At 41.9% G+C, this 121,896-nt stretch overlaps 2 protein-coding genes across 2 annotated transcripts; one reads left to right on the top strand and one right to left on the bottom strand.

Annotated features, from left to right (window-relative positions):
* The first annotated feature begins 9,130 nt into the window (after positions 1-9,130).
* On the top strand, positions 9,131-12,356 carry twist2 (twist family bHLH transcription factor 2). Its single transcript, XM_022741003.1, has 2 exons — positions 9,131-9,839; positions 12,124-12,356. Exon 1 carries the CDS (start codon positions 9,312-9,314, stop codon positions 9,804-9,806), a length of 495 nt encoding a protein of 164 aa, XP_022596724.1. The 5' UTR covers positions 9,131-9,311; the 3' UTR covers positions 9,807-9,839; positions 12,124-12,356.
* An 8,690-nt stretch (positions 12,357-21,046) lies between these two features.
* On the bottom strand, positions 21,047-73,979 carry hdac4 (histone deacetylase 4; the record flags this gene model as incomplete). The annotated part of the gene is made up of 25 exons (XM_022741297.1): positions 21,047-25,633; positions 25,939-26,080; positions 26,200-26,284; positions 34,177-34,310; positions 35,115-35,233; positions 41,874-41,971; positions 42,138-42,257; positions 43,611-43,698; positions 44,322-44,377; positions 46,412-46,519; positions 49,530-49,576; positions 51,224-51,326; positions 52,468-52,601; positions 53,046-53,232; positions 54,875-55,147; positions 60,037-60,254; positions 60,940-61,147; positions 61,462-61,581; positions 61,982-62,088; positions 62,260-62,388; positions 67,609-67,727; positions 69,348-69,468; positions 72,577-72,727; positions 73,585-73,730; positions 73,853-73,979. Coding segments are annotated over 25 exons (3,180 nt in total), but the record flags the coding sequence as incomplete, so codon positions are not given.
* Between the last annotated feature and the right edge of the window lie 47,917 nt (positions 73,980-121,896).

The raw sequence follows: 121,896 nt of genomic DNA, 5'->3' as shown, positions 1-121,896 counted from the left end.
AGGGTACATGTTTAAAGTTTAAGCTATTTGTAAGTTTTTGCTATTGCTACATAGCCAACATTAGCATTAACAGCTATTTACTTACCAGTCTTGCCAAGAGCTTCAGCCAGTGTTGCGTTCACAATACAAAATGTTAAAATTCACCCTCTGAGCATCACAGACTCTATGCTACAGTAACTCGCTATCAGATAGTGATGAGAAGGTCCGACTGGGCCGGGGCTAGCTGGTTAGCATGCTAACTTCAGTAGAAGAAAAAAAGTCATAGAAATAGAAGCAAAACAAGAGGGTTGCTCTCCCCCATCAGAGATGGCTCTTGGCGAGTAAAGGAGTTTTATGAAACTTGAACTTGCAACATCTCTTCTAAAATGGTTTGTAACAAGCTGTTAATGCTAATGTTGGCTATGTAGCAATAGGAAAACTAACAAATAGTTCCTTTAAGTGGATTAGCATCAGACATCTCAGGGATTAAACCAATCACTGAAATAATTACACCGATGAATATTTCATTTTTACATAAATGCAGCTAACCTGAGCTTTATTGACAAAATGTTTCATGTTCTGTTCTCCATGACAACTGAGCAAACTCCATCCATTGATGAAGACCAAGAGGTACAATTGAAAGTTAGTAAGTGGACCTAAAGTTTTTTTTTTTGTTTTTTGTTTTTTGGTCGACTATATGGGCCTAATCATGAATTTATGTATTCATTCAGAAATGTATTTTCAGTGACACTTGACACCACATAATTATCTCAAACTACCACCGTGGGATCTTGACCCATCAAAAACAGCTCTAAATACCATTCAGATGAGATATGATTCAGCCAAGGGGAAAATTTTGGGGGCCAGAATGAGTAAAATCCTTCCAGTCTGTGGACTGCATCATGGCTTTCTTTTTTGAGGTAGTTTATTGATTTAGCATTCGGCAGACTTACACTGACAAACACTGTGAGGCTGTTCTGCCATCAGTCCGCAGGTGTGTTTATCATGTTAGTGTAACTCTGGATCCTGGGCCCTTGCACTTGTAAATATAATTAGTGCATCACATCCTGTTGAAACAATAGGGGTTTGGGCAGAAGAAATCTGAAACAGCTTTGTCAAAAGGTCACACATCTTTTGAATCAAAAAAGCTCAACAAACTTTGATTGTGCCATTTGTTAGATATACAGTGAGTCCAGTGTCACATGCCACCCTGTGGCTAAAAGTTCATACTAAAATGTATCTAAAATGTGGTGTTCTTTGAAATTGCTCACTTTAATGTTTTCTATGTGGCCTGAGTTTCAGCCACATTTGTCTTGGAACAAAAATATCAAGTAATTCAAATACATCACTTGATCCATGAGCTACAAAGCAGTGTCCACTGATGTAGAAAACATTTGTTTGCCATACAAACACTGTGGTATGAAGAAAATATGGCTGCAATTGCTGAGCTTATATCAAGTCAAAGGTGCTGTACAATTTGGAACTGTGACAGGGGAAAAAGGCAAATATACATACCTAAAGCAACAATGTAAAACTCTGAGTCTGTGTGGTCTTTATTTCCTGCACATTTTCAGCATTCAGCTGCTTCTGTAATCCAACCTGTCCCACATGGAATACCTCAACCTTAAATCAAGTTGAGCAGGCCTTACTGCCATAAGGAAGAGAGGTATTATTTAACTGTATTATTTCATTCTCTGTTCCAATATGGCCATGCTTAATCTGCTGCATCGTACAATACTTAAACCGTAATTCAATAATAAGCAATACTGGCAGTATTGATCTCACTGTTTTTTTTTGTTTTTTTTTCTTGGAGCTGACAACCTGTAGTCTTTTCATCTGTTCACATCTAAATACATTGCATATGGACATTTGTTATCATTTGTTACGGCAGCACACATACACAACATGCAGGTGAAGAGCAGCTTTAGAGAAGACAAAAGTTCAAAAGGGCAAACTAAGGAGGCATTTACATGTTTCTTACATAGGTTTTACAGGAGAATATGTGCAAAGAATTCAATGGGTAATAATACATGTTTTTATTGACATCCATAGCATTGGAAATCTATTATTTGCCATGTTGCAATGGAGCTTCAAAGGAGCTATTTATAAGTTTTGCTATTGCTACATAGTCAACATTAGTGTTAACAGCAGTGTACTGCCATTCTACAAGAAACATTATGAGTTCAGCATCAAACTTAATTCCTTTACTCACCAAGAGCTGTCTCCAGTGGTGGAAAGCAACCCTCTTGTTTTGCTTATATTTGTAGCACTTCTTTTCTTAGCATGCTAACCTGCTAAAGTCCAATCCAGGCAACGTGTCTAGTCACAGTCTGCCCTGAATAAGTAGCACTGCTCCGAAGGCATATTATAAACTCTTGTCCATGACTGGGAAACAGCTGTTAATGTTAGCTAATGCTAACTCTGGCTAAGTATCAATAGCAAAACTTACAAATAGCACCTTTAAAAAGCCTCAAAACAAGCTGTACCTTTCAGAACTTAAAGGCATATACAGGATATGTGACTGATGTGACCTCATTCAGTAATAGACTGAAAGCTAATCATGTCATTCATCATGTCATAAACCAATGTGGGGAATCACAAATTGTTGTTCAAAAACAGACTCAACTTTAAATTTGACAACAAACATCCGCCCCTCACAAACAAAAATGCTGACTCCCCAGAAGCCTTGCGCCCAGCTCTCATCACCATAGCGACCAAGTCTGTTGGCACTTTAATAGCTGTGAAACTCTAGTTAAATAGCTCACCTGCTTTTCTCATTACAGCTCCTCTTCACAAGAGCATGCTTTTAGCCTCTGAGCTAATAACTCAGATCAGAGAGTGTGAGAGAAAAATGCGGTGTCGTCTTTACAATGCGTCGCAGGGGCCTGCACTCAAGGGCCCCGAACGGTGGGGGGCCACGCATTTGAAGCCTTCTCGGATGAGCACTGAATCATTCAATAATTTCCTCCTCGAATTAGAACCGCAGCCCTCATGGTGGCCAGAGCACACTGTGTAGAGAGAAATAAGCAGTGTCAGCTTTTCAGGTTCTCTGAGGTGTTAGGACTCCGAGCTAAGAGTGTTGTCACAGTTAAATGTGAAATGAATCTTTTTCATACATCTTAACAATACAGATGAAGGGTAGAAATGAATTATTTTATGAGTTTAGGCCACACAGAGTATATTTATTGTCCTGTAGTTTCAGGATAAACCAACATTTCAGAGCTGAGGATGTCGTTGGTGACACAGGTGACAAAGAGGCAGTGACAGTGGACTGTAAATGCCACTTCTGTGTTGACGTCCGTTGAGCTTCACCCTGCGTGTCCCTAGCCCAATCAGCAGAACAAACAACACTACTGTTTGCCCAACCTTCCTGCACTGCCTCCCCCAAACTGCCTCAGCTCAGTCTAACCTCCCTGTAGCCCAGTCTAGTCGGGCCACCTGGCTAACACATCGCACTGTGAACCTGGGGCCGACCATCATGCTAACCTTGGCACCAGGGTTACAAGTGCAGCACTAATTACGCCACATTATTTGTGCAGGAGGCTGCCCCATCGGCACCCAAGTGCACAGTCCCTCTGTCATTTGTTCAGCAAATTTACTCGGGGCCAATCATAAAGACCCCCCCCCCCCTTTCCCTCCTGTTTGGCCTGGTTAAAGTTCAGATCCTGGAAGTAGTACATGCATAATGAATATAATTGTGTTATAGCCAACATAATTGCTGTGGCAACACTGTTTTTTGTAACTGTCAACTCAATGAAGTGCACTTGAGTTGAGTATGAGTATTGAATTTAAGGTTTGTTGCTTTGTGCTGAGAGCGCTTCTTTAGTGGACAAAACTGACGTGCATCCTCCACAACTTATCCGTTTGTGTATACATACATATGTAGCTCAGGTGCTGGAGGTGGTCGGCCATTAATCATGGGGGTAGATGATTTGAAATAAACTACCCCTGTCTCTGAGTTACACACTGAACCCCAAACTGATCCCATTGTGTTTGTATACAGAGAATTCAGGTAAAACTCTACAATATATAATTTTAAAATATCCTATCTAAGTATTTACATTTTTCAGCTTCATTCAACAATCAATGCACTGGAACTCAGGAACTTTACCTAACAGATACAGCATGTGCCTGACATGGACACAGTACTGTATATCATGATTTCTTTTCTCCATACACACATCTCCCATAGGGTGTAAAGCCTCGGAGAGCTGTACTTCAAAGCTTGGCTTGTTCATTGGACGGCCATAACTCTACAGGGCAGCAGGGCAGAGTCAGGTATTGAGCATACAGGTTTTGGGGGTGGGGGTGCGGGGGTCGGGGGTGAGTGTATTTTGTGCATGTGTGTGCGTGTGTGTGCGTGTGTGTGCGTGTGTGTGTGTTGAAGAGGGGTTATTCTGCCCTATTTCCCCCTCCACCTCCAGATATCAAAGCAAACCTTGACAGTGGGGGTCTCTGGCATCCCAGGCCCATTTCCACACAGGAGACAAAGCATCGAGCAGCGAGTCTGCATCGTATTAAACAAAGCCTAAATGCTTCAAGCTGTTACACACTCCCCAATGAAACCTTTATGAAAGGGCCCCTAATGCGATTTCAGAAACACCTTGTCATCAGCCCTGGGGCAGCAGAATGGAGAAGTGTGGATGTATGAATGAATGGGTTCTTGGCGTTACTGAGAGTTACTGAAGAATGACTCTATGAGTGTAGGTGCATATAGTTTTATAGCCCAGTGTGCACCTCTCACTGATATTGCCTGTTGTTTCGGTCACTGTCAAGGCCTCTGATAAATACAGGTTCTTATTAAAAACACTGCTTGTGACTGATATTGTTTAATGCCAGTCTAAATGAAAGCCTGTGGCTGTGCCACTTGGGACACTACAATAGCTGAGGAAGAACTTGAATAACAACTATTTTTAGCATGAAAGAGAACAATGCTTAAGAAGTTCTGAATGATACCATTCTTCTTTTGAAGTTATGCAATTAATTACTTTTTTATATAAAGGCTGTGATGTTTTTCGTTCGTATCTTTCATTAATTCAACACTAAATTCAGATTCCCATCAAGTCTGACATGCAAGTTCTTAAGAACTGAGTCAGACTGTCAAAACTTACTGGAAAGGAAACAAAAACATATATGGTTTTTTTCCTCAGGGAATCTCCGCACTAAAAACCAGGGTTTCAATTTAGCTGCTTTTTTTTGACAGTGTTAACATGTAAATGCACAATTATTTTCTACATTTCTTTTTCATTAGGTTCAATGCCACCTTTAGCCACTGTGTACACTTACGGAGTATCACCCTAGCACAATTTATTGGATATATCAGAAAATCAATATATTTTTCCTTTTAAAAAAAAAAAATTGTGCTGTTTGTTTCTGTGGCTTTCACAATAACAAATCACAGTTACAGCTTGTTAAATGTGATTTTTTCATTCCTTGTCATGAGGTGTTCTTGGGCCAGTTTACATTAAATGGTTGCTCTAATGGAAATGGTGGGGCTTCAAGTAGCTTTAAAAGGGATAGCACTGCTGCTAATAAAAACTGTATTCTGTGCAATGAGAACCAGCTGGGCCTTTTCTCCGCTGAACATCTTTGGTTCATCTTGAATCACTTTCTGACACACACACACACACACATACAAGTGCATGTATATGAAAAAGCAGTTGTGGATAGGTCTACACTGATGCACACAATAATCAGGTGATAATGTATACTGTACATGTGTTAAAAAAAGCACATACACAAGAAGACACATGCATATGCTCGCACACAGGCCGTGGCTTTAGATCCTCTTGCCAAGATCATTTGGGGTGAGCCCCACAAGTGTTTGGGGTGGGGATGGGTGGGTGGTGGGGTTTGAAGTCAAAGGTAACCGATCCTGGCAGGCACATGGACAGTAAAATTCCACTCATCACAGCTTCTGACAAATCATCTCTTCCATAACTTCCCTCACACGTCCATAACCCTCTCTGTCAGATCAAAGACTTCTGTGAATCATCACGCATCCATACATTTGGCCTCTCCTCTCTGTTTTCTTCTGTATCACTCTTTTTTTATTTTTCCCTCTCGAAACTGTTTTTTGTCTCTCAGCACCTCTCACTCTCACTTCTTGTCTCATGACCGGTCCTTTCTGTTTATGAGGCCAATGTGAAGGCAGAGGGCCATGCATGAGACGAGGGTGTGTTTTTGCCTGATGTGACGGCAGAAAGGATCTGGGCTTATTAAGGCCGTGCCCTCGACCCATGTGGAGCTGGTTTCAAAGGTGTCAGACAAGACAGAGGTACGTCATCTTGCTCTGCTGAATTACGGCCTGAGCTCATCTTTGATCTGGGAGGCAGGTCACCCCCCCCCCCCCCCCCCCCGTCTCTCACTTCTTTTTGCCGACTTTGCCTCTTCTTCTCCTCCATCACCTCTCTCAGGTTCACACAAGAGCCACAGGGACCAAACATTCCTCTCGACTGGACTCGAGCATCAGGTGATACATGAATCATTTACCAACATCCCTGATGGATTAAAGAGTTCTTATAGATATTACTGAATGTATTTCCACATCAACACATTTTCACAGACCTTGCTGAGGTGCACATATATGATAATGAATTAATATCAAATCAGTGAAATTCTCAACAGCTCAAACATGTAATAGACTTTAGACCCAAAACAGAATTAAATGAAAAGAAAAAGAGTAATCCCAGTGTATATTAAATTATTAACCTAACCTTTTCTATAACATTTTTTTTATTTATTCACACACAATATTTTGCAGTGGAATATGATCAGACTTACGTTTCAGTGAGTTTGAGACTGGAGCAAGTTGTCACCCTCATCATTCACTGCTTGCCTTTTTGAATAGGAGCTCGCTTATCGTTGCCCACAGCAAATACAGTGGATGGAAAAGTGCTGGCCAGGGGCCCCCCTCTTCCTCTTTTTCTTCTTGTGAAGTGTGTATATGTGGAGCCCATACCTCACAGACGCTGTGCAGGATCAGCAAGTCTCCCCTGGGTGTGCAGGCCTCCTGCAGCTGAGACAGGGAGCAGAAAGGTCAGAGGTCATAATCAGGCAAAGTGTGTGTCATTGTGTGTCTGTGTGTGTGTGTGTATGTGCTCCTGTGAGTGCATGTTCCCTCTTTCATACAATGCACTTGCAGATATTCGATCCATCCTTGCTTTCATATTTACATGTGTGAAACATTACCTTCTTTATAAAGAGGTTGTATGAAGTAGACCAGCAAAATGTAGCCACACTCTGACCTGTGCTGAGGTACGCCAGGGTCTGAGTTAAGAGCTGTGGCACTGAGTAAAAGTAGCATGACAGTCACCATTACCACTGCAGCCCGAAACACAAAGCAGACCGGGTTTCCTGTAGGCCAGCGGAGATTTCAAGGGAAAACCAGGATGTGTCCCAATACCAAGTGAGCACGCATGGGTTTAAAATATGTTGTGCAACTTTCAGGAGGCACTTGGTTCCACCCCATTTACAGCGAACAGTCTCCCCGGATGTGTAAAACACACATAACATGGGCACATGCACTCAAGATACTGTAGTTTGATTATTTTCAGATACTCATGGTGAACTAAAGGGTACGCAACAGTGTGAATTAGCAAAATTACTTCCTAACAAGAGGCAATTATTCAGTACAATTTGAATAATGAGAGAGTCACGTTAACAGTTGAAGCCTTGTTTCCTTGATAAGTTCAGGAACATCATCCAATATAGTGTTTTTTGAGGATAGAGTAGCCTGCAGTATACAGTTAGATAGTACAAAAAAGGTCAATATATATTCAGTTGTTAATCTTCACTAAAAAATCCCGTTTTAAATTGATTATCTCAATATTTTAAGTGTAATTTTCTTAAAACTAAAACACAATCTAGCAGATAATTCTCCCACTGCTTAGAAAGCTATGAAGTTTTTATTTTATTCAAGAAGAATCTTGGAAGCAAGATAAATGATCTAAGCTCACCGCCAGATTTTTTTCTCCTGTTTCTTTCTTTTTAAATAAAAATAAAATGACTATTATGTACCATGATATGTTTGCAGTTAAAGAACACAGGCTATAGCCAAAAAGAAAAAACCCACAACAATACAGAGCCGCAGAATTCTCGAGAGGTCAGTCAGCTGATTTGGTCAAACTCTGCATTTTGGCAGTGGATAAATTCAGCTGTATAATATGAGCCACCTGTGCGCCGCTCTGTGTAGGGAAAACATGACATGACAGATGAAGAAGTGGACCGCTGACAAAACGCATGGAGAGCGCGTCCGCTGGAGGTATCCGCAGAAACCGGAGAGCTCCTCGGTTAGTTTAAGCCTCCTTCCTGTTTGACTTCCACATTATAGGGACTGTGAGAACGCACAGACTTGATTCGATTAGAGATCAAGCGGATAGATTTCCTCTGCAGCCCGATGAATCTGTGCGTAAATCGCTCTCTCTCTCTCTCTATATATATACTGCAGTGAAAACACAGTATTTACTGTACATGGCTGGTTTGTCTGGATATAAAAGGCCTTACAGAGAGAGAGAGTGGACTGTGACACACAGCCTTAACACTCCAGGACCAAATGGATTTTATACAGCAGTTAACTCGGTAGTTTTATTGACTCGCGAAGCTCGAACTGATGTTTTACTTTAATTCAAAGCCCACAGGCCTCTGAGACCAGATCCTGTTGACTGTTTGGATGAGAGACTCATGTTGTAAAAATATTAGAAGCGTGAGTTCAACTTTTAAAATACATATTAACATTTATCAACAATAATTCAAGATAAATACAAGCATTCCAATAAATGTTCAACATAAAATATCTATTAGGTCCATTTTATAATAATCCAATAATAATGATTTGATTCATTCTGATTCAATGAATGATCTGCGTAAAAAAGAAATTAATATTAAAAAATGTCTGTTTGACCAACCGTGCACAAAAGGAAAAAGAAAGGGAACAGGTCTCCGCTGCTTTTTGACTGTAAATAAGAGCCTTGTTTCAGTCATATCCCGGACACATGAAACCATGACTGCTCCCTCTTGCTTATTAGCGGACCAGGACGCACACTGGCTCCCCCTCCGCCCTCCAAACCCCTCCCCTTCCACCCTCAAAACTATTTAGCATCTGAAACTGGGATAAAGTTTCCAAAAAAATTTAAGGAAAAAACTTCCTGCGAAAGGAGAAGCGTGCCAAACTTCCAGACTGAAACTTTTAAAGCGAGAAAAGCGCAGAGAGTGAGGGGCATCCCGAAGTTATTCTCCTCATCTTTTACGGATATCTATACACTGCTGTAACCACGGCTTCAAAGGTGGACAACGTTTTTTCCTCTCTATCCCTGCATTTCTTCAAGAAAGAAATGGAAGAGGGCTCCAGTTCTCCGGTCTCCCCTGTGGATAGTCTGGTGACCAGCGAGGAGGAGCTGGACAGGCAGCAGAAACGCTTCGCGAGGAAGAGGAGACACAGTAAAAAGTCCAGCGAGGACAGCAGCGGCAGCAGCCCGGGGCCGGTGAAACGAGGGAAAAAACCGAGTCCGAGCAGCACCCAGTCTTACGAGGAGCTGCAGAACCAGCGGGTCCTGGCCAACGTCCGGGAGAGGCAACGGACTCAGTCTCTCAACGAGGCCTTTGCGTCTTTGCGCAAAATTATCCCCACGCTTCCCTCGGACAAACTGAGCAAGATACAGACTCTGAAGCTCGCCTCCAGATACATTGACTTTCTCTGTCAGGTGCTGCAGAGCGACGAGATGGACAGCAAGATGTCCAGCTGCAGCTACGTTGCGCACGAAAGACTCAGTTACGCGTTCTCCGTGTGGAGGATGGAAGGCGCTTGGTCTATGTCAGCATCTCACTAGCACCCAGAGACCTTCACTTACTATGCCAAAGCGGTGGGTACCACAAGACTGAAGCAAAGGAAATCCTATATTATTACAGCAGAAGTAATAGAAAAGATTGGCTTTTATTCTTGGATTGAACGAATAATATCTTCACAAGACAATCACAGATATAAAGAACAAATAATAAACAACGAAGGAACAGTGCGATGCTGCAGACAGACATATGAGGCAGATTATGAATTGTATCCTGTGAATTTTACTCATGCTCTTTTCTGCAGTCATTTATTATAAAAATGAGGGTAGTTGTGCGCTTGTGATGAGGCCACGTGTGCTGGATTTGGAGGGTGTCCTTTAAAGCCTGCTGCCATCTTTTTAATGCAGATAAAATATATTACGAACAGTCAAACGACAGAGCTGTGCATCACAATTTCAACCCATGTGCTCAGAAGCCTGAAGGCCTCAGCTGTTACCGCGCCTGTTATTAATGTGCCAGATTTCACACTGAGGCCTCAGCATCTTGTCAGCGCCCGACTGACTGCATCTGCATCTGGATGCTGGTGCTGCTGCTGCTGCTGCTGCTGCTGCTGCTGCTGCTGCTGCTTTGGGCTCTTCTGGTGACAACTGATCCATCAGATCACTTGTTGACACCTTCAGGATCCCACAAGGATCCAGTTAAATCTGCATGAGTGCAGCTCGGGATGTGGAAAAGGGAACATGGTATTTATTTGGAGAAAGGGATCAGGCGGAGGGAAGTAGGTGAATTAATACAAATAATAGTTTTGGAAAATTTTCACATGCAAGGCCAGATGAAGAATACGCCTCGTCTGTTTCTTGTCTCTTCTATTTTTTGACCAGAAACCCAATGAAATTAGCCAGTTGTGAGTTTTGCAGTTAATCCTAATATTTTAAAAGCACCAAAACGCAGCTGTGGTGCCACCACGGGTAATTTCTATCCACAATAGAGGGCTTTCCTGTGTGCAGACCGCAGGAATGGGCAGCTCGGCTGGACATGAGAAGTTCAAGCCAGTGCAAGACAATAAAAACAGAGGCGCGTATTAACAGGCAGTTTGGATTTGATCACGTTATTTTGCAGATTTGCAGCCTGGCTTGCTCAAGTCCACAAGGATCCATGATCCACTATAGAGAGGTGTCGTTATCACAAAAGAGCTGGCAGCTTGTGTTTTAACTTTTCACAGGCGTAGTCTTGGAAAAACTCAACTCCGCTTTGCAATTTAGCAACAGAGAGAGAAGAAAATGAGAGAAAAGTCAAGCAAGCATGACACTGACCAAATTATAACATCTGGTCTGTCATCGGGAAAATATTTGTCCTCACAGTTTGGGCTTCTTCTGAAAGATCTGACGGATGCAAATCTCAACTCATTCCACCGAGGCCTCAGACATGACGGTTCCAGATCAATTTAAGAAAATAAAGGTCTGGGCTGTTTATTTGGGGCGGTAAAGCAGGTGATACTAAACAACACTTCACAGTTAAAATAACCAGAAGCGGGGTTTGTTTGTTTCTCACGGGCCTGACCTGTAGTTTGCAGACCGCTCAGTCCTGACTGCTCATCAGCATCACTTTGTTGTCTCATATGAACCAGCTCTGCTGCTGTGGGGACAACCAGCAAGCGTCATTATTATAGTGATTTATGTAAGCAAGATAAATTTGAAGGTGGATTTTTTTTTCTCAGTAATCCAGAGAGTTTAATTTACCTCTGGGGGATAACACAGCTCTGGAAAAAAAAAAAGTGTCGTTTAGCCTTTAAGAGTGTTCACGAGCTTCTCTCTCTTTTTCCTCTGAGAGCAAGTGAGCTGCTCTCTAAGAATAAACAGCGTTCGTTTTGTTAAACTGGCAAAAGGCAAACTCGAAATCCACGTGGTGATATTATTCTTAAATATGTGAAAGGCCTTTCAAAATAAACCTTACAAATCGGGACGTCGGTGAACTTCGTGATATATTTCAATAATAACTTTTAACGCTGCTCTGAGGAAATAGATGTTATTGTTGTGGGAATGGGCCAAATGAAAAGCGTGAATTTACTCAGGTGCTTCGAACTAAAGGCCAGAGAGACTGCTGCAGCTGTAGGATCCCACTCAGATACAAAAGGTTCCTGCTTTTCTGCTGCCATATGGTTTTACTCAGCTCGGTGGATAATAATTGATTCATTAATGACTTCCCACACGCTCAGCGAGCCAGTGAATGTTTAAAAAACACACACACATACACACACACATCAGATGTGCCCTCGCCTCACAAACAAGACACACTCTAGAGCATTGCTGTGCACGTGTCCATATGATTAATAATATCTCTGTGTTTTTGTCTCCGTCACAGACTGTTTACTTCTACAAAGTATGAAGACCAAAAGGTATTATTGAAGAACCCATCGACCTCAGAGGCATGGCGGAGAGACGTAATGTGACCCACAACTGTGCGTGTGCGGACGCGGACCCACGGCGCTGTGTTGTGTGTGTGACTGTGTGTTGCTGTTGTTGTGGCAGACTGAGAGCTCTGCCATGTGTGGAGGAGGCCAGAGGTGTCAGAGCCCGGCCTGCATTCCAGCAAAGCCATCCTTAAATCGTTTTTTTTTTTTTTTTTTTTTTTTTAGAAGGAGATATAGGCCTATTTTGTTTTTCAAAGACTTTAAACCAAAGTATAAATATATAAATGCATATTGTACATACCTGTGTAAGTGCGCCTATAGCTTGTAAAGGGACCAATGCAATTTAGAGTCATTCCTGCATGGATTTATTTTCTTTAGCAAGTCTCCAAAAACTCCGTCCAATGTACATTTTTTTTTGTTTTTGCTTATTTATTAAAACACATATTTTTGAACAAAATACGCTTGATCTTTTGATTTTTTTTATTTTAGCTGTAGATTTGAAGCTATAACATAAAACGATGTAGTTCAGCTGAATAAATTCCAGTCGAAGGCATTAAAGTTTCTGCTGAACTTCCATCCAACAAGATTTAAATTAGAGCAACCTAAAACAATACGCCTGCTTATGTGAGGTTTCCCTGATGGCTGCTAGATTAAGAAAGAAAAAAAAAATACTAACACCATTTTTATTTCCCTGCTGGGTGTGAGAAGCTGCCCCCTTTCTCCCCTCTCCGCTTGTTATGGAAAGAAAACGCCGACTTAGAAAAAAAAAGAAAGAAAAAAAAAACGACCATAAAAAATACAGCTTCATTAACAGTGGAGGAAATTCGAGCCAGTTTCAAACTCAGGCTTATAAAATGCTTGTCCGCTTAAATAACGAGTAATCATTTCAAATGGCGATGCCTCTGGGCTCTTTAACGAGCAGGGAGCCCCAACAACTGCAGATAAGGACAATAACTCTCAGCCTGCAGCTTCAAAAAAAAAAAAAAAAAAAAAAAAAAAAAAAAAACGGACCCCAACTAGACGACTGTAGAAATTCCTTTGAATCTCTCCCGCTCACTCTTAAAACATTAAAACTGTTTACATCTCGGTTTCCCAGACGTGGTTAGATGCAATCTAAACACTGAAAGCAGCTCATTGTTAAGCAGGGGTACTAATGTAAATGGTGGCCTGACTCTCTGTGGCTGCTTCAGCTGAACTCAAACCTTCACTTTCAAGTGGAACTTTTGAATAGCTCAATAATTACCAACAAAACAAACATCCCCCTGTCGATTTAACTGCAGTAAATCCACGATATCTTTAATGTCATTTCAGATGGATACAGTCCAGCACGTTATGTTTTTCTCAGGTTGAAAAACTGCATTGCAAAATATGAAGTACTCAGGAGATAACAGATGACAACTCACTACAGATTCCCACTTCAGTGTAGAAACAGCAGAATGTTAGTCAGCCTGTGTGATTGTCTCTGTGTGTGTGTGGTGTGAAGGGGAAACACCTGCAAGCCACAGTGGCTTAATCCTCCTGCTGCTTTGTGAAGATGCCGATGCACCAAACTCACATTATCCACTGATTTATTAGAGTTTACACAGACACTTCATCTGACACAAATGTGTCTGAGTGCAGTTTCTCAGAGGGAGCATGCGGACTGAGTGACTCAGGAGGCCTGCTCCATGTTAAAATGCTCTGTTTTATTTTCCTCAGAGAGAGTCATTTGTGTTGGTGGGTGTTTTCAGTGATGATCACCGGGAGCAAGAAATCACCGGTTTTACTGTTTAACCTGCTCTTCAGGAGAACCACCTACGTTCATGATTTTTAAATGGAGTGATTTATCTGACAGAGTGTGTGGCACTGGGATCCCTGTGACTAATTCTAATTTTGCTGGTTCAGGAATGACACTGCTTTCCCTGTGTGAAGACTGCGCATCAAGCTTCAGTAACTTTACACAGGCTGGATAAATACAGCTGACCTGCAGGGCAGTGAAAACAGGGTCATGTCAATATACACGCGAATAAAAATCACATTTTCTGGATAATCTCAAACAAATATTCCTACTGCCACTTTTATAACAAACATTTCAAGCAGAATCAGATGAAATCCTTTCCGGTAAAATTATAAAAACTTTTCAAATATGGACAAATGCCTCAACGCGCTGTCGCGTTTCGCATGGTGGTCTCGGATCCTGTTGGACAGCCCTTCCTACCTAGGCCGGCCTATCCATAGGAGCCTGTTTGATACCTGCTCATTATCCCGGGCCCTCACAGCTGAGCAGCACAGAATCACCCGGGGCCACTGCTCCAGCGGTGCAAGAGATCCAGATGTTTCCCGTAAAATCAGACGGAAAAAGCTACAAAACTTTAATTTGCAGTAAAAGGGGAATAAAGTAAAGGTTTACACTCTGTGTGCCTGAAACGGTATTCTGCGCTCGTCTGGTTCAATAAAAAAATAAAAAAAATCCCAAGGTTAGCCTTATACCACTTTTTGAGGCTGATGTCGGCGTGACTGAACTTACCCTATGTGTGTGTGTGTGTGTGTGTGTTGGCAAAGCTGGAAGTCAGCTGTGTCGGCTGCCACCATGGCGATACACAAGCGTTAGTCAGACTTCAAATAAGCCTGGAGTATTGATCCTCTGTTTTTCTGTTGTGGAGGATTGAAGGATGAAGTAGGTCAATAATAAGATTTATTGTTATTATTATTATTAAATTAGATTAGAGTTTGGTTTTATTCTGTGTGTTTCAAGCACAAGTTACAGGAAAGAACATGCTTTATGCTCATAGAGGAGAAATTAAATATAAGGTTTAAGGTGAATCCAGTCAAAATAAGTACAAAATATGTATTTTTAAAAGAAGGTATAACTTGCAGTCTTTGTCGGGGCTTTTTGTTCAATTGTTTTAGGTGACTAAAACACTGCAGCTGCAGTCATTCCCTCAGTATTTCCTCCCTAAATCATCATATCTTGGTGCTGAGTCGACTTGAGCCACAAAGATGAAGTGAAATTCTTGTGCTTGCCGAGGTGCTGCACTACTTTATTTGCCTTTTGCAGTGAAGATAGATGAATTTCGCTTTGTCCTTGGTGCGTGCAGATATTTGACATCTAAACACAGAGAGTGACGAATCTCGATGAACCAACAAAACCTGACACAGAGTGGAGCGAGAGCGCGATGCCTCTCAGAGGAACCTGGCAGAGCCTCGGCTGTCAAGGCTGCCTGGATGAAAAGGAATTAGCAGAGGTTCTGGCCTTTTTCTTCAGCTCGTATCCGCCTTTCCTTCATTCCATCATTTAATCAGAGTCCCTAAGACTTTGATCCTGCACAGAAGGGCCCCGCCACATTTTCATCAGGCCTCAGGCTGGTGATTTCTTTTTTTTTTTTTTTTTCCCTTCTTTATTCCTCTGGAGAGGGTGGGCGGACAAAATTATATACATTCACACTAGCTGTAGTCTTTTGCTGATGGAGGAAAGAGCAATGTGTAACTGATTTGGAGATTTAAATAAATAACTTCCAGTCACAAACTGTCTTCACTCAGTCCGTCTAGATTCCCCTCAGGATACGGGTTCACAGCCTCAAAAACCTCTGGATGTAAAACCAAAGAGAGGCTTTACATGTTATGAAAACAACATGACGTTGACTCTGCTGAACTCTGAGAGTCCCTCGAACTGGGCATCAGGAGAACTTATCATCCCGGCACCTGTTAAAGTATCTATCAGTGAACTGCTTGACCCTGCTCTGCTGATGGCGCTGGAGTCACTGACCCTGTGAAGAGAGAAATTCCAAATGCATGGGGGCAAGATATGATAGCACCACGCTGATGCGTCAACATCTGCATCCAGAGCCTGATCTCTCCTCCATCCTTTGAAGCTCATTATTTATTAGATGACTGAAAGCCTCTGTAGATGGCATCCTCTCACCTCCAAACTCTCACTCTTTACCACGTGGCTCCTCTGGGGCTTCTCGAGGACTCTGGAAGCTGGGGGAGTGTAACTGGACGGGAAGATTTAGTTATAAAAGCAGTCCTGCTGGGACTATGGGGAGTGAGATACTCACTTTTTCCCTCTTAAATGATGCAGATAACATGTCTGTGCTGCACGTCTGTGAAAACACCTTCCCTTTCTGATTTGTGACTTTATATCTGACGCTGTCGGGGATCACCGTCACTGTAAAATAAAACAAAAAACATGGAGGTCTATCACTTAAGACTCCTGGCATGCCGAGAGAGCAAGGCTGTGGAATAAATTCATGTTTGTGCAGATGCTTTGGTTCAAATCCTCTGTGGTGTATGATGGGTAATTTAGGTGTCCACCATGACAGAAAGTCCCAAACAAAGGCTTACAAAGAAATACAATCTGTAAATAAAGTACCATTAGACCTGGGATGTGAGCACTGCCTGTAGCTGGGCAGCTTTTGGTAGAATATGTATGGGAATGTGTCTGTGCTGCATGACTCTCTACTTGTGTTTGTGTGTGTAACTCGTCTCTTGGCACGGAGCCTCTGAGCACATCTTCTCTCCTGGCGTTGTGCATAGTCCATCTGGTCTCATCTTACACACACACATACACAAAAGTGCAGACCAACTTTATATAAACTGCTCCGTTCCATTTCTGAATAAATCATCCTTCACCAGCCTCTCTGTGTTTCTCCACTGGCATATCTGGTGCTATTACAAGATGGCTATAGACTGCAGCGAGGTTCACACTAATCATCGCATTTCAGCGGCCACAAAGTAAGAAAGAATCTAACTATAGTGTCGGTGATGTTCGCCAAACAATGATTACAGCTCTTCTAACCAGGTCAGATGAGGGACAGCTACAACATGTCATCTCAACAGGGAAACATTTTCGAGGCATTCGCTGTTTACTGCATCCACAAACAAACAATATCCATTAACAGTAATCTCGGCTCATTAATCTTTCAGATGCATGTTGAATTTATCTGTGCCAGACATTCAGGAAGTCAGGTCAGACGTTTCAGAATCACTGCTTTGGTCTTATCTTGGCTCTGCAACGCTGGTAAAGCACAGTTTCATGATTAAAAAAAAAAAGGGCAGGCTTTATAATTAGCCTTCAGCACAGTCATGAGAAAACCATGAAGCAGCAGTTTAAGGTGGCACCTAGACCTCCAGAGACATGTCCTTCTCCATTCGCAGTAACAGTCCCAGCATCCTCCTCACCTTCAGCTGTGAAACTCGATTCATCTGCAGGTTTGGGGAGGAAGTTTTCTGTTACTTCTTTTCACTGTTTGAAAGAAAAAGATTGCAAATTGAAAATAGAAAAAAAGGAAAAAAGAAAACACGCTCAAAGATTGTTCCTCATGGTATAACAAGGTACCACTGAGGCTCGCACAGAGGCCTTGTATTATTCAAACAAAATCTACAGTACATAGAGTATTTCAAGCTGTTTGATGAAACCCCCTGGTGGTAAGGGCTCAAAACGAGCAAAATCCAAACAGCAAACAACTACAGGGCAGTCACGCCAAACTCAACCATGCAACCTCATATTTCATCCAAAAACACTCAAACCCTGAGGGAGCACATGTTGGAAAGTAGCAAACAAAAAAGTTTATGCTTTCAAAAACAAGAAAAAGAAAAGAAAAGCAGCTGCTGATCAAAGTTTGATCTCTTTTAGCTGAACATTTCCAGCTCAAGGCCTGCTTACTAGCTTTTTTTTCCCCAGGCATTTCGACCGTATGACATGGTCTTCATCAGAGCAAATTCATCTCTATGAAAACTGAGCAAACTATGTGCAGATGTGATGCATCTATCGATACACATAGTGGGATGTGAAAAGCTCCAGTAAAATTAGTAAGTGGACCTTTAAAAGTAAAATACAAATGCATATATAAATACAAGAATAAGCAGATGTATGAATTTTTGAAATTTTCTATAAACAGAAGATATTATGTTCACTTTGGGTCATGTTGGTGATGTGTCTACTTATCATTTGTGTTTTACCATAAAGGACATATTGTAACATAATGGGGGTATTTAGTGGCAGTTATGTAAGTGGCGTGAATGAATAAATCGAGGCTTGGTGTTTTGGTTCATCGTGTATCTTTAAAATAAAGCCGTCATGGGGAGCTGAACTTTGTCCTGCTGCTTGTACTCTTCACACCCGAGCTGACAGTCTCAGTGTTGTGTTTGCAACAGCTCCTCGTAACCTCGTGTGTCCTTGTCCTTTTGATCTCAGTACATGCTCAACACCAGACTTAACACATACAGTAGTAAGACAAGCAAACGCTGCACAGCTTTTCAAATACACTATGGATCAGAAGTCCCAACCGGACTGGCGGAACATCCAATGGAAAGAACAGCAAACGTCCGCAGACTGTCTCGCGTACGTTTCCAGTGATTCAAACTCCTCGCTTGGAATAAAATTAATTGAGGGAAACTGAGGATTGAAAACTGAATTTGTCAGCAACAAACTGACTTGCCAAAGTGTTTCCTAGTTCGCTCTTCAATACTGATGCCCAACGCACGTTTGTTGTGTGTGTTGTTGAGTCAAAACTGATGCTAATGACTCTAATCTGTAATTAGTTTTACATGTCATCCCAGCAGCTGGCCAAGGCCTCATCGCCCATTTCGAGTCAGTCCAAACTATAATTAAAAAAGTGCGGTGATGAGCACAGCTGGGAGGATGAGACCTTTTTTTTTTTATTTTTCTTTACGCGTATGGGTGAGTAATGACAGAGCGAACTGACAACAACTGACACAGCATGAAGACGAGCTGCCGCAGACCAGAAAGTCACTGCGGAGAAACGTAGAGGAAATCCCTCGGTGACATTACAGCCCTTTGTTGTGGAGAGGAGGCGGCCATGTTGATGGCCTTCGGGAAGGGTGAGAGTTCAACTCAGAGGGCTCCACCTTTTCGCCGACCTGACCTTACTGAGGGGTCACAGGGGTCGTGTGTTGCTACATAGCAGAGATGACGAACGTATCGACGCCTACGGTGAGCTAAAGGTGAGACGGGCAGTCTGCGTGTCAGGAGCGCGGTCGTTAAAGCATTTCCACCCACTGAAGAACCATAAAGAGAAACACATTCCCATCTTTAACATCATCCTTTTTACTTCTGGGAACCTTCAGAGCTCAGCATCTGCATGATGGTAAATATTGTCCCTCATCACTCTGTTTAACCTTATTCCCTCAAGGACCCAGAGATTTGCCTTTGACTCAGCGTGGTGTCATGATTTACGGAGACTGCGACAAGCCCACGAAGCTGTATTATTTACACTGCTACTCACTAAATTCAGAGTTTGACAGGAAAGCAGAGGAATGTGTGTTTATTTGAGGGGAGGTAAGGCGGGATTGGTTTTGTTTGCCTTTGGACTGTTGTCTTAGTGTTAGTTCCACCACCAACAGGGATTCACTACTGTTTATTTGGACACTGCCTCAGACCTTTGCCCTGTCCAAATGGGTGGCTAATCCCCGGTCACAGCTACTGTGGGGCCCTCGCTGCTGTTCCTCTAATGCTGCCTCCCTCTGGGCTTAAAGGGGAACTCCACCAATTTTCACACATCACAGTCTGTTTACAGACGTGGAGCACTACTGCATAATATGTTCAAAGGAGTTGCATGAAGCTTTTTCTGGCTCCAGAGGGAGTGGTGCAAAGTCTGATAAATTGCCTCAAGTGATGTCATTTGAGTCAGAAAAAAAAAAAAAAAAAAAAAAAAAACTGGGGATGGGGTGGGGTCGGGGGGTGTGGAGTAAGAGAGACTTAAGCTCCCACTGCCGGCTGGTCATCTCTGCTTGAGGCTAGCAGCTTGACGTTACATTAGCCTCACATACCACTAGGTGCACTATGGATAATGTAGGCACCAGGTTTTGACCTGAAGCAAGAAAGAAGAATACACGGAAGAAAAAAGGCAATGGGTGTGTCCCAATTCAGGGGCCACTTCCTGTGAAGGCTGCATTTGAAGACGGATCGCGTCACAGCAGCTGTACCTTTTTAAAGGCTCCTTCAAATGCGGCCGACAAAATAAATAAAAAAATTATATGGCCGGCAGACAGCCCTTGGATTACACTTTTAAATGTAAGTATCAGCTCAGTTGAGAAGCTAATTGTACAACTGTTAAAACCAAGTGCATTAAAACCTAAAGTTTTTTGGAAAAAAAGTTACATGTTGTCAAGGACGCAAAGTAAAAAGTCCTCCATAGGCCAGCCTTTCTCATTGCAGTTCCGCCTTCGTGGTCTACGATGGCTACGAAGGGCCTCACCTTCACAGACCGCTTCCTCCAAAGGATGCGGCCCCTGCATTGCGACACAGCTAATATCTCTAATTCTGCTGCATCAAGTTTGGTCCTTAAAAAAATAAAAATGCCCATCATAAGTCCAACAATGTTACCATAGGAGTGCAATGCTATATCAGTGCAGTACTCTGTTTGCCTGCAAGTGAATAAGCCTTTTCTTTGCAATGAAAACCATTAAGCAACAGTATCAATATAAAAACCAGACAGTGCAGTTTGTCCAAAACAATACTTTATATTGTAGATGTCAAAGACAACATGTTAGAGCAAAGGTTCCCGAGAAAAATGTACTATTTCTGTAACAATGGTGGAACAAGTCAAAAACATAACTGATAAAAAAAACAGAATATGTATTTTATACATATGTAAACCTAGAACTGTTTGTTTTTGAACCACAGTGGTCATAGTGATAACTGGCTTATTTACTGGAATGGACAACTGTAACAATGACCAGGCAACTGGATGGAGCCCTTTAACAAGTCCAGATGTGACTAAGAACAAACAAGTCTTCCCAAAAGTCCACAAAAGTCACATCCAGCCTGGTGTAAAAAAGAAAAGCCCATTCTGTAGTCGCAGTTTACAAAGCGTCCCCCTAAAACAATTTGTTTTTCTACATAAATACAATAAAATCTATTGTCTGTGTTACAAGTGCTAGATACCTTTTTTTTTTTCTTTTTTTTGTGTAAAATATTCATCTGAAGTCTCTCAGGTTTGAAGATTCCATATGCTACAAGTAAAAGCACAACATGGAAAGCACCCGAACTCCTCCCCACCAGAGACAAAAGCAGTAAAAGAGATAAGACAGTTTGGATACAGTGAAAGTACTAACGTCCTTCAGTGCTCGATCCCTTGTGCTGATATGTGGCATGAGACAGAGAGACAGACAGGTAGGCAGTGCATGCAGACATATGGATCATGCAGAGAGAGGAGAGAGGAATGGAGTGGAGTCGGACCAGGCCACCTAAATAAACAGACAGTTCTGGGACCTGGCTGGACTGAACTACGAGGGTTAAAACAAAGAGATTTGCCCCCCTCCTAATGAATGGAAATTATAACAAAATGGAATGTGGCTGCTTTTTTGTTACTGGACATTGTGTTAAGACTAACAGTGAAGACAGACGGCCAGAGTAGCCAGAGTGTGCTAGTTTTGGCTCCATTTGAGAAACCAAAGCATTCAACAGTAGAAAACCCATGACTGGCACTGCTGTGCAAAGGTTCTGGGAATGTTCTGGTCTGGGTTACCGAAAAGCATCTGATCAGCTGTATTTACATGCACAGAGATGTCAGCACGTCCCAGTTAAAGTGATATTAAAGACAGCCTGACTTTCTGCATTTTCACATCCCAACCGCAAATGTCCCTGTATGGATGAACTATTATGATAATGTGAAGAAACAAACCATCCAAAAATGACAAAAAATAAAAAGAGGAAGTGATGTATTTGACAATAAACTGAAGATGTGATTAAATGCTGAGACCTTAGTTACTTCTTGGGTAAAACCTACTTTATGTCATACAATTTCCAGCACGTCCACACATTTTCCTTTGTTCTTATAAACTTACAAAGTGGAAGATGCTTAAAACGACCTTTGACCTCTCTGGCCATCTGCAGAAGCCATGGCTAAGGATGCCATGGAGGTGATTTAGAGACATGTGACATCAAAGCTGCATCTGCAGGAAGAGACAGCATCACTCTGCCATTAGAGGTCAGATGCATTCAGTCAAAATTAGAAAATGTCTGACTGAGATTTGAAAATTTCAATCAGCATATGACAATGTAACCATATCATTTTCTTAAGACAAAGATATTTTGTCCCTGTCACCAGAGAAGCCAGGAATGTGTTTTGGTGTTTTCGTGAGAAAGGAAAGACATGAGGGATCAAGCACCTGTGATCTTTTAGATACAGGACAGTCTTACTAAACACCAGGCCACCCACAAACCCAGAGTCATCACTTCACTGATGAATGGGATTACACATGTGAGCTTGATTTAAAGGAATGTTCATTTCAAATAAACCCATTGGGATATTGGGCCTGATAACAAATAAGTGATGATCATGTGGAATCATTTTAATGGCCCATAATAGTGATTTATGTCGGGGAAGAGCATGGCCATGTTCCAATTCAAATCCACCCTTCCCATTGTCTTTGTTCTTTCAGATATAAGAGGATAAAATTGTAAAGCTGTGAGGAAGAGGAACAAATGTGAAGAAAAGGATCACCACTTTGGTCATTTCTGAGATATGTAGAATCCAGATATCGAATTTTAGTCACACGTCTTTTAAAATACTGAAACTTCAGAAGTGCCAGCCAAAGTTTACACACATAAATAGGTGTGGAACAGTATGACTACAGTATGTGCGGCTGAGCGGAGGGGCAATTGCACACCTAGTGTAACAGTGTTATGGTACCAATGGGATGAATAAAGCCAAAGACTAGTCATCAGTGTTAAAAGACAAAAAGACAACCAGTAAAATGCTACTCAACTCGTAACAAACTGTAACCAAGTACAGCAAATGGTGCCTTCAGTAACACCCTCAAAAGAGCCGACTGTATGTAGGACCCATGAAAAGTATAATTTTTCAATACCAACTTCAAAAACAAGATCATAGTATTTCATTATGTATAGATATATATAATATACTCATTTCTTTTTATATATAAATCTACTATGAACAGACAGTAAATACACAATTGTCCATCATTATACAAAGTAGAAACATTTGCATCCCGACCCTCCCACAAAAACCCCCCGAACCCAGAAAACATAGTCATGTAAAGTCCACTAAAAACTGAGTCTGAGCCCTCACCTGTTGTGAAGTATGTCAGCTTTACAATGTAACAAACAACAGAGGAGAGAAACAATAAGAAAAACAATCGGAGAACAGGAGTACAAAAAGAAGTCACTGGAGTCCATTGAGAGGGCAACGAGACCAGAAAAAAGACACAGATGAGAGGAGCAGGAATCAACAAAGTAGAGTAGTCATTGACGAATGTGTGTGTGTGGCAGGAATACTCAGGGGATCAATGTCCTATGTACAGTAAACAACAGTAAACACCACAGCACTCTGTTTCTGTTCACTGAAAAAATACATTAAACATGTGATTAGCTTTTCTTAGATGAAACAAAGACAGAAGGTAGTTTCCCAGAGGCCAAACACACGTTGGGAGGATGGTTACAGACAGGAAGTTAAGTTTAGCTCACTGGCCGCACAGTGAGCAGTGGCTGGTATAGTCACGATCACTCATGTAAAAATTTTTTAAAGGAAAAAAAAGTGTTTTACCTACCAAAACGGACGACCAGATTTTCACTACAACTAGTCTGGTGGCTGGTGTTTTGTATTATCTGGCTAGTTGGGTTGGGCACTGAGAGCCAGTTAAGTTTAAGTTGAGTTCCACGGTGGTATAAAGAAGCCAAATTCAATAAGCACCAAGTATAATGAAACTCTAACCAATATTTTACCTCATGTCTTCTTAAATATTAAGATATTTATTATTGATTTCAGAGGATTCAGAATTATAAAAGGCAGATCTGATACACTACTGGGTTTTAATCAGAAATGCTTATGAAACCCAACCCTAAAGGAGGATTTATCTGGAAGGGAATGTGAGCTGCAAGGATATTCATTAAGCGTGGTCTGATCCCTACAGCTGCATCACTTGTCAAGAAAAAAGAGGATTAAAAAAAAAAAAAAAAAAAAAAAAAAAAAACTATAAAAATATGTGTATACACTTGAATATTTATAAAGAGCAGCTTGTGCTTCACTGTATATGAACACCTGCCTCATAGCACCTGACATTTGGGGAACAGATGTGCTTAACAAGGGACATAAAAAGATGTTGAACCAGCTGTGAGAGCCTGTGCAGCCCTGGAACACCCCTCTGGAAAATCCCAGGTGGAATGATCCTCGTTACCACGGAGACACAGTTGTCTTAAAGAGAGGGCTGGTCCAACAAATTGGTCCAACAAATTGGCCCATATGTGATAAATTCCTCTCTATCGTTCATCCATCTACAAAAAGTGAGACTGATTTAAATGTAGAATTGTGTGAAGTGTTATATGCTTGTGATTGTGAGAAGTTTGACTCTACAGAGATGATAGTCCATCATGCTTTGGCTTCACTATTGTCTAACAACTACATACAGTATGAACAGCATTCTAGTTTCCACAAGTCTTGTTGCTCTAGTACAGTGCATGCTACTTAATCCTCCCTGGGGGAGAGCTGATGCCTACATGGTTAAACTGAGTAATACTAATCCCACCTTAAACTTCCTTTTAAACTGAACCAACTCCAACTTGTGGCTGGAAACTACCTTCCAAGCTGAGATTGAGAATGAGGGGGGTAAAGGAAAGATGGAGGTACAGGGAGAGACAGTAGGCTGGTTGCAGGGAGTTATAGGTAAACATGCCAAGGTTCTCCAGTCTATGTGCCAACAACATGCAGGCATTGGATGTCTTGCCAGGATAGAAATGTTTAAGGGGCTGGGGAGAAGAAAGTTCGTTCCCAAACCTGTTTTCTTTAAGGCAAAGCTCTTTCAGTAGAGTTCAACAGAAAATACACCAGGTTTTTTTAAAAAAAAAGGCACGAGCGCACAGTCTTTTACTGTCGATCATTTTGGAATCAGAACACCTGCTGACAATTCTCATCTGAGAAAATAGCAAGAAATTCATCCACTTTGTTCCTTTCATCCGGATATATCTTAAAAGAGCAGGAAAGATCCATCCTTAGTGCAGAGTCACAATCACATTAGCTCTGGTGGTTTTTTTTGATGAAAGCGAGAAGATGACGATAAAGCACAGAAAAAACAGAATAATGTGATAAGTAGACGACTGCACATTGTCTGTGCATGGTTCCGACTGGCATTCAAAAAGTACATCTGTATAGTGTTTAAAAAGCACTGGCACTCGAGGTTGTCATTGTGGGATGATGGCTGAGTCAGTCCTCCTATATCCAAGGTCTTGAAGAGACAATACATCACATTGATGCTGATCAGTCTGTGCACTGCTGATCAGTGAATGCATCGCTCATCCTCAGTGATTGCCACTTGTGTCAGCTCTGCTTTGTTCTCTCCCGTGATAAGATGCCATCTTGATGGCAGGGGTGAGACATAGGAGTGGCATTTAAATGGAAATTGACCGGATGAGGACGCTGTCAAAAATAAAGTCTGAGTGGTCAAAGGCTAGAGATGTTTCTTTACATAGGAGATTCCTCCTCCATTGGTTCCTCTTCAGCCCTGGGGAAAAGATGATACCATAAATAATGTAGCATCATTAGCTTAGCTTACGTACAGTCACATTAGCACCAGAGGAAGGTAATAAGAGACTAAACAAAAGGGCCGTCAAACCAAAACAATGAGACTAAACTCTGCAGAGTACACTGCTAATTATCTGTTTGTCCACTGCACTGAACAACACCTTTTACATTACACACAAGTCAAATCATTGATTACATATAAAACAACAATCAGTAGAACTTTAAATATACTGCTAAAGTATAAGTTCCATCAGTCCTTGAGAACAATCAGGCAACGTGACGTACCTCTTTCCAATATGCTTGTTGGCAACAGACAACGAGGCCATAGCGGAGACGGTCTCGGCTTCCTCTGCGTCTCGCTGGAGGGCTTCGCTCAACGAGCAACCAAGCGTGGAGGCGGAGCGTTGCAGTGAGCGCCAGTATTTACCTACAAGTAAATGTAGTGTGAGTAGAGATACCCCAAATTAAACTGTTATTTTTTAATGACAATACATATAATAAAAGAGATGTAGATACATATGTATGTTGTGTTTGCATGTGACTCACTCTGAACTTCAATAACTTTCTCCATGGAGTGAACAGCGTTGGCATTTGGCCTCTGCTGCAGCACCTCATCAGGGATGGGGTCCAACTGCAACAAAAAGCAAAATAATATCAAAACACATTCTCTACTGAGAGCAAAACTCTGGCGCTTCACATTTTACAGTAATAGAGTTATATCCTTCCACTCGCCATATCTTTGAGATTATTTAAGACATTTTTGCTGTGATGTAACTTCATCATCTAAGTGCATTAAACATCTCAAATACAATATGTAATATTATGAATGTTACTGACGGTTGTTCAGAAACCTCGCCTGAACTAATGTGGTTCCCTCTGGGTTTAAAGGATCACTTTTGAGTGTGGACTAGAGCCCAGTGTTGAATCCCTCCAAGAGGTGGGGAACAAGCTCGAGCTGCTGACACAATAGAAAATAGGCCTGCAGGTGCACACCTCCTCCCACTCACCGCGAGCTTTGCTACTCTTTGACACAAACTACAATGTGTGCTTTGTAAAGTGTCCCACTCTAAGGACACATACTGGTGTACACAGATGCACACAAATGGAAAACTGCCTTCTCACACAAACACATACAGTACATGCATGCATACTCACGCACAAACTCAAACACAGACACACACCTCAGGGAGCGCTGCTAAGCCTATGAAAGTCTCCAAGCCACAACTCAGAGGAAACAGGGATATTCCCAAATGTGCCTTCCCAACCCGGAATGATTCAATTTCCCCTTTGGCCGACTGCACATACGACACTTTCTCATCCCATTTTGTCAAACAGGCCCATTCAGCCCCACATTCCAACACAGACGACATGCATCCCTCTTCTGCTCAATCATAACTCCGATGGAATAAAGGACTAACTGAGAAACATGTAAAGAGAGACATAAGAGTAAAAGAAAAGAAAAAAAAAGGTTTGGCCAGAGATTTTGGAGCAGAATGCAAGAGAGAAGAGGAAAAAGTCATCGTTGGTCCGTCTCGCTTGGCCAAGGCTGGAAGTTTTCTTTTAATTAAAACAAATAGTGTGTGGGAGGGGTTCGCGGGGGCTGAGGGAAGAGGCAGTCTAGGGAGAGGGATACTTTAATCCTGCTGTGGCACGACAGGCTACATCATGCACACAGGAACGAAACAGAGGAGCTAGCACACAGACACACACACACACACACACACACAGACACACACACACACACACACATATATACATACAGTTTGTGCGTGAATATTTACATTGGGTTATTTGGTATTTGGCATATACTCTGATCCAGAGCAACTTACAATAACGTCCAACAGCAGAGTTGGCTTAATTGCCTCATTGGCTAGAGAGAGAACAGGCGACCTGCAGATTTTGTTCTGTGACTGCACATCAACCCCTCTATAGTTCAACAATTAATCCAATCCCTCAAAGCCAATCTTATGCTTTTCACAATGCAACAGTCACAACCAAGAGGAAAAAAAAAAAAAGAAAGCCCTCAACTGCTAGTCTGTTAACAAAAGATTCACATTCCTGCTATAACTTGAGTGGGATTTGCCACAAGACATGTCAGATAATTTCATATAACATGATATTCAAACACTGGGACTATAGCACATCATATAACAAAGAAATTGCTTTCATTTGAGTTAGTATGACACGTCACTTTTGCTATCACCCACTGAAAATATGCAACAAGTCTCTGGCAAAAATTAAAAAAAAAAAAAGCTTTCTTATTTTCTCACATGCACAGTACTACAGCCACACCAGCGCAGCCTATATTAACGCTGAGCTGAGTCTGAGTTGTTAATCAAGGATCAGCACTCCCCACCTGGGAGCTGCCCAGAACTGCCAGCTATGGTGCCCAATGGGAAAGTGGCCTCAGACTTTTGGACCCCACTCTAAGGCAGAACTTAACAGGTTCATCCCTTCAAGGTTATTTGAGGAGGGAGACAGCAGCACTTATTCATCAATCCCATCTCAGAATTTCCTTGCCAGTCTGTGGACTCAAACCATCAATCTTTCAATCAAATCGTACTTTTCCAACCTTCAGGCTACAGCCGTCAACTTCTCACCATGCCCTTAGCCAGTTCCAGCCCAGCCCCACCCGGCCCATACCAACCCAGCTCCCTGTCAAAGCAGGGTCAGGGGTTCTCTGGGGTTTCCTGGGGTTCACCTCAGAGCAGGGTTGGGTGGGGGCAGCCTGTCAGCTTGATTGACAGCTGGGCCTCACGCTTATAAACTTTAATGGCTCTTGTCAGGGTACTCCAGGGGCCCCCACCTGACAGGTATGGCAAACACACATATGCACGCGCACACACACACAGACGTGCATGTGCACTACATACAAGCGCACATTTGTCTGCTACATCATCCAGCAGTATTTTCTGTTTATTGAGTTTGCGGTCCTGGTTGTGCCTGGGATTCTGCATCTTCATACCATCAGATGTGCTGCGGCTTTGAGAGAGTGGGAGAGAGACGTCCTTTGAGGACGGTTTGCTGTCACTGTGTTGACTGATTTCTGAGCAAGTCTATTTCTCTGTGTGACACAGCCGTCCAACACACAAGGTCCTGGCCAGCAAAGCGGAGACACCATGGAAAGCCATGAGCTGAGAATGAGGAATGTGCCCCGGTAAAAACATTCCTGAGGGAGGCTGAAACCAAAACAGTGGAAAGAGGAGGAATTCCACTTGTTCAGCAAAAGAAAAGTGCACAAGGCATCCATTGTTTACTGTTGTGTTCATGTGCATATGTTGGCGGTCCCTAAAACCGGTTGATTATGTTATGCTAACTGAACAAGGTAATGACGTGTATTGTGCAAAGCAGGTGACCTTTTCAGGAAAGGGGTATAGGTTTTCCTTGTAGTCGGGGATGGTGGGGAACAGTCAGACCCACGGGGGGGGACAGGTGAAGTCGAGCGTCTTACTGTAACTGGAGTGTAAACATGCTGAATAACCTCATTGACAGCTGGTAACAATTAGCATATTAGCCTGTTGTTTATCAAATAATTGCTAACAACCATGGTTCGAGCTGGGCCAACATCTGTTTGCGAGCAATCATCAATTAGTCCCGGGTTCAGAGTTGACTAGTGTAGTCGCCAATGCATCATTCATGAGCTATTTAACTAGGGAGACTTCACGATTACGCACTACAGTGGTGGGGGTGAATAAGAGCCTGTAAAGTCCATTCAACAATTTTCATCCCTCTCTTTCCCAGCTAATCTGAGCTGTTTTCAAAGGAAACCTAATGCTCATTATGGCAAAGCTTGTCTTAACCTGCCAATAAAAGCACAGATATATTTCTCACACTAGCAAGCAATAAAATGCTGGAAGTACAAGCTACACAGGAGGTGAAGAGGATATAAGGAACACCTTTAGGATGTTTTGGCTGCAATGTGGAGGCTGCCAAAATCTGCCTTTTAAGACTGCCACATAATAAAAGCACTGCTCACATAATAAACAAAGTCAATTATTTGTGATTTCTTAACCATTTATTTTGCTCTTCTTAACTCCTCTGTACTTGTGCACGTGGCATAATATAGCAGCTTATCTGTCAGTCTAACTCACTGGTATATACGGTACCATTCAACTCATCTTTTATGGTTATATGCTATAGTTAGATCAGGGATTTATATTATGATGACGTCTTGTGTTCTGGACACATCCAGACAATACAAACTCTCAGGCAGTTTGAAGGTTCATAAACAAAAACACAGCTGACCGGCTAACCCAGCTGTGGTCCCATGTCTGAACCTACTCATTCGCTCCATTTACACTCCAGCCAACACACACACACACACACACACACAGACACATATGCCGAAACTAAAATATATCCTCCATTAAAAAGCAGCCACTCAGTGGACAAATTCAGACAAGTCCAAAATTTATCTGACTGTTGGCCACTTGTTGCCCAGGTCTGCTTTGTTATTCAACCTGGTTGGTGAAGCTACAATGCCTGTTTAGGCCTGAAATTAAATTAGGTCTTGCCTTATATCTTCATATTTACCATCTGAGGCTATTACCAGACTCTGTCAGTAAATGAAAGAAAAAAAAAAAGAAAAAAAAAAACCCAAGGCCTTTTTTCTCTCCCTCTTGCTCAATCCCCCACTGACGTTTTTCAGCTAAATTCCACGTCCATTACTGAGACCTTCGCTGGGATTATGATAAAAACACTTGCTTCCTGCCATTTTGATCTGATCAGGGACATTTTAGCCTCTTTTTTTCTCCTTTCCTATCAGTTATCAAAGCTGCACACAACTGAATGATTTGCCTTTGTTCAAACAGCTGACATCACTTGCTGCCAAAGAGCCAACCGGTGCACGTCATGAGAACTCCAGGGCTATACTTAACTCAACAACATCTACATCTGTGTTGTTCATCACTTTATCAAAGCCATCTTCTGCCTAATGAGGTATCCTGTACAAGTCTTTCTATCAGGCTGCTGTCATGATACTTTGAAATTTTTTTTCAAGGTTCCCCAAAAACTAAAAGCTAAAACTTTGTAGTTGCGATTTGTGTACTGGGTAAGTTTCAATGTAAAAGTTGCATAGCTTTATTTATTTACTTATTTTATATTAAGTATGCTTAATATTCAGTATAAGGCATCATGCATTCTAGAAACTGTAATTCTAACCAACATAAAATATTAAACTATGCATATCAGGAAAATATGATCACTTTTTCTCAGACTTTGAAGACCTACATGGTGCAGCTGCTTTCTAACAATCGTTTCCTCCCTCTCAACTTCAAATGATTGCTCCGTTTCCTTTTATTATCTGAACCCTAGACCCGGGCTGACATTGCTGGGAGAGGTGTGAGGGTAACCATTTTCAGATGTGTACCAGTGACGGGGCCACGGTTGAGAGGGTGAGAGGGGTGTCCTGCAGGGCTGAGGCAATTGACGCTCCCTGCCTCCTGCCGATTTTCGAATTTTCAGCTCCCTGTGGCACCCATCCAGTGACCTCCTCCAAACTCCCCGCTGAGGCCGGTGCTCCGCAGGCTGCTGAAACCTAAGAAGCAAAGCCCCTGATCCGGTTCATTATTTTTGCAGCAGGGCGGAGTTGTGAGCAAGGAGAGCGTCCTTCAAACTGCAATTCCTGAATACAAACCTCTGTGACAGCAAAAAGCACTCGCCCTGCTGAGATGTCCTTGAATTCATGAAACCTTACCGACGGTAATGGCAGTTTTATGTAGCTTTGAGTCATTGGTGGGCACAGTCCAGGTAAACAGAGTTAAGTTATTAGATTAAGCCTCTTATTGGTGCATTTCCCCTCTCATGCAAACCATGATCGAGCAGAGCTGTTGGTTTGTCACAAACCAATGTTTTCCTCTTAAGAACAAACATTCAAGGGTTAATAACTTTGCCCACGTGTCACTTCAAAGCGGGTCATCTGTCTGCGATGGTCAGTGTCTTCGTGACACCACAAAACAGCAGGCTGGATGGTTACAGTGAGTTTTATTAATGTGATCCTATGTTATTGTTCTGTTTGTTTTGCTCTGGCTCCAAGATCCACATGGAATGAGGCCACGCGGGTTTTTTACGATTCCAAGAACCCATTTATAGCTCAAGCTGTCTGAAGGGCTGGAGCACGAGGCCTCGGGATGCACAGATACAAACTTCAATGTGGCACACACAGATTCAGAGCTCAACATTTAAGCATTTAACTAATCAATGACTATCATTCATAAGTCACAACTGAAACATAATTATTTTTGTCCACTGGATAAATGTGACTGAACACAACAATTATTTTATTTTATCTGGAGTGTGACTGATTCCTTTTGTGTTCAAGTAACATATTTATGAGCACTGATGTTTGGCCATATTAAAACTTCTGCCACTGACTGCATGTTATGTTTTTCACTACGTCGGTACATTGTTACACCAGTTTATAACTACATGCAGTCAAACAACTACTCTCACTATAGTATGCACTCTAAGGTTCTGTATGTACCAAATCTGAACTGCAGAACCATATGCATTAGTAAAACTGTTCAGACTGTCTCAGTGGGCAGAAGATAATGGCTTTAGCAGGTACAGTAGCCATTCCAATGACAACCAACACTCTGAGGGTGTGCTTGTGGCTAGGCCTGCAGCAACACTTGAGAGTGGTCACTTTCTCAAAATAAATGAACTTAATACAAAAGTAGCAGTCTGAATATTCACTCTGATGATGTGTTGCACTTACTTCCTTACTTGACACTCTTGGTGTTGTTGCACTTTACTTTTAGTTTGTATGGCTGATCTTTACATGACAGTTATTTCTCTAAAAAGCGAGTTTGAAAATCGGCTTCAAAAAGTCTGCACTGCTCAAACGTGTCCTTGAAGTTTGCCTCCACCGTTTGCATTGAATTGAATTGAACAGAGATGGATTGAAGCACCTCACTGACACGTGAAGACTTTGTAAACACTTTTTTCTGAAAGACCAAAATGCATCGTGTGTGATCACAAGTAGACAGCTCTAAATACAGTTGTGAAAGCGAGATCCAGTCACTCACACACCGCAGCAGAACACATCTCCCAAACAGTTTCACACAATAGTTACACTGAAGAAAAATAACTCAACAAAGTGTCCGAAGCCAGGCCCCAAACAGACATCTCACTCCTCTCTGACGGTGTGCCTAAAAGCAAATATGTATTTTTATCCTGTTCATCGGTGGTCAGAACAAAAGGCTAAATCACATTACTAAAAGACACACTCCAATACTGTACATGGACTACAAAGCTGGCTCGAGATGCAGCCCGGACATACATCATTTTGACGTAAGACACTAGTTCTGAATAGAGCCGGGGAGACACAGGTGTACCTGAACTGTACAAGTTCTCCTACACAAACAAACAGTCACACCCTCTTCTCTTCCCCTAAAGCTCTATAATCTCCACTCTGTGCCCCAGTTCAGTAGTCCTTTGACAGTAAAGCCCTGATATATCTTGGATGCATAATGTGCAGGGAGAAAATGAGACTGAGCAGTCCATCCAAAAAAGCACTCCAGCCTCTCCATTAGCTGGAAGAAAAGAGTGGGAGGCTGTGTCGAGCTGCTATTCTGTTGTGCGCCATGAATCACAGAGAGCCAATGTTTGCTCAGCTCCTCAGCCCAACCTACACACTCCCACAATTAACCTTCTGCCTGGAAGTCCTCCCTCTGACGTGCTTGAGTGTGTGTGTGCGTGGTGTTGACTTCCCAGACAGAGGCAGTGTAAGAGAACATGACGACAAGATGGTTTTGACTTAAATAAAAGCTTATTGTTTTAGGAATTCACAAACATGTTTTGTAAAGATCAATGTAACAGCCCACAGCATTAGCCTCTACCGTTTTTGGGTGATTAAATTACTTCCCGTTACCGTCATCAGCCATGTTTTCATTCAGGACAAAATATGTTTCAGCAGCTTTCATGCAAGTCACCCAATCAGGGGACACAAACATCAAAGTTGCCTGAGACGTAAAATATTTAAGGAAAGGGTTGGGGAGTTTTCTGGCTTCAGAAGAATAGGAAATCAGAAAAATCTATCATTCAAATTTTGTGTTCACTTTTTTGCAGTATGTTGATGAATGAAGTCATGCGAAATTACTCGCATCTGGAAATCCACCCAAGAATAAATGTGTGCAACTGCATTCTGCAACTTTGATGTTGACAACACAAATAAACAAGATGCTCTTCAGCTGCCCGAGGTCCTGCCTGTGCAATACTTTAATGCAATTAAACTTTAAAACTATGCTAATGTGGCCATAAATAAAGCTCATCATTATGGATTAATTAGAACAGGCTGGAATCAATATGAACTCTCAGGATTTTCTAGTTGTGAATTTATACACTTGGATCCAACCAGATTATTCTTTCTGTATGAGCTGCTGTAGGCAACACAGCTCCCATCATGAACCTCAGACCAACCATAGATTTAGTCTACAACTCCCAATATAACCGTTGAACCCTGTTGCCTTGCTCAAGGATATTTTGACAGTAATTTATCCCCTCTCCTCTTGGCTCTCATCTTACCTCATTGCCAAGCAGAGCAGAGACGCAGGCTTCGGAGGCATCGCATATGGCTGTGAGGTCATGACCCCCCTCCAGGGCAAGCACCAACCGACCGCCTGCCAGACCCATCAGCTGCCTGGTCAGGTAGCCGAAGCCTGTACACACAGGAAATGGCAGAAAAGAAAAGGTAGAGATAGAGAGAAGGAGGGAGGGAGACAAGGCAAGAGAAAAAGAATGAGACAGGGAGCACTGCTCTTCAAGCTCTGACTTCCTTTTTGGATATTGATCAAAGAAAAAAGAGAGTTTGAGCATGAATGAAGGAGGGGGTGACTGCATCAGAGATAGGAAGAGAGAGAGAGAGAGAGAGAGAGAGAGAGAGAGAGAGAGAGAGAGGGAGAGAGAGTGCACTGTGGATTTACTGGGGGCCAGAAAACAAGCCATAATATGAGCCAGGTTTAATTTTAATAAATACGGCTTTGAGTTTAGACTTGGTCGCAGCCTTTGATCTTTGTTTTTCAGGAGGAGGGGGGAGTTTGAATATATGCATTCAGCCATACTTTCTTCTCCACTGAATTCTCTCCATATCCCCGCTTCCTGCAATCCTCTCTAAACCACCTTTATCACCCCCTTCACAACCAAGACTCCTGCTCTTATTTGAGATCCGCAGGATGGTTTGAGAAAAGCTCTTTGCTGGCACGCCAAGGTCTCGAACTGAATACACAAGTCAGATGCACAAAATAAACGCAAGATGTGTGTGCGTCTGTCTGTGCCAGTCAGCCAGTCCTTTCTACCATCAGAAATAGAAAGAATGGAATATGCAGCATGTGTGAGATGTAGGGGGTATGTATTAAAATGTGCACGCATGAGCAAGTTTTCTGGCATGAAACTGATGTAAGAACTTCTACATGACATTGTATGGTTTAAAAAAAAAAAACAGGACAGCTGTCGTCAGCACTTACATTTGGCTGTCAGTTTGTATCCTCCCAGGGGTGGAGCATGTCCATCTACCGCGTCAAAGCCTGAAGACACCAGAACCACGTCTGGGGCAAACTCGTTGGCAATAGGCATAACCACCGTCCTAGAGTAACCAACAGGAAAAAAATGTCAACAAAATAGTGTATTTATGATGGAGGCTGTATAAGAGAGGCGGGAAAATTTTCATATAGTCCCTTAGTTTGATACATTTGGTTTTCGGCTTGCTGCCTTCCACATGAAGGCCAGAAAGCAGAGGTAGTTTTAAGATTCAATGGAAAGCTTGGTTATGAGTGAGGTTAAATGCTGTCACACCGGCTGGTGGGCAGCGTACACTTCTAGCTTTGCTTCCCCGTTGAATCACATCTTTCTCAGGCAAGCCCATTGAATGGTCACGCTACATTTCATAAACAGATATCCTTGCAATAACAACCGCCACATCCATTTAATATGCAGGCTGAATGACAGGATTACCCAGCTACAGTGAGACATGAATTACTCCAAAATACATCAAATATATATTCCTAAGATAAGAAACTGCTGCTCAGACCTCTCAAAAGTACAATCAAAACCACTAAGCTTGATGAAACAAGTTTTCAAGATTTCATATCAGTTTTGGAGACTCTCTGATCTGTGTGTATAAACTGTTTTTTCCTACTACCACATTTCCAATAGATGTAATTATATCAAAGCATGTGGAGCTCACAGCTGGGCATACAGGGTGATAAAGAGCTACCAGAACTGAAGCACTGAGAGCGCTATGGGTAACAGCTGATGTGAAACTGCTGCTGACGGGCTTCTGATAAAGCTACACTTGCCTTAAAAATGATTTTACACCATTTTTCTTTTGTGCTAAATAGTATAATAACACCTTTACCCTAAAGGCGGGAGATGTATTAACTGAGAAGAAAGATCAACTTGCTAAAAGTATAGTGAACTCTGTAGCCTCTGATGTCTAAAAGAGGACAAGTGGAGTTTAAGAGGACAACTGTAAAAATAGGTATATATGCCTTCAGTGTGCTCACTGTCCCTCTGATGACTGTAGGATATGCGGTACCCGGCTGGAGATGCTACGTGTCATTTTATGGCTGTTCTCTCCCTTTCATGGTTTTCTAAGCAAACATCCACCTAATGAGTTTGCATGTTCAGTATGTGTGTGTGAGAGAAAATTACCATGTGCACTTTTTTTGAAGTGGAAAGTTTGGAAATTTGGAGGCAGTAATAAACTAAAAGATCCTTAAGTAGAAAGGAGAAACGGAAGGACAAATAAAATTGCATGTGTGTATGCAGGATAATTCTAACACTGGATGATGATGGGTGTGGTGAATGAAGGATGTTTGTGCACAACCTCCATCCAACACACAGCTGGTAGGGAGGGAGTGCTCGTGTGCAATGTGTCATACACAGAAATCAAATCAACAGTGGGATACTGTGTAATGATTCACTGCAAGTTGTGGCTGGAAAATCCAGTCTGGTTTATATGGTGACCCTGTTTGAAAAAAACAAAACACTGTACAGTATGCATGTTTAATGCTGAGCCAGTTTTGCACAGAAAAGTTAAATTAGATCACATAAAACTAGATGTTTGAATTTATCAGGTTCATTTTATTTTTAAAGGAGATGCACAAAAACTTTTTTAAATAAAGAAATTAATGAAATTAAATCAGATTACTTGTACACTGCTTAAAGAAAAAGATAATTAAACTATTACATAACTCTAAATTTGGCTTTATGTAAAGATATCAATAAATTAGCAATCAGCATTAAAGAACCGCTGACCTTCTCTACAGGACAAGAGTTGGCATTCTGCAAGCTTAGTCGACTTTGTGTAAAAGTAGCATTTTGGTTTAGCATGATTTAGGATCTCTCACTTAGTTCATAAATAGTCAGACTTCCCAGATGGCAAAACAAGTGGCTCTCTCTGATTTCACTGTGGGACCTCAGGTTCAACATAGGATTTTTTTTGGGGTCTGGGATATTCGGGCAAGCTGTGTTTTGGTGAGGTCTGTGAGCGACAGAGTACCACAGGGTTCCGTCGTAGGTCCCCTCTACTTTGCAGACCTCAGGAACACGGTGTTGGTTTGCCGGCTGTGGGTGAGCAGCGTGCCCTGAACTCTGAGGCCACCGGTTTTTCCATCTCTTGTTCACCACCAAATTATAACCCTCAACTGTGCACACCACACCCCCCACCACAACACAACACTCATACGTACACACAGCTGTCTGAGGGAGAGGCGGGAGGTAGTATTAGGAGCTTTCTGGTAGTCCCAGACAGCAAGGATACGGGGAGTGCGTGCGTCACTGTGTGTTAGCGTGCATCTGGCAACATTTCAGAAGAAAACGTCATGCAAAGAAGATGAAGGAGTTTGAGCAAGGAAGATAGAGATACAGAGAGAAAGAAGATGAAAGAGGGCAGGGACGAAAGGGTCTGGAAAGAGAACATGGACTAAAACTGAGTGAGTACAGTCATGAAGTACAGTGGATGAAAGAGTCAGAGTTACAGCTAGTGTAAATGAGTCATTGTTCCACCATTTCATGGGCTTTAAGGCAGACGGCAGTCAACAACACAAATCCATTCATGTGAAGACGTCACAGATAACTAAACTATTAGATTAAATTTACAACCACTCTGTTTAGGGACGGTATTATTATATTTTTCAGATTTATCGCATTTGTTACACATTTTTCTCCCTCTGTCTCCACCTACTCACAAAGTTACATACACACAGAGCCTTGGCTCATTAACATTTGGGCCATAAAAGACCCCACAGTAAAGGGAGTTGGCCACAGGCACTCATGTGGGCTGACACACGACGCAAGAGGGAAACCTTGACCGCCAAGGATACTTTAACCACTAAAGGCTCCCCCGCCCCGTACCCCTCCTCCAACCTTGAACATAAACAGAGACAGTTCTGGTCACGAAGATGAAAACTGCTGGTGTCATCAGTTCCAGCCCTCACCCCCTGGAATAATATCCTGACATTTAAAGAAATAAAAAAGCCACAGCAATCAATTAGCAAACTGGTATAAAGGGAAGCTAGTGGTTTTTGAGGAAGACTAATTGTGTGTGAATCAGAGGCTATGTATGTGGAGATGAAAAGGCCTTTTTGTTAATTAAGGGAGGGGAGAGTTTACGACTGAGCCATAAGCTATGGGACATCCTGAGCGAAGAGGTTGTGATCTAAACCGCTGCTGGTTCTCTCATAGGGAGATCTTACTGTGAGAGGAATTACTTGGATGAGCATGTAGTGTAAACTTTTGTTTGTTTTTATTTGGTTTACCTAGCAACAGGTGTGCATGTGTCAGCCGAGCAATGGTGGGTCTGTGTTTATGTGCATGAGAGAGTATGTGAAAATGTTGTGTGGTTATTAAACTTTAGCACTTTGGTATTGCCGTTCATTAAGCTGGAGGACTTATGAGAGACATTTAAAAAGAAGCCTGGTCAAATTCAACGCAGCAGGGGTCAGAGCTCCACAAACATTAGATCCTACGCTTCCTATCTACCTGAGCCAAAATAACCCTGATGACATCATCTGGGTTATTTTCTCATACTTAAAAAAGCTCCTCCACAGGACCTAACTTAACCCTTTACACAGACTCAGTTGTATTCCTAATGATGAGTGAACTGATTTTGACGTGTACAAGTGGAGTTCTCTTCAAGTTTTATCTTATCAGGTCTGTGTAATAAATTACATGTGTTTTTTTTCCAAATTATAAATTGAGCGTGACGACAGACAATAATTAAAATGAGACTCGTTTACTGGAATGATTGCTGTTGCTTAGTTAAAACAAGTCATTTGTATGTGGGGAAATTGTGCGTCAATGCATTTTATACTGGAATTCAATAGTACAGTTGGAGGAGATACTGCTTTAGCCTAACTGAATAAGAACACTATTCTTACACAACAGATAACAACCAACACACACACAAAACACATCTCCCTTTGCCCATCAAACCCTCGTTAACATCTTTCTGTAGACGTCTAACTTCATGAGACTCAACTTCCAGAAAGACTTTTCTTCCTCTTCTCTGCTCCGACTAATTAATCCTCCTCTGATCCTGATGATCGTGTTCAGTTTTTCATTCAACAAGTGCATTAGGAATGTGTTCACACAAGTTAATACGGTAGTAGGTTTTGGCATACTGTTAATTTTAATTTGAGCCAAGGAAAACAACTTCTCTAGGGACAACTCATCTTTGTGTAATTACTGTAGTCCTTAATTTATCCATTTCCACATCCTGATTATGTATTCTGATCCAATGCACTCTAAGTTTTCAACATGGCGTTGGTGGTAAACCACTGGCTATAAAATAGACAAGAACAGGCCTTTGTGACTAGATATAATCTGCCAGTGTTTCTAAAGGTATTAATTGGCCAACCCAAGAGCCATTACCACTGGAGAGATTCAGCCTCACCCATTCAATAAAGTGCTGGGTGAGGCCCATTTTAGAAGAAAATACAGATGCTGTCCTTTAGAGGGAGCAGTGCTCATCAAACCAGTCAACAAAAGGTTAAACTGCAGAGCTTCAAGGCTTTCCCCCTCCGTTCATAAAAAAGTAGAGGAGAGCGGGAGGAGAGGGAGAGAGAATAAGAGAGCGAAAAACTCACACACGCACACTTACACTTCAAAGCCCTGTCATCTGGCGCTGTGGAGAGCTGGTTTGAATTAAGTTTAATTCTCCTCCTCTCTCGTCTTTCCAAGTTCATGGCAAAAGACGGAGTGAAAAGAGGAGGTGAGAGAGAGAGAGAGGGAGTGGGAGAGAGAGAGAGAGAGGGAGGGAGAGACGGTGCTTCTGGTTTTCATTAGGGCCAATTTTCTTATCTTTTTTCTCTGTGCTTTCTGGAGGCTCAAACTTGATCCCCTGCAAATGCAACGTGGCACAGGCCAGCGGAGGAATGGTAAGGTGCTGGATGCAAGGCACGCATCCCCTCCCAGAGACAGAGAGGGAGGAAGGAGAGGACCACAATACACAGATAAACACTGAGATTGAAAGAGAGAGGGGGAGAGAGAGAGAGAGAGAGAGAGAGAGAGAGAGAGAGAGAGGGAGAGAGAGGGGCTGTGTGTATCAGGTGTCCATCCACATGTGTCTATCTGCATGTGGTTCTACATGTGTAAACACACTGATGTAAAAGCTGCATCTGTGAGCATTTGTGCAGCTGTTTAACTGTGCGTTTTGTGCATAATCATGGACTCTCGTATATACTTGAGCCAGGCCCTTCTGCATTTCTATAAAGCTGTATTTAGCGTGTGCATTTGTATATATACATGGCAGTCCAGTCTCTGTATCTGTTGTTACTTTGTGTGCACATGCAAACAAGCATGGTTTATGCGTGTGCATGCGGCAGATCTATGAACTGCAAGACAGGTTTGTTACTGTCCTATGGGGCCTATAAATTGTCCACTACTGCGACAGCCTCGGGGTCTGAGGTGAAACACACCCACACTCTCCTTCATTTTATATCTTTGGACCTCATCCGTTAATGCAAAGAATGCTGATTTAATAACCTTCAATTACATGAAAACAAAGGCACAGTGCAAGCCTCTTCACATGCATGTTGACTCAGATCCATGCATGCACTCCTGAACAAACATACACAAACCAAAACTGTGTAAAGAAAGGTGGCTCCAGATTTTTTTAATGTTAACAGAGTGAGCTGGTTTAACTGAATGAAGATAAATATTCCCTGATTGACTCAAATGCAGATGGACCATCTCCAATAATTCCCTTAGCAAGAGTTTAGTGGATACTCAACTAGTTTTACACAATTGTATTTGCTAGAGGTGTTTCCATTCTGTACTAAGTTACTAGCTTTTACATACAGGAGGTGTTACTCATCAGTGATATTTAATTCATGTGAATAATAGTCTTTTCTGTGTATTAATGTAGATGTTAAAACTCAATGTATCAATGTAGATGTTAAAAAATACTATACCTACTATACTATACTATAAAATACTATATTATGAGGCATACTGCACTGGCTTTTGGCTTCAGTGACGGATTATAAATGATGGCTATAGTATGATATATTATAGCGGGATATATATTAGTTGGTTGTCATCAGTGCACATGCAGACAGAAGGGTAAAAAGAGGAGGATGAAGAGGGGATAAAAGGATATAAAGTGAGGAGAGGGAGAATGAGAGCACACAAGGCTCTGGGACGCATTAACGGGCTAAGGTGTGTTTCCGGGGGTATTGCGTGCCAAAAGTTGTGAGGAGACAACGGCCTGTTGGCCAGTTTTTGGCTCAGGCCAGATGGACACACAGTCACAAAAATGAGTTCATCTTCAAAGAGTGCTGGAACCAATCCAGACCTGCTCCTTGCCAGCTGTATGAACCAGTGATGTGTAAGAGATGTGTACATGTCTGTGGTGAGTCCATGCCTGTATGCTTGTCGGCCTTTCAAGCTTAGTGTGTGCATGTATGAGGGTGTGTGTGTGTGTGTGTGTGTGTGGGAAGTTATAAATATCCCCAGACAGTGGAGCTAATGGAAATCAGGTGTGGCATGAGGAGGAACTCCCTACCTACTCAACAGCTCCTGATAGACCATTTGACAAATCATGCACTGCAGAGTCAAAGGCTGGAGTATGACTAGAATTAGAGTACGGCTAATTTTTTCCTTCAAGACACTCATACAGGCAGGCACATATATAGAGTCAGTTTAGCAATAAAGACCAATATCAACAGTATGACCATCCAGTGTCAAACTCTATAAAGCAGCAGGTGGTATTATAGTCTTACCTGAATGCAGCAAGATACTCTGCATCCCCCATGGGAGGTTCCAGTCCTCCGGTAAAGGCCATGTTCACATTGAAGCCGACACCTGCTCCACTGCCCACCTACAATGCATTAACGCATTAACACACACACAAACACACACACACACACACACACACACACACACACACACACACACACACACACACACACACAGCTGGGTTTGTAAAGCATAAATTGAGACTGAAGGGTGAGCAGACAGAAAGACAGACAAGTGGTCCTTCCCACCTCGTCAGGTGCTCCGCTGCCTGGGAAGAAGTTTCCATCATCGTAGCGATGCAGCGACAGATAAAGAACACTGGGATCGGAGTAGAAAGCCTGCTGGGTGCCATTTCCATGATGAACATCCTGGAAACATAAAAAAGCCACAGGTTATTGCAAAATTAGGGAAAACAAATGGAAATAGGAATTTTGTCAGCTCCATTAGTCTTGGCATTCACTGTTATTGCTGAAACACTCGACTCAAAATGTATTAAAGAAGTTGCCTTGCAGCAAAAGGGACATCAAATGACTTGGAAAATGAATGAGTTTCACAGAGACAGGGTCATCAACCCCTACACCTGCACTGAAATCAAGGACATGACACTGAGACTGTAATAATACATGACAGTCAAGTCTGCATCTCAGCTGCAGCCTGTAGTGATGTCAAAAAGGGATGGTCAGCAGGATTCAATAAAACACTCAACTTCAATAGTTATTCACTTTTGCCAACAACATGACATCAATTAAATGACCTCATTGTCTACGTCCCAAGAATGCTTTAATACACCGAACCTAAAAATGTCCCTGTTGGCTGGAGGCAGAGTGGGCATGACAATGAGTTTGCTAGCTGCACTTAAAGTCTCCCTGTGACAGACAAGACAGGAAATGAAAAGGCCCTTCAAAGGCTTTTGGGAATGGCCATGACCAAGCAGGGACGCCATTGAAGAGCAGTGCTCCTACACGACCAAGGCTTTTGTCATACCTTCTTATTAACAAATTTGTCTCTCTTTTTGAAAAAGGGGACAGTGTCTGACCTAAATAGCGGATCTTTCAAGCCCTTTCTCTCTCACACAGCGTATGGGGCTGTGGATGGTGTGACGTTTTGAACTGTTGTGGATCCAGTCCCCCCCCCCAGGTCAAGTAATAACAGTAACAAGACCATGCCAAAAGGTCCTTCAGTGCCTGAAATATTCAGTAACCTTAACGTTGCAAAAACGCTGAACAGGCAAGATAACAAATTGATAAAGCATTATCAGTGGAAGATCTCTTTCCTGTGCAGGGTCCTAAAGCAAAAGCCGTACAGGTTGTTCAAATCCAAATGCTTTATCTCAGCAGATTTTATGGGAATCTTCCTACTAGCTTTGTGTAAAGTGTTATCTCACTTTTAGAGTGAGATAACAGGACAGCTCATAAAGTGGCCTGACAGGTACTAGAGAAAATGTTGATTGTGATCTTTGAAGGGTCAAATACACTCTTTGAGACTTGCAGTTACACAGTGAATAGTACTGAAACAACACCTATGCAGAAGTGATTCCTCTGTTATTATGCAACTATACCTCAAACTGATATACACATATGTTTCAATGGCAATTATACTAGTTTGATGGTGGGGCAGACGACCTACAGTAAATCAAACCACTGGGAATACTCTATGAGCTCAGAGGAAGACGTGGTTGCAAGAGAATGCAAACAACACATTGTGTTGCCTGTAGAACTCACCCAGTCCACAATGAGGATTTTACTGACATTGAGCCTCTGCTGCAAGAGCTTGGCTGCAATGGCAACTGAGTTGAAGTAACAGAAGCCCCTGAGAATGGACAGTGAGAGAGAGGATATTAACGAATGATGATATATTTACAAGCTTGATAAGCGATGTCCAAAAAACTGTGAGAGAATGTAGCAGTGTACATTTACTCACTTAAGAAAAATAAACTACTGAAAAACATCTTGGATTAGCTGGAAAAGGCATCATCACAAAGCTGAAAACAGGCTGTTTTTTGCTGAAAAGATGGTTCTCACAGGACAAACATATGATGACCTTATAGAATACGATGCATTGTCGAAGATTAAACTACCCAACAGCGTATAAGTAGTTCAAATTACATACACATTAATGCAGCAGTAATATTGATTATGATGTCATCATATGACGTACCGAAGTACTGAAGTAAAGTTGTGAATGACTTTTACTTGTAGTGGAATATCACAGTGGTGTTAGTACTTAGACTTAAGCAAAGGATCTAAATACTTCTTCAGATACTGAATGAAACACCAGTATGGCATTTAAGTATATCTTACACTGAGAACAACACATTTATGTCTGTTTTTTACGAGACATGAGCGTAGAGGGAATGTAACTAGGAGTTTCTGTTGCTATGATACAGGAAAGATCTGATCTTTTTTCCTTGGTCATATTTCGTATTTACTTACATAGGCGTGCTCTCCTCCGCATGGTGTCCAGGTGGTCGAACCACAGCAAAGCCGTTCTGTCAGGGAAAACAAAAATCACTCACACAGAGCACATACACACAGTTACATAAACCATCATGGTCCACTGAAGTCGGTTGTGTCTGACCTTACACCTGCTCGCTTTAATCTAATGATATGTTTTCTGTCTCTTTGACAGGCTACAGGGTCAGACGAGGTCGAGAAATCTTCCTTGCTGTCACATATCGACTCCCCATGCACAGAAATACACACATGAAAAGAAGCACATTTTCTTAGTATCTTATTTCTAATCATCATTGGGACAAAAAAAACAAAAAACATGATAAAAACAAAGAATAACACAAATACATACAGTAATCCCCTCTACAATGTGTTTCAGTCAATACCAATCATAATACTCAACAATTATTTTCCAAAAGTGTCACTATGCCTTAGTTCAAAATTTAGAAATGTTTTTCACAGGCAGAGAGATTAAAAAGTGTGCACATACACACACACACACACACACACACACACACACACAGAAACAGATGCTTACATCAGGTCAGTTAAGGGGAGCTTTGTTAAGGCAGGGACCAGTGGGACTCCCAGCAACTGTTTTTGGGGCTCCCACTGCTATGTGGGGACATTAGATAGATGTTTGGGCTGATGTAGAGCGAGGCAAACTGGACTAATGATGTTGAGTCAGCTGCTGTGGATTAGCAGCCAGCCGGGAGATTATTGTAAAGACAACTGCCTTAGTTGGTTTGTGGACACCCGGTTACAGCAGGTTCCATAATACGGCATGTGCAAAGGTGAATGAGAGATGGCGGTAGGTACATTGTTTGTCTGTGCAGAGGAAAAAATATCAATGGATTAAAATAAACACGTGGAGAGAAATAGCAACAGCAGATGGGGAGACAGAAATGTGTGACTGTGTCTGTGTGTCTGTGTGTGTGTGTGTGTGTGTGTGTGTGTGTGTGTGTGTGTGTGTGTGTGTGTGTGCGCACCCTGAGTAGATTTATGGCATTCTGTGAAGTTCAGAGAATTGTTGGTGCAGGTGGAATTTGGTAATTTGGCTGCGGAGGATCCTCAGAGGACCATCTGTATGTGTGTAGGCATATGTGAGTGAATATGTGTGCGTGCATGATCATATGTACACATGTGCACATGTGTTAAGATCAGGTTAAGCTGAGGGCAAGTCAATACCTGTGACCTTTAACCCTAGTTGGAGCGAGTCCATATCATTCATGTTAAAGCAGAGTTTTTCCTCCCGGGGTGCGCAATACGTTTGATTTTTCTTTCAAACCGTGATACTACCAATCAAACAATGTGCTGTATAGAAAGACCAGACCACTATTTTTTCATAGTAATTATGCCCACATGTAGCAGAGGTACTGATCGCCAGCCAAAAACCATGTGGGTAAGGTTTGGCGTGCTACTGTCTCTCCAAAGAACGTCATTAGTCTGTGGTATGTTGGTGCTAAGCTAACGCTCAGTGTGAAGACTGCTCTGCAGGTGGCTGTGGTGTAATACTAATAAAGCAGGCCTGTTAGTGGGGGCTGTTAGCGTTTGCAGTGCCCGTGCGCCGGGCCTCCCTGCTGGGTTCAAACAGCAAGCAGCCATTGCCACAGACACAGGAAGGCTGGCTGGTGGGCAAGGCATGACGGGGGTGGGGACGTCTGTCTGGGAGGTGCTAACGAGACTTTGGGATGGATGGTTCTGGAAGGAGGTTTCTTATTTTCTTGAGGTGTTTGGAGGATGAATAGTACGTGTTGGGTGTAACAAGGTTTGATTACTCAATTAGCAATACTTTCAAATAAACATTTATATAATCACTCATAACGATGCAAAGAGCTTCTCTCTCTAAAGGCGTTTGGGTGTCTGAAATGTAACTCTGCCAGAAAATGGAGAAGGCAATCATGAGAAGCAGACTGAAACAAAAACCTTTTGGCTCCATCTCAAAGGTTATTAAACACGAGCAGAGAATTATTCACATAAAAGGGCACACAGACACGACAAACACAAAATTTCCTTTAGTCATTCCAATCGCTTAAACAACAGCCATGACTCTCATTTGACTCCAAACTAACCTTCAGTTCCCCTGATGCCACTTTGAAGACCAGCTCCACCACTGAGCCAACAGCCAGACGAGCCGCACTGGACGAATGGACCTCATTCCAAATGGTGTCGCTGTCCACCTGCCAACACACACACACACACACACACACACACACACACACACACACACACACACACACACACACACAGTCATGTGTTATTTATATCACACAACAAAAAAATATGCAACTTTGTGCTGTTTTCCATTTATTTGGGAGGTAAGGGATATTTGATAGTGTGGTTTACAGTGCTTCAGTGTGACAGCAACTGTAAAGCAGTGAGCACATTTGAAATCATTTAGCTTGTAAAACAACAGAGAGAGAATCTACGAGGCATAGACATACTTAGAAGTTTAATCATGCGGGCAAATAGTCAGATCTGTATGTACTAGATCAGACTTTCTGAAGATTTATCTAAGCTCAGAGGGACCAACTGGATACTGGAAATCTGTGTTTGAAGCTGTTCATCAATAAAATTTGATGGACATTAAAGTTGGACTGAAATATTCACTGTTGTCAGCTTACTACTGATTTCTAATTTACCTAAAGATCTCATAGGACATAGAAGTCTGGAAATATAGGAAACAAAGTCAAGGTAAAAGTAAGACTCTTCTCAGTTCAAAGATTTTAATGAAGTGAAGTGGAGCGAACTTTGAGAGAAGTTCGGCCGTGCTGCATTTATTCATGTATTTACTGAGTGAAAGTAAGATTTCAGGATTGATTGTATGTATGTGTGTGCGTGTGTTTGCGTGTGTTCAGACACAGGGCAACCATTCAGTGGTCAAGCCTGATTAATGCCGAGGCACGGACGGCCCTCAGCCCCAATCACAACAGCGCACACACACACACACACACACACATACACACACACACATACACACACACACACACACACACACACACACACACACACACACACACACACACACACACACACAAGCCAAATGGACCACAATATTCTATGTGACTGATTGTACGCAGGGCTATGCTCAGGATAATATACACACCCTCCATCAGGCATAGCAGATACTGCAGGCAGATGGAGCGCACGATAAACAGAGAGAGAAGAAGCTGGCAGAGGAAAAGAGGAAAAGGAAACTCTGTGTGTCAATGTGTTTGAACTGTCCACACATGTGCGGAGCGGCTGATGCCAGAGCTCTGGCGAGGGCTTTCTGATGTAAACCCGGGGCTCTTCTACTTTGAATATGTTAACTTTAACCTGCCAGTCACCCATTCTGTCAGACAGCAGAGGTTTTCATCCACACTCGCTGCCTTTCAGTCAGTCAACTGGCCAAGTGGTAGATTAACCTCTCGCCACTCAGCTTTTCAACCAGCCGGCCCACTTTCCTCTCGACTCCAGTGGCGGGAGTGATCAAGGCTGGGGGAGGACTCCATAATAACATCCACAGGGAAGAAAAAAAAAGAGGCTCTTTTTAAGTAGTGCCAAGAAAGACTTTGTCATGAAGTGAAACTGTGGAGCATTTACCATAGATTAAAACTAAAGAGGGAGGGAGGGAGGAGGTATAGAGAGCATTGTTGATGAGTGACTGTTGGAGCCGAATGTGAAGAGAGAAACGGGGCGTAAGTGGAAGACAGTATGTAGTAGCCGTGTCAGTGATTGAGCGAGTGAGCAAACGAAGAGCCAAGTGAGTGAGTGAATGGGAAACTGAATCATATATACAAGTCAGGTTAATGAGCACAAACAGATGCTGCACTGAAGCAGCATGTGGAGACTGAGTGGTTTATTATTTCCCATGTTGATGTTAGTTTTGCCTCAAGCCAGGAGTGGGACACAGGCTACTCAGGAAAAAGTGAAAGGGAAGCAGTGTGTGTGTGTGTGTGTGTGTGTGTGTGTGTGTGTGTGTGTGTCAGAGGTAGAAAAGAGCGGGAACGTGCTGGTATGACAGAATGATGGTTCTCCACAGGCTGACAGCCTAATTTCAGCCCCCTTCCTCTGTATGTGCATTTGTGTGACTTGTATGTGTGTGTGTGTGTGTGTGTGTGTGTGTGTGTGTGTGTGTGTGTGTGCGCGAGTGTGTGTGTGTGTTTGTGTGTGTGTGTGTGTGTGACAGGAAGACAACAATTTAGTCCCATTTGCCATTATAAAGAGCAGAACAGAGCAACGCAGAGCTCGGGCTCTTCTTGTTCCCACCACAGCAGCAACAGTAAGCCCCGAGGGAGAGAGAGAGGGAGAGAGACAGATAGAGAGAGAGAGAGAGAGAGAGAGAGAGAGTCTAGAGGTATGGAGGACATATTAAAGAGTTATAGAAAGAGCAAGTAAAGGGCAGTGTAGGCATATATGGGTCTAAGTTAGTGGGTTCTGGACCGGGCTTAGGAAATCCTCAACACTGTGAAAAAGACAACACACACACACACACACACACACACACGGGCATGTACGCACACACATACAGGTGTACGACTGTTCTAACATATCCGTTTCAAAAGACAGCACTTCCTACTCTGAGCAACCATCTCAATCATTGCCTAAGCACACAAAGATTCCAAAAGACACTGCTATGCATACAAACAAAAACATACCCCCCCCACCCCCACCCACCCCACGAACACACAGACACCACACACACACACACACAAACACACACTACACACACACTGCTGAAAACATCTGGTTATAATTACAAACATGGCGGAAAGGCAAGCAACAGCTTTTGTTGCCTCTGGTCCTTGAGGGGCGGTGTTTGAGTGTGCGTGCAAGTGTGTTAGGATCGTGTGTGTGCGTGTTTGTTTGGTGGAACAGGAACAAATGGGACTATTATTTACGCAGGGGACAGAGAAAGAGAGAGTGGGCGAAGGAAACAGAGTTATTATACCACTATTTGATGATGCTGAAACTGGGCTTGTTTGCTTCACAACGGAGTCAGATGGAGCAGCGCCAGTTGGGTATTGATTAGATTAACACAACGCAATCTATTACAACAATTTTCCACTGAATAAACCAGCATGACTAACACTGGTAATTCCCTTGTAATATCAGATCAGGCACACAGATTTCAATACTTAATTAGACTGTGCATATTCGCAAAATGATGAAAGCAAGAATTTATGCCCAGACAGAGAGATGACTTACCCCTATGCCTCCGCATGGTAACCTCACAAATATGGGACTCACTGAACCTGAAGACAGAAGGAAAGAGATTGAGAAGCAGAAAAAAAAAGTCATAGAGAAACTGACAAAGAAAGAGAAAAAGGTGAGGAGGTGAAGAGGTAATATTGTGAACTTGCAGGCACAAATGGGTACATGACCCCAAAGAATGAGCATTTGACTTTCTGACCTAATCTAACAGCGAGAGTACACAGGGGCATGCTTTAATTGGGTGAGGTGAAGAAAACAAAAAGTATCTCATTGCCTTCACAATCAAACCCCCTCTGCCTCTTCAGAGGGGAATCGAGATTTCAGGCCAAAGAAGGATCTGGTTTTTTTTGTTTGTTTTTTTTTATAGAAAACTGAAATAAATAAACTTCAGTTTTTTTGAAAGATCAGAGAATAAACAGAAAAATAATTGACTAGTTTGATTTGACTCATTTCAAATGTAAACTATAATTACATTTTCCTTTCTCTGAATTTGAACCTTGATTTTTCATTTCGGTTCAAAATGCATCCAAAGCTTTTCATAATTTCAAACAGATGAAACCTTTTACTTCTGAGGAAGCTCCACTTTATTTTCCTTTTTATATTTTTCATTTTCCTGATTAACCTGCTCACGTGTTTTTAAAAAAGGCTGCAACATTAAAACTGCACTGCCAAATGTTTCAAAGCTTAAACCGATCCCAATCTAGTGTTGACAACCGGACTAGTGTGAAGTTTCATGAGTACAAGAGCAGACCTCTGAGGCTCAATGGGCAGAGCATGGCACTCGCATTAGCAAGGTTAGGAGTCCAAGTCTCATTGAGCTACTTGCTAACCTGCTAAAAACACGTGTCTGAAAAAAAGAATCAGTCCCCAACAGATATGTAATATCTTTTCTATGAATACTTTAATCCCTGCCCAGTTGCCACCTCTCTGGGTCTATTACAGTTTGTATTTTCACTTTCTTCTTCTCCATCTCCATTGTGTACGCAAACCCACCTGCGTGCTGAACCTCGCACAGGAGTATCTGGTAATACTCCTGTGTACGCAGTAATAATAAGGGGAATTTATGTCCTCAATGGAATGAAAGCTAAGATGACCACTGGGGTTTGTCCCTTAGGTTCTAGCACTCTCTCTCTCTCTCTCTCTCTCTCTCTCTCACACACACACACAGGCTGCTTTGGCTACACCTGCTCTTAAAGCCACAAAGGCTCGACCTAAGTGACTAAGCAGCCTGCGCAACTTTTAGTTTAACAGCTTCAGCGGGTCCTCACCTTATCGTAACACCTCAGAGACTTTATTAGATTGGACCTTTTGTTATGACACGGTTTAAGCATTAGAGCTGATTCCTTTAGCAGACACTGCAGATTCATGGCAGTCACATGACATGCTAGTGGGAGACTCTGCTCAACAGGACAAAGTTACTGAAAACTTAATGTTGCATGTATACATGTAAAGCTATATGTGCAGTGTGTTGCTTGCTTTGTACTGCAATTGTGCACTGAATGCTTTTGCCTAACTGTGATTGCGCCAGCTGTGAGACACTGTTACACTCAACACTCATTAATTTCAGTGGTACAGCTTCCACAGTTTATTAGACTAATCTTGTGGGAGATCTGTAGTGTAGGTGGTGGAGCAGCGCACATCTGGATTAAGTGTATTTGTCAATGTGTGTGTGTTAACGTATGTCTTACAGTCTAGTTTCTGCCGCAGCGGGTTTGTTCCGTACAGCATGACGTGGGCTTCAGAGTGGACTGTTTGTAACTCCTCCAGTAAGGCCTTCCTACCGCGGATACACTGCACACAGAACAGAACAGAGAGGATGATAGAAAAAAAACAAAAAAAAAAAACAGAACAGAACATTTAATTGAGTCTCCATGCTCACCATTCAAACTGTCATAGTCACCCGAGAAGGGGGCAATGGCAGAGTGAAGTGCTGCATGAATGTAGTCACATTGCGTGAGGCTCAGGAAGAAGAAGTGCATATAGAGAGAGCTCAGTGGTGTCTGCAAGTCAGAACTAAGGAGGGGAAACTAATTCTGGATCATTCTCAAACCATAACCTCAAAGTGTGTGGTTTTTACTGGCAAAGCCAAGTGTCAACTGAAAATGACTGAACACTGCCCCCTACTGGTCACGATAACAATCTGCACCTGTGACTTCAAATTGAGTGGTGAAAAATGTTTTACAAATATTGTAGGCTTTTCAAATGACTATATAGTAATAAAATAGCAACAATATGCAACAAATATACACAAAGGCTAAGAGCTAAACTAAGACATTCACTGCTAATATACTTATAATTTAATTGTTTATTATGCAGCATACAAACTAAAGGTTTGACATGTTGCATCTGTACACATAAAAGTTATTTTATGGGATATTCCTCAGTAAATGTGTTGTTTATTTAGTTTTTTGTTACAGCCTTTAATATGATATGCATTCAAAGACTTACAAGGATAATAGTTTATCTTTGAATTCTGGATACTGATCATGTTCAGTTCTCTGCAGTGTTATGATACTGCACATGTGGTATAATAACCATGCTTTTATAAACCACACTATATTATTGCACAGGGTATTACTGCACATAGCTGATGTGGACGGTTTTTGATACTTGACTTACAGACACTGTAGGACAGGACACAATTGCCTGCTAGGTTTATTTGTCAAGTAATCCAGTAGGTGCTTGTTAATTCTGTCTGTCGGTTCAAAGTGGACAGACACTACCTGCACAAGACATTACAAACAACTGATCGGATCAAAGTTTATTCTTATTTTGTGGAAGCAAACCCACAGGCAATAATGAAGATTTTAATACTGTGTTATCCATCATTAACTGTGTCTATCAACTCTATTTCTTTGGGAATGATTCATAATGCATTTATACATCAGGCCTTTAGCCATACCTCTGTGTTAAAGTGTGACTGTGGCCTTACCTCACAGTGCACCCTTAGGCCTGTTTCCTGTAGTCGGGACCAGATACTCTGGATGCGTCCAGCGTGCTCCGGGTGGCTGGTGGTGTTGCCGCACATACACTGGTGCTTCTGCATTAAAGAGTCATACACCAGACCTGGAGAAGACACACACACACACCGTCACACACAAACATACCCACACACAGAGAGAAAGAGGTTCTAGTGATAATGCATCTTTGACAGCAGGATTCCTATAATCACACTGTCAGACATCAAGTCTGATTATCTATTGCACCTGCTGCATCACAAAGAAAAGGTCATCTGGAGCGGGTCCAGGGAGACGAGGCGATTCTGTACACTAAATTACACTTACAGAGGTTTATATTGTCAGGGGAGCAGAATACCTAGCAACAGCTTTGTGTATACAAACAGCCACTGTAAGTTGGCTCATCATGCTGTGTATTTCCAGGGAAAGATTCCCTCTAACCTGCAATCAGCAGGATGACGGTTTGTTTCTAGATTACTCCACTTATATTCAGTTTCGTTTCATACTGAGCTGCAGCATCTAAACACCCTTATTATTATAATTTTCAACAGACCTGTAGTAAATCGAGGCTTGGCAGGCGGCTCCTGTACTACCATGGGGAAGGAGGCAGACGCTGGAGATGACTGAGCCCTGGAGAGGGGGCGGTGTCCTGCAAAGCTGACTGATAACCCGGCCGCTTCCATGGAGGCTTGGTAGTTCCTCAACTGGTGAATCCGCTGCTGCTCTAACAGCAGAGCCTGCTGCTCTCACAGACAAACACACAGTGACATGTACCGTGTGAGCGTTGGACTGCAATATCTTTCTCTTGCCAGAAGATGGCACTAGATACTCATAGATTTTAAGCTGCTACATTATAGAATACACATAGGTTGCATCAATAGGAGTTTAGATTTTGTTACACACAGACATACTAGTTTTCTGTTACATTATAGAGCTGAAGCAGCAAATGGGCTTCACATGACAATACCACACATTTCTGAAAACAGTAGTAATGCATTTATGGAATGACAAGTTGTTAACCCTGAGCTCCTAAAATACACTTCATGTGAGTCTTCAGTTGTAAGGACTGTTCTTAGTGCTGTCTTTTGACAGGGATAATGGATGCTATTAATCTAAAACCACTTTATTCTCTACTTGACTACACATAATGATTATTCTCTCCATGTGATTTTCAAGGAAGCTGCCTCAAATACGAGACAATTATAAACCATTATAATCCTTCCATAACAACAAGCAAAGTGAGAAGACAGTCAGGTTTTTGAACATGTACTTATTAATGATTTAGTTTGAAAGTGTCTCATGTAAGCGCATGGGAAGTATCTGTATGTACCTGACTTAAATATTTGGGTGCTCTTTCCACTCAAAGGAGGCTCACCATGCACTCCTGTTATTTTATTCCGGTGGGCATGCCTGCTTACACTATGGGCGCCATGGCGACAGTGAGAGGAGCGCCTGATTGAATTTGGCTGAGTGGACAGCAGGGATGGGCAAGACAGATGAGGACATGGTGTCCTGACTGTGCATGGGTGTGCGTGTGTGTGGCCACACAGAGATAGAGAATGTATGATGGACAAGTAATGCCAAATTAAAGACCCTCTGTGCAACAGTGGGTTTTTGTGTGGGAGTACAGTATGTATTTTGAAAGCATATAAGTGACTGTATATACAGGGTCTTTCTAGGGAGTAGTGTGGAGGAGATATACATGCCCTGAGCCGTTCATGAGAACACATTATTCTGCATTAGCAGTGTATGTGTAGTGTGCGTAAGTGTGTTTTGTGTGACTTGGGGTGGCGGGTGGGGGATGTAAATACACAGTAGGTGAGATTATGCCTGAAAGTGGGCTGGATAGTCAGTTGGGGAAAAAAAGGCAGATCGAATTTAGAGTGTAATGTTTCAGTCAGTCACTACTAGTGCCATCTGTCACTGCTGTCAGACCCACAAAATTTAGGTGTCCAATGAAAAACAATCCTCCCTAGTGTCTTGTTACAGTCATTGTCAACCTCAATGCATATATATATATATATATATATATATACATATATATGGGGAGAGAGAGAGAGAGAGAGAGAGAGATATGACAATGTCACAGAGACAGAATTTGAGTGCACCTTCAGATGCAAGTATGAAATCATCAGACAGATCAGTTTCAGTTTCTTTGTTTTTATTCTTACACTGAAATGTCTGAAAAGCAGATTGAACTTGTGGAATCTGTATTTAAACGGACTAATTTCACACCCAGTCAGTCTCCAGTTTCCATAATTCACTCTTTATCTCACTGTCCTCTTTCTCTTTTCACCTTGTCCTCTTCTAATCTTCTATCTCTGTATCATTTATCCTTATGTACACTCCCACTCCCACCTTCACCCCACCCATTCTCCTCACCTGTCTGAACAAGAAATCTTGCTCAGCCTGTCTCTCCCTCTGCTCCCTCTCCTCCTGCTCCTGGATGTCTGGGGGCTCCTGCTTGATGACCAAACCCCGTAGTGGCCCCGTCTCCTGCACAGAGGTAGAGGAGGACGACGATGATGAGGAGGACAGCCCCTGGTGCTCCCTGAGCTCCTCTTCCGTCTCCTCTGGGTGACTCTGATGCTGCCTGGCTGGCCCTGACGCGCTGGAGCCTGCGGCTGAGACCTGATCGCTGGGCTTGGACATTATCTAGAGGAAAAAAAGAGAAGTTCGGGTAAGAGCTTTTATAGAACATGGCTATGATTATGGGTGTAATTTCCACTTGGTCACGTCATCTCAAAATAAACAATCATTATCATCAAAATTGTCCACCAAATGTCAGGCCAAGATTAAAGAACTAACTGGTATGAGAAGCAGTGAATGCATACAGCAATAACTATACCATACTGTGTGTGTAATTGACTCAAACTGCCTTTTGAGTCTTATTAGCAGTAAGTTTCAGAAAGTCATATATAAAAAAAAAAAAAAAAGGAAACCAGAATCCAATCAGGACAGAAAGAGATTTTAGCTTTAATGACTTGAGAAAAGAGGGGAGGGGAAGACTCGCTCTCTCAACTGAGAGAACATCAGGGACAACAATGCATGAAGCCAGACAACTTGCGCCACTTTAACAAGTGTTTTCATTCCAAAAATAGCCGACTGATCGGTTCCAGTGCAACAACAACAATGTAAATAACCTTAAGTTTAATCAAACAATAGCTGACATTAGGCAGGCACTTGTACTTTTTGTACACAGAGAGATAAACCAGATCTGTACTCTGGACTCTCTGGTTATGTATGTGTTTAAAAACTCCTCAAAGAATCCTTGTGGCTATTTGTATTTTATGTAGGTGAGTTCACTCTGCTTGAGCCTGTAACAGAGAAGAAAAACTCAGCAAAGCACGCGAGGGAGAAAGAGAGGAAGAATTGTGGAGGGCTGAATTCAGGAGTCTTGTTGTGGCAGCTGTCCCTGTCCCTGTCCCTGTCCCTGTCCCTGTCCCTGTCGTCAAAGACCTCAACCTTGATGTGCAGGTCATGATTGGAGTGGACCACGGATTGTGCATGGAACACATATACACACACACACACACACACACACACACACACACACACACACACACAGACATAGAAAAAAAGACACAAACACACACACATTCACACGCACACACTTGGCTGGCATATTGCCCAGGGAACAGTCCATTGACGTCAGAGAGCAGGCTCTTGCCTCATCCCAGTCCCTCTTCTCCAAACAAACTCAAAACACTCTTCCACTCCTGCTACACCGAATCTCTCTCTTCCTTTCTCTCTTGTTTTGCTCTTTCTCCCCCTCTGTTTTAACAGAGGAAATAGTTGCTGGGATATGAACCTTAAGGGGGACAGACACTAAATAAGCCTGTTGAATCAGTTGGAAGACAGAGAGGGTGGGAGGAGGAGAAGGAAAGGTGCTTGACACTAGTTGACTCTACATATCTATCTCTCTCACGCACACACACACATACTCACACGCGCTTTCACAACAATATTAGTTAAGTGAGTATACCACAGTGTTGCCTTAGCTGTCTGAGGTAATTCATGGTAGGCACCAGGCTCAGGCTGGAACGCTTTCAAGCTTCTTTCATTCCTTTCTTTGCTGCCAACATGTCGAACTACTAAAGCCAAACTTTACGTTTGCAGGAAGGGCCCACTTTCCTTGCTGACTTGACTAAAACATGTGAACAAGGAAAGGAAGGAAGGCCACAGATGACTCATGTTTTACAAAGTAGTGGGTCTCCCATGGTGAATAAGGTAAATAAATGGAACCAATCATAATATACTACCATGGTATTTGTAAGAATAGTTTGTAATGTTGCACTTACAGCACAGTACATAAACAAAGAATCAAATTTAATGGCAGCAATGATGGTCCTTATCACTATGATAAAAATCACTCTGTAGAGACTGTTGTCTGGAAAACTGTATTTCCTCATGTTAAACAAAAGTCTGTTGCAGTTTTAAAGAACCTGACTTGATTATGGAGAAATCAGTGGCATTTCCTTGTACTATTTTTGTTTTGCATTTTCTGTTGCGCCATGTTCGTCAAAAGACAGTAAAGAGGCAAAACACAGACAATGAGGATGGACACGTGATCTAATAAGATTAAATTCTGTACATTTTTTTATGTTACTTATCTGCAGATGCCCGAATTATAATGCCGCTGTGAAAACCAGTTTCGCAGCTGTTGGTGGTTTTACTGTTTGTGGAGGGGATATAATTCCAACCACAAAGACATCAAACCACAAAATCTGCCAATACTTTGAACATCATCTGTGCCACTATTACACAGATCACTCACTCAAGGTTTTGCTTGCCTGATCATATATCTCTGCTTTTGGTAAAGGATATTTATACAAGCTTGGTTTAACAATGACAAACTATTCATTATAACAAATTACACTGTCACACTTATCTCATTCAGAGACTGAATGAGAAAGTTAAGGCAATTAAGATCAGGGCAGATCATGCAGTACAAAAGAATACCTGGCTCCAGTTAACTGAATGAACATCATCTTTATGTATCTCCATAGCAACAACTTCAACTTGGAGCTTAAGTTAATTGAACACTGACAACTTATGAAAAGCATTGTGTTTTTTACTTTGTATGCACCTAAATGCAGAAGAGATGTAAAAAGAGGATTAGGCAACTGGACATAGATATAGTATTAACACCTACAAGCATAGTGGGAGGAAAATGGAGTGCCTGCAGAAGTCCACATCAACAAACTCTAAAGAGAGAAACCTCAGCTGACTCAATAATTTGAGTGAGACAAGTGGGCTAACCACTTAGCCACCAATATTCAAAAACAAATGACTGTAATAGTAACACATCTAGATTTATATAGAAGAGGAAAATCTGATAAAAAAGGCTGGAGCACCAGAGATTGCGGATTAATATTGTTATATTACTACTGAAGACTGCTGATACAGTTAGGGGAAACTAATGGGAATTACATCAGCTGCAGTGAGAGTACACGTTTTTATATTTGTTCCATATTTATGCACTCACAAAGGTAATGAGGTAGTAATTTGTAGTGTTGTTCTATTGTAAAGTTAAATGTTAGGTGCAGATTCAGTGATCCGAGCAGAAACTTGGAACCTGGGTTGCTTTGAAACAGATTTAAGGAGCTTACAGTGGTAGTAATTGTGCTGATGACGGAAGGGTTACACATGTGGTTTGTATTTCTAGACATTACAAACCTTTGATTTGACTGAATTATATTATAGCAATAACTGTTTGAAAAAGAGCACAAGTATTTCTCCATGTTGCTTGTGAACAAATCTTTTTCCCATGCAATGTTGGCCTTCTGGGCACTCCATACTTCGTGTGCCCAGACAGATTATGTAAGACAGACAGTTTGTTTGTTTTTTCTTTTTAAGGGAAATTCAACTTAGCACAAAAATATGGCCACACTCAACAGCAAGCAGGAAACAAAAATTACTACATAGTCCATTGGATATCTCTGCATCAGCTACTGCAGATTGGTACTGTGCACCAATGTATTATCTGATTATATCCGAATGGAACGCCAGCCTTAAATGTATTAACTAACATGCATCTAAAGTGAGTGTGTGTATGATCTGGTACACTGAATTAGGGAAGGGCATTCTATGTCACACATCCACAGTACATTTAAAGCACTCGGCCAAATTTAAATAAAAAAAGATGAATAAATATACTATGATTAAAATAATCATAATGTTTATAAATGCGGTTTCGGTCTCTAGCTAGGCCACAACAGTGTGGACAGCTCTATGAATGTGAATGTCACTCACTGACTGACTGATGAAGTTACCCTATTGGTCAGCTGAATGCTGCGTGACTTAGTGATATGGTTACACCATTGGTCGTTGCTCATTCAAAATGATTGGTGTCGACAACTTAGTGCCTTTGTTGCTAAGTTACTCTTTGACTTTTCAGACCACTTCAGCAACTTTCTTTTAAAATAAAAACAACAAAAAACCCCCCCCCAAAAAAAAACGAGTTGCCAGCGTGAGCCCCCTGGGCTTTTTCTCCACAGGCAAACTCGCTATGCCTCTCATTCAATTTACCGCATGGCAGCTGACATGAATGAGCTTCTAACTTTCTTACAGTAAATATAGCCAAAATCACAGCACAGTTTTTGTCTTTAACTTCTGTGTTTGGTGATTTAGTCAGTCGACGTCATGGTTATAAAATCTGGATTTTAGCAGCAGCTTGGAAATGGCTTGGAAGAGAGTGCTGGTTAAAATGTTGTTGTTTCAGTCACTGTTTCACACTTTTTCTGTTGTCTGACAACAGAAATAGAAAAACATGTAAATGAGAACACCTCTATTGGAAATTCAGCTGTATTAAAATACTGTATATGAGAGCACAGAGAGGAGGAGAGAAGCAAACAGATAAAGGTTGAAACTATCTGACACTAGGCAGAATGCAAACAGCTTATGACATGGTCCATCCATATACTAGGTTCTGACCCAGTCTCGTTCAATATGCCATGCAAACTCATTAGTCACATTCTCATTTTTAAGTTTCCTAGAAAAGAGGATGCATACAACTTACTGTTACATGAAAATAACCTGGTTTTACACCTGAGCTTTACTTAATTAGCTGGACTCACAACAGCCTGGAGTCTAGAAGCAGAGGGAGTCACCAACAGCCAAACAACACACATATAATGGGGTGTAATCCTACAGGAACTTCAGCATGCACACAAACACACACATAAACACACACCCTGACACACACACACACACACACACACACACATACGCGCGCGCACACACACACACACACACACACTTACACATGCACACCTCTGATGATGCAGTCGGTCATTTCCTGTGTGACCATATATGGAGGCAGCTTCCTCTAGAGCACAGTTGCCAGGGTGACAGGGAGAAGTAGGGAAACGTGAACACAGACAAGAAAGACTGGCTAGGAGACTTGCTGATTGCAGGGTGATTCTTCCAGCCCTTGGACTTAAAACAGGATTCACAGACATTAACCAAATCAGTGTCATGTAGAGGGACAAATACCCCCCCACCCCCCCCCCCACACACACACACACACACACACACATTACCTTGTTGATGATGTGCTGTTGCTGCTGCTGTTGGAACAGCTGTTTGTGTTTCTCCAGGAACTGCTGGTGCTGCTGCTGGACCACCAGCTGCTGCAGGGCCTGGGCCTGTCCACACTGCTGCTGGGGCAGAGGGGCCGACTGGGTTCTCCCCAGGGGACGGTGGCCCCGCGCAAGCTTGGAGACAGTAGGTGACGGTAGCGGAAGACCACCCAGACCAACTGTGGTAAACACAAAGTGGTTAAAGCAACTTCTTATTATTTTAATAAAAATTGTGACATCTCTGTAGTTAGGGCCATCATTTTTTTTTTGGCCACAATTAGCTAAAATTCAATTTTATTTGCCCACTTAATTGTGGCCTTTGTAAAACAATGTCCAATCCCTTGTGGTTGTAATGCCCTGTGGACTTTTGTGTTCCACAAGTCTGCAGCTTCTCAAAATTTCTGCAACTAAGCTGTAGAGTGAAATGTTTTTCTTGCTAATAGGACTGCCAATATGAGGCCAATAAAAAAAGAATCAATTTTCCCTTAAGTGAAGGCAAAGATAAAATTACATCTAAGAGCAGTGCTATTTATCTACCTGTTTATAATATTTACACATGCTATCACTTTAAAAACTTAAAAACAAGAAATGAGTCTTGTAGTCATATAAAAGAGAGCGCCAATCATGGAAAATTACAATGTAATTTATATGCTGTCATCTTACCAAGATTTTTTTCTGTGCATGTATTACAACAGTCAAATTAAGGTAATGTGGAGTCCCCATAGCCTGACTGACAGCAAGAATATACTGTAAAGTATTATTATGGTGTGAAAATTGCTTCAGGGATCTGCAAAGGCATTAGTGCAGACACCAGCTACTCACTGCTGAGAAGTAAGGAAAATAAATGTTGCAGAGAACACCGACCCATTGGATTATGGCTCTGCTCCAGCAGTACCATGTGTTGGAGAAGGGGGTTGTGACCAGTTGTGCCCCCTCCAGCCCCCTCCCTGTCCAGCGTTGAAGATGCCAAGTAGGAGGGCAGGTGGGCAGTGGGCAGGAAAGGAGGGGTCAGAGGAATGCCCTGCTGTAACGCAGGCAGATGACTCTCACCATCTTGGTGTCCTGATACCACCTAAAAAAGAGAGGGAGAGAAAGAGATTGAGACACAAGGAGGGAGAAGAAAAGAGGCAGGCAGGCACAGAGAGAGGCAGATGGATGGAGACAGAAGGGTCAAATGAGACAAACGAGAGGGAGTGAGATGGAGAGAGAGAATCAGAGGGAGTGAGTGACACTCGAAAGACATGCCAGAAATCTATGAAAATACAAAATCCAGCTTTGGAACCTCAGTTTTATAATCCACAACCTCCGCATTCACAACCTGAAAGATTCTTTATAAGTAATAGTCTATTGTACAATTGTAGAATAATGTGTAGTGAGTGTACTCACAGTGTTAGCGAGGCCTGGGGCTGGCAGTCCCAGGGTGATGTTGGGTAGAGAAGGGGAGGTGTATAGAGAGAGTTGGCTAACTGAACCTTCCCTTGCAGCCAATCTCTGAAGCAGGGAGGCCTGGACACACACAACCACAGTGCAGTAAATACTCACACAGTTCAGATGCAAAGCAGACACAGTGTTACATACAATACATTACTTCTCCACTATTTCTCTGACACACACACATATATCCTTGTTTTTACTATATCCGTGGGGACCTATCACTGACATAAAACATTCCCTAGCCCCCAACCCATTACAACTGAATGCCTAATCCTAAAAACAAATCTTCACCCTAAAGCAGACTCCCCATAAAAGCTGGCTGTCCCCACAAGTACAGTAAAACAAGCCGAGACACTCACAGAGAAATAAACACACATGACCACTCTCCTCTTGGACCCCTGGTCGCCAGTTTGTCTCATACACACAAACACCAATAGACACACACGTGCATTTGTAACATAACGTTGGTTACCTCTCCTGGGCTGCTGGAGATGGTGACCCCGTTCTCACTGGGGATGTTACTGGAGCTGTTGTTGGGGGAGCTGGGACCTGAGCCTGGCGCACTGTTGCATGCAGACTCTAAAGCACATGCAAAACAGACATTTTTTTTTTTCAAATATTAATAAAAATGTTCCAAATATGGGGTAGAATTGGGCTTTTTAACTTGTCTGTCAAAGTACTGCAAAAATAAGTTTCTGCACATCTTTATCTTGATACCAGATTAAAACAACAGTTGACAGGAGTACTCACCGGCCACGTCTAGGGAACGCTTCTTGGCAGTAGTGATTGGACCATCTTTCCTGCGCAGCAGAGGGCTGCTGCGGCGCTCGGTCACCTTCTGCTTTAGCCTGGAACGAACCTTCAGGTTGGGCTCGGAGGCTGATGAGATACAGAGAGCAACGAGGACAGGATTGAGGATTTGACATTTCAATCTAGTGTAAGATAAAACTTTAAAGTAGATGGGTTGTCAATGTCTGTTTTTGTCTACAAATGTGGTCCCATCCCATGTAACAAATGTGTAGCAGTAGCAGATAACTAAGTGGATAGAGCTAAGCAGTGCCAGGGTTAAGTATTTGATTATAAATTGGGGCATCCATTCTAAAAATATTAATCTGTTAAAACCCCAAGTTCCCTCTAAACTGGCGCTCTGCTCAGTGGCCGACTGCTGGGCCACAGAAGTGGGAGCATGTTCGCGGGCATGTAGCGGGGCTAATGAGCTGGTCCCTACAGGCCACACTGTATGTGTTGGCCGACAGATTTAGGAGCTGAGGTTAGCCGTCGTCATGTGACAGGAGGAAGCGCTGCAACAAGAGCCGAAGCAGCCAACTGGCAGCTATCTTGACCCCACGCTTAATGATGCTGCCTCCATGCTTTGCTAATGAACACTGCTTGTTTCCAGACACTTTCAATTAAAAAAAAATTGCCAGAGTGTGTCTTCATGTGTGTTTGCAAGCGTATGGGTATGTGTGTGTGTGTGTGTGTGTGTGTGTGTGTGTGTGTGTGTGTGTGTGTGTGTGTGTGTGTGCGCGCGCCTGATTCTACATTTCTCGGGGGCTCTGCTTGGAAACAGATGCTCCCATTCTGGATTTGCTATGGAGCTGTGCTGGTGAGTAGCCTGACCTTTTCTGGCCAGTCTTGCCTTGGTGTCTCTCTGCCAGACTACACCAAACACAGGCAGTTTTATTCTATTCCCTCTTCCACTGGCTTCCTTCCGTTCAATTAGCCAAAGCTGGACAGCTGACCAACGACTGACCCTGTGCTCGTTCCACGACCTTGTCTCACAGAGACCAAACTACACTCTTCAGAAAAGGAGCAGGGCTTTTTGATGCGTCTTCTTTGTGTGCTGTATTCTTTGTTAGAAGATGTATTCAGGGTCATTATAAACCCCCCTGGTCCTTCCTTCCTGCAGCCTTGAATGCTAATCAAGGTAGGATGAATCTTCACCAAGTTTTAATGTACTTCAAAGAGATGCAGGCACTATACCTCCCGGTCAGTGGGGATGAGCTGACCTATAGTGAATCTATAATGTCTAAGTACTTTTTCAAATGCACTTTCAATTGTAAGGGGAACTATGCTGCTGAAGTTATTAAACTCAATTATTTAAAAAAGTGCTTCTTCTGAGTGGAGGCCACTCTTCCTAAGTCTTTGTTAATTAGGATGGGGTGGGTCGGGATAAAATGCTGTGCATTAGCCGAACTGGAGGAAAAGAAAAGACTATGAGAGAAGAAGCACAGTGCATTCAAGTTCAATTTTAGTCTTTTGCAAAGGGAATTGTAGTTTAGGATTTTGACAATTGTTGCCATTATTATTACAATATAAAAACCAAACATTTCAACAATCTTCTGAATGTGCTTTGATCAACCTTAAATGATAACCTCATCATTTTGTTAATGATGGGAAGCATGTTTGGCTGTGCTGTTTCAGATGACATCCTAATAATACATATTAAAGTCTAAACAGCTTGAATATGAGCCATGGTGTTGGAAGCACCGCCATCAAACGAGGCCATGAGTATCTCTTGATATTCACGTGCTAAATCATACACAAACATTATGTTTAATACATCCCTTACATTATATTTTTTAAATATCAACTAGGTGTCACAGGAAACATTATCACACTGAGAGGATCTACTAACAGTGGGCTGCAAAGGTGTTAGAAGCTGCAGGGAAGAGGAAAGAGAGCACAGAGCAACAGTGGAATGGAAGGTTGCGACCAAGGTTGTGTTTGTGCATCCAATTAAGAAATGGACAAGTAAAAGGAGGAGTGGATGGAGAGAGAGATGAGCGAGATAGAAGGAGAAATGGAAGGTCAGAAGGAGGTTATGAGGACAGTAAATGAGAAAGGGAGGGAAGGTGAAGTACGACCGTGGTCGCAGTGGGGGTGTTCACCTCAGGACACAGTGACTTTGAAGGGTGTTAATGCCGACTGGGCAAAAGCACGCCAGTGTGCACATGTGCGAACACACTCGCTGCAGAGGGCCCAGACTGGTTTTACTGCTGACGCTGGCATTTTACTACAGCCCTTTCTCCCTCCCTCCCTCGCCTCCATCCATCCATGCCCTCCTCTCCTTCTTTTCCTCTAATTCCCTACGTCTCTCTCTTTCCTCTGCCACCTCTCCTTCGTTGCTGAGCCTTTCTCCTTCATCTTCTTCCTGTGCAAGCGTAAGCAACCTTTGGCAAAGGTGGACTTGTCGCCTCGTTACAGCATACATCACTGTCCTACTTTATGGTGGTGATGACCCAGGCGCACATCAGCAGTTTAAATTTTTCAGACTTCCTGCCACATTCTGGCTTCTGTAACTTTACATCCTCTCTTGTCAGGAAACAGCAGGAAGTGAAATAACACATGATAGCCCTGAATCCAAGCATTGCATATTTAATTTCCATGCTATGTAGTACTGTACAAAACCCTTCACACTGCCCATCTGACGGCATATCAATACCAGATTAAACATCCCTACAAGTGGTGCTTAGTATTTCAATCGGGAGTGTAGGAAGAAACTGGTTCTCTCATACAAAACATATTGATCAGTTGCTCAACTGTTTTGACAAATGGGAGTCCCGAGCTGCTATAATCATGCTGGGGGAAGCCGTACCGCTCTTCCAAGGAGGGAGAGAGATTTATAGAAATCAATAGAGTAGTTTTCTGAAACTCATCGACAGCGCTTCCCTGAAATATCATATGTGGTTGATACATTAGGAAGATATATTAGATGGGACGTAATCACCCAGGCAGACATATAGACAGATATATTTGTCTTTTACATATTTTCTAGAAACATGAAGGCAAATAAACAAGATCCAATTGGATTACAGCTCGATTACTGTATGAACAGGGAGCTATGATTAAAAGCTATCAATTCTTAGTTACAGTTTTGAAGAGACACTTGTCCTTAAATAACATCAAAATATTTAGTTGTCTCTCCTGTGAGCATATGAAGTGGATATGAGCACAATGCACGAAAGCTGGCTGACATTTTCCCTCTGACAGTTACAACTAATGAGGCCTTTTCATGGAGGTGCCACGAGCTTGTTAAAATCAGTGGCGTCCATTACTGATTGTTGTGACACCCAAGTGGTAAACGAGTGAGGTGGGTGGAAAAGCAGATGGTGATTTTTCCCCTCTTATTTACATTTTAGCTAATTCAAATGCCATTTATAACATGACAGAGCTGCCCACGGGTGCACCAGTGCACTCAGTTTAAATTCCATTATCATCCAACATTACAATCAACATGGCAGGGGCCTGAGATTAGATGTATAAAATACTGGGTTTATTCAGAAGTGGTAACAGTCCACTAACAAGTCCGACAATCAGCGGGGACTCAAATGTAGAAGCAGGAAGTGAGTGTTAAAACGAGTCATTTCCAATGACGTTAGAGGAAATGGGTCTAATCTTGGTCAGTGGGTTAAAAAGTGACCTAATGTCCTTTAAAAGAGATTCTTCACCTCACTCACTGCTCTCTGCGCTGAACAGGAGCATCAAATTGTAAAGCTATGCATTGGATTAAAGAATGTGAAAGTGCTATACTGCATGGGGATACCCTGCACGCTTTCAATATTCAGTGCACAGGGTGGTATGGGAATGTGTGCGACTCTCTGAATGAGTGAGGGAGGGAGAAAGGGGTCATCATGACAAGTCTGCGTCTGTCATGGAGGCCTGACAGACTTCCTGCCGCAGCATTCAAAGTGGCCCTCTGTGTTCTAACAGCCATAATCACAAAGCCTCTCAGACTCGGACAATGGACCCCTGTTGTAATCCACTGTACGCCTGGACTTGCAAGAGAGAAGAAGAATTCTTTACGTACATTTATAATTTACACGCATACATTAGCAGCGCGGCTCACCACAGGCAAAAACGTCATGTGTGACAGTTCCAGTCGTCAGAGTGGCGCACAACTGTGGTCGGCCACTGTCACTCACTTCCTCTTGAACACAGTTCATCTCTCTGTCTGCCAGTCTAATCTGATCTATATCTGCTCACTATTGACACAACAGTTCCTCAACAGCCGTGCCATGTGTGGGCACATGTGCAGTCAGTGTTCCCTTTCTGCCTCTCCGCACAACTGACACAAAGACTTCAAATCTCAAACTCCATTTCTCCTAAAAGTCATTTTAATTTACATATCCATAGCGATGCGTATGTACAACACAGCCTGTTAGACCTCGTGTCGGTACGAACTGTGAAACTGTGAGATGTGAATATTTCTTTGCACCACTGGCGAACCGAATCTCTGAATTACATCTGAGTGTCCCTGAAAGTTGAAACTTGCGGTCTAAGGTTGTGTGCCAGGATAAATCTCTCCTGCCTCCAGTTCACAGCAGGTGGGCAGGAGTGCAGAGTACACAGAGTTTAGCCACCAGCTGTGAAAGCAGGCAGCGATACTGCCAAAGCAGCTGCTGACGCTAAGTGAATAATCACAGCTTGGCCGTATTTGACATGGACAGAAGGACAGAGAAATAACAGTCTGAGGCATCCAAAAGGCAGGAACTGCGGTTTGTTTCCCGGGACACGTCTCGGAGTAGTCCAGAGTTGTTTTGTTGAACAGTGCGATCTTCAACCTCTGTGAAGGAGTGTGACTTGAATGTGTTTGTCAATATCAGTGTGAATGAGTCTAAAACAGGAAAGAGCAAACTGGCTTTTTTTTTCTTTTTTCTTTTTAAAGATCCCACATGTGTACGTATGTCTGTCTGTGAAGGCCCCATGATCTCTTTTGGTCATTATTACAATTTTTGTGAGTTGATTTAAGACAATTTTCAACCGATTTTAGGGGTTATAATGTTCTACTTTCAAGTGGTTCCCCTCTCTGCCCATCCACCCTCATTTACATTAACATGGTTCAAAAGACCTCATAAAATAACCTTTGATATCTTTTTTTAAGAATATTTTAGGGGCTCATTTTAATCCTCCGCTGAGTGGCTCCTGGTTCATCTGCCTGACTCTGAAACCCAATGAGCCATTTCATTTGCTTATGTACGGAAAAGGAAGATTAGGGTGTCCTTCTGGACAGGCAGGGGTAGTTGGCTGTAAGAGGTGGAGGAATATGGTCATGAGGAAGTAACAAAACCTCAGCAGCATCACAGTGCTTGTCTGTACCTGTTTTGCGGAGAGGGAAGTCGTCTTTTGAGTCATATGTGCCCAGCATTGGGTGGTTGTACGCTGACAACGCCGTCTGGGGAGGAGAGCTCTGGTCCAAAGAGCTGTGCTGGGTTTTTCTACAAAAAGATGTAAAAAGAAAAAGAAAAAACATTAAAACATTATTACTATAACATGCAATGTGATTCTTTCCTAGTAAAGTCTGGCTCCATGCTTGCTAAGCTTGCTGTCATGCACACACACACACACACACGCAAGCACACACACACACACACACACGCAAGCACGCAAGCACGCACGCACGCACGCACGCACTACAGAGATAGACAGAGATAGCTTCCATCACCCACCTTAAAAAGGCACAGCAGAGAGTGGACAACAATGTGAGTGAAATGAAAAAAAAAGAGACAAAGAATAGAGAGAAGGAATGGAGACAGAGAGCTGAGAGCATCTTCTCCTTTTCACCTTAAGAGAGCAAAGAGGCGAAGGTTTAGTTTACTGTTGGAAAGGTGAGTGAAGAACGCACAGAGACAGAGACGGAGAAGGTGAGAGATGCAGGATGAAAGGGGAGATGAGACTGAAAAGAGGGAATACACGTATGGAAGAACTGGGGAGAAAGCAAACAGGTAGGAGACTAAGGAAACTGGAAATAGCAATGACAGTGAAAAGCATTTTCCTTAGCGATGGCAGACACTTTAAGTTACGTGTGCGTCTGCCTTGGCAGAAAAATGCTTAAAGCCTCTTCAAATATTGAAAGCACAGGAGAGGTGCAATTGTCTTTTCTCTCTGCCCACTTCAAACATTCGCACAACACAAACACACCTCAAAGAGAGCCAGCTGCCAATCACAGACAACAAACGCTGACAGAAAGAAAGGCTCCTTCTTTCAACATCTTCTCTGTAGTTTAACTCAGAGACGACTGGCGAAGGACTGAGAGGCTAACGCTGATGTCGGAAACGTCTTCCACTCGCAGGGATTCACCGCACGCAAGAGCACATCAATGACAAATACCCACACAGCAGAGGTTCACAACAGCACAGGGTTTACAAAGACACGGTGATGAGGGACTTTAATGATACTTTTTTACAACTTTTGAGCTTAGATATGAAAAGGCAACAATCAAAAACCACAAAACCAATACCATCTCATAAATATAAGGTTTCATCAATGTGGACAGCTTTTGAATCCTTCGTATTTTTTCTTCTTTTTCCTTTTCCTTTTTCCAGTATTATAAAGTAACCTTCAAAAATCAAAGATCAAAGAGTGTGAAAGAGAAAAAAAAAAGGGCATGATCTTGTCCTTCACCCGCTTCCTTCACCAGTTACAGGTTGAAGTTTATAGTGTAGTGTAGTGTTGAAGTGTGTGAAGACTGCAAATTGTTGTGAAGTATGCATTTCGTACAGTACATATAAAAAAGGGTTTAAGTTTATAATCTTAAGCTCAAAAGGCTTTTCTGAAGAAAAATAAAGGCATTCTTTGAATTTGACAACAGTGCTTGGCATGAAGGATGCACATTCACAATTTCAAGCAGGTAGGTGACATGATGAGTGACACTGAGTTGCATGTGGAGCACAGAAAAACGCGCCGTGTGTGTTTCTCACGAATCAAACGCTGCGTAAATTGGAATTTCATGCTGACATAAACTCGAATGTAAGACGTTACACTGCGTAAAGTGGTCATCGGTGTCACACACTGTCAAAACCGCGAGTGGCTCTGTGGTGGTCGGCTGTGACACTCACCCATACCAGTAGCGCGGGTCGCTGGGCAGACAGTGGTTTATATTTCGCTGAGCCAGGGCTTTCTTCTTGTTCAGGACAAACTCCTGAAGCCGCATCTTTACCTCTGTACTGGCAACTGCACCTAAACGGAGACAGGGGTATGGGGGGGAACAATGACCAAAGGTGAGTATAGTGCATTTCTCCAACGAACTCTATTCACACACTCAAACACACAGAGCCCTGTTGTCCCTATACAAAAATACTTTTTTCCAGTATTGCATTTCTGGAGAGCTTTGTGATTCAGTGCCTCCACTGTACTGTACCCCCTGTTCAATCTGTGACACCGACGTGAAGCATCGATCCATGCTTTGACAGATAATGGGTTTTCTAGCTGCATGCAGAGTGCACAATCTTGCATCAGAGTTTCACTGAATCTCCACAGAGACGACGGCGGTGCGGTGTGACTCGTCTCGACACACATCATGAGCTTCACTCAGCTCCCGGTCTCTCCTCAATTACCACCCTCATTTCACAGCTACAAGCAAATTGTCCAGGGAGGGAGATGAGTGAGAGGGAATGAGAGACCACAAAGAAAAATATATGAGAACCGGAGTGAGGAGAGCAATAAAGGGGGCAAAAAAATAGGTGTTTTGAGAATACAGGAAAATCAACGGAGGTGTGTTTTTCTAAGAATGTCAGAGGGGGAGTGATAACAGGTGATGTGAAGCTGGAGAGAGAAAGTGGTGAAAAAAAGAGTATGTGAAAGCGACAACAGCTAATATATGATCTCTAAATCACGGTGCAGCTGGAAGTGCTGACATCCCAATATGTCCGCTTTGCCACTGAAGCAAATTGGCTTTTATGAGACTGCCTTCTATGCAATTTACTGCAGCACTTAACAAAGCTTCCTCTGTTTACAACCCAATGCTCTTTCCGTAGACGTCAAACTGTAGGCTCACTTTGTCCAGCGGAGAATGGTTGAGAAAAAGGACTTTTTACTGGCAGAAAATCACGGTTCCAAATGTGCATCCACCATTAACTATATTTAAAAGGATTTGTATTCATCGTAGGCCGTCCAAAAACACCCACATGAGACCATTTAACAGCCATGCTAACAATAATCATAATAAAACATCATCTGTTTTGATGAGTTTATTTAATAAGTTAGAAGTTTAAATAATATGCATGCAGGTGTATGCAGCAAAATATAAATCAAGCCATTTACAATATTTCTGATTCATGTAAATGCGTACAAACACCCACCAGCGCGAGAAAAGGATGCCTCTTCCCCACATTATGAGAACCGTTCAAGTGCTCTATGAAGTGGGTGAAAAACATTTAGTAACATGTGCGATTCAGTAAGGCAGGGCAAGGCAAGGCGATTATATTCGTGTAGTGTCGACATAGTGAGTCAAGTCTTTCATGCCGCCGTCTATTTATGTAGTTTACAACAACTACAGGAACGAGAAAAACAATTGGCTTGGCACAGATAAATAACTGCCACAAAACTTTCCTCCTGCCAGCCAACTGTGTCAAAGGTCACGTACGTATCAATATCAAGAGAGCATTAATTTGTCATAGAAAGGTAAGAGCACTTTGTAGCTGGATCAGCAGATCAGACAGTCAACTTTGGTTTCAAAGGTTCAGTCTATCAGTTAGGAGGATATTTACACACTAAGTTAATTGCTAAGAACTTGCTTTGCTCTAGCAATGTCACCATGTTTCCAGATCTCAGCCTATCCTTTGCTGATGACGACATTATCATAATAAATCTAATGATGGCCGAAGCAACTAAAAGTAGAATTAGTGCCTCACTGTTGTACGTCTCCACCAGCCAGTCAAATTGCTGGAAATATGGTCACAATCTCCGCTTATGTACCTGAGTTACAGCACTGAATAATGACCAGACCTTTATGATGTCACAATGAAGATGACCTTTTGGATATAAAATATCATCATTTTATCTTATTAGATATTTGTGTTAAATTGTGTTATAATAAGCGTCCAAATTTGAAGAAATTCCGGGGATATGGCGTTCAGGAGGGACGTACGTCAGTGCGTACATGGCCATGGCGGTCACCGGTGTGGAGGAATAATGAAACCTAAATTCAAATAAAACCATCCTTTAAGAATAAATGAAAAATAAATGGATGAAGTCAACAGGCTACAGTGAATTGGCTGGTTTAACCATATTGTTGCAACTAGGAAACAAGAGCAGTTTATAAGGATGAAAGCCACTTCAGTGTCTTGCTCTCCTTGTCTTGCCTTGGCCGTCTTATTCTGAAATTCCCTGTGGTAAATGTGCAAGGTCAGGCTGCTCTGACTGCTGTGCTATAAGGACAGGTGCTGTGACAGAGGCGCTATGAGGGTCAAGGCTCTCTCGCACCTGCTGTGATAAAATGACACAGATCTTCAGCACAGTTACAACAGATGTTGGCAGTGTCGAGGAGGCGGAGGGTGAATATATGCTCGGTCAAACATGACAGCTTTGTTTAGAGCTTACTCGTGGGAACCATGGGAATGCAGACACACTAACACACATAACTGATCTCTTCATCACAAGTTTTATGCCTCCGCCCCGAGAATTTCTTCAAACTCGGTACAAACGTTCAAGGATGAAATGATTAGATTTTGGTGGGATGAGGTCAAAGGTCAGGGTCACTGTTACCTCACAAATCTCATTTTTGGCCTTGTGCATGTGACATCTCCATAACACCTTGAGGGAATCCCTTCAAATTTGGCAGGAACATTCACATGGACTCAAGGATGAACTAATTAGATTTGAGGGTCGAAGGTCAGAGGTCAAGGTCTCAATGACCTCACAAAACATGTTTTTTTTTGTTGCCATAACTCAAGAATTCATACGCTAATTATGACACAATTTAACACAAATACCTAATAGGATAAAAATGATGAAGTGATGACATTTTATATCCAAACGGTCAAACGTCAACTCCACTGTGACACCGGAATGTTCAGCAGTGGAACTCAGGAACAGACGGAAAGATTGTGACATATACAACTAGTTTTTATTCAGTATTTCCTCTTCACTGGAGTGATGCTCTTTTGGCCCCTCATAACTTTTTCATCATAATAGAACAAAGTGCATTATTTTGATGCTGTATAATGATGACATTCAGTTCCCGTCCAGCTCTAACTCTGTGACACATTTTGTAACTACAAGTGCGCAGCATCCCTCAGATAAACGGTTGGTAATTTTCTTCACACTTGCACAACAGTTGCTACTCACTCTCCTGTCCCCTCTCCTTGTTTTTGAGCTGGTGGAGTTTGTGTTCCCGCTGCTGCTTCTCCAGCTGCTGCTCCTGACGTTGCTGCTCCATCTTCCTCTGATGCTCCAAAAGCTCCTGTTGGTGTTTGAGTGCCAGTAAATCCTGTTGGTGCTGGAGGAGAGAGAGAGAGAAACAAGGACATTGAAGGAAGAAAGAGTACAACGGGACACAGCAGATGAGACACGTACAAAATATCAAAGCTGAGGAGATATTGTTTTGACAAAGTGCAGCCATGGCTTATTTTAAAGAATCACTAATTTGAAATTGAGCCTTTCTAAAATGCATGACTTCACTAGCCTTGAGTCCATAATGAGAGGCACGCTAACCTGACGACTGAGCAGACTGGAAGACACACTGGGGAGTTATTTTAAGCCCAGACTGATCGTCCCTATTGGCTGACACCAGTGAGGCTTTTTAGTGGAATGAGTCACATACAAAATGTTCATGCATGCACACACGCATGCTCACACACACACACACACACACACACACACACACACATACATACACACACACACACACATACATACACACACACACACACACACACACACACGCTGGGTGTACTGGGGCCAATGGTCTCGCCATGTAGATGACTAAGCAGCAAAGTACTGCCACCAGATCAAATTACAACACCATACTCACTTAAGTGTACACATGCACATGCTTCCTGCTGTCCTTCAGAAGGTGTGTTTCTGCTGAGCACAAGAGGAGAGGAGAGGAGAGGAGAGGAGAGGAGAGGAGAGGACAGGAGAGGAGAGGACAAGGAAGAGAGAAGAGAGAGAAGAGGAGAGGAGAGGAGAGGAGAGGAGAGGACAGGAGAGGAGAGGAGAGGAGAGGAGAGGAGAGGAGAGGACAGGACAGGAGAGGAGAGAAGAGGAGAGGAGAGGAGAGGAGAGGAGAGGAGAGGAAAGGACAGGAGAGGAAAGGACCTATAATTCCATTCCCACCCTGTCCAACAAATTCACCTTGATGTGTTCCTGAAGCTGGGCTTCATGTTGTCGTGACAGCTGTTCATGCTGCCTCTGGAACTCTGCGATCAGTAGCTGTCTCTGGAGCTGCTGCTTATGTTTCAGTGCCACCAGCTCCTGCTGCAGCTGCTGCTCCGGGTGGCCTATATGAGTTTAAAGAGAGTTTATCGTTCCAAGCATCTGGAGCGAGGGGCGTGTTTGTAGTAAACAGTCAACAACAACTTTCAGCTTCAAGACATGATCACCAGAGATCATCCCGACTCACCAATGACTGGCCCGCGGCCCGGCTCGGCTGATGCGGGGCATGCTGTGGAGGTGGGCGGTATAGGGTGGGTTTGGGGAACCAGGCCAAAGGGAGGCTGCTGGTGGTGGTGGTGGTGAGGGTGGTCTACTACGCGCAGGTCCATGGGAAGGATGGCTGTGGTGGTGGGGGGCACCTGCGTGGGCAGCGCTGCTGTGCTCACGTCCACTGAAAAGAGAGGGAAGAAGTTTGGTGAGAACATACAGCAAGAACCTACAGTGCAGTTTCTACAAAGGTTGTAGAAACATGCAAAGAAGAAGGCTGAAGGTTGACTGTAGAATTACAAACATAGTCCTCATACACACGTTGCCCATATGCACATTTAAAAAATGAAAATACATGAAAAGCAAGACTCCCTGCAAGATATGTAGCGTCTCCTTTTCCCTTTGAGATTCCTATCCTCTAGAGAATTTACCCTGTGCCTCTGTGTACAACATGTGAACTATGCGCCTGTCCTTACCGTGAAGATTTTGACCCCAACTACAGAGTTGTCCCTGAGGGTTGCTGAGTTCAAACACAGTGGAACTCTTACTACAGTACAGAGCTGAGTTGACGATCCTCAACAATGACTAAATTAACTTAAATAAAAAAAAGAATTATGGGAAATGGAAAATTCTTGTAACTTTCCTTTCATAATATCTGTTAATAGTAAAATTATATAATGAATTCAAAGTCCAAGATTTTTTAATATCCTTTAATAGCAGCCAAAACAACCCGTCCTCTCTGATCCAAATAAGTCTGAGGAATACTTGTTACATCAGCTGTCTGGACGCTGCAGCCTTGACTGTTGCACTCGATATTACACTCCACACCGGCTGTGGCTGCGTGTCATGTTGCAAAACTAAAGACACAAGTCTGTTTTTATCGTTGTATACACTGCATAAGAGGATTAGCAAAAACACCAAAAACACAAAATGTGTCTGAGATTTAAAGAGCCAGAGTGTATCAGAGCAATAGGCTGTACTGTGGTGAGAGCAAAGTGTATAGGATGCTTCACCTTATATAGTGTTTACACACTTCTGTACAAACATCACTCTCTCTAACCCTGTACAAACACTTTCTGTACACAAACAAGTCAAAACACAAACCATGACAAGTGCACACACACACACAGGTAGACTGATGAAACATGGCAGCAGAGAGCAGAAACAATCCCCCTGCAACATGAGTTTTGCAGCAGGGATTTGCTGACACGCATACAGACTTACTGTGTGTGTTTGCACGGATGTGTGTTCCCACTCTGACCGTGTATATGTGAGCAGGGGACACTACTGCTTACTGTAAGTGCAATGCTGACTGTGTATGTGTTGTGTGTGTCTTCCACAAAGAAAGCAAAGTTGTGTCTGATGTTGAGACAGACGGATTTCAAATGCAATTGCACATCTGGGAGGATAGAGTCAACCACACACCGCAAAAGCCACACACACACACACACACACACACACACACACACACACACACACACACACACACACAGGGCTCGACATGACATTCGCAAAACAAAAAGGTCACAGGTTTGAGCCGTACAACTGGGTTAAAATATCAGCGGGGAACACAATGACTGTAAAACCAATGTACCTGACACAAAATATAAACGGCTGTTTGTGTTACATTACATCATGTTTAATTTAATCTCCAACACTTATTCTGCTTTATCTGAATAAATCCGGTGAAGTAGTCCGGTGAAGTAGTGCGGTTCTGTAGCGCTGCTGATACATAAATACACAGAAGAGCAAGCAAAGAGGGGAGAAGTAATATCCCTGCATCAACGTGGTTGACATGCAAAAACTGGGGTATTAGTGCAATCAGATTATTTCTCCAAAACAAGTAAACAACACAGCAGCTTACACACAAACAGTAGCACGACTCTGCAACGCAACACAAGAGAAAGAGGAAAAAACTGCATATAAAATATTTGCCAGCTTTGAAGCCCCGACATGTAACTGGAATTTTGCTAGTCAGGATCAAACACTGGGAGCTAAATTTTTCTTAATAGTTAGAGACAGTAGGCAGCAGGAGCTGTATATGTGACGTTGGGTGACAGTTGAATTTAGGCTACAAAAAGACAAACCTGTTGAAGTAGCCTGAGGTAAACCAGATCTTTAGGTTAAAACAAATAAACAAGGTTCATGACAAAATCAAATCAAATCCTCCCGAGCAACATTCAGTCTTTTCTGATCAATATCTGCTCCGTGGAGAACCACCTTACCACCGTGCCATACCCTTCTGCCAGTCATCAATACCCTGAAGCGAGTGGGGAGCATCTCCATATCATGGATTGTCCTGGCATCCCCCAGTGACCAATGAGGTGGCGATGGAGTTGCAGTAACTTGCTGAGATAGCCAATGACATCTTTGGTACTGGGCAGGTTTTCAGTGCGGGAGGAAACTTGACACCACCCAACGGGACAGCAGGGAGAAAAGAAAGGGTGTGGCCACCCTGGGCCAGACATGCTGGTGCTTCACTGGTGCATGTGCGTATGTGTGTTTAATTGTATCGCTATACTTGTAAAGACTTGTTTGACAGCTGGACATTAGGAGTAACTATTTTTTGTTTGGTTTGAAAAGATGAAAGCCTTTTAATCATGCAAGGTTGGGAGTTTCATTTTAAAGGGTGTGTGTTATGATGCGTTTATGATTATACAACCAGACAGTTCTCAATATACTGTCACCTGAGTTTAACATTTATTATGTAAGGAACTCACAGTTTAATCCATTGTCGCTTCTCCAAGGGTTAAGATCAGACATAAGGAAGGGAGCAGGCTGTGTGCACATGTGCATGTTAAACGATACCTGGACCTCTGACCTACAAATTTGTATGTTTGCCATTTCCACAATAACAAGCCAATAGGAAGAGAGCCACATTTGAAGATGCCACTGTTTATCATTCTCACTATACACAGTCTGTGCCAATCACCCGTGTTACATAAACAAAGCCTCTTCCAGTGAACCATGGTAAACTCTCCACCTCTCACATTCGCTGTACACGCATACATACACACACATGCCTGCCAACTGTTTACACACATATTTAATAAGCAATAAACATCAAGGTCAAACAAACAAAACCTTTTGTTGGGCCATCAATCAGGTCAGTGCACTTCAAACAGTGTCACTCCGCACACTGGGACCCTTTCAGAGTGATTCTGGCGCTGACCATTCCAGCGCTACAGTGCCAAACATGCATGGAGCATCACCTTAATTAACGCCTTTTCTACTGTATATTTTCCCATATAAACTTACGCTGGTGACCTTCTGACACAAAGCCCTGTCATTCCAGTTTCCTCTAAATGGGGCTCCGACAGGCCCCTGAAGTTAGACAACCACTTGCTCTCAACACCCCACTATTTGTGTATGTTTCCCCAAATGCCTTTCTCCGTAGTTATGCCACAGGGGTTTCACAAAGGCTGTTTGTTTTCATAGACAAACAGGGCCCCCCACCCCCGAAAATGAGAAATTAAAAGATTTAGACATTCAGCTTCCACGCTTTCACATACAACAACAAAATCCAAACAGTCCATTTGGAGAAAAAATAATGGCAAATGTACATTATCTATGAAAATCTACTGACATTTTTTAGAAAAGAGAATAAATTATAACAACATTTGCAGGTCTCTTGCAAGGCTTGGAATTCTGCTTCCTTGTATTACATGGCTTGTAAGTGAAAAACTGTTTTCACAGCAGAGATCAGTGAACAAGCTGATAAAAAAAAAGATATTCAAACACAAACAATTACAAAGAAGGTGACAACCAAGTTGTTGTGCCAACTAAAGTCACCGAACCTACTGTGTGCACTTGTGTCTTTGATAAGAAGTAGCCTGAGCAACAGGCACAAAAAATTCAACAAATACATTAAATAATGCACCAAACGAACAAGGCAAAAACATGTGTGTATACAAAGACATTGTTTTTTTTTTTTTTTTACACACTTTGTATTGCATTGTGCTTCTATGTGCAGTATGAAGTCCACATGTTGTTTTGTGTTTTCTTATATCTTGCAGGAGTACGGATGTAAGCGCTGTGTGCATCAAGGGAACAGCAACACTGATGCACAAACCTAGTTTCTCCAGTTCAAATCTTGAATGTCTATGTGTATGTTTTATTCTATTGACATTGCTGGTCACTTACACACCAGTGGTCAATGGCCGTCTCCAGCCACTTATCCCCCAGCCAAGGGGGGCTACAAGTGCAGGCAGCGCAGACAGGCACAGATGGAGGCGGTGTAATCACTGCTCAGCCCGGCTACTCGGAGGCTAACCACAGTGGCTGGCCCATTAAGATTGCACTGAGACGCATTGTGATGTTACTGTAGCTACACAAAACTACACACAGTGGCAATCAAACGTTTTGATAACCTTGATGTATTTACTGTGTGTGTCAACACTGACTCCAACACCTGAACCACACAGACTTGTTTTTTTTAAGGGTCAGGGTTGGAGAGTAGAGTTAGAGTAGAAACTTTTACTTCGACAGTTTCCTCTTTTATGTGACAAAAAAGGGAAGCCTCGGGGCGCAGAGTTACTCCAGACTCTGCAAAATTGATGCATGATACGGGATGTGGAAACACATGATCAAAAACTGCTGTTGTAATTTAGCTAGGTGTTGTGTCTAAGCTTCACCAGGCTGTAACTGCATTTCCCCCACTGCACAGATCTCAATTTGTCAGACAGTTCTGCTCTGGCAAATGTAAAGACTGGTTTAAAGTGCTGGCAACAGGTCTGATGGCACACAGGAAACACATCTGTGTCACATCTGAGTCACATCTGAATGACAGTTCATGGTCAGGCTGACATGGCTCTGTCACACTGCTGTTATAGTTGTACCATGACAAAAACAACAGTAGCTCTATGAATAACAATCCCCAGAAGCTTGTTTACAGTAAACAAAGCTTTGTGAATGGCAGCAGGCCATCGGGGCGACATACAGTGCCCAACAGGGTGCAGACACCTGTGAAGTAATTAGCCCAGCTTACAAGGATGGCACTTTGTGAATAAGCATGACATTGTGGTGCTGAGCCAACAGGAGGAGAGGTGGTTGCACAAGCTGACTCACCCTGACAGCACCGGGCATGATAACGCAAACATTCCTGCTGAAGGCCTGGCCGAGCACTGCAGAATACACACTAACATTTATAGCATAGCAAAAGTGCCACTCTAGTCTTATGCACTGATTTTTTATCCAAATGAAGGCAACATGTTTAGAGACATGTTTAAGGAAAACCCAGCTGCATAGAAGCAGGTCTTCACTTTCTTACATCATCGTCACATGACAACTTTAGTAAAGAAACCCTGTGTTTTTCTATGATGGTAAATTCTAAATGGACACAGTAGACTTTAAATGTGTCTATGTTCCAGGGACTTCAGCAGCTCAAGCACCATAGAAGGTATGAAGGGGCGGAAGTGAGATAAACTGTTGATTTCCAGACGGGAAATAGTGTTTACTTTTGTGAAAATCCCACAGAGTCGTGAGGTTTCCCTGCCACACGCAGAAATGATGTGAAATCTGGTTGAACTCGCTCAGACATGACTGGTGAAATGCCTCCTCTTCTCTCTCCCTCCTCCTTTCATCCATCACTCTCTCTGTGTGCCTCTATCTGCGACCGGCCCCTCCTCTCCTCCCCCCTCCCCCATGATCAGGCAAAGATTATGGATCACACAGAGGGAGTTATTTATAGACCAGGATTCCCGAGGGAGCTCCTCGCCCCACCGGGCATCCGTGCACTCAGACAAAACCCCATGCATGTTTAATCACAGTTTAGGAGGAACGGAGTGCACACATTCATTTACAATCCAAACACGGTGAGCAAATGCCAACCACAATGAGTGTGATAAAAACAAAGCTACACAAAGACACAAAAGTGACAGCAGCGTTAAGGCTTACAGATTAAGAATGAACAGTAATTGCTGACATAATGTTTCTCAGCTGTGAGCCACACACACACACACACACACACACACACACACACACAGGTGCTCACACAGGAGGGGAGGCAAACGCCATGGTGACTGGTGGGATGGTGACCAGCAGTTGGTTGGACAGGGCAGGAGGGGAGGGGCTAGAGATGGAGGGTGAACCAATGATGGCAGCCAACTAATTCAACAAATGGCCTGCATGTGCATTCAGCTCAGCGCTTTACTGTGAAGCCCGGGATGGGTGTGTATGCGTGTTGATGTAAGTCACAGTGCATGAAAGTGGAGTGTGGCAGTTTTATGTGCTTTGTGTGACCGCCTCTGTGCTTCCTTCGTCCCCCTTTTCTCTTTCTCCGAAGACAGCTAGTCAGCGACCCCGCTGGGTCGACGCGATCAAAAGTCTCTAATCAAATCATTTAAAGAATGATTTAAAGATGATCTGTTTTCAGGTGGGAATATATAGAGATGCACAAAACCCTCAACTAGCTCTAATCACAGCTCCGTCAACTCACAGCTGAAGTGCTGAAGCTGGGATACAGACACATTGCACAGACACCAGGCATAAACCAATACAGACAGAGATGAAGCCCCACGCTGTCCACTAACCAAAATGCAAATGAAATTATTATTATTCAAAAGGGTAGAAAATATAATCTGGCTCAAAAATGTAATCCTCCTGCAGGAGTGCATGAACTCCTCACATTGTTCATGACAGAATTAAACTGTTTTATGTACTTTTTTTTTTCTGTAAAAATGTTTTGAGTGATAAATGAAGCCCTTTAAAGTCACATTATGTTGAAAAACAGAAACATCCATACAGATTTCCTCACACACACAAAGAGGCAGAGACCTAAACACACACACATGTACACAATAAGCTATGGGGAGGGACAGACACAGCCACTACCATCTGCTCCATTCAGTTAAAGGCTGCACTGAGTGGTGCTGAGCGAGTGTCTCCATACATCAGTACCATTCAATAAACACTGTCACTACTCAAAGCTGCACACCCACACAGCCAATCAACACACACACACGCACACACACACGTTCCTGAGGTGAACACACACAGTGAAAAATCTATAGTCTAAACAAGTTTATATAAAAACGTGTATGCTCGGGTATCACACTCAAACACACCAACTTAACGTAACACACAAATGTGAAATTAATCAGGGCACACATCAGGACTAAATACACTCATCCTTTACTCAACAAAAACACACCAATTACAAACCAGCTCAGTAAAACTGAGGTTAAAACACCAACATAAGCTACCCAAACAACAATCTGTGCATAACAACAAGAGCTCTTACCCATCAGTTGTTTCGTGCTGTCCGGTTGTTGTGTGTGTGGTGTGTGTGTGTGTGTGTGTGTGCAGTATCTCAGTGAGAGAGAGAAAGTGTGCGTTTGTAGCCAAAAGTGCGACTCTGAACAGAGCTGTAAAGTCCACTGTAGCACCAAAATACAGCAATCAAGCTGGTTTCAGTGGTAACAGATCTCTCTCTCTCTCTCTCTCTCTCTCTCTCCGTCTCTCTGTGTCTCTCGCTGACGTGCTCTGCTCTGTACTCCGGCTGCCACTGTCTCTCCCTCCCTCTGTTCCTCTGGTCCCCTCCCACTCTCTCGCTCTCTCTCTCTCTCTCTCTCTCTCTGTCTCTCTCTCTCTCTCTCACAGTGACATCAGAGGGCAGTCTCAGGCATGTTGAGCATTTTACTGGAGTCTCTCTCTCTCTCTCTCTCTCCAGCTCTAATTCACAGATCAGCGGAGAGACACAGAGATTGTGACTAAATTCTCATTTGACTAAACAAACACTGTGGTTATGTGCTTTTTGGCCTGAACACGGCTCATTGTTGTTGTTGCTGCTTACATTTCTTGATGTGCGTTACTTGTTGCACACACAGATATTCCTGGCTCCTTTTTTTTATTTTTTTTATCTGAAACCCTCCTACACACCAGCAGCCCGACAGAACAGACAGTTGAAGCTGACTTGATGATAATGGATAATGCTGCTCTGCCTTGCAACTCCAAATATGAAAAAAAAAAAACACACACATACACACACACACACACACGTGTCACACAGTAGACGCTGCTTACAGCTGTGGCTTCCTATCCAACCTCAATATGTTTGAACAGGAATTTCTGCTTGGGATGTTTTGTCAGGTCTTGTTTACATATTTTTAAGTTAAAGCTTGGCTGTAACTGGAAGTAATAAGGTGAAAATGACCATGACAGAAAGATCTACGGAGGTGCATTGAGGGCCTTAAACATATTGCAAATATATATAAGGTAAATACTTAATATATAAATATAAACCAAAAGTACTAAACGAAAACACAAAGAATAAACGTTAAGAAATCTGAATCAGAGTTGAGACACAGATTTATTGAGAAGAGCCTGAGAAGAGCGTTGATGAACGACAAGGTTCGGATTGAATAATAATGAGGAGTCATTACAGCAGCTGGAGATCGAGGCTATTGACAGGCATCAGAGTTCCCTAATGACAAGTGCTCCTCTGGGGGTGAGACTTGACATATGTCTTACTGTCACATCAATGGACAGCGTGATACTAAATGTGATACTACCAATAAAAACAACAGGCAGGATGGGACTGACTTGTATGAATAGCTGTTCACTTGGTCAGAGTCTAACCAAACAAATGACTGACTAAAAATGACCACATTTGGTTCCAGTCCTCATTTGCAAAACAGCCTACTTTTTCATTCCTTTTCAATCACACAGACTCAAAGAGGGAAGAAGAGACAGGGTGCCATTTGTGAAATAAACCTGCTGGTGCTTGCTGCAGATACTCAAAGCGTGCTGCGCGGCACCGCGTTGGGCAGTTGAGAAATTTAAACTTCATGCAAATGCCGTCGAGTGGCAACCATTAGCGCTTGTTTTGATTTCCACAAGAAACAGAAAGCACAAAGTTGTTTTCTACTCTACTCCACTACATGAAGAGCGATGAAAAATGGAGAAAAACTGCTCCTAGCGATCGATGGCTCCCCACCTCTCTATGATAAGTAAACTACAGTCAGAATATAACCCGTCTCATCAGACTGGAGCATGTAAACATGGTGAAAATCTACAGACTCCTGAGAGTCTGCAGACTGTCTGTCACTTTAGAAGGTTTATGTTGTAAAAAGAAAAGCATGGGGTTGTCTCTTAAGACCAACACTGGGACGCATTAATGCCACATTTACTTTCACTTGTCAACAGCCTAAAATTATGCAGAGCGCAGTAACCCCATTATTCTACACCCAGCTGCTTTTATATGCAGTCGGTCAATAAACAGGAATCTCTCCTTGCCATTAACATTTATTTAGACATATTACTTTAAATAAATTGTGTCTAAATATTTTACAAGCAACTGACTATTAGAGGACCTGAACACACACACACACACACACACAGGTGTTTTGACTTCATGTAATTAATTGGACAGGATTGGATCTGCTCAGGCTGAAGAGGGCTGGAGCTTTGCTAGGAATTGTCTGATGCTGAATGAGGGAGATGTCAGTCACATCTGTGCACACCCACAGAGTCTAATCAGGACAAAATAAGTAAGAACGCTGACATTATAATCATCATTATTTAGTTTCAGTTTCACTTTTATCAGAGTTGAGTCCAAATATTTTGGTCAGCATGAAGCTCAGTGTCATTATTTTTCTATTGATCCCACTGCTGTTACTCATTTCTGAGTTTTGCACATGTTCAGAAATTAGGTGTCACTATCAAAAACATGTTACCAAATGTTTCTTATTTACTTACCTCAGCTAAGGTAACTGGTTTGTTTGTTTACATGGTGTTCGTCAAATCTGGTTACATCAGAAACCTGATTTTGTGTGTGTTTGTGTGTATGTGTGTGTGTGTGTGTGTGTGTGTGTGTGTTTGAGGTACATGTGTGCCTGCAGGTGCGTGTGGGGTGGTCTGCGTCTGTGCGGTGTGCTTGCAGGAGCTATTTCTGAAGTTCGGCGTAGAATCCAGGAAGCGAAGTTTTGTTTGATCAGACAACACACCCACACACCTGGCTGCGATAAAAGTCTGTGTTATCAGCTTGTTGTATGGTGTTGACGTCAAAGGCTTAGCTAAGTTTCATGCAGCCATGAGACTGATAACAGCTAATGCGGCTGAACCAAAACCATAATGGCACACACACACGCACACAAACACCTTTTTCATTTTTAGAACGGGGAGAATCACTGGAGGGAGGGCACTGGCCTGACTGTCACAGCTGAGCAAAGGAGCACCTCATTAACTTTGCGGTAAAAAAAAAAAAAAAAATCAATGTATGGACATTAGGTTAGTTGGCAACTAACATGGTCAAAGATCAGTGGCTGTGAGCCAGAGGCTTGTCAAACAGAAGTGAACAGCGGGGGAACATGTGGACAGCTTTCGAAAATGTTGTTTTTGGCCTTAATGCTGCCTGCAGTGCATTACTAAGCATGGCAGCATGTTGAGATGGATTATGCAATCAAAGTTTATAAGTAACACACTCAAAGAAAGTATTCAGAAGTATGTCGAGCATCTGAAACACAAAAGATTGTGTACTCTATAATACTGTCTCGTGCTTTAAATTGTTTTCTCCTACAATTTAAAGCCCAAAAAAGTCCACATCTGCACAGCTGTGAGGGACACATTTTATCACCTGTCCATGCTGTGAAGCCAAAACAAGCATGTATATTCTGATATTAAAATGCATGTACAGACATTAAATCAAGTATGTATAGATCTACATGGGGGGACTTGGAACATATAAGGGACTTAGTGAGTGGGGTAAGTGTGTTCATCAATTGAAAACTGCACATATGAATGGGAACTTGTGTATGAAACCTTGTGTGCAGGGTGGTGTGTGACCTAAAAGATAAGACAATGAATGTCTATGTGAAAGAGGGCTCCTGCAGTTATATTATTAACAGCCTGTGAGAGAATCAGACAAGGCGATAAGTGAGCATATCTGAGATAAATAGCTCATGTAGCTATCTCCATCAGAGTCAGCGTGCGCGTGTGCCTTAAATAATGCATGTGGCATAATGATTGCAAGGCATGCTGAAGTACACAGTATGGCAGCGAGGCAGACAGGACTGATGAATAAGTAATGGACGGCGTCCGCCTCGTAATGTACACACGTGTGCACGAACACACACTCGCACACACTCGCACACACACACATGCATGCAAACCATAACCACAAGCTGGTTCATGCTCAAGAGAGGAGGAAAAAAAAAAAAAAAACAGCAACTCTTATTTTTGTACCTTCTTATGCTCTTGTCTTCTCCCTCCTCTCCACAGCGACAGAGGGATGGTGGGAGGAGGGCTGCTTTTTTCATCCATCTCCCCAGAGGACCCCAGACCCGACTCCAAATATGTGAGATACTGTGTCGTTTATTATTGATTTGGGTTATTTATAATACACACTCTTACTTCAACCCTCCCTTTTCTCTCTCTCTCTCTCTCTCTCTAGTCCCATTGATGGTTATTTCTGGGCAACTCAAAATCCAATTAAAATAAATCAATAAATCTGAAACTTCGATTCAAAACAATCTTTAAGCTCACTAATGCAATGCAACTTGAAATTACAAAATAAACACGCTGAATTGATTTCTTGTATCTTATTTTAATTTTGATCTAAAGCAACTGAAGTGTGAAGAAAGTATTATTTTGTACTTTCTGCCTCTTAAAAAAAGAAATTTTAAATGGCTACAGCACTTAAGAGGATCGATTGACTGATTTTAATAAGTTATATCTTTTTATTGCTGTTGTATATGATTGCATAATCAACATTTACACACAAGAAAACCTTTATACTAGACCACCCAAAACCAGGAGAAAATGTAATATCATTTGAAACAAAGCTGTTCCAGACACATTTCAAAAGAGGAAGTGTTTGGGGCGATTAATGTGCGCTTGCGTTTGTTTGTGTTTGTTTGTGTGAGTCAGGGTGCATCCACAATGTATTGTGTGTTATGTTTTTATATCTAAAAAAAAAAAAAAAAAAAAAGCTCTGAAAGTGAGTGATGTTGTTGCTATAACCCTGTGAGTTAATATCTCTCTCTCTCTCTCTCTCTCTCACACACACACAGAAGAGTTCACACAATCCTAAAATCGTGTTTGCTTGAGGCTGCCAATGTGATCTAGGTGAGGTAACAAGCTCTACAAAAAAATGTACCCACAACAAGAATCAACTCAGGGTTGGGAGTAACTCTCAGTTATGAGGAAATCTCAAGGCTTCAAAACACCTTCTTAAAACCCAGACACGGTAAGAAAAAGAGATGCTTTGAGCCCTTGGCTGCAGCGGGGAGCTCTGTTCATTCATATTTTACGCCCTCTCCTTCCGTCTCAATGGTAATGCCTTCCCAGTCTGCACCAAGCTTGCAGCAGACAGAGAGCCATTAGCCGTCGGCGATGCTAAACTGAACTTATGAGAGATGTCAGCTCACCACACTGCTCCCTGTGCACTTAAAATCAACTGGGTCACAGGAATGCCCTTGTGAACTAAAGCTGGACCCACAACCTCTTTATGGACAGAGTAAAGATTATAGCAACCTGCCTAATATGGGCCTTGTCAATAATGAAAACAGACATAGAGGTAGTGAAGTTGGATACGAATGGAGGACTGCATCAATAAGAAAGATGGGTCCTGGAGGATCTTGACATTTGTCTAATTGGTACAATTTAAACAATGGTCTGTGTTTGTTGACATGTCTATTCATGGAGGATTGTTTTTTTTAATTGTTTTTTTAATCAGTAAATGAAGAGGAAAAAGTCTATTCTTAAACATGTTTTTGCAGTTATGTAAATACCCAGCTCTCTTCACCCCACACGCGACAAACAATGACAGACAGGAAACAAGGTCTTTTTTTTTCTATTAAACAAGTCTGTGGTAAAATACAGTCTATCAGTGATGGCCACGCTGTAGCCATTAGGCCGCGGGCTTGGCTGTAATGAACTCCTCTTCCCGGACTGAGGAAGGCTAACCTCTGGTCATGGTGGTGTTGTTAGCCAGAAGCTAGCAAACCCCTTACGAGAGCACAGAAAAGGTCTGAACCCTGAAGTGGCCATCCATAATAGATAGGTTCCAGAGGACTCCTCTAGATCCATATGATCCAGCCAGGGCTTTTAAAAGCCTTTACACAACACACCTCCACATTAACAAGTCAGTTCAACAGGAAGTGAAATGGCAAATGAAAACTGTTTATCTTACATCTGCACATAAACACACAATAATCTCATAAACTGTACAATCTAACCTTTAATACCTCACCGTAAGAATTACAAAAACTACAGAATCTGATATGTGCTACTGCATGCTAGCTCTAATGAGAATAATATTAGTTATTACTGAATGTGGCAGACAAAAAACTTTTCAGAGAACTGCCTACTGATATTATCGGCTGTTGGTGTGCCAGACATCTGCCTTAAATTGCAAAAGGGGAAGGTAATGGAAACCACAGACGCACATCAACAAGTCAAAATCAAGCAAACTGAAACCTGCTGCAGCAAACAACACTTAATAGTTTCATTTGAGTACGTCAGTTTGACAGAAGGCTGCTGGTCCCATCCTATCACAGAATGAGAACAGGCTGAGACATACCAGCATTTACAACAGAAAATTACAAACCAAAATCAATCACTTTCGATGGAATCGGTCGGTGTATTCACTTGTGGAGGTGAATATGTCCATCTAGAGCATCGTGCAATTTTGTGCTGCTGACCAATTGAATTGATTGCTAATGACTGTAACCTGCTAATGTTGTGAGCACCCAGCTCACGTTATGAGCTGTCACTACCATAGCCTAAACAAGCTATGGTTAGCCATTGTGAACTTTGTGTGGAGCGTTGTTTCAACAGATCACAGCTATTGCAATTTGGGACAATAACAGTAACACTTCAGGACATCACAAATGTTGACGACGTGTTGTTTTTTTTTTATTATTATTTTTTGGGGCTTTTTGTGCCTTTAATGGACAGGACAGCAGAGCGACAGGAAATGGGGAGGCAGAGAGAGGGGGAATGACACGCAGGAAAGGGCCGTCCGATGCGGGAGTCGAGCCGGGGGCCAGCTGCAGCGAGGACTGTGGCCTCTATATATGGGGCGCCTGCGTAACCCACTGCGCTACGCGACGCCCCGATGATGTGTTGTTAATAGAAAGGTAGCAACTAAAACTGACTCACCCTGAATTCTGTGTATAGACCAGATGTTGTTTTTATTATTTACTGTGTCTGTCTTCTTCTTCTCTCCGAGTTTGATGTCAGACTAGAAAACCTGTAGTGCTATTATACTGCTCTCATGAGTCCTGGAAGAATCACATGTCTAGTACCTATGACATCTACAGTACCCTCTCCTACTGTAGAAAAACAAGTAACGTCACATTTTCAGAATTTTGGCATTGACCTGGTACCAACGTATCAATTCTACATCCCTCCTCACATCATCCAATTTCAACTCTGTTCTGGCAGATCACAAACTGCTAATTTGAATGAACTGTTTTAACTTGTTTGGTTCATGACCATGAGTGTAAGTAGCTTCCAGCCCCAAATATTTTGCAAGGACATGAAAATTTATTTTGCTATGCCAGTTTTTTGGTATGACCATAAACATACAGAGAGTTCTTTGATATTTTTCAGTATCTAACTAAATGTGACTGATGATTATTACCAGTAATATATTCAGCCGGTAATACATTTTCATCCATATGTTGAATACCGGGGATAATAATAGCTGCTGTTTTAAAAGCAGGACACACTAGGACTAACATTTTGTGTCTGCTTTTGTTGTTCTTTTCCTGCTCTCAGTCTGAACTGTATGAGAACAAAAAAAAATGCGCTAAAAATCTACTTTAAAGGACTTGTATATATTGACACGCTAACACAACCTCACATTCCAGACATCTTCCAAAGCTCAGCCAGACAACATGGCAAAACACACCAGGTCGTATGCAATATTCATGACATGGTAACATGGTGAAATCTTTTTCCCTCCACAACATCCACATAAACACAAACTCTCTCAGTCTCACACACACACACACACACACACACAAACACACACGCACACACACACACACACACAAACAGTCCACCTGCTATAGCTGTCAGGATAATGGCACTGATGCAGATAAAGTGGGTTAAGGCATTGCCTGCTCTGCTGGAAGACAAAAACAAGTCTGGCTCTGAGCACTCTGCCATACTTTCTTAGACCTGAATGTGAAGTGTGTGTGTGAGTGTTTCTCTTTAACCGGGTTGACATGAAGGCCACAACCTCGGGCTATGTCTGTGGATATAATTAGGTACTGGTAGACTCTCTTGTATTCCCTTTATAAATCCAATCTTTCTCTCATTTATCAAATTGAATTCCACCTTTGCTCTCTGATAGCTTCAGGTTAGCATTAGCACATTGCCTTAAACCCTTTGTGTCAGTACAATGTACAGTTTGACGACTTGCTGATATACCTTTCAGCTTCCATTTTCACTTCAGACGTAGGTAAATGATTCTGAAACTGTTGTGTGCAAAAGAAATAAAAAAGATTCAAGGAGACCAAAGGAAGAAAAAAGCAGGGGATTATATTTCAGTTCATCAGGAGTTCAAGAGGAACATTTGGAAACACCCCTTGGGCAATGACTTTGACATGGTTGTTAGTGTGTGTGCTCGCCTGTATGTGTATGTATGTGTGTGTGTGTGTGTGTGTGTGTCTGTGACTGATGGTGGCTGAGCAGAAAAGAGGCAGCTGCCCACCGACTCAAGCTTACACCAAACTGGCACCAGGCAGAGGAATCCATGCCAGGTCAGGGAGTACTTGTGGGTGGTAGGGGGCTTTCGGGGCCCATCTGGGGAGCTGGCACCAGGGCCTGAGGGATGTGTGGGCTCCCTGGTGAGCATGTGTATACAAAACAGGTCGTCTCCCATCAGGGAAAAAGGTGGTTAAGGCAGGTGTACAGCTAAAAATTTAATGCGAGGTTATAATCTTTTGACTCCTGAATTAGGACTTTACTCTGACAGAAGGGAAGAGAATGTGATTTGGTGATTCTGTCGTGTAATTAATGCTTCATGCTTCAGTGCTAAATAGTGTGTTGGAACGTCAACTTTTCAGCTGGATCGCTGATGAATAAGTGCAATTATTGCTGGCAAGTCTCAACTTTTACTTGACCTGAATTTATATTTCAAAAGTAAGTTTAATATTTTGACTCATCATAGATCTTATGGGACCATGATATTTTGAGCATTAAGTGCAGTAATCCAACACTAGTGGGGATGGAAAACCATGTGCAGAAAGTAAAAAAAAAAAAGAAACAGATGACAAGGAGGTGAAAATACAACTGTTACGCAAGCGTATGAAACTCCCAAAATCTTTGTGTAGGGCATGTCCTGTTGCATGCAAGCACAAACACAAACACACACACACATATTGACAATGTCAGGATTGAGGTCAAGCATTCAGTCACACACAGAGACACAAAACTCCATGTTCCAGTGAGTGGGGAGGGAGGTAGCAGGGGTCTGGCTGGCAGACAAGTGTCTTCGCACAGTCATGGTGACCTACAAACGGGGTGTCATCTGGAACACACCTTCCCCATCTCTGCCTTCTCAGCACTAATCCTCCTGTCGCACTTTCAGCTGCTGTCTCACTCTCTTTTCTTCGTGTATTGCATCTTATCTACAAGTGCACACTGCATTTACCAAAAAAGAAAAAAAAAAAAAGAGAGATTCAAAGCAGGAAGGAAATAAAGATGATTAAAACTCAACACGTCAGATGGTGTCAAAAAATTGTCAACTTTACTTTCTCTCGAAATACAAGATTATGATCTCGTGATTGTGATGTCAGGAAGACATGATATACGCTGCGTCCTCTGAAGATTTGTAGCTATGAAAAGAACCTAAGGAAATACAGAAGAGAAGTTGGGTCAAATGAGGGTTCCCATATTTTTTTTATTTCCATTTTATTTGAAATCTTGATCCATAAGAAGATATATTTGTGGTTTTAAGAACCAAAAACCATCTCAATGTAGTTTTACATCTCCTCTCTCAGGCTTCTCTCTGAAGCTGTAGGAACAACAGGTCGGTGAGCCAATCAGAAGAGAGGAGGCTCTGAGCCTACTAAAGTACTAATTTAATGACTGTTTCCTGAGTGATCAAATAAAAAATATAGCAGATTTCAGGAAAACACTCAGAGAAACCAAATCCTGTAAATGAGAAGGTGGGTCCAGGTGGGCAGGGCTTGGGACATGGCTGAGGAAAGTGACTGCATTATTGTGACATCACGAAGTTACAGAAGTCCTGACGTCTCATTTTAAGGCTCAGTGTCTGAATACAGGCTGTGTGTATTTTTCTGTGGACTGAGCACTTTGATACTTTCACAGTATTAATATAGAATGTAGACCTGCTTTATAATCAAAAAAAGACATTGAAATCTACCTTTATACTATATGAGACCTATAAGACTTTTTTCATCACGACTCTGGGATGCCATTGGTACACCCATACACCTACTTGTTAATGCCAATATCTAATCTTGGCAGCAACATACAACATCCAAACTGGGAAACAGATCTACTGTAAATGACTTTGACAGAGCAATGATTGATGCCAGACAAGGTGGTTTGGGTATTTCAGAAAATCTGCTGAGATTTTCACTCTGTAGTATTTACAGTCAGTTTCAGCAAACATTCCGTGAGCAGTAGTTCTGTGGGATAATACGCCTTGTTAATGAGAGAGGTCAACAGAGGAGGCCAGACTAGTTCACACTGACAGGAAGGCGACACTAACTTAAATAACCATGTGTTATAACAGTGGTATGCAGAAGAGCATCTCTGAACGCACAAGCCTGAAGTGAATGGGAAGATCTGCAGTGAAATTTCTAGGAAGCAGGGTTGGTAGTTGGACATGTCCATCTCTTTATGGCCACACTCTACCACACATCTTCTAAATGCCTACTTTCCAGCATAACGCCATACTTTTTCACAAAGCACATGTCACCTCAAAGTGGTTCAATGAACATGGCAACAAGCTCAGTGCACTCCAACGGCCTTCACTGTCACCGGATCTAAATCCAGTAGAGCACCTTTGGGATGAGGTGGAACGGGAGATTCACAGCATGAATGTGCAGCTAAAAAATCTATGATTCGATCATTGAGGCCATCGCCTTTTTGAATCCATGCCACATGCTACCCAGTACCAGAAAGGCGTACCTAAAAAAGTGGCCACTGAGTGTATAGTCAAGCTCTAGATGTGGAATGAACACGTAAAATCAGTGGCCAAGTGAGCACAGATTTAGAAATCCCATACTGAGAAATGAGTTGGAGTTGAGTGAACGAGCGAGCAAGAGAGAGGGCTACGATGTGTGTGAGTGTGTGTGTGAGATAGAGAAAAAAAAAAAAAAACTAGAGAAATGCAGATGCAAAGAGTGAGAAAGAATGTGGCCAAAAATATGTTTCTCTCCACTTTGTGTGATTTCCTTTCCAGAGTTTTGAAATGGTAATGAGCCGGCTGATATCTGCATAATGTGCCTTTCCTCATCCCTCTTCTTCTACTTACCCAGGCCCTCTTCTCCTCAAATTGCTGCTCTCCTCCCATGTCTCTCCCCACCCACCCACCCACCCTCCTCCATTCATTGCATTTACTCTACCTACTTCTCCCACTCTCAGGTTCTTAAGTGCTCAAAGATAATTGAAAAGTCTAAATAAAGATAAGCTGTTCAGTCCGGGGACAGGAGGTGGCCAACAGGTCTGCCACTTCCTGTGTGAACCGCTCCTCATCCTCTCGCCACATGTTTGCCTCTCATTCTGCTAAGCCTTACTATCAGCGCTGTGCAGACAGAAAGTGGACATGTGCACAAAGAATTAAGACTAAAAAAGTAAAAAAAACAACTGTCACGTTTTTTTTTTTTTTTGCTGATTTCAACAGTGCACACCAGGCTCTGATTAAAGGAGCCGTAACAAAGCCCTTCTGTGAAGCTACAAAACCGCTTCTGGTCTACATTATCTGTCACTTCTGCTCCTTCTCCTGCTCTACTCTATGTCTATTTTCCCATCCTCTTCTTCTTCCAATTTGTCTTCCTCTCTCCTCCGCCTCCTTCATCACTTCTCTCACCTTCCCCTCCCTCCTCCTCACTCCCTTCAGCGTCTGTGCTCTGACAGTTATGTGTGAGTGGAGCGTGGGCTGCTGCTAATTTGTGCAGAGTGGGAGAAAGCTGTTTTGGCTTGGGGAGAGAGAGCCGTGTTTAGCCTATACGGCGGGATGGATGGACAGACGTGCCATGCAAACTCGCACACGCACACACATGCTTATCTTATGTAGTTAGAGTCGTGAGGACACCGAGCAGCTTACCCTGACCTTAACCATCACAAATAAATGCCTAACCCTAAAACCAACACTCAACCCTCAACCAGCCTTTTAGTGTTGTAAGGACCAGCCAAAATGTCCTCACAATGATGGTTTCACACCAAAATTTGTCTACACACACACACACACACACACACACACACACACGCTCATTAATACATGTTTGCCTAGGCTGTAATTTTCACTCCCTCTCTCCTAATGTCACATGAGCACTCACAGATACAAACAGATGCTCAAACCCACATTCGCATCTAAGTGTGGAAGAGAGAAAGGTGCTGACTTCTGCTCCTCTTACAGTACCTCCCCCTGTGCACAGTTTAGTCATCCTGATTAATATGCGCCCAAATCTGTCTCCATCGCTCAGTCTTCCTGATCATCCTCCTCCAACTCTCTCTCCCTCAATTTCAAATTTCCGCTTCTTTAGTCATTCACTCTGATTGACGCTCATTCTTACTTTTGATCCCAAACTTTCAAAAAAACAAAAGAAAAGAAACACACATACACACGGACTGAAGGTCACCAGCGCTGACGGCAGCTGCTGTCATCTCATTACAGGCTGTGTTGAAACAGACTTCACAGCATAGGACACATAAACGCACAGGAAGTGTTACTGTTGCTCTTGGCATCCACTTAATTAATTCTAACACATCAAATGAATGTGTTAATAGAATATTGTGCTGTATTTATTCCAATAAAACACTTTTGTGCTTTTTTTGGCAGGTATTTAAACATTTATTTATTATTAGGATTGTTCCAAACTCTGAATTTTCCAGGCTAAATTTGATTCAGCAGTTCAGTCCTATGATTTGACACATGGGTGACCCAGTGTGCATTAGACTTAACACCTGTTACACCCATTGCTGAAGTTCATTTTAACAAGATACTTGGAAAAAGTGTGAGATGCTTTATAGGCCTGCCATTTGTCCATAGCGTTGGATTTTAAAAACATGTTTTGATGTTACTGACATTTACAATGTTGGTTTGTTGAGTCAGCAAGTGGTAGAAATAAAGTCAAACCTGACTATTTGTTAACTGTTATTAACTAAAGCAGTGATGTGCAATGTTTTCCAGGCACTTCTGAGGTTTAGATTCTTGTCCATCACACAAATATCATCAGGGAGGTGTCTGATCAGTCCCCAGTTCATTCTGCAGCATGACAACAACGCCAAACATACAACCAGAGTCGGGGCATCAATCTGGGATTACATGAGGAGACAGAAGACACTGAGAGAACCTGAATACACAGGTTCTCCGAGAAGCTTGGAACAACCTACCTGCCAAGTCAACTGAGAAACTGTGTGCAAGTGCACCGAGGAGAACTGCTGCTGTTATGAAGGCAAAGGGTGGTCACAGCAAATACTGATTTGATTCAGGCTTTTTTCTGCAGTTGGTATGAAGTTAGATGATAAACAAAAACTATTCACAGCAATATTTTTGAAAATATCCTCACCTTACTTTCAGTTCCAAAAACAATTGCACAGTACTGTATTTCTGCGTGTCACCTTTCGAACACCCAACTAAAAGCAACAGTTAAGTAACAAAACAAAACAAAAAGTAACTTACTCTAAAGAACCTGTCCTACTTATCACACAGTATTTATTTAAATTCTAATTAGTGTAGGTAGTAAATCTGTTTATGAAATGCAGGTTCTGAGATCAATATGAGGGTAAGTGCATTCAGGATTGTTTCGTCTTCCTCCGTCAAATGCGTTTTTTTTTATTTGTTTTAGTCAATGTGCCACTGTCGTCATAGGCGACGTGCTTATGACAAGGGTCTACGTACGTTGCATTAAACCAGCACTAGTTCCCGCTCAATTGAGGCAGCTGTCACAGGTTCATCTCTGGCTGTCAGACTTAGCAGATGATCCTGGCTGCAGTGTAACTCTAACTAATATTACAAACAGTACATCTTTACCAAATAAAGTTTCAGTTTTACTTCTTCTTTTGTCAGTACACTGACTTGTACTTCCTGTTTCTCTCTCTCATCAGGGAGTCGATTAAATAATTTGTAAATGTCAATACCATTAAATTAATTTCTGTCCCTATTAGGGAAGCCTGGTACCAAAGGCAGGTGTCTAACCAAGGAGAAGAGCTGGGTAATAAAGGAGATTATTTTATTATAAAGCTCCTATAAATAAAATAAAATAAAATACTCTTCCATCTTTGCAATACAGTTCAAGAGGAAAATCTCAAGGAAGGCTGCATCTTTCTGTCACTACATAGTTTAAGTAATCATGCTTCTTTTCTACATTCCTTAAAACCTGATCTCAAAAATTCAAACTCAAAAAGGCTCCATACAAGTACCATCAATACTGAATATAAAAAAAAAAAAAATCACAGAACCCATATAATTCCAAGCCTGCATGTCCTACATATGTTTGTATGCGTAAAGTGTGTCTGCATCTGTCTGTGTGTTTATGCTATTACACGTGTCACTGCTGCAAGCAATGAAACATGCTATTAACAGGTTACGGCTCCAGGTCTTGGCAACCGTAACTATGACATCACTGCTGCATCAGCATGTCCTCCCGCCACATGGGACAAACATACCGCATGTGGGTTGATGACATGCTGATGGGCTGAGATCATCACACATTCTTGTCAACAGGAGTGTGAAGTTCCAACAAAATGTCTCGTTTCACATGCACTTTTACGTACACACACATGCGCGCTGCACGTGCAGGGCGACCTCTAAAAAGGAGCTGGTCACTGAATTATACATTGCCACGTACTAAAAACAACCTGCAACGTCAGCCGGTGGAGATGATGGCATGCCCACGGGTAAATGATAAGTTTCCTGATAAACACACACTGACGGAATACATTACTGAGCCATACATTAGCCAGCTAAGGCGGCCATGATCCCCCACTGAGCATCCAAGTTCTGTAATCACCCCCTGGTCCATTACGCATCAGTAACCAAAAAGACATGACTATATCAATCACTCAGCTCCATGGGAGTGAGGAGCCTCTACGTAGGTAGGCACCAGAGTCATTACTGGTGTAAATACCAGACAAAAACAAGGAAAACCTGATCAAGTCTTATTGCAAGTGACATCTAAGGAAAGTCTTTGTTTCTACTTTCACTCAAAAATATAAATTATTTCTGTAATTTCAATCATATGTTGGGCAGGATTTGGTTAAATCAGTCTATGGCAGTGTCAAACACACATTTACACTGTGACATCTGGTACAATTATTTTTTCAAATGAACTATTAATCATGAAACTTCATCAAGCATATTAAATTTCAGTCTGCTGGTCCGCTGCTTTGTAATCATGCTGCTCTAGAGTCAGCTCCATTCAGGTTTTCATTTTAGCCACTGATTATTATCCATGTTATGGATGGAAACCCATTTGCATGGCAAATCACAACAATGAGACTGATGGAGTGTTATAAATCCATCAAGTCATCAGTCCAAAGGAGTGATGGCCACACACACACATATAGAAGTCCTACCGAAATGGTTGGAAATGGCAGCTGGTTTAAGAAGTTCCAGAGGTTGCTCCTTGCTGCTCAGACCACCTGTTAGAGAGGAGAGGAGGAGAAGTCAAGTTGAATATGGTCATCACTACGGCATCAAAAACTTGCATTAAATAAACTTAAAACACCAATATCTGTCCACAGTCGCAGGAAAGAGCTGTAGAGAGAAATGGAGAAGTCCGACATGAGAGAAGATGCACAACATAAAGTGACAAGAACAGAGCGGATGTGTGTAGTAATATGATATCTTGTTAAAAAAGTCATAGACAGACAGACAGACAGACAGATAAGACAAAGTTCACACATTACAAGTACATTTTCTCAAACAATCCAGCCATGGTGCTGAATTTATAACTAAGAATGGCAGTAAAAGGCAGACCTCCACCTATCTCACAATGTTGAATAAAGTGATAAAAGATTGGACACTAGTGACTGACTATGGCCTCTTGAGGTGGTATTATGAGATGGGACCGGCCGAGGCTAGCTGGTTAGCGTGCTAACTTAAGTAGATCCAGTGGCAAGAATAAGCATGTGAACCCTTTGGAATGACCTGGTTTTCTTTTTCCTCGGTCATAAAACTTATCTGAACTTCATCTAAGTCACAAATGAAGACAAACACAATGCGCTTAAGCCAATATCACACAAGCATTTTGAATCTTTTGTGGCATTCAACATTCACAGTGCCGGTGGAAAACATAAATGAACCCTTGGATTTAATAACATGGTGAACCTCCTTTGGCGGCAATAACCTCAGACCAGCTCTTCCAGTGGCTGCTGATCAGACCTGCACAATGTTCAGGAGGAATTCTGGACCGATCTTCCTACAGAGCTGCTGGTGTGAGCGGTTCTGCTGAATCAAGGTCTGGGCTCTGACTGTGCCACTCCAGAAGGTGGATCTTCTTTGTTTGAAGTCGTTGTCCTGCTGCATCACAGAGCTTCTGTTGAGCTTCAGCAGGTAACAGCCACCCTGACATTATCCTGTAAGACACCTTCATAAACTTGGGAATTGATTTTACCCCCTGATGACGATGAGCTGTCCAGGCCCAGAGGCAGCAAAGCCCCAAATATTCCCAGCCTTGTATCATCAGTCCATAAAACGTTTTCCCAGCAGCGCTGTGGAGCGCCGAGCTGCTCTTTCGGATAGATGCGGCTTCCTCCGTAATGTCCTGCCATCGGACACCATGCTCCATGCAGCCACGCACAATGATCTGTGTATAGTGGACTCATGAACAGAGATGTGAACCAGCTCCAATGATTCCTTGAAGCCTTTAGCTGTTACTCTGAGGTTCTTTGATCACTGATCATTAGTAACCCTTTCTGCTTTAAGCAAATCAACAACTCTTGATCATAAGTCTTCTGGGATGTCTCACATCAAGAGGTGTTTCTTGTTAACAGCAAACTCAAAATAATTTTTTTATAAGTCAAAGCAGCTGTAACCCACACCTCCAGTCTGGTTTCACATTATGGAACTTCTTAACCGAGGGGTTCAGTCATTTTTTCCAACCTACACTATGAATATTTTAGTGATGTGCCTAGTATGGACAAGAACAATACAATGATTTGTGTGTTATTAGATAAAATAATATAAAATAGTTTCTGTTAGTTCATTATTAACTTAGATAAAGATCTGACCATACTTGAAGACAAATTAAGATATTTTCAAACAGTTTAACTTACTTTTTCTTGCCACTGTATCTCTGCAGCACAATGCTTAGACATCTTTATGTCTTTGACATAACATTTTTTCTTCACATTCTGTTGATAATATAAGTTTGATTTTGAATGCTTTAAGATAAAATACTTGCGTGTTGCCCTTTTAAGCCCTGTCCAGGGTCTCCACCCTTCATGTGCTTAAACAAACGCAGGCCTTTGGTCTTATGATTGTGCAGTTACAGATGATAACAACATCAGTAGTAAATAACCTGTTCCAAAGAGGCCCCGAGCAAACGGAAAACATTTGTTTTCATGACTTGTCTGAAGCAAAGAGGGGAATACAATCTACCCCCCTTTGAACTAGGTGTGAACATGTTGTTCTCTGATTAAGTACAATAAATGATAGAAATACACTGTATTGACAGCTGGTTTTCATGCTCATTGATGATGAAAATGAAAACTCCTGCTTTAATTTCGGGGTGATTTCATCCACATAAACGGCCCTTGTCTTGGATTTTAGTGTCACTAAGTACATGAGCTCAAATAAATATTATATATTTCATCTTCACCATCATCCATTGTAGTTAATGACAGACTGAAGTCTGCACCCACAGTATCAGCAAACAATGATGTTCTACAATGCCTGTCCATGAACAAAATTCACTTCTTACTTGACTCTGGGGCTTTCTTGCATTCAGGCTGATCTTTAGAAAGTGAAATACATGATCAGTTAGACTGGTCTATTGTTTGGCCAATGAATAACAACCACTGATTTTTCATATCGAAGGGAGTACTACTGCATATGTGAAAAACGCTGTATGAGGCCATATGTGGCTCCACAGGGATAAAGTCTGACAAGTTGCCCCAAGTGATGTCACTTGATTCAGAGTCAGTTGATGCTGAAGAATGAAAAATGAAAAAAAAAAAAATCTGGGCAAAAGTTAGAAGGAAGTATGCTTACCAGAACTCTGTAGCCCGCCCCTAGAGGCTGGAGGCTCTGGGCCGCATTAGCCACAACTAACATAACTGCTGCATGTATTTTGATACTTTTTTAACTGTCTATTTTGAGTTTGACAATGTTAGGGAGTGCAATGATAAGTTGGAAGAGTATTATTTTAAACACATAAGTCAGTACCTCATTCAATTTCAAATCTGATGTGATGGAATACAGCCTATAAAATATCACTGTCCTAATACTTTCTGACTGCATCGGTCACCCAGAGCAGACTATAATTAGCCCACTGAACTGAATTGTTAACAACCTGCCAACATACATTTTGCTTAGGTATTGTGAGCCCCCATTCTCATGCCTTATAATTTTCTATTCAAGCTCTTTTATTCAAGGAATCAGTGCAATCGCTACACAGATTTGCTGCAATATTTCTGCTTCCACCTGCAAACAGCTGGGCTGAAATTATGCAATCACTCAGCCTACATCAGTTTAATCTTAAAGATCGGCAGCTGGTACAAATGTTGGGGTCAGTTATCCTGCAATTATCACCACTTTGAGGACGCAGACTCTCTGAGAGTGAAATATTTCAAACTTAGCCTATACTCAGCGCAGGCACAGCAGGGTGTATTCAGAGTTCAGTTAAGAACGTGCGCTAGACGAGGAAATACTTTCAAATTCAAAAACTCTTTTTTTTTTTTCCAAACACGGCACCACTTATCAAACTGAAAAACCACAAGGAGTTAAGTACGGTTGTGTAGATCTTTCATGCAAACATCAGAAATGTCCATCACCCACATCCCTGAGCCAGTGGAGACAGACACAAGGAAAGAAAAGCCAGTGTGGAAGAAAGGAAAATGTGAGAGGAGACCATGAGACCATGTGCTATGTCACACATGAACGAGCAGCAGCACATGACATACCCACAACTACTATGAATTTTGTTTTTCTGGGTTGCTAGGTGCTATTTTCAGCCTAAGCAGACTGCTCCATGATTAATACATGATGGAGGGGAGGGGCTGAATTAAATATTCATATTGTACACACAAACACACACCAAATGCATTTCTTGAATTTCATATTCAAGGCAAAGCCTGCTGCCTTTGTGTCTTTAACAAAAGTAGACGCTGACAAACAAAACTACACATGGAAACCAGAGAGAAACAAATAAACACAGAGAAGAGAAGAGAAGAGAAGAGAAGAGAAGAGAAGAGAAGAGAAGAGAAGAGAAGAGAAGAGTAGAGTAGAGAAGAGAAGATGATTTTTGCTGGATACAGTATGGGGATACAGTATATGTGTGTGCATGTCTGTGTGCAAGTCAGTAGGGTGGCAGTGGCAGATGGTAGAAAGACGACACCAGAGCTTGATGGGCGAAAGACAAGCCAAGCAATCACACACTCAGACACACACACAAAGGAAGAGTTGAAAGTGTAAGTGAGTGTTTTGCATCTTCTCTCTGTTGCAGCCATCACATTATTTTTCATTTTGCTCTCTGGCATCCTCAAAACCCCTTTGCAAGGACGTTGTCATGAACAGAGAATAATAGACAAAGAAAAACAGCGTGACTGAAAAGCTGTATATGAGGTTGTTTATGTTTGAGAGAGAGAGCAGAGAGAGAGAGAGAGAGAGAGAAGGAGAGAGAGAGAGAGAGAGAGAGAGAGGGAGAGTATGTCTGTGTGTGTGTGTGTGTGTGTGTGTGTGTGTGTGTGTGTGTGTGTGTGTGTGTGCGTGTCGTGTTGTGTGGGGGGGTGGGGGTGTGGGGGGGGGGGGGGGGGTCCATGTAAGGACAGACTGCATGCAAAATCACAGGGAAGCCTATACAAAAATGTGTGTATTTATCTGTGTGTGTACAGGAAACGTTTCTCATGGAAACCAGGCAGGTTTACGGGTTGTTCACCCATGACTGAGTAGAGGATGACCTCTGACACCTGGGGAGGAAGACAGGTCTACTGCTCTCTGCCTTAACACACACTGACGACAGAGAATCTCTATGGAAACCACAACAAACAAATATGCAGAGAGAGAGAGAGTCTCCTGTGCGTACAAAGAGGAGTGCTCTTTTAAATCCAGTTTTCTCTGTTATTACTAGGGTTGAATATAGGCATAGACATGGAGCCACACTGCAGGCTGTTCTATACTTATTATATACTATGTCAAATACTTTGCTGCTGAATAGTCGGTGGTCAACAACTGAGGTCGCCATGATGAGAACTTATTAAATGCACAAAGCAAACATAGTGTAGCATAGAAATGCTGCTCACCATCCTTATTTTACATCAAGACAGACAGTTATTAAATGCAAGAATATCAGCACTCTGATGCTGAAACAACTTGATGAAGAAAACTATCATTTATTATTCATGTCAGTTATTGAATATCTTTGGACTTGTGTTTTGGACTGGTAGCCAGGCAGGTTTGGTTGCCATGGGGAAATCTGAAGGGTATTTTTCACAATTTCCACAATTAATTTTTGTCATTAATAAATGAATCAAAAAATAATCTGCAAATTGACTGATAAGCTCTCAGAGGGGTTCCAGAGAAGATATATACCAATCTCATATATGTTCGCAAAAAATATGAAGCTACCAACAGCAGTCTGTTAGCTTAGCATAGCATAAAGACTAGAAACAGGTGGAAACAGCTTGCTTGGCTCTGCACAAAGGTAAAAGAATCTGCCTACCAGCGCTTCCCTCTACACGTCAATAATTAACTTATTTTCCATTGTGTACAAAAATTTATGTTGAGAATTTGGTTTCATTTGGTTAATCAATGAATTACATCTGGACAGCTATTCTGATGGCAGCAAGTATCTCTCTAACCAACCACTGGTCTAATTTCCCCCACCTCACTCTCTGAATTACTGCCTCCCAAGGCCAGCCATAATGGACAGTACGCTCAGTCCAATCTGGAGTAGACACTGTGTGTATAGCCACACATTTGTCTGCAAAGCACTCTTGTCCACTTTAAACCGGGCACTTATCCATCCTGTCCAAACCACGCCGCTGTTGTCTCTGAGTTTGATTGAATAGTTGTCCTCTCTACGGTGAAACTATTATCTGAAGTTACGACAGGAACAACAGATAAAGTTCAAGAGAGATGAGACTGAGAGGTTCACTACCTCTTACAGCTCGTTCCATGGTCTGAGCTGTGGCTCTGCTGTTATAGACTGAATAAATGGAAAGAAGGGCACTCCAAATGGCATGGAGTTGTAGTTGGAAATCAAACCATCACGAGAGCTATTTTTGGATTCTTTAGTGTGGCAACAAGGGATATGGCACTTTCTGCATCACCAATTTCTTTACACTATTTAGAATAAATGCTTCTAGTGCATATAACAACAGTAGATGGATAAATATATACTTTATTTATTATTTAGTATGCAGGAATATATCATGTTGGTATGTAACATCCTGCAGGGTGTATAGCACAGTTACAATGGAGGATGCCATTATGTTGGCCTTGAGTCATGTGGACTCTTTGATGGATATTTTAATGCGCTGACCTATGTGACCTGTGCCATATGCATGCCCTTCAGCAATAGTTATGCGTATCCCCCAGTGACATGTGGGGAAATACATATGGCCACTAAAAATACATATACACTAAGAAAAAGTACATGCATGTCTCCAAGCCTAGACAGGAAAGTGATTTGCTCTTTTTGCATGTGTCATATCCCATTTGTAAAAGCTTAGATGTGTCGACAGACTTCCTTGTGGATAGACATACGTGATCACCACATGGAAAAGGAAGAGGGGGAGTGCCAAGTTACCGATGCCTGGCAAGAGGACAAGTTGGCTCAGAGGCTTACAGGAAGCAGGAGTGCCTGCTTCAGTGAATACACACCCGGTGTACAGTGATGAGGAGAACCCTTCACCAAAGATACACAGAACACACATGAACGCTCACAGAAACGCACTTGTGCACAAAAAGGCACACAGTGAATGCACACCTTTCCTCCTGCTAGACCATGAAGGTGCAAAGTCACCTTGTTGTGGGCCACCACCTCCACCTGACCAGCAGTCACCACAACAGCGTGCCAGCCACGCCAACCTGTCTAGTCCACTACAACTCAGTCTGGTGTATTCTGAGCCCTCGATATCAGCGAGAGCTCTGCCACCATCCGCTCTGCCAACTATGCCATCCTGTCTGCTGAGGCTCCACCAAAATTGCCCTTCTGCTACAACCAAACTCCGAGCCAGTGTAAGAGTGTGCCAGCCACACCAACCTGTCACTGCCACCCTAAACCACAAGATAACGTGGTTGGAAGCCAACATATGAGGAGATTCATTTCGGAAAGAGACGTCCATCATGTGACAGAAATAAAAATTTTACTTTTAACAGATCATCATGAAATATATGTACTTAGATGAGTAAATTTGTATGGTCTCTTCCCTTATATGGCAGCTTCCTCATGGAGGTTTACATTTCATCTCATCTACTCTTTTGAAATAATCTGTTTACGTGATGCTAATCAGTCACAGGCCACATATAAAAAAAACTCATGACCCATGAGCATAACAAGACGTCATCGTAACCTGGATTTAGTTGCAGAGGAGCTAATTCTGTGCGACCTTGAACCTTCCGACAACACCGATAAACATCAAGCATCAGGCAGAAATATCAGGCTGTAAAATATCTCCTGACGCTTTGTAAATAACAGGAAGTCAAACTACCGGAACCGCTGCCAAATCTAGGCAGCAGGACTTAAGCAACATTTAACCTTGGTAGAACACAATTTCCCCTTGCAGACTAAGTTGCTAGCATTCATTTATGAAGTGTGTAAACACAATCATTTCCATGGTTTAGTGCGTATTCATGAGTAGTCACACAAAGATTGCCACCACTATGATTCACTGTGAGGACATGGAGTTAACTTAACACCGTCATCCCAGAAAATGAAGTGCCTCATTGAAGAGTCTCGAGTAGTTCTACACGGTACACTTTTGTACCAATGTGTAAAGAATCATATTCACAAATGCAAAGCAGTAAGAGTCAAAACGTGTTGGCCAAGTAGTAGCATTTTTAAGTTTTGGTTTCTTTATATCTTCTCAATCTACATTGCGCACAAAAATGTAGAATTCCTGGTTTATTATATGAATCAAATACAGAAGAGCAAATATGACAAACTCCTTTTGCTTTGTTGCTAATTTGTCTGAGTCTATGTGCATAACTTCCCACCACTGCCTGGCTAAAAACCGCTCGTTTGGTGTTGCGGCCATGTTTACCAACTACTCAGCACTTCCTCTGGGCATTTTGAACCTACAAGACAAACCACAGCCTTTGACTTTATTTTTACTGCTGGACTTTTAAAGGTTTCTGTCTGTGTCTGTGTTTACATGTGTGTTCGTCTGTGTGTACTGTTGTATATTTGTGTATCTTTGACCAGACAGGGAAAGACTTCTTTTTAGTTTAAAATATACGTATCTGTGTATATGAAGTATATTAGCAATCACTGACATACTAGATATATATCAACAGGTCATCATCACAGACATACAATCCATTAGGGCTGGGCAATGAACACACTTTCAGCTTATTGACTAATATTTACTCACATCTCAAATTTCAATAGATTAATTGTGTGAATCCAAAACAATTAAACTGAGAATATAGCTGCAAATTATTAAAAAATCATAATTTACTACATACAACAACAACAAAAAAGGTATTAACACACTGTTTGTTATCAGGTTGAATGTGACATTATATCATGGTATAGCTGTAAGAAAAAAATAAAGAGAGGCCATGTGGTCTTACAGCCGGCCAACAACACGAGAAAGTCCATGGGGAGACAGGAGATCCCCGTGATACCTAAGACGGGTGATGTGTGTGTGTGTGTGTGTGTGTGTGTGTGTGTGTGTGTGCGTGTGACTTTTCACTGCTGAAAAGGCTTAAAGTGTACTAAAAGGAACGGAGACATCTGTGTTGTAGTAAAGGGGTCACTGGGTAGAGAGAAGGGCCTTTCTGTTTTTAAGAGCATTACGCATGTGGATATCCCATGGTAGATTACACTTACTAGTTATGCAATAGGTCACAAATACTGTAATATATACATATGCAAGACTACAATATACATGCTAACATCACTCTGGCAAAGCACTGCCTCCGTGTGGGCTCCAGGCTGCGCCTCCTCACTGAGAGGGAAACTATTTTTGAGGGACGGAGCACATCTGTGAGCTATCTGTTTCCATCCAATTTTTTACACTGAATACTCCAACCAACATGCATCATGGGTATCCCGCTGAATTACAGCGCAAGTGACTTTTCATCCAAGACAAACAAAAGTTAACAAACATGCAAATCCCGACATTTAACGCTAGAGTAATCAAACTTTCTATTCATGTTTGTGGAGGGGTTCCAGAGAGTGACAAATCACATTTGATCAAACTCTGTAAAAGTTCCTGTCAAGACAAATCTGCTAATTTTCCAAACTGTAATATCCCAAGCATCTGTGTTTGTTTGGGCTATGAGCTTGGACCAAAGCAGCGGTTACTTGTGGCTGTGTTTTCAGACTGTTGTCATGGGTATATACGGCTATATAACGTGACGTGATCATGTGTGTGAGAAGGCACTAAATGGCTTATTCTCAAGGCAGGACCAACTACACTCTGCACAGACACCAGTTTCAAATGTAGGATGACGAAGAAAGTTTGTATCCCCCTTGAACAATCTCTGAGACTGTCGTCACCTTCCCTCGCTTTCCCCTTGCTCCTTCTCTCATCCAATCTCATTCTGTTATCCTGTCACTTTATCCCAAGTTACTCTTGCTTATTCCAGTCACCTTGCAGGAAAAAATTTGCATATTAAAGAGAGTGAAACAAATAGTGACATGGACATGAGAAGCAAGCTACGTCATCAGGCTGTGAAACCACAGGAGTTAATTACGCCTTTTGTGTCTAGCTGTCTGTTTTCACATGAACTGTGTTTCTCAGTGTGTGTCGATGCCTGGAATATGGGTGTGATTCCCAGCATGTCCAGTCATGTTGAGTCATGTTAAGTGTGTGTTACAGACAACAGCGTTTAGAAGCACCATGTGTTTCTGTGTGTGTGTGTATGTGTGTGTGTGTATGTGTGCGTGAGTGTTGTCAAGTGCTGAGATTAGCTGACTATAGGCTGTGCATGTACATGTGTGGGTATGCAAACAAGGAGAAAGCAATAGTATGTCCATGCTTCTTTAAAGTTGTGTTGTTGATGGGGTTTTCTCCACAAACATGACGTTATTTCCACCATGTTATTTAAAGCTGCAATAATCAATTTATGGCCACTAGGAGGCAAAATAGCCACCACAACAAGCAGACAGACACACAGTCCTGACACACTGTCACGCTGTTAAGTCGTTACAGTTAATGCAGGTTCGGAGAAACATAATTAATTGAGGGTCATGATGCTTCTGGCCACCTGATGAGTCAAGTCCAATATTCACTCTGCTTTTAGCTCTGCTCTGGTTCCCATTAACCTCTGAGAAGCATATTAAGGTATTTTGGTGTCTTTCTTAGGCAGCTATTGTACATGACTAACTTTATCAGACCTCCAGATGGAAATGACTGCCTCTGTTGTATTGATGAGTGTTTCTAAGACTCAACGCCACAGTAAAGGTACCATAAAACCAAGACAACAACCCAGTGGAGTAGAGGTTTTCATGCGTCCACAATTTTGGATAATTTTGCAACCCTTTAAGATCCATGAATCAAGAGAACTGCCAATATCATAAATCCTGTAGGCTACAGATTCTCCCAACATAAGCTCAGCTTCAATGAAAGTCACATTTCTCATTCTCACCTCAAAACTCACAATTCCATGTGTACTCAGGTCCAATAGGATCCACTAGGGTATTGGACATAGTGACATACAGATGTGAGACCTGCAGTAGTAGATCAACAAGACCCCCCCGGACCCAATTAGACTGACTAGAATTATTTGGACCCAGTCTGACCCAGGTCAGGTCAGTTTCTCAGAACCAAGTGAACTCCTTTCCCATTTCATGGTCATTTGATTCATTGTTCATGTTGTTAAATTTTGATTAAGCCACCAATGAAAACATACAAACACGAGCCGACTTCACCAAAACCTTTCAAACCCAGTACAGTACGAGCCAATGGAAAGGAACTCATCAGACAGATTGTGATCTGCCCTTTTTGGACTAAAACCAGACCATAATCTTTCCTTATCCTTAACCGTGAGTTAAGAGCCGTGAGTGCCTAAACATAACCATGAAAAAGCTGTAATGACGCTGAATATTGTGCTGCAATTTTGGAAAAAACAAATATGTTGTCTATGAACATTTTACAGATCAATCTATCTGCAACTTGTCAAATATATTAATTAACATTTACTCATCACATTAATAGAAACAATCTCATTGCAATTATGTTTCCAACAAAACAAATTTGCTGTTGCAGTTTAGTTGAATATGAACATAATTTATAGAACAGGGCTGAATAAAGAAACTTTTATGTTTTATAAATCAATATTTTCCCCAAGAGGAAAAGCAAACACTAATCCAATAACTACTGGTTGTCTGTGATCCAAACTCAACAGAGAAAGAAAGAGCAGGAGAATTTGAGAGGGACTTAAATATAAAGGTGCAGTAAAGCAAACAGAGACACGGGGGAAGACTGACATGACATGAATACAATAAGCTAGAGTGCTGGACAAGAGTGAGTTGTCCCAGTGTCACAGCGTCAGGTGCTGCTGACAGGGGTGTAGGGTTGTGGGCTGGGGTCAGGGGTTAAGGGGCGACACACTTAACATCTTCCAAAAATAGTGTGTGTATTGTGACCAGTGAAGTGGCGAGACCAAAATAAACTGTCACTAAAAAATGAACGTGCAAGAGATCTTCTATGCTCAGACACAGACCAGTATCAATTTTTTTTTTTTTTTCTCAAATTCACTAACGATCTTAATTGGAGCTGAAGCAGAGTGCCTGTATGAGTGAGCGATGGGAGCTGCTAACATAACTGTAGTTCAGCAGCTGATGGCCTCCTTCTCCTCGTCTGCCAACTCTGTTTTGTTTCCAACATCTGCCTCTCCATCCGCCAGAATGTGTCCAATCAGTAGCTGTCCCACGCTAATAAAACGCATCCAGAGGGAGAAAGAAAAAGCTTCAAAGGCATTCCTCCAGTCGATGTGGGAGCCTCCGCAAATCCCCAGGTTCCCTCCTATCTCCATTTTCAGTACAAATCACAAATGTGTGTGTGAAAGCCCCTCACACCTCAACATCACACTCCTCTCTCCGAAATCAGCTCTCAGCCAATCCGCTTTCCCTTCCCACTAAAGCAGTTCAGTACATCTCTAAGGAGGACCTTGAAAACCTGGTTTTAGAGACACGCTGTTCCATTTTTAGCTTTCCACAGCTAGGTCACAATAAAAAAAAAAAAAAAAAAAAGGAATATTATAGAAGGCAAGAGTTAAGATTTTTAGACACATATCTATACTAAGTTTTGCATTTTCTTCCAAAAATATCACACTGATTTTAATCATCTAATAATATAACAGCTATAATAAGTGGCGTGTAGTAAAGCCGGAAATATTATGATGGGAGGGACTTAAGGAAATAAAGGATAACCTAAATCTGTAAGTCTGTAATATGAAATATACAAAATTCACAAGAGAGAGAATGAGAATTTTCATTTTGTCAGTCAGATAATAGACATACACATAACACAACACAACAGTCAACTTACATGCAGAAACTCCACAGTGGGCCAAAGATGCAAATGCTAAACTCATGTACAGTAGCTTATCAAATGAATGACAGCCAGCCAAAAACATAAATATCTTGCTTTATCGATCACTGATTGCAAAGCCTGGCTGTGAGTTTGGAGATTGTGGGCACTGGATTTGAGCATGTTGCAAATTTGGAAAGTCACAAATATATTGAGACGGAACACGTCAGTAAAATGTTCACACAGAACATATTTGTTTTCCACCAAAGTATCCGATCTTGCGGTACAATATTTGCAAACACACCATTATTTCTCAGTGGGATATTACGCCTGATGATATGGTAACATACAGGCTGCTAACTAAAAGGTTAGAGGTTTTTGGTAAAAATGAAAATGGCACCAACACAAGCTGACATTTTTAATCCATTCAATCTAAAATTTTGCATGCCACAGCTACTTCCCAAACACAAACGCTGCCCAAAATAAATAATTAATCATAACAAGTTCAGCAGTCCAAACACAGTCTTATTCATGCCTGATAAAAAAAAAAATATGTCCACATTTTATAGAATGTAATGAATATTTTCTTCATGTATTATGTATTATTTCAGCCATCCGCTGTTAATCAGGGTGTCAATTCTTATGACCTGGCCCACCTTATCTGTGGTTAAACCTGCGGATATAACCGCGTCACTATCACACTGATTAAGTGAGGTTTGATTGTAACTATGAAAGCATTACAGACAGGTCTTGCAAAAGGTAAATGTATTAGCTATTAATTACATCAGGTACAAATATTATTTTAGGGGAAAGCAGCTGAGCAACAACAATAAAGAGTGAGCCTAATTAGTTCGAGCCCAGTTAAGAAAACAAGGCCATGTGTGTAGCGGTCAGGAGCTGCTGGTACATTCCTTGAAGGAGGAATAACAGGTGCAGCACCAAGACCAGTGGGTCAGCAGAAATAATCCAAACACATCAGCCGTGCAGCACACAAGAAATAAATCCTGCAGAAGTGGGTGTAGGTGTCTGTCTGCAATTTCAAATTATCTACCACAAAGCAGTTTTGCAGGCTGGAGTGCAAGAGGAAGGAAGGAAGCAGAGGAGGAGGAGAAATCAGGTGGGTTGAAGGGGAGAAGAAGGAAGAAACTGGAACTGGAGAGTACGACGAAAAATAAGGAGGTAAATGAAGAGAATGTGAAATAACAGCTGGAAAAAAGTGGAAGAACAGAGAGTTAATGTAGCACTGAAAGTTAGCACACACTATATAACAAAATGCCACCTTTTAAAAAGATGAATATGAACCAGAACATTTTTTTTATACAATAAGCCAGTACATTCCCGGTAATTAGGAAGGAATTTCTTACATGTGGCTCTCTCTGACGTCAATCCTGTACCTTCCCAGAGTTTGCTTTCTCTTCCCCAGCGCTGTGAATGTTTAGTGTTAGGCTGCTTTTGGCAAAGCTCCTGGACTTGGGTGCTAGGAGGGGTTTAGGGGGAAGGGTGGGGTTTCTTTGCTTGTTTAAAAAGCAAGGATGAGCATGGTAACCTCAGTTCAAGTATTTGAACTCTCCTGTGCCTCTGCGCTGTTTATGTGTGTGTTGGCATTTGCCAAATCGGTGGAGCTGAGAGGGTCGCAACGTACAAAGTATTCACAGCACAGTTCTTTAAAGTTGGTGCACTTTAATGATAAATTCTGTCCTGGCCTGTGCTGTCTAACAGATTTTTAGTTTCTAGAGATTTGGAGTAATTAGTCAAACGTGCCAAGAAGATTGAGGGTGTAAAAGTGTTGAAGAATAAATTAATAATAATAATAATGATAATAATAATAATAATAATTATCTTTATTGTATTGTAAACGTTCTTGGTTCCTGCTGTGGCTCTACAGCGTCTTCCTGAGAGTAATTTTGTGAATTCTTTAAAAAGGGGACGAACAGGATCAGATACAATTTGTCGAGTTTTCTGTTTCTCTTGGTCAGTCTGTTTGTGTTCTTAAGACCTCAGGTGCCCGTACCATGTGCACATATTAAAAGTTAAAACACTTTCCACGAGACTTAACAGAATAACAGCAGAGGGTGTAGGTTAGGGTTGAAAGTAGATGTCCATCTTATGCTATAAAAACTTTCATCATAATAAAAAATAACTCTTCTAGAAATGGTTCATGTTCTAAACTCTTATTTCTGCACTGCAAAAAAATAAGTCTTGACTTGATGTTCTTATGTAACCACTGGGTCATACATTTAGTTGATGACAGTCCTCAGCATTCAGCCAGCATCGCATCAATAACTTAACACAGTCTCTCAGTGACATTGTATGCAGCAGCCATCTGCTTTGTGCTGTGATCTGTGTGGCTGCTGAAACTGAGACAATGGCTGAAAAGCAATCACTTTGGAAAGAGAGGGGCATGTGTATGTGTTTGTGTGGTTTAGGCCTGCCTTCACCAGCACATCACATAAACCAAACCAGGGGATTATCTGTAATAATACTGACTCACTCAGGTTTTAGCAAGCGTTTACTGTGGGATTAGCGAGCAATCTGAGGCTGAGTGGATTGTGCTGTCATTATGATTATTATTATTATCTATCTTACTGGGCTCTGTGATTTAAACTGTATGTTTCTTTTATCGGTGTCCTGTTTGCACAAGAATCCAATATTACACCACAGCAGTAGAGTTAATTTATAAATTTTCCACTTGAATAGAGCGCTGTTATCATGCAGCATCTGGACAGAGTCACACAGACCACCACTGGTTCAAATATTTGCAGCCATATTTAGACATAATTGCAGCGTTTTATTTGATATGCAAAAGACTTAATATTGTCAATTAATCTGACTTAAAAAGGCTCAATAACGTTGGACAAATCCATTCAAATTGTTACACATGGTGAATTTATTTTGACCATTACAAAAGACTGAGAGAAAAACACCAGTAAGTCCTTCACTGATAACCAGAATGTTCTTGTATCCATCCTCTCTCTCTACCAAATGTCTATGGGAACATGCCAACTGTGGGGATACTTGCTTTGGGCTCAGTTTATTTGTTTTTCCCCCTCTCTACGTGCCCAATGCAGGTTTGCTTGAGCTCCTCCGTTGAGCCTTGTGTGCGGATTCTTGGTTCCCATGCCATCTGATGTCAACAAGCTCCTTCAGCAACGCTAATCCACTCCTGAAACTCCCCTAAATAAGTCTGCGAAGGCACCAAACTGCAGGACAGCTGAGTTTTACACAAGTGCTGTTTAAAACTCAAGAAATCACTTCATCACAAATTGTTATTAACATACAGACTTTAAGTCGCCCTCACTTTTGCAGACGTAAAGAAAACTGAATGAAGCAAAAAATGTCAAAGCCAAAAAAGTGAATGAAAAGACAAAATTTGTGACGTATGGACAAACAACAAAAGGAATACTGTCTGTAAATGTACGCTTTCGAGTGATGAGTTATTGTTATTAATGAATATTATTTAGGGATGTGCCTATATCTATGGCAACAAGATAAACATTTGAAAACCTTTTTTTGTAATATGTTGTGATATTTTAGAATTTATTGTAAATTTAGTTTTTTACCCAGCTTTACTTCACTTTTTACATCTCTAAGCCACATTTGTTTATTTTTTAAACTGCTCAATTACACAAGGTTTAGATGCATGAAATGGAAAGCTGTGGTGAAAAAAGCCATGTTGATGCCTGCCAGATTACTGATGAAACTATTAATCAATAATGTAATGAGGTGTTTTTTTTTTTGTTTTTTTTTTAAATGACATAAAAACATTAGTTCTGAACATGTATAATATCTAAAATTATAAATGGACTTAGACAATTCACAGCTAAGGGATTCATTTAGGACTAAAGACAAGACTGCAGATCACACTTGATACCTTCCTGTCCAATGTGGAGGATGTTTTCTCTGTTTAGACAGCTTAACTAGACAAACCTTCAAGGTCAGTCTCTTCACTCCTCTACACCAGTAAGTAGTCCATTAGCCTGCTCATCTTTCCTTAAACTGCTGGGATATTTGGGGAGGTGGTGCTGCAGAGGGCTGGGCTGAGATGACAGACTGTCAACACGGGCCTCTGACATGGCAGAGCACTGCCATTACTTTCATGTGAGAAGATGGGTTAATTATAAGATTTGGTTTCTAATATGGAGCCTTTCAGAGGAAGTGCAGAGCTTATAACCGGTAATTAGACATAAATCGTTTGACTGAAGCAAATGTAGGGATGTGCAGGAGGGGGTGGGGTTGAGTAAGATCAGGCTTTGTCTGTGGTAAGGGGGAGAACATGTCATCCCCTGAAAACACAATGTCTTCTGAAATGTATTTCAATCTTGTATTATGAATATCGATTGGTAACAATATACAGTATAACATGGCATTCAATAATATAATGTCCTTAAAATATGATCATATGGTTTTATTGATTCACACTTGAAGAGATTTGATTAGTGTAGTGCACAGCAGTGGAACACGGTCCACTGAGCTGAACGGCTATGTGATTATGGTGCGTGAGCTTTTGTATCTACTGTACTTGCATTACTGATATAAAAAATGAGTTCAATCATATTGCATGTTGCCCCCATCCCTATAGCATTCAGATGCACAACTTCTGCAGTGCTTGTGTCACATCAGGGTTTGGGGGCAGCGGAGAACAATGTTCCGACACAACCAGTCCTTGCTGATATGAGGCCATAGCCTTTTTTGATATAAGAAATGTCTTCAAAACAGCTTGTATCAAACCTGTCTGACTGTCTGTTGTAATTCCTACACCCATATTTTCCTTTCATCCAAGCATGCAGTAGGTCAATGATAATGACTTCATACGTTGCCATGCTAGCAGCATGACTCTAACCTGATGCGTGAGATGGTTTGTCACACAGAAACATCTGGGAAGGCTTCGCTGGTTACTGGAAAAGGGCAGAAACTTTCAAAACATACTTGGCTGGTCATTGGACGAACCATCTGTCTATCATATGACGTAGTAAGAGAGCGCTGAAGAGAAAACACAAGCCACAGCTGGAGGAGTTTTGAAAGCTAGTTAGCATGTTGGCCGTGTTTGTCGCTGATTGGTCCAAACCCTTACGGTTCGTCCACAATGGAACAGTTTGGAGTTTGAAAAGAGGGATTCTCACTTACGAGAAAACCAGCTGCCTCTCAAGGTAAGCCTGACTCTAGGGATGACAATGTCGGTCTCTCTGCCCACTAATTTGCTCCAGTCTGAAATATCTTAAATATTGAATGGGCAATTTTGACACTGCTTACATGATGCTCTGACTTTTCCTCAAACACAAGCATGGGGTTTACATTTGTGGTTTTGAGTGAAATGCTTCAACACTAAAAAATTTAGGACAGAAATTCATGTTCCCACGATGATTTATCTCTTAACTTTTCTTCTAGCACCATCATCAGGTGAAATTTTTAAATGATCTAATAATTTAGTTTATGACCAAATATCTTTAAAACTAAAGACCCCGAGAGTTTTACTGCTGCTTGCTGTGCACTTCAAACAGAAGTGCCAAATCTGTCTGATCTTACCAACAGGCTGCCTAGTTCTGTCCAGTTGGTATCATTTTACCAATTATAAAACCTACTGTACTTCTGGGGAACACTTGTGAAGGAAAATCCATGCAGTATAATTCTTCAAGGAAAGCAATCTAATTGGTTGTGTCCATAAAGTCGTCGTATATGGACCATTGGTGAGCACACAGCTGAAAGCTTCACTAAGCAGCCAAGCTTACTGCAGATTTTAAGTGGCTGAGATGACAGTAGGATGACACACGGGCAATGAAATGTCAGGATGTGAGTCATACTAATGAAGCAGTGACTTACTAAAGGTAGAATAAACCCCTCTGGAACATTCCCAGACTAACGAATGTATTACCAGTATGACTACACATGCTACAGTTACGGCCTCTGACTGCCAGATTTTAAAGTGTCATTTCATGAAGTGTGAGACATGACAGCCACAGTATTCACATAAAAGGGGAAAAATCAAAGGCCCCCGTGACTGTGCTTGCCCTGGACAACTATACTGCGACTATATCCACATACACTAATGGACACACACTGGCCCACAAACACACACACAGTCATTCACTGCCTACGATTGGCTCAGACCCTACACCAATTTTCTCCCTCTAATTACAATTAAAATAGTCACGCTTGTTTTCATGCAGCATAAGCACACTAGAGCTGAGCTGAGAATGGATCGCTTGTTTATTGTGGCGGTGATGACAAAAGGGCCTTCAATAACAGGGGCCTATGTCCAGCCTGACCTGTGCCAGTGAAGACAGAAGCTTGTCTCTTTCTTCAGCCAGAATATTAGCAAATTGGTACCACATGCCATCTAGGAGCTAAAACATGGTTGGTTCAAACGGCAGTAGGCTACATATAGAACTTTCTACTGTGACATGAACAAGGACACCAAACGCATCACTGTATCAACCCCCTTAAAAGGATCCATGCATACTGCAGACTAGTTAAGATTACCTAAACATGTCATGTCAAACTAACCCAACACTAAAACTGTTTTGACAAATCACCAACAATCATCTACGTCATCTCAGTTTCATGTGATGCCAAACCCGTCCCAGACTTCCATCAGCTTTTTCAATTAGGTGTCCCCATCTAACTCTTTACTTGCTAATGGAAGTGGCTCTGCTGTTAGCCATTATGGTTTTAAATTTGACTGATTGATTTTTGCTTAGCAAATATGTCTTTCTGGTCCTCTACTGTTTACCATGGTCACCATCCGAATTTGGATTAAAGGAGCTATATGTAAGTTTTCTCAAACGTGGTTATTTGCCGGGAGCGGGTGGTGATGATTGTTACTTGACATTGCGTTCACAAGACAAGAGGTTATAATACGTCCTCTGAGCAGCGCTACATCTTAAGGACAGATTGGAGGCTACAGTGAGTCAAAAGGCAGGGGCTAGTTGGTTAGGGTGCTAACTTCAGTAGAAGGAAAGATGTGAAAGAGATCACCGCTGGTCACAGCTCTTGGCGGTTAAAGGAAAGAAGTTTGATGCTTAACTCAAAACATTTCTTCAAGAGTGTTAAGTAAAAAGCTGTTAATGCTAACGCTGGCTATGTCACAAAAGCAAAACTTACAAATAGCTCCTTTAAACACAAAGGAAAGCTGAAACCAATGGGAGGAGCCCAAACTACTGCACAAACTGATACTTTGACCTGATCCTGCGGCTCAGTAAAAAGTCAGGCAATTACTGAAGCTAATATAATCATCCTGCTGAAAAATATGACTGTTTGTACCAAATTTCATTGCAATCCATCCATTACTTTGCAGAGATTTCACACAATCTGCTGATGGCCGTAGATGAAAAGTCAGGGGACCACCAAAGTCATGAGGATATGTCAACTGGGAACCATAAATGTCTGTACAGAATTTGTACCCATCTATCTTCTGCTTACTTTCCTCCACCCTGCTGACAGTAATGCCACAGAATGAACGTGTACAAGCAAAAACAACAATAACACTGCGTATTAACGGCACATTAAGTGACATTACATGGGCCACTAAGGTCAGGGTGATTACATCATTCGGGCACTGTAATCTAGCACTGCTTTTAGATCACTGTCAACCTTATTACAGGGTCTTTACTTCATTGGGTAATGCAGCAAGCTGCCTTGATCCTCTGTCAATGTAATACCTAGTAACGTCACTGGGCAGACCGCGGATGACACTGTGCACGAGGAGCTTAAAACGACAGTCAACATATGAAATGAGAGTCTCTTATTGATAGCCATGGTGGCAGTGGTCACAAATTTACTGGAGTGCTAGTAATTTTCATTTGGGCCAAATTAAAACCAACTTAAAAATTAGCTACAATGCAAGGATTGTGCCTAACATTCCATACCTACCATCACAAATTCAAAAATAAAACTCTGCCGAGTTTGTGCTGTGCTGTGGTTTTGTTTACTTGCGCTTTGGCATGAGGCTACTCGGTGTCTGGTGTAGACAAAAGGGGATGGGGTCCCACATTAGATCTGTGCTTGCAACAAAATGCCCTCTGTTCTCTAAATGAATGTGTGAATAAATTTGTGAGAGAGGAAACGATGGAGGGGTTGCACAACTTGTGTCTATTAATAGTGTCTATAAATAGATCAAAAATATAGCTATCTTTCCCTCCTCTCTGTTTTGCCACTAACACTTATTAAAGTATCCTACGTTACCTTTCGCTTACAAAACTTTATTAGTGCCGAGTAAGTTCTGAGCGCTAGTTCTGAGTAAACTGTGCTAATTTGGTATTACTGAAAGGATGTTATTATTATTATTATTATTATTATTATTATTATCATCATTATTATTAGAATTAAGCTTCACAGGGCTGAAATTAATGTGAAAATGGAGAAAATCAATCCTCTCTACTTTTAATTTTGACATTTAGTGTCCACCAGATAGTGTTGAACTGTCTATATAGGTATGCTGAAGACCTACTTGCCATGCAATGTTATGATAAAAATTCTGCCCTATTTATTTTGGTCCAAATTTGGTTATATGACATTTTGGTTGTGATGTTAGGAGCTGACAGAGAAGACCAAGTGACAAAATTTAAAAAGCTATTTATAAGCTATAAGCTACGTATTTACTAGTCAACAATGCACTTTGAATGGAAAAAGACCAAAAATATGGTGATGGGATGAAATTGTTCAAACATGAGTGAAAAGAGTCACTGCATGAGATGTGAGAGAAATGCTAGAGAGAGAAATAATAATAATTGATCTTAAAATTTACATAAAATTGTACTTTTCTACATCTTCGTGTGAATGCGTTCTCTATTCAAGGCCCAAGCAACCCTCAGTGTCCAAGTGTCATCTTCTGCACCCTGTGTGCTTGGTTCAAACTATCCCAATTGTTCAGTCCACACACTTGCATCTTTGTCAGATCAAATAAACATTCCCACAGAAGGACAAGTGTTTGCGTGTATTACATGATGTGTCAGCATCTTCCATTGCATTTCCATGCGAGTGAAGCGCTTGCTGTGTGGCTCGTCATTGCACGGATGCTCATTAAGAGTGTTAGCTTCCGGTGTAATCGTGTGAGAGTGACAGTGAGCCTGATTGACTCCAGCACAAAGACAAAACCTGAGTCAGGCTGACACAGAGGAGACAGTTTGGCATGAGCTAACCGTCACTGAGAGAACAGTGAAGCGAAAAGTGCAAACATTTACTTATACTGTTATTTTACACACATACTAAATTCGAAATTTGCCCTAAAGATTTGCAATTTTTTTGACATTTTATTTCAACAATGCCCAGCTTCCCACTGTCTATACAACCTGTCCACAAAGCCTATATAGATGCTAATCTTTTTGACCATACTTGGCGATGAGTTTACAAAACAACAGGTCACAGTGAGCAATATTTCTCATCCAGCTAGACTGATCACACCAGCTCATTAATCTAGCCAACAGCAAATCTACAGTAAACCCTTGCTGCTTCATTCATCTAATAGGCTACTGCCTCTGAAAGCTGAAGAAATGAGCTTGCTATGTTATGTTAATGGATGAAAGAGAAGTCTGGTAAATTACAAATGTGGGAGGACGACAAACCTCGGTTTCATGAAATTTGACTGATGACCAGTGCAGCTGAACTCAGTGATCCTGCACACATTTTTACAGCAGGGTTCCCGGGTGCAACACTGCAAATTCCTCACGTAGGCTGCTGGGAATAGTGATACAGTCACTGAGGCATACAGCTATACTACATAGATGGAATTATGCCATTACATATTCTTATATATTTATATGATCTGTTGATGACTATCAGGCCTATAATAATACCAGAGCCACTGTGGTTGCTAATGGACAGTGTTCATTTTCAAACCAGTCAGCTAGAGGAACCAAACATCCTATTATTAATGTGGAAATAGAATTTTAGAACATTACTCATTTAAGAAAAGAAATAAAACAGACACCATGGGTCGACTTATAGTGGCATTGCATCTACTGAAGACAGGAGCAAACGTTGCCCACAACGGGTAATAGTGATAAAATTGTCAGCAAGTAGCATCTCACAGTGTTAAAGCTAAATGTGACTGGCAAACCATAAATTATACTGTTGACTGCTGTAGGTCATGGCTGAGCTAACATTAGATTCACAGACAGACAATATGAGCTGCTTCACAGCTGCAGTTCATGGAGGCGTTGATTCACAGCAAAAGTTGACAGGCCTAAAATATTATTGTGATATGTTTAAAGGGTTTAACAGGGAAACTGAAAAGAAGTACGGATCATTATCCTTCAGATGTCTGTCATTTGCTGTCAGCTTTTACCTTGCTAGCTGCTTACTAAACATCTGAAAATAAAATAATGCAATGAGCTAGTTTATCTCTGTAAGAAACATCCAGCACGGTGCTGGTCTTTCGCAACCACAAAAAGGCACAGTCAATGGTGGCTGACCGAAAATGAGCAAACTAGATGGCTTAATATCATCAACATCATTAATTCCAAACAGCTACTATGGCATAAAAAAAGAGTAGTTAATGTCTCCTGCTCTGTAACCAACCAGCCTAATATCAAAGTCCCTCTTAAGGTTTCATCCTCCTGTGTCTCCCATCTGTCTTAAGAAAGTAATAGCATGCCAAAAGGGAAACTCTGCTTCTGCTTTCATCTTCATTTGCCCTGTTTAAAAGTTTAGAGGTCTTTGTCATTCACTCTATGGAGCTAAATATACCTGAAGCATAAACTTGACATTTTGCAAATCAACCTCCCAGTCATTTGTCCTTCCATACCCAAAATAGCAAGAATGTTTAGCCAAAACACTAATCCTGTCCCAGTGGCTCTGTATAGTGTAGGTCGTATCATGTAGAATGGCATGTAGACTGAAATTGTCAGAATTTAGCATCTTCATTGAAGAAAAAGAAGAAAAGAAACAAGATCTGTACAGGCTTGATTTCTTGGAGCAAAGTTGTTTTAAAAACGTGAACTTTATGTTCTTGTTGGTTTTACAATCATTGCTGGTTTTTGACCATTTCAATGTCATGAGGTAGAGTCTACGACTTGCTATGAGAAGGGATTTTCTCTTGGATCTGTTATTTATTTAAGAGATGTTTACTAAGCAGGCATGCTTTTAAAAAAATTCAAATTTACACACATTCACACATACAAGCTGCCAAATACAACCACAGGACTCCACTGTTGGCAGCTGAGCAGCTCCAGTGGTGCAGTAGGAGTTCAAAAGCCTTGCTGAGTAGAAGGCACTGAGAGAGGAACATAATATGTTCACTTAAACAACCCTGATTTCCCCAGCTGAATCAGAGTTATGAAGCCAGAAATCTCCTTCCTCTACTTCAGGCAGGCTAGTTATACACAACCTTTAAAGGTCCCATATTATATAAATTGAGATTTCCACGTATTTTTTGATTATAAAGTATATATTATATATTGATACGGTGAAAGTATCTAATTGCTCAGTCCACAGAGTAATGCACCCAGCCTGTATTCAGAAACTGAGCCGTAAAATGAGCAGTCAGGACTTCTCTTACTTTGTGATGTCATAACAAAGCAGTCGCCGCTTTCAGCCATGCCCCAAGGCCCGCCCACCTGTTCCATCCGACCTTGTAGGATTTGGTTTCTCTGTGTTTAACTGAAATCTGCTATATTTTTATTGGATCGCTCAGAAAACAGTTAGCCAATCAGAAGAAAGGCTCAGAGCCAGAGATGGTTTTTGGTTCTTAAAACCACAAATATATCTTCTTATGGATCAACACTTCAAATGAAACACAGAAAAAGTGTAAAATATGGGAGAAGTCTCTTGCTACAGACTGAATTTCAATAGTTAAGTCCAAGGTTACAAGGTGGACAGCTAAGGAGTGTTCTACTAAGGTCCCTCTTGGAGTGGACTGGTTTGCTTGGTAACAGCAATCAATGGACAGGGTAAGGCTGGAGAGTGTGTTCAATCATTATATTTTCATTGGACACAAAGAGACTCATTCTAAAGCAGAGTCATTTCCACGGCTGGGTCATGGTACAACACAGACACTAGCTTCTGACAGTAAAAAGGAATGAGAGGTCTTTATGAGATAACCTTGAACAGGGCGCACTTGAAGTATGTGAGATTGACTCAAAGTCCAGGTATTTAAGGGGCATCAAAAAAGAGCATACAAGAAATGTTAAGAGTTAGAAACACACAACATGGAGAAAAGGTAAGAAGTGTGCTGCGCAGTTATGGTATTAAAACAGCACAAGAGTGGACACAGCACAAGTGTTTACAAATCTGAGCGAAGAAAACACATGAACCTGCGAAGCAATGAGGCCACCAGGTCTACACAGCTGTCAGCTACTCTCCCTTCACACACATACCCTGAAACAAACACCAGGGATCTATTTAATCATCCTTTTAGGGATGATTTAAGTTATTTAATTTAACTGGACTGACTGGATCTCCTGAGCTCATCTGCTGTAATACATTCAATTTGTTTTGCTCCAGTGCACCTGCTAAAAAACAAAACAAAACAAACAATTGCACTGCATTAAAACAACACTGGAAACTATACCTCTTATGTGAAGTACAAAGCAAATTTGTCAGTGGCAGACAGCCGTTTGAGTTGAGATGATGATGATGATATCCATCATCATCTCAAGTGACAGGAGGACGAATGGTAGACGACTTACTCAGAAACGGTAGTGAAACGACATTCAAGAATAACATCAGCAACAACGAAAAAGTAAATCAGTGATATAATTATGGTTATTTTGTGGAATAAGTTGAGAAGGGCACTTCAAATATGGCAAAGCAGGGGAAGGCACTGTTGGATGTCAGACACAACAGCTTAATTTGCTCCATGAAAAGACAAAGTCGGCATAAAATTGAATTGTTCATTATTAGACATATGTACTTTTTGGACTGATATTTAGGTTTCTTGCTCTCCAATATCTTGTGTATCTGATGATTCTGAGTCCAGTTCATTAAAGGAGAACCTCATCGGTTAATGCACTAGACATGCTTCATCTGATAAATTCACAAGACTGCTCTGACAGTTCAAAGACTCGAGTCTGCATTTGT

The sequence above is a fragment of the Seriola dumerili genome, unplaced genomic scaffold (assembly GCF_002260705.1).
Source record: "Seriola dumerili isolate Sdu_G_001 unplaced genomic scaffold, Sdu_1.0 BDQW01000052.1, whole genome shotgun sequence".
Classification (NCBI taxonomy): domain Eukaryota; kingdom Metazoa; phylum Chordata; class Actinopteri; order Carangiformes; family Carangidae; genus Seriola; species Seriola dumerili.
Note: the sequence above shows the minus strand (reverse complement) of the source record. Positions and strands in the feature narration are given on the sequence as shown.

Bases quoted from the DNA above. Each gene is read 5' to 3' on its own strand.
- twist2 (XM_022741003.1), top strand. From the start codon at position 9,312: ATGGAAGAGGGCTCCAGTTCTCCGGTCTCCCCTGTGGATAGTCTGGTG.